The sequence below is a fragment of the Hyperolius riggenbachi genome, chromosome 5 (assembly GCF_040937935.1).
Source record: "Hyperolius riggenbachi isolate aHypRig1 chromosome 5, aHypRig1.pri, whole genome shotgun sequence".
Classification (NCBI taxonomy): domain Eukaryota; kingdom Metazoa; phylum Chordata; class Amphibia; order Anura; family Hyperoliidae; genus Hyperolius; species Hyperolius riggenbachi.
This window is the reverse complement of record NC_090650.1, coordinates 24,808,372-24,952,550: the sequence shown is the minus strand read 5'-3', so window position 1 is coordinate 24,952,550 and position 144,179 is coordinate 24,808,372. Positions and strand designations below refer to the sequence as shown.

The 144,179-nt window shown below is 46.2% G+C and overlaps 3 protein-coding genes across 4 annotated transcripts in view; 2 read left to right on the top strand and 1 right to left on the bottom strand.

Annotated features, from left to right (window-relative positions):
• The window catches only part of LOC137518023 (unconventional myosin-Ig-like), a 221,986-nt gene extending 211,592 nt beyond the window's left edge, over nt 1-10,394 (top strand). For both annotated transcript variants that reach the window (XM_068235194.1, XM_068235195.1), the window contains exon 22: nt 10,155-10,394. In XM_068235194.1, coding sequence (XP_068091295.1) covers nt 10,155-10,311 — 157 coding nt within the window. In that variant the 3' untranslated portion in view covers nt 10,312-10,394. The remainder of the gene's footprint in view (nt 1-10,154) is intronic.
• Nucleotides 10,395-33,061: 22,667 nt separating this feature from the next.
• On the bottom strand, nt 33,062-37,762 carry LOC137519563 (cyclin-dependent kinase 5 activator 1-like). The gene has a single exon (XM_068238536.1). It carries the CDS (start codon nt 36,709-36,711, stop codon nt 35,830-35,832), a length of 882 nt encoding a protein of 293 aa, XP_068094637.1. The 5' UTR covers nt 36,712-37,762; the 3' UTR covers nt 33,062-35,829.
• A 28,977-nt stretch (nt 37,763-66,739) lies between these two features.
• PTPN23 (protein tyrosine phosphatase non-receptor type 23) lies at nt 66,740-140,774 on the top strand. Its single transcript, XM_068235193.1, has 25 exons — nt 66,740-66,896; nt 71,744-71,818; nt 80,988-81,115; nt 81,882-81,958; nt 83,992-84,041; nt 85,439-85,570; nt 86,260-86,340; nt 89,930-90,061; nt 91,027-91,074; nt 91,807-91,863; nt 91,997-92,055; nt 94,930-95,009; nt 98,439-98,553; nt 100,194-100,259; nt 102,022-102,167; nt 103,587-103,901; nt 105,907-106,061; nt 107,133-107,284; nt 111,290-111,469; nt 113,977-116,566; nt 122,955-123,139; nt 124,484-124,588; nt 124,674-124,812; nt 135,812-135,925; nt 138,136-140,774. The coding sequence occupies exons 1-25, from the start codon at nt 66,813-66,815 to the stop codon at nt 138,715-138,717; spliced, it is 5,847 nt and encodes a 1,948-aa protein (XP_068091294.1). The 5' UTR covers nt 66,740-66,812; the 3' UTR covers nt 138,718-140,774.
• Nucleotides 140,775-144,179: the final 3,405 nt, after the last annotated feature.

Sequence of the window (144,179 nt, the reverse complement as noted above, 5' to 3'; positions counted from 1 at the left end):
ATAGTCACAGGGGAGCACACATACCTGCACACACACACCTGCACAGAGATATAGTCACAGGGGGAGCACACATACCTGCACAGAGATATAGTCACAGGGGGAGCACACATACCTGCACAGAGATATAGTCACAGGGGGGCACACATACCTGCACAGAGATATAGTCACAGGGGGAGCACACATACTTGCACGGAGATATAGTCACAGGGGGAGCACACATACCTGCACAGCGATATAGTCACAGGAGGAGCGCACATACCTGCACAGAGATATAGTCACAGGGGGAGCACACATACCTGCACAGAGATATAGTCACAGGAGGAGCGCACATAACTGCACAGAGATATAGTCACAGGGGGAGCGCACATACCTGCACAGAGATATAGTCACAGGAGGAGCGCACATAACTGCACAGAGATATAGTCACAGGAGGAGCGCACATAACTGCACAGAGATATAGTCACAGAGGGGTACACACACCTGCGCAGAGATATAGTCACAGGGGGAGCGCACACACCTGCACACCTCCATTCACTTGATATTCATCCTGGGAATCTGGCTAGTCATACGCTTTTGCGCATAACGCTTCCAGATATAGGAGCACGGCAGGGGCACGCATGCGGCCAGACATCGCATGCGCAGAAGCACGTGACTGGCCACACCTAGCCAGATTAGGAGGCGGGCGGGCAGCGGTTGCAGCGTTACAAGGCCAATTCTTGAGACATTTTATGCTGAAATCGAAAGAATTGGCTTGCGGTGTATGAGCAGCCAACAGACATCTCTCCGATCAGATTCAGTCTGTTAGTGGATCTGCCCATCGCTAAGGGTTTAGGCACCTTTATATTGTTTCTGAAGGTGATTCATGGGTTAGTTTTATACACAGTATGTTTTATCTAGGAAAACAAGCACAGCGCACAGCCTGTGTATCGGGTGGGAAAGAGTTCCAGAGATTCCACCTCCATTGTTACCATGGCAACTATCCAACACAGCACAGGCAACTGTCACACACCTAACTCCTCCCTGTACAAGTGAGTCTCCCCTCCAACACAGCACAGGCAACTGTCACACACCTAACCCACCCCTGTACGGACCCCTTATCAAAGATATCACATTTTATGAAAATATATCACACCGTATGAAAAGATGTCACACCTTATAAAAGATATCACACCGTATCAAAGTTAACACACCTTATCAGAGTAGCATAGCAAGCGCTACGAACTTATGCCTGCTAATTGGCAATGGCACTCGTCCTGCCCTGAGCCCAGGGTTGTAACTAGAAATCACTGGGCCCCCCTGCAAAACTTTGGATGGGGCCCCCTTCCACCAGGTTAGGGTCTGGGCGCTGTACAGAAGAGCCTGCTGCCCACTGAATAGGGAATGTCTACAAATCTTTGTCTGCAAAACTTTGTATGATTCCTTATCAGTGGCTGAGCAGATGCACTCATTAGAACAATTGTGCAGAGAGCAGAAAGTTTTTTTCTCTGTGCCCTTAGTTGTCTGTCCCAGGTGGCTTCTGGGCCCCCCTGCGGCTGCTTCCCTTGCAGGGTCTATTGTTACGCCCCTGCCTGAGCCCCTGCGGGTTCGTAGCGCTCGCTATGCTACTCTAATATGGCGTGTTAACTTTGATAAGGTGTGATATCTTTGATAAGGTGTGATATTTGAGTTATCACGGTTTAGTGAATTAGGACCTATGAGCGTTTGCGTATTTTTTAAAGCTTGGGATAGCGCTGGCGATTTATAATATAAACAAAGCCTTAGGCCCTGTTCAGACTATGTGCGTTCCTAGCCGTTTTTCCAGAACGCGTACAGGAAGACTTTCCGCATAGAAACGGCTACTAATGTTTTCTAATGGCCTCGTTCACATGTATGCGTATGAGACGCATATGTTTCTCATCCGCGTTGATGCACGCAGTTCTGTGCGTCACGCATAGAACCGGACGCAATGAAAGTCTATGGACGTGTATCAAAGACGCGTACTATTGCGTTTTTAGCGTACGTTTCCCTCTGCGGTTCCCATAATTCCTTTTTTTTCCCTGGGTCACGTGTGTGTGCAAAACGCAATAGAAAGTGCATTCAAACGCAAGAAAAACGCATGCGTTTTTCATCTTGCGTTTCTTTGAATTTATATGCGTTCTACAAACGTTAACAGTCTTAACAGGCCTTTAAAGTTTATTCACTTAGTTTATCCTTCTACTGCACAGATTTGATAGGATTGTACAAACAAGCAGTGCTGCTCGGATACCCCTTTTCAAAATCCGGATCCGGATTACCCAGATATCCGATCCGGGCTGGATATCCGAGTTTAACATTTTTGAATCCGAATCGGATATCCGACCCTAGTATCCGGGATATCCGGGCAAATTCGGATATCCGGATAGAAAAACGGAAGTGGCCTTTAAATTGCTTTAAACACTTTTTATTAGGGTATATGAGGCATGTAGCATCATTATTTTGTAAAGGGGAACACTAATTGATGATGTGGGGACTTAAAATCCCCCCCCCCCCCAAAAAAAAAACAAATGGCTGTCAATTAACATTAGTCCAGACAGCGGTCGTGCAGCCCACATTGTGTCCAAAGTCCAACCGCACAACTGGGACATGGCAGTTTTCAACCAAGACACCTCCAAAAAATTACGCAGCAATTGTGTTTTGGGTTAAATATAGGTGGTAATGGTATCAGTGGCCTGTGGCACCCTGGCCTGGCGGTGGGAGCTGCACAGGCAGCAGCAGCAGGGCAATGCAGCAGCAGCAGGTGTAATGTGGGCCAGGAGCATGTACTTGCCACGTGTCACGTGGCACTTTCCACGTGTCACTTGCCAAGTGACACGTGCCGAGTGACAGTCAGGCAGCAGAGGAGAAGACACTAGTGCACACTAACTGTCACACTGCCACTGCTCGCAGCACAGCAGTTCTTTAGAAAGCTAACACAGTAATACTACTACTCTAACAACTACTAGCACACTGACTGAAGTACTACAGTACTAACTACACAATAACCCCTAACCTAACCTATACCTAAGGCTAATAGTTGGCCAGCAGGCAGCAGCTGGCCTGGTCTGTGCACAGCACACACACAGACACATAGCAGCTGCCTGCAGCACACACTCTGACTGTCACACAAATCACATCAAGCTAATTAATGATTTAACAATAGTGTAGTGATAGTGAAGGTGTTAATCACTGAACAGCTTTCGGTTTATCACGGCTAGGCCAGCAGCACTGGAGCACACACTCTGACTGTCATACAATGGCATCAATCAAGCTAATTAACAATTTAACAATAGTGTAGTGATAGTTGTGAATGGGTTAATCACTGAACAGCTTATCACTGTGTACAGCCCTTGGCCCAGCAGCACTGGAGCACACACTCTGACTGTCACACTATGACATCAATCAAGCTGATTAACGATTTAACAATAGTGTAGTGATAGTAGTGAAGGGGTTAATCACTGAACAGCTTTAGGTTTATAACTGTGAACAGCCCCCTTGCTAGGCCAGCAGCACTGGAGCATGTCTTTCAGTGAGCATTCAGCAAGCTAAGACAATATGTCTCATCATGGCAGCCCTCCTTATTATACAGGGGGGCTGGCCAGTGTGCCTTTCTGTGATTGGGTGCCAGGGTTTAGGCTGGGAGCCCTCTGGCTCAATGAGGTCAGGTGGGGCTGGCCAGGGTTCCCCTCTCTGATTGGTTGCTAGGGCTTCTGCTGGGAGCCCTCTGATTGGCTCCAGGATGTCATCTCCTTAGTTACAGTATTTCGGATCTGGATATCCGCAATATTCGCGGATATCCGGGTTATGCGGCCAAATATCTGCAGATAGCTATCCGGATCCGGATAGCGTAAAAAAGTTCGGATATCCGGGTTATCCGGAATCCTGATGAGCAGCACTGTAAATAAGATTGTATCATTAGTGGGAACCTTTAACCACTTAGCGCTTTCCATGGAGGGGTTAAAGTGGGCGCACGGTGCGCTGGATTGGTTCTGCAGGTCGCAGTGTGGCAGAGAGGTGATGGTCGGCGGGTCCCAGGGGCAGCGGGCCCCGTCCTCTCTGCGCTGTGCACGCACCATCCGAGCGTGCCCTAATTTCCAGGCAGGGATAATATTAGCAGCGCGCTGGGCACTCCGCCCCAGATCTGTCTGAATGCTATAAATAGAGAAAGAGCCCGGGGGAATAATGGGCAGATGGAGACCTGTGCCCACCGCCATCTACCGCCCTAGTGCTATTATTGTACCTTCCCGCTTAACCCCGCTGGTGCCAGGCGCAGAACCATGAGCTAAGCTGAATGAACATGGACACACAATGACTATATATTGTAACTTATTCATTTGTAATGAAAGGAATATGGAAACAGCCATGTCATGATAGGATTGTTAAAATTGCCATTTGCCTGGTGGTTGCGTGATGCGCTATTTCCTTCAATCCTCGTCGCTGGAACAGGCGTGCAGCCATGTCACTGTAGAATCTAAATTCCTGAGTCTCCTGTCCAGTTAACATAGTTATTAGGCTCTTGTCATGTAAAGGACAAGGTGGCCGTACAACTCACAACTTGGCGGCCAATCGACCATCCAAATCAATCATTTTTAACAAATCGGATGAAAATCGGTGCTGCCAAGTGCATGCCTGATCACTGATTGGTCGCATTTATCGATTGGATCTCACAGGGTGAACTGGTGGAGGTGTAGCAAACGGTCATTTAACTGAGAGAGCGCTGATCTGATATTGAAGGTGTATCGATTGGACATGCTGCAAGATGTCAGGCTGTCGTGGGTTGATCGGGTGCGTGGTGGTAACTGCAGGTTGTAACGGGATGAGCGACCAATGTGACTAAACCTCCGTTGCTGCCCCCTAGTGTATAAATGTGCCCCCTGTGTGTGCAATTATACATTACCTGTCCTGTGTCACCCACCGTGCGGTGTCCACCCATTTCCTGTTCTTCCTCCTCATTTGTGCGCCTCCAGCATATAGCGCGTCGTCACACACGTGCCTTGCGCTAAACGCCAGCGGCGTGTGAGGTTTAAATGGAAGAGGAAGATGGATAGGCACTTTGCGGTGGACGACACAGGACAGGTAATGTATAAATGCACCCACAGGCTGCACATTTATACACTGGGGGGGGGGGGGAGCAGTAACGAGGCGTCAGACTCGACCGATTCCCGAGAGATTTCATGCTGAAATTGATTTGGGAATCGGCCTGCGGCGTACGGGCTGCCATTAGATCTCTCTCTAATCAGATTCGATCAGAAAGAGAACTCCTTAGCATACTGATGGGCTGGCAGGCTCATGCTTGCAGACAACAGGTGGCCACACACTACACAATAAAATGATCCGATTTTACAGCAATTCACTAAAAGTGATCATTTCTGCAGAAAAGTCGAAAGCTTTTTTTGTTCTTTTTATTCAAGTGAAAATTCCATTCGGATTTCCTGTTTTTCTTTTTCAATTCTCCTCCGGGAGTGGTGGAAATTTAATATTTTGCAAGATTGTATGGTGTGTGTGGCAGATTGACAATTTCATAATGTAGAGACACAAGCAATTTTTTCAGTTTCCAATCATTTTTTTTTTTATAATTGGGGAAACATTTTTAAAATGTAAAAATTTGACATGTGTGGTATCGCTGGAACCCGGAGGGTGAAGAGGACGGGGGAAGCCTCATTAGGGTTCCCCTTCTGAAGTAACCCCCCCCCATACAGATTTTCTTTAAGTGGGTATCCTGAATAATTGACTGCATTCTACTGTATGTCACCACAGGGCCTCTTTAATGCTAGCGGGAATCCAGAGATGTAAATCTTGCTTAGCATAGAGTATTTATTACCCATTCACAAAATAAACTTGTATCGGGTAATTGGAGTACATCGCAGAGGCCTGGGTTTCCTCCAAACCCCTCTGCGATTAGATTTGAGGCATAATCCGGACTTCCCCCGTCCAGAGCTGCAGCCGGTTATAAATAGACTTCTCTCTAATGCAATCAATTACCGGCCATCAGAATGTTCCTGCACACATTGCCTCTCACTGGCACTTTTGTTCCATTGTCCGACTTCCATCACGCTTCCAATTAACGACTGGACAGCCAGCAGCCACTATGCCTGGCCGGTGTCCCCTGATGAGCGGGGGAGGTCGTGCCCCCAGGATGTGATGTCATCAATCTCTGGGCTGAGGTGGGGGGGGGGGGGGAAGTGGTACGGTATGATCGTGTCCAGAGAGCTTTTCTGTGTATCTGTCATTACTTCTATATGCTGCATGCATCCCAGTGTGAGTCATCGGGTTCTTGGATAGCGCTGCTGGCGCGGCAGATTTTGAGGTGGGTGCTGTATTTCAAGAACTGGCACACCTAGAACAACATTTCGAGGAAGCGATTAGGTCAACATCAGAGGCGAAGCTACTAGAAATCACCTGGCACCCTAGGAATGCACACGTTTAAAAATAGCGCCGCAAAACGTGACGCAGGGTGATGCCAATAATGATATCTTGCTACTAAGGTTATTTAACCACTTCAGCCTTCAGTCGTTTTTCACCTTATGCATTCGAGCAATTTTCACCTCCCATTCATTCGCCAATAACTTTACCATTACTTATCACAATGAATTGATCTATAGCTTGTTTTTTCCGCCACCAATTAGGCTTTCTTTGGGGTGGTCAATTTTGCTAAGAATTATTTTTTTCTAAATGCATTTTAACAGGAATATTAAGAAAAAATTGAAAAATTTATTATTTCTCAGTTTTCGGCCATTATAGCTTTAAAATAATACATGCTAACGTAATTAAAACCTACGTATTTTATTTGCCCATTGTTATTATTACACCATTTAAATTACGTCCCTATCGCAATGTATGGTGCCAATATTTTATTTAGAAATAAAGGTGCATTTTTTAGTTTTGTGTCCATCACTATTTACAAGCTTATAGTTTAACCACTTGATGACCCAGCCTTTACCCCCCATTAAGGACCAGCGCTGTCTTTGCTGATCTGTGCTGGGTGGGCTCTACAGCCCCCAGCACAGATCAAACCCCAGGCAGAGCGACCAGATCGCCCCCCTTTTTTCCCCACTAGGGGGATGATGTGCTGGGGGGGTCTGATCGCTCCTGCATGGGTGTGGCTGGTGGCGGGGGGGGCACCTCAAAGCCCCCTCCACCGCAGGATTCTTCCTCTCCCTCTCCTCCCTCCCTGCCCCGGAGATCGGAGGCTGCAGAAGAACGGATCTGTCCTGTGCAGCCTCTAACAGGCTCCTGCTTGTCATGTGACAGCGATCACCGGCCGCTGATTGGCCGGGGAACGCTGATCTGGTACAACGCTGCTACTGTTAGCAGCGTTGTACAAATATAAACAAAGCGTATTATTTCCGCTTGTGTTTACATTTAGCCTGCGAGCCGTGATCGGCGGCCCGCAGGCTATTCGCGGAGCCCCCCGCCGTGAATTGACAGGAAGCAGCCACTCGCTCGAGCGGCTGCTTCCTCATTAATTAGCCTGCAGCCGGCGACGCAGATCTGCGTCGCTGGTCCTGCACCTGCCACTTTGCCGACGCGCGTTATGAGTGCGCGGTTGGCAAGTGGTTAAAAAATATTAGTAGTATACCCTCTTCACATGCATATTAAGAGTTTAGATTCATGTTTAAAATTCATGTGGGTATTTTTTGGGCGTGGAAAGTAAAAAGTTAATTGTAAATGTAAATTGTGTCTTTTTGTGATAAAAATGTATGTACATGTAGTTTTACTATTTGGCCACAAGATGGCCATCTTTTTTTTTTTCTATCCTGTGAGCGAGCACGCTCACTTATAGGGCCTATGAGGACGTGATTTTTTTTTCTCAGAAAGGCTGCATCCTCTGATGAGAAGCCGTCGGTTTTTTTCTACCGGGAACTTAGATCAACAAATGTGAACTATATTCCCATTCATTGATCTCCGGGCTAACGGGAGGAGGCATGGGGGCGCACGTGCGCGTACGAGAGCACGCAGCACCGCACAAGCAGCTTTTTGGACGTGACAGTCACGTCCCAAAGGCTAAATAACCTTAGCAACAAGATGTCATTACTGGCATCTATCGCAGTGTTTCTCAACATTTTATTGGTTGTACCCTTTTTAAAACCCTGTTCTCACAAAGTACCCCCTGGCATAGTAAACATTATCACAAGTATCCCTTGACAAATCTATATTTAATCGTTGTACATGATAATTGGTTCTAAACAATTACCAAGCTATTACTGTTACTTTTAATTAGCTAAAACACAAATTTGGTGTTGTTTAAATAAGATTTATCATTTTCTAAAACTGTAAATTTGTTATTCTTGGTTAAGTATATCAAGCCCGAGTGCCCCCTGGAACCATCAGACCCTGTAACTGAGTAACCCTGGGGTACGTGTACCACACTTCGAGAATCTAGGATCTATCATACATTACCTGGTCCCAGCGATCGCATCTTCTCCACTTCCTGGTTGGTTTGCAGGAGTCCGGCAGCCAGCTGATCACCATGTGGGGATTGAAGGCGCATGGTTATTGGTTGGCTGCAGAACAGCTGCAATCTAACCAGGAAGTGGAGGAGATGTGATCGCCCGGGCCCAGGTAATGTATCCAGGGGTGTAACAATTGCTATAGCCGCCATAGCAACTGCTATGGGGCTCTAGAACATAGGGGGCCCAGAAGATACCAAATGTTTCATCAATAACTTTCTTGTGTTCCTTCTCCCTCCATCAGTGCCCATGAATTATGCAGTGTTGATTGTATGAGAATGTAAATTACCCAATCAACTCATATCCATAACATAGGGGCAGGCGGCATCGCATAGAATTAACTACATCTGAGGGCCCCATGATCTCTAGTTATGCCTCTGAATGTATAGTTTCACTCCTGCCTACTCTCACACTAAACCCTCCCTCTACCTATGCCTAACCCTAAGACCCTCCCCCCCCCCCCCCAGGTGCCTAACCCTAACCACTCCACCACTACTGCCTAATAATAACCACTCCACCCCTGCTGCCTAGAACTAAACTCTCCACCCCCATGCAGTGCATCTACTCCCTGCCCCTATAGGTGGCAATAGTAAAAGCAGCTATTGGTGGTAAGGAGGTTAAAATATGGTGCCCATCTTAGTACTTTGTATTGAAATTGAAATGGTGGGTATGCTAAATATGCGACAATCACCAATAAACAAAGTACAACAATATCAGTTGCTGTAACTATGATGATAGCCCTTAATCAATTCACTTTCTCTCGAAGTTTTCTCCTAGGTTATATTTTATCGCCTTATCAATAAAATTCCTTTTCAGCCACCAGCAAGCAACAACATTTGGTACTCAAAATAATTTTGGCAGTACTTTTTCACCTACTTTTAGGTAATTTTTCAGTTGCAAAGTGCTGACTGCTGAAACGTTATTCTGAACAGAAGATGAAAAGTTATCTCCTAGGAGAAAACATTGGAGTAAACGTATTATATAACTGAATAAGGACCGACGTATCTTGGAGATTTACATCTTCAACTAAAAAAGAGCAATAATGTTTAATAGGTCCTGCAGATAGTTCCACGTTCAGATTTTCTCCTGTGACTTTGGGATGTGACACAAAATCAGTTTGTACAATTGTCCCTGGTTTTATTCCCCCTACAGATGGCTGCAGCAGTAACTGACTGCAGACCACCGCTCTGGTCTAAGCAGGGCAGATGGTCAGAGGAAAGACCTCTTTTATCCGGTGACCTCAGGGTGACAGAGTATGTCCTCTGGAACAGATGTGAAAGGGCAGAGGACATTGGGGACAAGATCTGAGCTAGCACAATGACTTCCTGCTACTGACTTGTGACACAAACAACTCACAATACATGTCTAATCCCTAAACCAGTACTGGTGTATGTGCTAATAGCACAAAGTCATGGACCAGGGAACATGCGCCTCTGTGTCCCACCTGTCTCTCTGCCTTGGGTACATTTTAATGCGAAACTGGCCTTATAACCCCCACTGCTGTAGACTGTTTTCTGCTTCGAGCTTGAAATAAAGGTGCTTTTTATGGGCGGTGTGTTCTTCAGCTCATTGAAGTGCAAGTGTTAGCAGGAAGGGGACCTGTATGTCTTCAGCAGATGTACAGATGCCTATCACCTGCAGCTGGTCTACATGAGTATGTTGGAGAGGTTACTTCCCGATGCTTACCCCTCGTGTCTCTTCTTATTGCAGGCAGCAGAGAGATCTGCCGGTTAAAGTGACAGACTGCATTCAGATGAGCATGCGTGGACGACGGAGGCTGGTGTCCGTGGAGACCAAGAGTGACATCACCAAGCCGGACTTCTGCAAGGGACGAAACGGACTGGTGCTACACTGGCCCTCCATGTGAAGCCTGGAAGAAGATCACATAAGCCAATGTTTACATTCTTCATTCAGAACAAATAATATTATTAAAATCCTTTATATGTACAATGGGGTCTTTTATTCCATTTTGTTACAGGTCACGGGCCTCCAACACCTTCCGTGAGTGTTTCTGAACCATGGCAGGGTGCTAGAATGGCTTTTGTATATTGTAAGGGATTGTCGATGGTGTCTGGCCGCACCGTGCTCAGAGCTGAACTTTTTCTGAGCCCGAGTGCCAGTTTTGTGCGCAGGTGCGAGCTCCCCTCCACCTGCTGGTTCTCATACGCAGAGCCCGATCATCCACAAGGCCATCCTAGGCAGTTGCCTTGGGCCTGGAGAGAATCTAGGGGCCTAGTTAATGCTAACCCCCACCAAGGACTTGATTCACTAGGTAGCCATACACTGGTCAATTTGCCATCAGATTCGACCAACAGATAGATCGAATCTGATCAGAGAGGGATCGTATGGCTGCCTTTACTGCAAACAGATTGTGAATCAATTTCAGCATGAAACCGATCACAATCTGTGGTGGTGCTGCCGCTCTACTGTTTAAACTTCCTGCCGGGACAGGAAGTGAAGCCAGCTGGACCGGAACGCGGAACCCAGCAGGGAAGAAGACATCGGTGACCGGGAGGACTCGTGCTGGCCGGAACAGGTAATGTATACCCGCTGTATTGCGTCGGTCGTCGGGCATTCGAACGCCGCTATCGACGCACTCCTGACCCGCCGGCGATTGAGAAAAATCTTCCGCGCGGACGGCTCGATGGGAATCGTCAGGAACGATTGATTTCGGATGGAAATCAATAGTTTGCGTTTGCACAACGATTTAACAGCAGATTCGATCACAGTGATCGAATCTGCTGTATAGCGGCAGGAAAATCGTTAGGTGTATGGGCCCCTTAAGACAAACAGCATGCCTTATCAAGGTTAACACATCTTATCAGAGTAGCATAGGAACCCGCAGGGGCTCAGGGCAGGACGAGTGGAGCTCTCGTCATTACCAATTAGCAGGCATAATTTCGTAGCCCTCGCTATGCTACTCTGATAAGGCGTGTTAACTTTGATAAGGTATGCTATTAGTCTTAGTGAATCAAGCCCCAAATCTTACTAAAAAAAAGCCAGGCAATCATCATTGCTGGGACTAAACTTAGGGGCGTAGCAATAGCCATAGCAGTAATAGCAGCTGCTATGGGGCCCTGGAGCATAGGGGGCCCAGATGGTACTTGATGTATTCACCATTAAATTTCTTGTGTTTCTCCACCCCCTGACTGTGTCTCAGTGCCCATGGACAATGTGCAGTGTTAATTTCATGAGAATGTAAATTGCCCGATTAACTCATATCCATAGGGTAGGGGCAGCTGGCATTGCTTAAAGCACAACTGAAGTAACCTAAAAAAAAAAAAGAGTTTCACTTACCTGGGGCCTCTGCCAGCCCCCTGCAGCCGACCTGTGCTCACGCCGTCCTGGATCTTCCCCTGTCGCAGCTCACTTTTCTTCACGTAGTGGAAGCCGACTTCTAAGTCGACCTCCGCTGCGCCATGGCCATAAGTATCCTCGTACGTGTTCCCGTGGCCAAAAGCGTCTTTGAACGAAAGATGATGAAGGAAGATGTGCGTGGCCAGCACTCCGACTTGGTGACGTGAAAGTGAGATGTGGTCGGGGCAACGGAGGATTGTATGTTAACTTTGTGGGCACAGGTTGGCTGCAGGGGGCTGGCAGAAGACCCAGGTAAGTGAAACTCTTATTTTTTTAGGCTGCTTCAGTTCCACTTTAAGATTGCTTACATCTGAGGGCCCCATGTAAGCTTTGCTATAGGGCCCCAGGATCTCTAGCTATGCCACTGCTTAAAGGATACATTGGAGCACATTAAAAATAAAAAATCCACTTACCTAGTGCTTCCTCCAGCTCCTGGCAGCCCTCCTTTGCCCTCGCCGCAGCTCCGCATACCACTGGTGGTGGCCCGGGGTCCTCTCTGGCGCACTGTGCCTGCTTGCGCGGCTCTCAGAGTCACATTAGTTCTGCACATGCGCTGTACAGTCCGGATGACGTCAGAGTGACCAGTGAGCCGCACGCCGGTGCGCAGGAGAAGCTGACCCGGAAGCCGACCTGGCTAGGTCGGCATCTCCACCAGTGGGGACCGGGTGCCACTGGAGCTGCAGCGAGGGCACAGGACAGATACAGTGGGCTGGGGGAAGCCCCAGGTAAGTGGATTTTTTATTTTTAAATTGCATGGACCTTCCCTTTAAACTGCTATCTTGCCTAGGGCCCCATTTCATCTTAACCCTTTTCTCCTCATATGAGAGCGTGTTCGTGATTTTTGGGCGTTCCAGCGCTGAATTGGAGGGGCGGAGTGGGGCAGAGGCTTTCCTTTCGCAAGGTAAGTACCATATCTTCATTTTTGACAAAAGGATCCCACAGGTTTGCTGTAAAGCTCTTCCCCGCGAATCTATAACATTATTATTATTAGTACTATTTATATAGCACCAACATCTTCCGCAGCATTGTACAGAGTATATTGTCTCGTCACTTAACTGTCCCTCAGAGGGGCTCACAATCTAATGTCTGAATGTACAGTGGGTTGCAAAAGTATTCGGCCCCCTTGAAGTTTTCTACATTTTGTCACATTACTGCCACAAACATGCATCAATTTTATTGGAATTCATACATCATTCCAAACATTTTTTACAAATAACTAACTGCAAAGTGGGGTGTGCGTAATTATTCGGCCCCCTGAGTCAATACTTTGTAGAACCACCTTTTGCTGCAATTACAGCTGCCAGTCTTTTAGGGTATGTCTCAACCAGCTTTGCACATTTGGAGACTGAAATCTTTGCCCATTCTTCTTTGCAAAACAGCTCCAGCTCAGTCAGATTAGATGGTTAGCGTTTGTGAACAGCAGTTTTCAGATCTTGTCACAGATTCTCGATTGGATTTAGATCTGGACTTTGACTGGGCCATTCTAACACATGGATATGTTTTGTTTTAAACCATTCCATTGTTGCCCTGGCTTTATGTTTAGGGTCATTATCCTGCTGGAAGGTGAACCTCCACCCCAGTCTCAAGTCTTTTGCAGACTCCAAAAGGTTTTCTTCCAAGATTGCCCTGTATTTGGCTCCATCCATCTTCCCATCAACTCTGACCAGCTTCCCTGTCCCTGTTGAAGAGAAGCACCCCCAGAGCAAGATGCTGCCACCACCATATTTGACAGTGGGGATGGTGTGTTCAGAGTGATGTGCAGTGTTACTTTTCTGCCACACATAGCGTTTTGCATTTTGGCCAAAAAGTTCCATTTTGGTCTCATCTGACCAGAGCACCTTCTTCCATATGGTTGCTGTGTCCCCCACATGGCTTGTGGCAAACTGCAAACGAGACTTCTTATGCTTTCTGTTAACAATGCCTTTCTTCTTGCCACTCTTCCATAAAGGCCAACTTTGTACAGTGCATGACTAATAGTTGTCCTATGGACAGAGTCTCCCACCTGAGCTGTAGATCTCTGCAGCTCGTCCAGAGTCACCATGGGCCTCTTGACTGCATTTCTGATCAGCGCTCTCCTTGTTCGGCCTGTTTAGGTGGATGGCCTTGTCTTGGTAGGTGTACAGTTGTGCCATACTCCTTCCATTTCTGAATGATCGCTTGAACAGTGTTCCGTGGGATGTTCAAGGCTTTGGAAATCTTTTTGTAGCCTAAGCCTGCTTTAAATGTCTCAATAACTTGATCCCTGACCTGTCTTGTGTGTTCTTTGGACTTCACGGTGTTGTTGCCACCCAATATTATCTTAGACAACCTCTGAGGCCCTCATTGAGCAGCTGTATTTGTACTGACATTAGATTACACACAGGTGCACTCGATTTAGTCATTAGCACTCATCAGGCAATGTCTATAGGCAACTGACTGCACTCAGATCAAAGGGGGCTGAATAATTATGCACACACCACTTTGCAGTTATTTATTTGTAAAAAAATGTTTGGAATCATGTATGATTTTCGTTCCACTTCTCACGTGTACACCACTTAGTGTTGGTCTTTCATGTGGAATTCCAATAAAACGGATTCATGTTTGTGGCAGTAATGTGACAAAATGTGGAAAACTTCAAGGGGGCCGAATACTTTTGCAACCCACTGTATGTATCATGTAGTGTATGTATCGTAGCCTAGGGCCAATTGAGGGGAAAGCCAATTAATTTAGGGGTATGTTTTTGGGATGTGGGAGAAAACCAGAGTGTCCAGAGGAAACCAATACAGACACAAGGAGAACATATAAACTCTGTTCAGATAGTGCCCTGGCTGGGATTCAAACCGGAGACCCAGCGCTGCAAGGCAAGATTGCTAACCACTACACCACCCACGTTTAAGCAGGGGTTCACAGATATCCAAAAAGGTCACTCCATAAAAAGATGAGCTTAAAGGCTGCTTTATATGCACACTAGCTGATGACCCGGCGTTGCCCGGATATGTATTTGGCTGGTGTTGGCTCCGCCCACTTTCTAACCTTAACACACAAACACTCAATGACCAAGTTTGTGAGCTTTGGGGTCCTTGGCATTAATATTTTGTATATTCCCATAGAAATCAAACAAATCAAATAGGCTGTTTGTGGCTCAGCCCCTCTCCAGCATTTTAACCCCAGTCAACCAAAGACCAACTGTATCAGGTTTGAGACATCTGCTATTAACAGTGTAAAAATGGCAGCAATTTAAATATTCCCCTTGAAAATCATCAACTGAATTTTAATTGGCTTTTATAGGCTCCTCCCACTTCCCTGAATATTAATCAGTCTCCTAGTGATCATCTGGGCAAAGTTTGAGAACCCTGCCAACAGTGTAAGAATGGCTGCAGTTTATGATTTCCCAGTAAAATTTGTTTTTGGCTCTGCCCACTTTTTTGTAACTTGGACACACAGTCACTCAATGACCAATTTTGGGGTCCTTGACATCAATAATTTGTATTTTCCCAATGAAATGAAACAAATCTGATTGGCTGTGGCTCCGCCCCCTTTTCTGAATTTGAACCCCAGTGACCCAATGACCAGCTGTACCAGGTTTATTGCTTGTGCCATTAACAGTGCAAGAATAGCAGCAATTTCAATATTCCCCTTGAAAAACAGGTGAATTTTGATTAGCTTTTTTTAGGCTCCACCCACTTTTCTGAATATTAATCCCAGTCACCCAGTAACCAACTGTGCAAAGTTAGAGAAGGCTGCTATTAACAGTGAAGAAGGGCTGCAGTTTACATTTTCCCAGGGAAATCTGTTTTTTGACTCCACCCACTTTTTGTAATCTTGACACACAATTGTAATCGATAGCGAAGATGCCGCCGCAGCGGTGAGCGGCATGGCGGCTGTCTCCGCGTCTCAGCCGGCGGCCTTCGCCGCGCAGTTACATGGTGGAGTTTTGCCTGGTCCGTCAGTTGCACATAGACTGAGGGCTGCGAGCGCTAGGCGACAGGACCTTTATGCAAATAGAAGGGGAGTCAGCGGATCGGCCGGTCAGCTGACTCCAGCAGTGCTCCTGATTGGTTAAGTGACTGGGGCGGCGCTGTGGGTCGCTCTCAGTATATATAGGACCTACCTGTCAGTAGCTCCTCGTCTGCTGTTGCAAATGCTACGTGTTAGCACTCAGACCTTAGTCAGATCCCAAAGTGTGCTAGAACCAGCAGGAGCTGGGGATCCACACTTCAGATCGTCAGATTCTGTTGATTGCTAAAGTACTAATTGAATTGTATTATTTGTTATGACCTTCTGCTAGCCTTGACTACTCTTCTGCTTACTGATTCTGTGCTTCTGCCTATCTGATCCTGTTTCCGACTCAGCCTGAACACTACTCTGATTTAAGCCTTCTGTCTTTGTACCGTATCTGTCCGTTTGTTGCCGAATTTGCTTGTCTGACTCTCCTGCCCTCACCAGTGAGCCTAGTCCCTGGTGAGGGATTCTCTGTACAGCTTAATCACCTGCTCCTCAGGTGACCAGTAGCTGCAGTACAGTCTTAATCACCTGCTCCTCAGGTGACCAGTAGCTGCAGTACAGTCTTAATCACCCGCTCCTCAGGTGACCAGTAGCTGCAGTACTGTCTTGATCTCCTGCCCCTCAGGTGATCACCTGCTGCAGTACAGTCTGAATCACCCGCTCCACGGGTGATCAGTATTTGTTGTCTTACTGTGCACCACCCGCTCCTTGGGTGAACTGATTACTGGTTCATCTGCATCTCCAGCTTGCTGGAGTGCTGATCCCTGTGTTCTATAGAGATATCTCCCTCTACCAGCTTCTCTGGGGGAGTTAGTATCTCTGTCTGTATTACTGTTGCACCAAACACCTATCTTTACATCTGGTTGTCCTGTGTCTCGCTATACTCGCATTATTGGTGATTCTGCAGATCACCACATAATCAGGTATAGTATCTGTATTATTGGTGATACTGCAGATCACCAATAATCAGAAAATCTGTTCTTGCTGACACCAATCGTTACAACAATGACCAAGTTTTGAGTTTTCAGGTTCCTGGCATCCAAATGGTGTGAATAGAAGCGTTTTACACAGCAAAGAAATATAATTGGCTGTTTGTGGCTCCGCCTCTTTAGTGAATTTGAACCCCAGTCACTTAATGACCGACTGTAGCAGGTTTGAGGCTTCTGCCATTAACAGTGTAAGAATGGCAGCAGTTTCAATATTCCCCTTGAAAATCAATAGGTGAATTTTGATTGGCTGTTGTAGGCTCCACCCACTTTTCTGAATATTAATCCCAGTCACCCAGTGACCAACTGTGTCAAGTTTGAGAACCCTGCCATTACCAGAGTAAGAATGGGTGCAGTTTATATTTTCCCAGGGCCGGGCTGAGGCATAGGCTGGAGAGGCTCCAACCTCAGGGCGCAGTGTAGGAGGGGGCGCAGAATTCATTCAGCTGTCATTCCTAATTGTGTTTGAAGCAGAAAGAAATAAGAAAAGGGGATACATGGCAGTGACTGCAAGCCAGATAACTAGATATTAAGGTGTTGGGGAGGTTGTGGGCCCTGTGGCGCCTCTTAGTCTAATAGCAATCAGTGTGTGATGGCTGGGGTGGGTGGGATGGAGGGGCGCACTTTGGTGTCTCAGCCTTGGGTGCTGGAGGACCTTGTCCCGGCTCTGTATTTTCCCATGTAAAAAGTTAGTTATTTTTGGCTCCACCCACTATTTCTAAACTTGACATACAGTCACTCAATGACCAAGTTTATGAGCTCTGGGGTCCTTGGCATCAATAAGCTGCAATTTCCCACTGAAATTAAACAAATCTGATTGGCTGTTTGTAGCTCGCCCCCTTTTCAGAATTTAAAGCCCAGTCTCCCAGTGACTGACTGTACCAGATTTGAGGTCTCTGCCATTAAGAGTGTATGAAGGGCAGCAATGTAAATATTCCCCTTGAAAATCAATCAATCCCAGTCATCCAGTAACCACCTGTGCCAAGTTTGAGAACACTGCCATTAACAGAGTAAGAATGCTTGCAGTTTATATTTTCCCATGTAAAAAATGTAGTTGTTGGCGCTGCCCACTTTTTCTAACCTTGACATACAATCACTCAATTATAGTTTATGAACGTTGGGGTCCTTGTTATCAATAATTTGTATATTCCCATTGAAATTAAACAAATCTGATTTGCTGTTTGTGGCTCCGCTCCCTTTCTGAATTTGAACTCCAGTTACCGAGTGACCAACTGTAGCAGGTTTGAGGCACCTGCTATTAACAGTGTTAGAATGGCAGCAATTTAAATATTCCCCTTGAAAATCAACAGGTGAATTTGATTGGCTGTTGTAGGCACCACCCATTTTCCTGAATTTTTATTCCAGTCACCCAGTGACCAACTGTGCAAAGTTTGACAACCCTGCCATTAACAGTGTAACAGTCACTAAATGACCAAGTTTGTGAGCTTTCAGGTTCCTGGCATAAAAAATGTGTGAATGGAAGCAGTTTATCCACCAAGGAAATCTGATTGGCTGTTTGTGGCCCCGCCCCTTTAGTGAATGTGGACCCCAGTCACCCAACGACCGACTGTAGCAGGTTTGAAGCCTCTGCCATTAACAGTGTAAGAATAGCAGCAGTTTTAATATTCCCCTTGAAAATCAATAGGTGAATTTTGATTAGCTGTTGTAGGCTCCACCCACTTTCCTGAATCCTAATGTCATTCACCCAGTGACCAAGTGTGGCAAGTTTGAGAACCCTGCGATCAACAATCTAGTGGTGGCCATACATGGTACAATAAAAACGTTCGATTATCCCGTTTATTCGATCTAAATGATCAAATCGAATGAAAGTTGAAAATATTTTTTTGAAAAAAATATTTTTTTTTCAAGAAATTTGAACGATTATCCTGTTTTTTCAAAAAAAATCTGATCGAACATGATGGAAAAATCTTTATATTCAATCTAACGGAATAATCAAACTAAATTATCTAATAGAAAAAAAATGAAAAATTGTATCATGTATGGCCACCTTAAGCATGGCTGCAGTTTACATTTTCCCAATTAAAAATGAATGGCTTAAATTTGATTGGCTGTTTTATGCTTCGCCCACTTTTCCTGGATTTGTAACCTCGGTCACCAAGTGAGCAACTGTGCAAAGTGTGGGGACTCTGGCTCGATTACTGTGAGAATGGCAGCCTTTTACATTTTTTTCATTGACATGAATGGGGGAGATGTGATTTGCTTTTTGTAGCTCCGCCCAGGTGTGCAGGGGGGCCGCGAGACCCCCAGAACATATCATCCCAGGTAGTAAGGGATCTGCATACCAAGTTTCGTACAAATCGGTCAAGCCGTTTTCTAGTGATCGACACACACACCACACAGACAGACAGACACACACACATACACATTATCTATCTATCTATCTATCTATCTATCTATCTATCTATATATATATATAGATTTTGCCTCTGTCTTCACCTTTGTCTCATACTACAGCTGTGTGTTATTCCCAGTCTACCATATTCAGCCTAATGCCCAATACACACGGTACGATTTTCAGTGCGATAGATGGATCTGATTCATAAAATCCGTCATGTCTGATATTGCTTCCGATTGTTTCTGCGCTCGATTTCTCATAGCAGTGAATGGAAAAAGATAAAAAAAAATGAATGAAGATAAGAAAATTGAGTGCAGAATCGTGCGGAAAAAAAACGATCGGGTTGGAAAACCGTACCGTGTGTACCCAGCATTACACAGAAACATGTCAAGGCACATGTAAATAATATAGCACTGAATAATATAATTTCTTATCAGCCACAAGGGCTTACTAAAGACAGGCCTCGTCTAACCAGCATGCTCAGCTTTTATGAAGTGGTGAAAAGATAATGGGAAAGCTATAGATGTATAATTGGATTTGTGCAAAACCTTTTGACATTGTTTCCCCCAACAGCCTGGTGCAGTAGCTGAGGATGCAGGGACTAAGGGGAAATGTGATTACAAGGACAAGGGACTAGCTCAGTGACAGAAGGCAAGAGAAGGAATAAATGAATCATGCTGAAAAAATAAATAAAATTGAGATAGGCGTGGGGTCCCACAAGGGTCAGTACTGGGACCAATTTTCTTCAATGTATTCATGATTGATCAATATATATGTGCCATCTTCACAAATGACACAAAATTGTGTAGCATTACCAACACTCTGGGGTATAGCAACATACTATAGAAGGATGTTGGCACCATGGCTATATGGGCAGGCATATGGCAGATTCAATTTAATGTCAAGAAATGTCATGCATCATAGCCGTTGGCAGCTGCATAATATTAACTGAATAGGATACAGCTGGGAACATAAGACTTGCAAACTAAGAAAAGCAGTTGGGAACATTGAGGAATACTGGTTGATATTAAGTTAAAGGCACGAGAAATTATGTAATTTTAAACAATACCAGTTTCCTGGCTGACCTGCTGACCATTCTGGCATCAGTAGCGTCTGAATCACATACCTGAAACAAGCATGGGGCTAATATTGTCAGACACATATGATCATCCTGCATATGCTTGTTCAGGGTCTACGGCTAAAAGTATTAGAGGCAGAAGATCAGCAGGGCTGCCAGGCAACTGGTATTGTTTAAAATTAAATAAATGTTAGCCTCCATATCCTCTTAGGAAAAAATGGGGAATTTAAATATGCTAGTACCACATCTGGGGGTTGCTTCACTATCACTATAGCTCCCCTTACTGCAAGCTTAGCGTGCCTTATCAGAGTTAGCGTGCCTTATCAGTGTAGCATAGAGAACGCTACGAACTTATGCCTGCTAATTGGCAATGACAGCTCCACTCGTCCTGCCCTGAGCCCCTGCGGGTCCAATCACTTTGAAGGACATTATCCCCGCACTTTGATTAGCCCAATAGGCTGACTATCAAGTTTCCTGTACAGTGATCTCACCATTGAGGGAGGGGAGGAGACACAAACCACTGCAGGGAGATCTCACCATTGAGGGAGAGGAGGAGACACAAACCACTGCAGGGAGATCTCACCATTGAGGGAGGGGAGGAGACACAAACCACTACAGGGAGATCTCACCATTGAGGGAGGGGAGGAGACACAAACCACTGCAGGGAGATCTCACCATTGAGGGAGGGGAGGAGACCATAACCACTGCAGGGAGATCTCAGCATTGAGGGAGGGGAGGAGACACAAACCACTGCAGGGAGATCTCAGCATTGAGGGAGGGGAGGAGACACAAACCACTGCAGGGAGATCTCACCATTGAGGGAGGGGAGGAGACACAAACCACTGCAGGGAGATCTCACCATTGAGGGAGGGGAGGAGACACAAACCACTGCAGGGAGATCTCACCATTGAGGGAGGGGAGGAGACACAAACCACTGCAGGGAGATCTCACCATTGAGGGAGGGGAGGAGACACAAACCACTGCAGGGAGATCTCAGCATTGAGGGAGGGGAGGAGACACAAACCACTGCAGGGAGATCTCACCATTAAGGGAGGGGAGGAGACACAAACCACTGCAGGGAGATCTCACCATTGAGGGAGGGGAAGAGGTCCAAACCACTGCAGGGTAATTTCACCGTTGTAGGAGGGGCAGACACAAACTACTGCAAGGACATATATGTCTGTTGTAGGAGGGGCAGAGACACAAACTACTGCAAGGAAATATCACCATTGTGGAAGAGGAGGAGACAAAAACTATTGCAAGGAGATCTCACCATTTGGGGTGTCACAATCTACTGCAGGAAGTTCTCACCATGGTGCAAAGGAGAGAAGAAACAGGGAAAGATCACCACCACGTTACCAAGAACAAAAACCAAACAACAATTACTAAAGATTATTGTGACAGTAAAGCAGAACACACACACACAGACAAAAGTCTATTTTTATTAAAGTTTTATTTTCATGAAAAGTGCCACTGTTGATGTCCCATTATTAAGAGGACAAACATTTTCCACCTGTGTTGGGGCAACCGACATCCACCCAGAAGCCACACATCCCACACAAACCAGACAATATGACAATCCTACAAACAGCTTATTACCCACAAATATTCCAGTATCCTCTCTCTACTCCACCCTATCCGCTTCCCCCCCGAAGTCATCCCAACAACACATCATACACCGGTGACCCAGGCGGCCATATTGTCTGCTCAGCTCCACTTCCTGAGGTGACTCGTAAGCAGCCATTTTACAAAGCCAAGATGCTTGTCGCATTTTCGCAGTATTGCCCAGGAAACCACAGCGACAGAACAAGGCAAGACCAAATGTGTTTTGTGGTTGTTGTTTTTTTGTAAGTTTTTTTTTTTATTTTTTTTTTAAATAATTAGTGGCAAAAAAAATGTAATCACTCTTTTCCTAGATCCGGGCCAGAAAAATGCGAATCGACTTTGATTTTCCCCTGGAGAGCACGAGGGCCGCGGCGAGGCCTCAGTTTCCAGTCCGGAAGAAAATAAATAAATAAAAAAAATAAAATGAATCCAGTGTCAGCACATAAAAAAAGTTCTGTACAAACAAAATAATAATAATAATAAACTTGTCCATACAAACACGTTCTGCGATTTGCACAGAGGAAATCTTTTTTTTTCACATTTTTTTAACTGTTTTTGTTCCCTTATATAAATTAAATAATTTACAGAGTGAGCGAAAAATAGAACACCGAAGTCTTGCATGCGCCACACACACTGAAACAATAATAATAAGTGTAATCCTCGATAGTATGTACAGTACAGCATTTCTGGCCCGCCCTTGCTGGCAGGCCTCTGGGTTGAGGTGGGAAAAAATTCAAGGACAGAAAGTTTTGCTGTAACAAAATCAAAACTTTCCCAAAAAGTTTTATTTTACCGGGAGTGACAGAATTCACAGATTAGACTGCTGCAATCCACTTTTTAGCAGAGCTCCCTATATCTATGTAACAGAGGTAATCGTCCCAGAATGCAAAATGTTCCTTTCATGATCGCTGTAGTCCAGAATCGCTTGAAAGAAGAGGTGCAAAAAGTTTGAAGCGGAAACTCGGTTAGTAGTTTGCACAGAGAGGAGGGAGGAGTTATATCTGCCAGGTTTTTATCAAGGTCTTCGTTCCTGATTTTTGTCCACTTCCTGCTGTAGATGCATGGTATGAGTATTGTATATGTCAGAGACAAAACTAAACCCTTATTTTATCCTAATTTTTTTTTTATAATTGCAGGTCCCCACTGCAATGTCTGCCTTTCCGCCCTTAAAGGGGGTTGTAACATTCAAAAATAAAAAATTGCCTAAAAATAGTTAGCTCCCCAAATATATACGTAACCCCCTTTTTTTTCGTCTCTAAAATAGGTGCCATTTTTTTTTCACTCCGTGTGCCTGTGTCAAACCGTGCCAACGGGATTGTGGGAAGTCTTTTTTTATAATTTATTTTTAGCTACAGTAACAAGCTTATTTCAAAAGCAAATAACCTCATCCATCCTGTCCTATCGATTCTGACTAGAAAATTGATTGAAAGCATCGATCGATCTGACATTTCGTGGAATTGATTCCGAGCAGATGAATCGAATCTGCAAGGAATCAAATGAGAAAATTAATGAGTGTATGGCCTCGATTGACAGACAATGCAAGTATTAAAAACTAATTCGATTTTTTTTTTAATCAGGCATGATAAAATGAATTATATACAGCAGAGGGTGAAGGAAAAACGTACAGATGGAGACACAGACAGTGATAAGAACCTGGCACAGGATCCAATGCCTGGTACACACCTGCAATTTCCTGTCAGACAGACGGGTGGAATACATCATTTCCGATCGTTTTTTTTTTATCGATTTTCTACAGAAGTGATAAGAAAATTGATCAGAAAAACGATTGAAAATCAGATCCGACCTGTCGGAAATTATCTATTCGACCAATCTATCTGAAGGGAAATTGCATGGTGTGTACCGGACATAACACTTGCCCTTACTAAAAGAAAATGACAGAACACAATCTGCATAAAAATAAAAACCCTTTCATATACACTGATCTGACAAAATATAGCCCCCCTTCCCCACCCATCCTACCCTTTGGACTTTTCTTTTCACCCGGTAGTAGAACAATAACAAATCTAAAAATACTTAGACACAAAAATGAGCAAGATAAATTCTATCTGCAATCAGGCTGGTAAGTGAATATAAATACAGGAACAAAGTGGTGGACAGAGCAATATGCTTCCCACTGTAGCACAGCTTGTTTACTCTCCTCTCTGGGTTCAGCTGATGGGCGGGTCAAGCTGAAAAGACCATGTGACACCCAGAATAAAGGTGGCCATACACTCGTTAGATTAGCATCAATAGATCATCAGATAGATTTCTGATCTATCTGATGTGTTTAGGAACATTTTTTACTAGGATCAGATTTCCAATAGATTTCCGTATGAAATCTATTGAAATTGATCTGATGGCATTTTTTTGCCATCAGATTTTCATTAGGTCCAATGCAAAATGATAAGCAATCTCAACAGATCGACCTAGATTTTCCAGCATGTCAGATCGATTGAAATCGATCGAAATCGGCCGCAAATCGATCGGACGCTAATTGGCTCAGTGTATGGGACCCTTAAGAAGGACAATAGAACTCAGTGTATATTTCCCATCATTCCTTCATGACAGCAGAAAACATGTATAGGAGAAGGTGAGACTTTGCCGGTTCACAGGAAGTAGGTGTGCCCAGTTTTAAGACCTCATCTCTGCTAACAGGAAATAAAGAGCAAGAGAGGTCTTAATTCACGCCAGTCAACATAACCGCTTTCAGAACTTGCCTTGCTCAATCTTGGGTTTAGCTTGACTTTAAGTGACAGTTCTGAACGGAGAATCTCATAAAGGAGAATCTCATAAAGGAGGGCACCATGTTTTCCCAAGTTCATTTCTATAATCCTGAGGGTTACTTTTGATTGTGGGGAGCAGAGCCATTTTCAGGCATAGACAAACCAGGCAGATGCCTGGGGTGACAGCTGCTTGAGAGGGAACCAAAGACTACACTGCGTACCAATACTGGGCAATGCCAGACTCACTCTGTACCCAATTATACCAGGTGATGCCGGAAAAGATATTTACTGCAGTGTTCAAACTACAAATGTGTCCATTCAGAAACAATTTAATCACATCTGGACCTGTTTTTCATTTTGACAAGGAACTGCTTTACACAAAAGTCTACCAGTCTGTCAAAAAACAAAAGTTTTCAATAATCTGCATTTAAAAACAAAACAAATAAAAGCACCAATAGTGGACTGGAGCTAGGTTGATTGCATTAAAATGTTACTCCGTTGTTGTTAAATAAACTGTAGGGTGTGTCTATGTTTTTGGAAAAATACCTTTTTTTATTTTATATTGCAGCCAGCTATTTTTTATTTTTAAAAAGTGCCATAATGCTCAAATTTAAATTCTGTGCAACCGTGACAACGCAATATTATTTGGTACACAGAACATCCCTACACTTCCATCTGCCAGCATTTGTAACTAGCTGGACAGAGCAGAACATAGGGGTTTTCCATCCCCAGGTAGAACCCTCTACTAAGCGGTTGTGGATACTCTCTAGATGCTGCTGGAGCGTGACATAAATAGTGTGACTGTATGTGACAATGTGACGCTCCCATGTTGGCATATGTTTAGAACCCCCTTCCCCTGCGAGATTTTACTTTAAAGAGGAACTCCAGTGAAAATAATGTAATAAAAAAGTGCTTCATTTTTACAATAATTATGTATAAATGATTTAGTCAGTGTTTGCCAATTTATAAAATCTTTTAAATCCCTGATTTACATTCTGACATTTATCACATGGTGACATTTTTACTGCTGACAGGTGATGTGGCTGCTGCATGCTTTTTTGGCAGTTGGAAACAGCTGTAAACAGCTATTTCCCATAATGCAACAAGGTTCACAGACAGGAAACTGCCAAGAGTACCACGGTCCTCAGAGTTTCTTGTGGGAGGGGTTTCACCACAATAGCATCCATACAGAGCCCCCTGATGATCCGTTTGTGAAAAGGAAAAGATTTCTCATGTAAAACGGGGTATCAGCTTCTGATTAAGATGAAGTTCAATTCTTGGTCATGGTTTCTCTTTAAAGTGTTGGTGAGCTTATAATTAAGTGTACTTAAAGTGTCTTCAAATGGGGGCTAGCTCTATATTTCCAGTGGCAAGTTACTCAAACTGTTTACATTAAGACATGACTCATCAATAATTCATAGTCCCCCAATTTTAGTGTGTGCAGACAATTTCCAAACAGAGTAGGAAAGGACCAGTGTGAAAGGTGTGGCAATATTTAGGAGGCGTGGTTTTCAAACAAGAATTAATCTAAAATCAGGCTGAAATCAATCATGCAGATATATTGCACTATTGGTCAAAACCCAAATTCTTAGACAGTTCAAGCACACGTGTGTACACTGGGGAGCTGCTGCTTTCAATTGGTCCATTTTCAAGCTACATACATTTGCATAAGGTTCGCATCATATTACTTGCAAATTTAGCTCGAAATTACTGATCTCACTGACCACCCTAATGCACACTAACACTTTAAAGGCTTAATCTGAGTTACAATAAAAATGTATATAACTTCTGTCAATGCCATATGATTCATTCCTTTATGGAAACCTGCTGTAAACCATGGCAACATTATGCAGCTTGGTGTTAGAGATACCCAGAATCCTCCTTTTTCTGTCTTACCTCTTTATAACTCTGCACAAAGCAGGAAGTAAAATCTATTGCTCCATTCACACCTCTGCAGCTCCACTGGGTTTGCTGCAACGATATGCAGCAGGAATCCAACACCTCCTAGGGGATACTTGCGTGTATAGACAGCAATCTATCACTCCCTTCTCGATAACAGCTGAAAGTACCGCAAAGCAGCTTTCCCAATTAAGCCTCTCACACTTAGAAGTGCAAAACACTGGCGATTTTTGCCGGCGCTTTGCGGGAGTGATGTAACACGGGAAAAAAATCACAGGACAGTGCAGCGATTTCTCCGCAATCGCGTTTAGTCCTGCTATAGCACTGAAACGTGAACACCTGGAAATCGCCTGAAAATACTGCAGGCGATGCGTTTGCGTTTCGAAATTTTGTGCGATTTGCGCCCATTAGCGCAAATCGCTTAAGTAAGAACGGGCCCATAGGGTTTTATTACACTAGCGCTTTCAAAAGCGCTAGCGTTTGAGCGTTTTGCCGAAATCGCCGGCAAAATGCTCAAGTGTGAATGGGGCCTTATAGAGGCTTAGAGCAAGTAATCACAGTGATGTAAAATTCATTTATGCACGTGATTTTATATATTTTTATTTTTTTTTTAAATAGGGAAAGTGGAGATACATTTTAAGTACTTTTCTTCAATGTAATATTGGCAAGAATTGCGCTAGTACGATTTCTACAAATCTTTGGCAGAAGGAGGTAGTGTGTCTTTTCAATATATCTCTCCCTGCGACTTGCAGTCTGACATATATATATATATATATATCAGTGTTCTCCCTGGAATTTTTTCCAGCCGGGTGGCATGAAATAGTAGCCGGGTGGCATGAAATAGTAGCCGGGTGGCATGAAATAGTAGCCGGGTGGGGCAAGATGAGAGAATGCAGGGCCAGTGCTTCTGTGTGCAACTCTGGTTACAGCAGAGGAGGAGGTGAGCTGATGACAGCCGGGTGGTCACCAAAACTAGACGGGTGGAGCACCCAGCTATAAGAGCCTGGGGAGAACACTGTGTGTATATGTATATATATATATATATATATATATATATATATATATATATATATATATATATACACACATATATATATATATATATATATATATATATATATATATATATACCGTATATATATATTTTTTTCCTTCTGAGTCATATTCACCTTTGCAGAAATGGCGTGATTAGTGCGGACCGCTGTATCTACCTTCCTTGTGTTGTCACTGTGGGGTTACGGCATCAACACCCACACAAGTGACTCACACATTCACTCACATTCTGAATGCAGGCTAGAAAAAATATAAAACAAAAAGGGATCGTTCACCCCTAGAGCATTTCTGCCCTTTTTTCAAGCGCCGGCGATTTTGAAAATCACCCTAAAAAGCTTGTGCAATGACTCCCTATGAGAGAGTTCTCATTTGAGCGGTTCGTTTCCGATCCGCTCAGCAAAGCACTGCCTGTACCATTTTCTGAGCGCTTTGGCTCAAAGGAAGATATAGGGAAATCGCAAAGTGCTTGAAAAAGCGCTTTATATAGCGATTTCTCCAGCGCTTTTTAGAATAAATACATTGTATTTATTATTTTCCGGGTCAAAGAGTTCACTTCCTGACTGACATTAGGAAGTGAAAAAAACAAATTCGCTCTGGATTTTGAAAAGTGCTATTTCGATTTTACATGTGAACGAAGCCAAACAGTTTCTTGTCAAATGGGAAACATGATCTCCGGAGAGGGTCCAGATGTGATTTGGAGAAACAGCTGATGATTTTTTCTACTGGTTCCTTTGTCGGGATAGTCAATGAGATTCTAATAGTTCTGTGTTGGTGAAAATGTTACACTAATTTTATTCAAATGTATGCAGTCCGGAAAGTAACCAATGAAATGCAGCTGCTGCATTTTATCTTTTCATTTCCAAAGATGAGTACGTTTGTACAAAAAAGCGCATTACCTTTACACCAACTCGGTATTATTAGCAACTCATTGACCCCACCAGTGCCTTAGAATGAGCTTTACATTTTGATATTTACAGAAATCTGACTTTGACAGATATATGCCTTAAGAGGCCCATGTCATTAAAAATAAATGAATTAAATAAAACCTAGGAAAGCCACCATGTTGCACTGAGTAACCAATCAGATGTCAGCGATCAGACCTCACCGCACACTGCTATATTCTATTTATCAGGCTCTGTAGCGACTCTGGTCCCCAGAGACTATCTTCACTAACATAGGTGCCCCCCACCAGTGCACTGCTGCATGTCACAGCACACACACCAGCAAAATCAACATGTATGTAATCACGTATACAGTACTGAGATGGGACCATAGGCAAGGTACCAGCTGTGCTTGCCACCTGATAGAGGAGGAGTCAGAGTAGATGATCAGTGGAGGCCCCAGGCTAGCTTTAGACGCCCACTAGGCCCTAGGTAGCTGCCCCTTTGCCTTATGAATGGTTCGGTGCAGGTGCAATATGTCATGTAACACACAAGGGCAATTCATATTACACCCCATGCCTGCACAGCATCCATGTCTAACCCCAGAAAGTGAAGGAGAGCTATATTGGGGGGGAAGGGATAGGGGAGCTGAGATCAGGATGAAGATTGGCATGGCCACCTCTAGATTCTGCAAGGCGGGGGGTTAGGGATGGCAGGGCCGGGCCGAGGCATAGGCTGGAGAGGCTCCAGCCTCAGGGCGCAGTGTAGGAGGGGGCGCACAATTCATTCAGTTGTTATTCCTAATTGTGTATGAAGCAGAAAGAAATAAGAAAAGGGGATACATAGCAGTGACTGCAAGCCAGATAACTAGATATTAAGGTGTTGGGGAGGTTGTGGGCCCTGTGGCCCTCTTAGTCTAATAGCAATCAGTGTGTGACGGCTGGGGTGGGAGGGATGGAGGGGCGCTCTTTGGTGTCTCAGCCTTGGGTGCTGGAGGACCTTGTCCCTGCTCTGAGGGATGGTCAATGAGACTGCAATCATTCTATTCTGCGTTGATGCATATTTTATGAGGCAGCTGTTCCATTTGATTGGTCCATTTCTAAGCTGCTTAACCTCTTGACGACCAGCTAACGCCGATTGGCGTAAACTGGTCGTCTGTGGGTTTCCATGGAAAGCGGCCTTTCCATGTCCGTTCACGGAGGGTGTCTCCGTGAACGGCCGGAGAAAGAAATCCCCGCTGTTTACATCATATGGCGCTGCTGCGCAGTAGCGCCGTAAGGCAGATCGCCGATCCCCAGCCTCTGATTAGCCGGGGATCGCCGGCCTATGATAGGCTGAAGCCTATCCTACAATGCGCAGGATGGATATCCGTCCCGTCACAGGGGGAGGGAGAGGGACGGAGCGCAGAGAACGCTGCGGAGGGGGGCTTTGAAGAGCCCCCACTGCAAAGCGCAGCAAGCCGGCGGCGATCAGACCCCCCCAGCAGGACATCCCCCTAGTGGGGAAAAAAGGCGGTAAGTCTGATCGCCCTGGCTCTATCCCGATCTGTGCTGCGGGCTGGAGAGCCCACACAGCACAGATCAGCCATAAATCCCCTGGTCGTCAAGTGGTTAACTGTACATACTGTACATAAAATAAGCATGAAATGTGCATCAACCCAGAATGATTAGCAGCTCACTGACCCCGCCCTTCTGGCAGATGCTGAGCTCATCCTGGTCTGGATTATCCTCATCCGGGTCATACTGGGCTATAGTGAGGAACGCTGACTGGTTAGTGATATTGTTGCTGTGCTGTGGCAAACATCAGCAAAAACCACAGCCAAGACCCTGTATGTTTGTTTTATCCACTATTCAGCATACTAATTGCTTGCAAGCTAACTAACATTTTGATCGGTTTGTGTGGCCGGCTGTATACATGTGCTGTGTGAGTTGGTTGTATGTGTGGTGGGATGGCCATTTCCTCATGTTTTTAATGTTTTATATATTGTTATTGTGATACTTTATTCTACAATTAAAGATTTATATAGATTTTTCTACTCAAATTAGCTTTGGACTTGAATACTTTGGGATCACCTGTAGTTTATATACCTCTCCTGACACGTGTGATTGTTTTTAAAGTGAACCTGAGGTGAGAGTTTTATAGAGGCTGCCATATTTATTTCCTTATAAGTAATACCAGTTGCCTGGCTGTCTTGCTGATGCTCTGCCTCTAATACTTTTAAGCCCAATCTACACAATACAATTCTTTGTGCGATTCCATTACGATTCTATTTACGATCCGATTAAATCCGACATGTCCGATAAGGATTCGATTCAATGCAATGGCAAATCGAATTGAATCGAATCAAATACTGATCGGACATGTCGGATTTAATCGGATCGTAAATTGAATCGTAATCGAATCATACAAAGAATCGTATCGTGTAGATTGGGCTTTAGACATAGACCCTGAATGCTTGTTTCTTGTCTGATTCAGACACTGCTGCAGCCAAATAGATCAGCAGTGCTGCCAGGCAACTGGTATTGTTTAAGAGGAAATAAATATGGCAGCCTTCATATCACTCTCACATCAGGTTCCCTTTAAGGGTGCGTTTCCACTATCGCGAATTCGCATGCGTTTGCCGCATGCGAATTCGCATAGACAATACAAGTGGATGGGACTGTTTCCACTTGTCAGGATTCCTTTGCGTTTTTCTGTGCAGAAAAAATCTGCCGGCAGAGCCATCAGAATTCGCATACCGCATACCGCTATGTGAATCGCATACAATGTATTTAATAGGGAATTTGCATGCGGTATTGGTATGCGAATTTTCATGCGAATTCGCATACGATTTCGCATGGAATCAATGGAAAATCACACAGGCATTGCCATGGTTAAATTCGCATACATCGTCATCCATGCGAAATCGTATGCGAATTCGCATGAAAGTTCGCATATAACCGCATGCGAAATTCGCATCTGCATGCAAGTTTTTACCGCGGCTATTCTCACCGCACAAGTGGAACCGGGCCCTAAGAGATGAGTAAATCCAAACCAAGTTTGCAGGATCTCTCCCGTCCTCCAAAAATATCCACCCTGACAGAATCTTAGCAAAGCCAGCCATACACTTATCGATTCTTGTGTCGACCTTTAGATTTGAATCTTAAAAGAAATCAAGGTTGAATCGAATACACTTTGGGCTCTTTGATCGATGAAAAGAAATCGTTATCGGGCTGAAAATCAATTTTCTGTTAACTAAAGGTGGCCACTAACAGTCTAATTTCTAGCAAAAAAAAACCATTAGAGCGATCAGATAATTCTGATCAGAAGAAAAATCGTTCACTACACCATCAACGAACCAATCTTTGCTTCTTATCTATCACAACCAACAAGAAAATCCATTTTTTGATTGACGAAAATCCAATCGGACGACTATTTTTATAATCGTTCGTAATTGATTGTGCCCATCAACTGAGATTATTCACAACCAATCTGATCGCTTGAACGATTTTTGCTAGAAATTGGACCGTTAGTGGCCACCTTAAGCGTGATGGAACATTTTAATTGGTCGCACAGGAATCGTTTTTCATTGTGACCGCTTCTGATTTGACCGAAGATCAAATTTACTGTTCCTGACCATAATCAGGTTGCAGGAAAGTCCGGTAATTTTGCCATCGCAGGCAGTCTGCGCCAATTTCACCGGTCCTAACGCTAGGAGAGCACTGCCTGCTACTGGGGAAGGCGTGCGTTGTTTTCATAACACACGATACGCCACATATTACCATGGCAACATGCACATTATCCCGGTAACGTGTGCGGCACTAATAACTGGCGCTAGGACCGGTAAAATGACCAGCTTTTCATGCATCAGGCACCATATCGCTTTTACATCGAGCTCACTGCCACTTTGAGCAATCGAAACACATATTCGATCGATAACTCAGATGAAATCTGCCCAATATTGCTACCAGGGTGTGGGGCTTTGATTGAGATCAATGGTTCTATCGATCAATCAGAATTCAATGAATGTATGGCTGGCTAAAGCATCACCAAGCATTTAGAGTGCTACAGCATGACAACAGCACCATCAATGCAAGCAGCCCCCCCCCCCCAGACAGGGGAGAGGCGTGGCGGGGGCGGGTGGCAGCACACACGCATGTAACGGCGTGTAATCCATGTAATACAGAGCTGTAGCAGTGACATGTGACCGCTCAGTCACACGCTGCCTGTACAGCAATCTATTTCTCATTAACGTAATGCAGGATCAGCGTGTTAACACCAACCACTCCCCCCTTCCCCCCAGCAGGAGATAATCTCCAGGAATTGGTTATTAGACCACAGCGTCTGGGTCTGAGGAAAAGCTATAACATCCACAGTCTACCGCAGGTCAGAGCAATCCTTTAACGTCAGCTCAAAGGGGCCTATTCATACAGATCTGCACAGCGATACTGAGAAATGAGACAGATATGATCATGATTTTTCCCTTTCACTGCTAAATTCCCTCCAGAGCAGGATCATCAACCAGGCAACTTAGGCAGGTGCCTGGGGCCTAGTGGGTGTCAAGGGGCGCAACTGCCACCTACTCTGACCTCTCTCCACTTCAGCTTACCAAAAGGATCACAAGGGGGGGGGGGGGGGGGGTAACTCTACTACCTTGCCTAGGGTCCCATTACATCTTAATCCATTCCTCCCCCCCCCCTCCTCTCCTCACTTTTAAAAATTTAGGGATGTTTAAAAGGACACCCGAAGCGAAAAAAAAAAAACTAATTAAATAAACGATTTTATCTATCTGCCTTCTCCTAAAAATGACTTTTTAAGATATTCCACAGTTTTATTTTATGTTTAAATCTACTTTTTTAAGTTTTAACTGTTTTATCTCAATGACACATTCATTGAAGTATGCCAGAGCTAAAATCTATGAACAATTGACCCTTTTTATCTCCTTCCTGCTCTCAGAAGCCATTTTCTGCTAGGAAAGTGTTATAGTTGTAATTTCATATCAGTGAGGGTCACACTGTGGTCATTTCCTGTCTGAGTCAGGACTGAGTCAGCCAGTTACATACCTGATATTTAACTCTTTCAGGCAGAGAAAGAAAAAAAGGAACACAACATAGTTATTTGTGTGCTAGGCACTGTACATACACATGTCTATCTCATCGTGTCACATGTCACTTCGGGTATCCTTTAATGGCTGCCGTGCCCTAGGCTGGTACACACCATACAAATTTCAAACCAGATCCTTTTTCCGATCACGAAAGAGATTGAATCGGGCAGAACAAAAAAAATAAAAATTGCCTGCAACCAATCCCAACCTTAAAACCTATGTATTTCATGATCGGAAGCAGATTGGACATGCTGGAAAATATTGATCCAAATACTGACTACTGTTCCAAGTGTGTGTCCTTTTGAACAATACCCAATCGAAAAAACATTTGGAAATCTTAAATCTGAAAAAAAAAAAAACCTGTTTGTGAGCTAGCTTTCTTCTATATTCGATTGATGTCAGATCTAACTATCGATCTCAAGACTAGCTCAGATAGGATCTGAAATTGAATGATGTGTGTGGGTTCCAGGCTTAAAGCTGGTCATACACCATACAACAATCTACATTGTCCAATCATACCACATCTATGTAGTATAAGCGACTGACTTATGTATCCGGCCAAAGTGTATTTAGTCGGTTAAGCTAGCCAGACACTATACAATACTAATTGTGCAACCTTGCCCAGTATTGCCAAATTTAAGTAGTACAAGTAAAAGGACTGAATATACAAATATTTTAGGAGTTTGTTGTTACTACATAGAAAAGATAAGATTGCACAAAGTTATACAATCCAGATTGTATGGTGTACCATCGGCTTAATGTTGGGTACACACGATAAGTTCTTCCGCTCGATTTTCCACCCAATCGTTTTTTTCCGCTCAATTCTGCACTCGATTCTGCGTGCAATTCTCTTATCTTCCTCTCGTTTTTCTTATCTTTTTCCATTCACGTCTAAGAGAAATCGAGCGCAGAATTGATCGGAAGGAATATCGTACATGTTGGAAATGATCTATCGGATCCATCTATCGAGCGGAAAACCTTATTGTGTGTACCCAGCATTAGATTTGGAAAGACTGGATAAGGGTGTACAATTGAGATTGTACAGTGTATAGGCAGCTTAAGCGATGGAAAAATCAAACTCAATCATTTTGGCTGAATTTGCATTGAAGCCATTGGAGATTCAAAAAACTACAAATAATGCCTAAATCCTGCTACACATTCAATTATAACTGGCCAATCACGGACCAATTTTGCCACCTCCATAGTGGTAAACAAATGCGTCAGCTTTATATAAGCAGGCAATACTACTACTGAGCTCCTCCCCCAAACAACAAAATATAGATGTCATCCTTCTATAAACATCCCTTATAATCTGGAAAGTGACACAGAACCCCCACCCACCCCCCGGCGGATATTCCCCTGTGACAGCTTCAGTGGAATTTAGGGCAAATTTGACACGGTCTGCAGCGATCCCTCTGTATTCAGAATTACAGCAGATTAAACGCAAGTCATTGCCAGAAATAACCCCGGACAAGATTCCCCATCATAAATAAATCACTAAACTGGGGGATTTTTCCGACTGCCAAAACATGACGAGGAATGAAAAAAAAAAAAACCCAGACTCGACGAGGAGCAATGTGCAAATTCTGGGCTGAGGTCCTCATGAGATGACAGTCTGTACCCCGATAATAACTTGTCCATTTTCAGAGGAAAAAATACTGTCGGTTGTCAATGAGAGTAAGAACCGGCCTCTGTGTTACATACAAACAGGAAAAAAAAATATTAGCAATAAAAAGCAGAGGTATTGTTACCAATCAAGTGAAGACAGTAAAACTAGAGTCTGGCCCCTCTATTGTCACATTCATGAACCGAAGGGGGCCGAAGACAAAATCCAACAAGGCCCGTATTTTTTTAAACACATCCTCCTGGCTTTGAGGCCTTCGATAAGGAGCGTGCCAAACGCACCCATAGTGGGCGGGACGTAGTGGGTGGCAATACTGGGTCTTGACTTTCAGGTGGTACCCAGGCGGATTCAGCTTCCTAACTGCACAGTTACACAGACGAGAGGAGAAATGTCTTTGTGATTGCTTTGGAATGAGTGTGAGCAGCCGCTACAAAGGTGTAGTGAGGAAAAACAAAAATGTCAAGTGCAGCTCCTCAAAGGATCCTAGTGGGAGAAGAGGTGGTGCAAGCGCCAGGCACTTTTTGGCCTTAAAAAAACAAAAACAAAACAAAAAATGCACGTTGGGATGGTGGCCAAGATGCCTCAAATTTCCACCACTGCTCAACGTAGGCAATGCACAAAAGGTTGAATGTGGTCCCATTTGTTTTTTTTGTTTTTTTTTTTGGCTACTGGATCAACGCTGGCCAGCAATGGTGGGTTTAGGATCTGGCCTTCAAGTGCTGTGAAAGAGCTGGACTCTGGTCACCTCTCGGACAGTCACCGGTCTAGTACTCGAGAGAACTCATCTCGGTTGCCTTCGTTTTTGAGGTCAGCAAACACCTGGGTGAAGTAATGCGGGTCGGCATTTATTCTCAACATCTTGGCACTCATGGCATCGATGATGCAAAGACACCGGTCCCAGAAGGCATCTTTGCCGGCTTCCACCAGGAAAGGCTTGAGAGGGTAGGAGATTTCGTTGCCCATGTAAGAGTAGGACAGATACAGGCAGGTCAGAAGAGTGGCTTGCAAATCGTGTTCAGTGGCCACTGAGTCCCCATCAATGACATCCCTGCAGAGCAAGTAGACGAAAACCACATTTGCTGGAGTGACAAAGGCCTGGTCTTGCCAGCCTTGGAGGAGTAAGGAGCGGTCTACGCTACGTAGCCATAGAATGGGATCTGTTGGCGACAAATGTTTGAGCCGGTAACATCTCCTGCAGAGGAATTCCCCAAGGCATTTCAGGAGTTCACCGGTGGAGGCTTGGACTATGACCCTCTTTGGAGAGCCACCACCAGTTGTGCCAGAGACCTTCTTAATAGAAGAGATTTGCTTTGAAGAGAGTGGGGCAAGAGGCTGACTGTCATAGCTGGAAAGATTGGCACAGGACAAAGATTTTTTCACATTCTCATGGTTCAAATGGGCAACGTCCTTCTGATAATTGTTGTTGGCAGTTCCTTTCCTAGAAGTCTTCTTTTTGGTGGAAGCCACAAGTCTTTTCCAGGTCAGGGCAGGAATAAACATAGAGTGTCGCTTCAGTGCCTTCTCAGGCTTCTGTCCACTGCCCTTGCTGACACTGTTGTAATGGGCCAAGGACCCTGAGCCATCGTCGTAGAGGCTGGCCTTCCGGGAACCCGGAGACAGGGAGAGGACGGTGCCCATGTTAACTGAGATCTTTCCAAGAAATCTGAGGAATGGGAGGAGACCAGGGATAAACCTCTGAGAAAAACAATTAGTCCAATAAAGATCCAATCTGCTCGAGGCGGATTAATTTCCAGTGGAGCAATGAGAGTGACAGCTCTTTGTTGACTGCATTGCAGGACACATGCAGCTTTCCGCCCCAACCCTGCGCGGCGACAGGGGGGGCAACCCAGGCTCGTAAACAAGAGCAGACGGATTCTATTCTGCAGTCAGTGGTCTGCCTGCCCCTCAATGGTCCGGTGAAAGTCCATTCAGTCAATTAATCAGCTGATTTTATAGTAGGAGGTTCTGAAGGTGGGTGATGGTTCTTGTATGGTGGTCTTGCTGCAATCTGTAATGTGGACTGCAGATTGCCTGTGTGTGTGAAGATGGGAAGGGGGGAGGAATGGGGGTTGTTATAGCAGGAATAAAACGGAATGAAGAGCTGGAGATTGGCTTGCACCCACCTTCGACAACAAATCCTTTATTGATCTGTCCTTGTTTTTCTCGTCCCTAGAAACAGAAACAGAGATTGCTGGAGGAGATAGGCAACCGCAGCTGCCGGCTGGAGCAGCGATCTTCAATGAGGCAGTGTTGATGCAAAATGGACCATCAGTCTTCGCATAAACGGAGACCCACCTACACAAAGGGGGGCCAGGAACGCCAATCCGTATGGAGATTCCGGGGTTCTCAAAGATCCAGCCTTTGTCATGCAGTCCAGTTTTTTTGTCAGTTGAGGATCTTGGTACCACGAAGATGCTGCAGTCGTTGGGGAGGAGGGAGGGTGGGTTTCTTCCTGCAAGATGAAGGGAGATGGAGATGGGATGGTCTACTGGAGGTGGTCCAGGGCGTCCATCACCTCTTCCTCTCCTGCAGCCGCCCTCCAGAGCCCTGAGCTGTCAGTGGTTGCTGGAGGTGCAGGGCAGCGCAGATCTGCCGCATTGGTGAGGGGGGAGGCAGCTGTTAGCATCTGAGACATGAGACACTGAAAGGAGAGGGCTGATCCAGCTTCCCAGCTCACAGACATCTCTGTGTGGCTGATCCAACCAGCTCTGGTCTTCCAGGGAGGGGGAGAACACACAGGCATTGTGATTTGCTGTCAGGCTACAGCCTGAGGCCCCCCTCCTCACTGGGGCTGTGTGTGTGCTGTAGCAGGAGTCATGGCGCCACCTGCAGGGCACTGTTCAGCATGACGCCTTTGTTCCAAGATGCAATCTGTGCAGGTCTCATTGTCAGGGATGATCTGTTTGGCGAACAAACAAATAAACGCACATCAGGGCAGGCAGCAACATTACACCAGCGAGTGGCGCTAATTAGAGTGGTCCTCTTAGGAGAAAACATATTGTAATTGATCTTTGAATGTTGTTCGTCCCTCGATTATAAAGATGTTTTAAAAGATTGTTTAAAAAACAAACATACAAACAAAAAAAAAAACAGCATTTCTGGTATGTAATGTACTATGAATCATGGAATAAGTATAAATAGACTTACATGGGTTTTTTTTTTACACCCCCTGGACCTGAACTCAGCACTTCCACTCTGCTGTAAAAGATAAGCAACAGCATAATAACCTTTAAAGAAAAAAGCATTTCTGTGTGACAGCTGATACAAATCCTGCAATAAATCCGCAGTCTGTCTACTTCCTGCTTTCATAGAAGCAGACATATTTGTTAACATCCTGAGCTGACACATCTGGGAGATCAAATTACAGTGGCAATTCGGCACCGATGAGGGGGAATTAGACAGGCTAATCTCTCTAAATACATACAGGGTGCATTTCTCTATATTTTCCTTCTGTCCTGTGCAAGAGTTCAGGTCCACTTTAATAACAGTAAAGTGAAATATCATTCTAGCTAAATAGGCTGTTATCAATGTACCGTTATTAAAAATTAGCAGTCATTTCGGTTTTGCAGCCAATTATTGATTTTCAAAATTGTCTGCAAGCAGAAAGTGCCCTTCATTTTTATAGCCTGCATTTCAAAACTAAAAGCCCAACCGTTTCCTCTTCCTTCGTCAGTAATCGGCAGCACAAAGCAGAAGGTCTTATTAGTGATTTTTTTTCCCCACCTGCACTAATTGAGCAATTCATAAAAGCATGGACAACCCCAGCAGCCAAGCCAAAAGCATGGACAGCCCAACTCCCCACAACAGATTGCATGTGGGTTATTATGATTGAGGAGAACGGATGGGCTAAGTGACGGTGTGCAGAGAAACGGGCTACGGTAGAATCTCGGTTATCTGAAATTCAAACAATCGGCTAAAATCCCCAGCAGGGGGCGACTTGTGGTGCAGTTATGGCTTCCACGGCTCTCATGAACTGCCATCTCTTCACTGCTCAGGAAAGTGCTGAGGAGAGCATCATTTTTCCATAATGGGCTCAACAGACTGGCACCGCTCCAATCTGTACTGAACTCGGCTGCTCCTCTCTTTCCTCATGCTCCTCCTCTGCTGCTCGTCTCAGTCATCTTTCTTCATGCTCCTCCTCTGCTGCTCGTCTCAGTCATCTTTCTTCATGCTCCTCCTCGGCTGCTCGTCTCAGTCATCTTTCTTCATGCTCCTCCTCTGCTGCCCCTCTCTGTCATCTTTCTTCATGCTCCTCCTCTGCTGCTCGTCTCAGTCATCTTTCCTCATGCTCCTCCTCGGCTGCTCGTCTCAGTCATCTTTCCTCATGCTCCTCCTCTGCTGCTCGTCTCAGTCATCTTTCTTCATGCTCCTCCTCTGCTGCCCCTCTGTGTCATCTTTCTTCATGCTCCTCCTCTGCTGCTCATCTCAGTCATCTTTCTTCATGCTCCTCCTCTGCTGCCCCTCTCTGTCATCTTTCTTCATGCTCCTCCTCTGCTGCCCCTCTCTGTCATCTTTCTTCATGCTCCTCCTCTGCTGCTCGTCTCAGTCATCTTTCTTCATGCTCCTCCTCTGCTGCCCCTCTCTGTCATATTTCTTCATGCTCCTCCTCTGCTGCTCGTCTCAGTCATCTTTCTTCATGCTCCTCCTCTGCTGCCCCTCTCTGTCATCTTTCCTCATGCTCCTCCTCTGCTGCTCGTCTTAGTCATCTTTCTTCATGCTCCTCCTCTGCTGCCCCTCTCTGTCATCTTTCTTCATGCTCCTCCTCTGCTGCCCCTCTCTGTCATCTTTCTTCATGCTCCTCCTCTGCTGCCCCTTTCAGTCATCTTTCTTCATGCTCCTCCTCTGCTGCCCCTCTCTGTCATCTTTCTTCATGCTCCTCCTCTGCTGCTCGTCTCAGTCATCTTTCTTCATGCTCCTCCTCTGCTGCCCCTCTCTGTCATCTTTCTTCATGCTCCTCCTCTGCTGCCCCTCTCTGTCATCTTTCTTCATGCTCCTCCTCTGCTGCCCCTCTCAGTCATCTTTCCTCATGCTCCTCCTCTGCTGCTCGTCTCAGTCATGTTTCTTCATGCTCCTCCTCGGCTGCTCGTCTCAGTCATCTTTCTTCATGCTCCTCCTCTGCTGCCCCTCTCTGTCATCTTTCTTCATGCTCCTCCTCTGCTGCTCGTCTCAGTCATCTTTCCTCATGCTCCTCCTCGGCTGCTCGTCTCAGTCATCTTTCCTCATGCTCCTCCTCTGCTGCTCGTCTCAGTCATCTTTCTTCATGCTCCTCCTCTGCTGCCCCTCTCTGTCATCTTTCTTCATGCTCCTCCTCTGCTGCTCGTCTCAGTCATCTTTCCTCATGCTCCTCCTCTGCTGCTCGTCTCAGTCATCTTTCTTCATGCTCCTCCTCTGCTGCCCCTCTCCTTCATCTTTCTTCATGCTCCTTATCTGCTGCTCGTCTCAGTCATCTTTCCTCATGCTCCTCCTCGGCTGCTCGTCTCAGTCATCTTTCTTCATGCTCCTCCTCTGCTGCCCCTCTCTGTCTTCTTTCTTCATGCTCCTCCTCTGCTGCTCATCTCAGTCATCTTTCTTCATGCTCCTCCTCTGCTGCCACTCTCTGTCATCTTTCTTCATGCTCCTCCTCTGCTGCCCCTCTCTGTCATCTTTCTTCATGCTCCTCCTCTGCTGCTCGTCTCAGTCATCTTTCTTCATGCTCCTCCTCTGCTGCCCCTCTCTGTCATCTTTCTTCATGCTCCTCCTCTGCTGCCCCTCTCAGTCATCTTTCTTCATGCTCCTCCTCTGCTGCCCCTCTCTGTCATCTTTCTTCATGCTCCTCCTCTGCTGCCCCTCTCTGTCATCTTTCTTCATGCTCCTCCTCTGCTGCCCCTCTCAGTCATCTTTCTTCATGCTCCTCTTCTGCTGCCCCTCTCTGTCAAGCTCTTCAGGATCCAGTTCAAACTGAGGCCTTGCTCACATTGCGTTCGGCTCGCGTGTCCGTCCGCGTTGGGCTGTTTTTGAGGCGTCCTTTTTTCCGATTGGGTGGGCACTTCGTTTTTGTGCTTAGCGGTTTTCGAAGCGTTTTTCCCGAGTGGTTTTGTAATTCACTCAAGTGAACTCTTTGACCCGGGAAAATAATAAATACAATGGCCTCGATTCATAAAGCATTACCGCATGCATTATCGCCCAAGCGGTAAATTACCGCATGGTATGTTGTTGATAGTGGATTCATAAAATGTAATGCATGTTTTACTGCATGCGGTAATAGTGCGGTAATGAAAACGTTGCCTGCAGTGTGAACAAGCCCTTAAAGGGGAACTGAAGAGAGAGGTATATGGAGGCTGCCATGTTTATTTCCTTTTAAGCAATACCATTTGCCCGGAATAAATAATTTTTGCATTATTTACGGCTGGATTTAGCCTGGTCATTTCTATTGGGGGAAGTGGATCCACCCTTTCCCCCCCTTTTTTAGACGGTTTTTAACCAATTGTATTCTGTTTTGGCGCCTCTATTCATCTTGTTTGGTTACACCAGTAAAAGGCATCCCTAGCATCCCTTTAGTTCTACATGCATGCCACTAGAGGGCCCTCTCTGTGTATCAGTCTTTCCCTGTGCACACCTATAGGGAAGTATACAAGGAAACCTCTATGAATGTATCCTACTCCAGCATCTTGCGATTTTTTTTTACTTTCTGATGTCCCGCCCAGCAGTACATCGGTACCAATGGAGTGAGGAGTAGGATAGAGTTGCTGCTCTTATTGGCTGGCTCCTTTGCCTGTCCATTTTACAAAATGGCTTATTGTTACTTACCAATAGCTCCAGCCTGGAGGTAACATAATGAACTTCTTACTTTTTTACCGCATGCTCTAATCTCTGTAAATGTACATTTATTGAGGTATTTACCACTCAGTTAGTAATATTACTTTTCCTTGCGGTAACAGAATTAATGAATTGGCATTTGACAAGATGTTCAGATGATCAGCTGTTTTCTGTTTTACCGAATGGGGTAATGCTTAGAGAACTGTGTACCATGGAATGCCCTCTATGCAGGCCTTCCAAATAAAGACCTACACCACCTGCAGCTAGTACAGAATGCTGCCGCAAGGCTGTTAAAGGGGAACTCCAGCCTAAACAAACATACTGTCATCAAGTTACATTAGTTATGTTAATTAGAACAGATAGGTAATATCATCTCTTACCCACCCTGTTTTAAAAGAACAGGCAAATGTTTGTGATTCATGGGGGCTGCCATCTTTGTCATGGAGGCAGCCATCTTTTTGGTTGAAAGGAAGTGACAGGGAACATGAGACACAGTTCCAACTGTCCTGTGTCCTGATTACCCCTCCCAGCTGCACACGCTAGGCTTCAAATGTCAAATTCAAAATGTAAAAAAAAAAAAAATTGCACCAAAACAGCAGAACGAGAGCAACAACATCAGAAATCCCATCATGCTTTGCACAGCATCAGGGGAAAAAAGCCCGGGCAGTTTTCTTCTGTGCAACTAAAAATGAGGCTTGTATAAGAGAAACAAAGTTCTGATGCTGTGAAACTGTTAAAGAAACACAAAGCCGTTTCAGTGCTGCCGAGTCGATTTTTAGTCCGGAGGTTCACTATAACAAGCCAACCCCGCCATTGTGGCATAACACCAACCCTTTATTCACTTTACTGGCTACCCATAAAATGCATAAAATGGAGAATCCTTTTCAAAATTGACATGCTAATCAAATCCCTACTCGACTTAGGCCCCGGATAAGGATTTCTTGTAACTTTGTCACACCTCCCACAACCTCAGATCCAAAGGATACAATACATTGACCACCTCCAGAATTCAACTAAAAACCTTTGGAGCTAGAGCATTCTGTCATGCTGTCCCTACCCTGTGGAATGCCTTGCCAAACTTAATCAAGATAGGTCCAACCCATTTATATCAAAACGGAAAAGCCAACGGTGTAGTCTGGCATTTATGATCACATAACTTGTTCTGCCGGTCTAATGCGCCGAGTGCACCATCCTCGCTGCCCACTGCTACTTGAGGCCTATTTTTAAAAAATCTCGAGCGACCAGAAACTGCATCAGCCAATCACTGTCTGTGCCAGATCACTGAGAATCTATTGTATCAAGGTTGTCATAACTTAGCATGAAAGGACACCCGAATCAAAAATAAACTAATGAAATAAACAATTGTATCTATCTTACTTCTCCTAAAAAGGACTTTTTAAGATATTCCACAGTTTTATTTTATGTTTAAATCTACATTTTAAGTTCTAACTGTTTTATTGTTTTTGCTCACTGACACATTCAATGCTAGAACTAAAATCTATGAACTATTGACCCTTTTTATCTCTTTCCTGCTCTCAGAAGCCATTTTCTGCTAGGAAAGTGTTTTATAGTTGGAATTTCTTATCAGTGAGGGTCACACTGTAGTCACTTCCTGTCTGAGTCAGGACTGAGTCAGCCACTTACACACCTGATATTTAACTCTTTCAGGCAGAGAAAGAAAAAAAAGGAACACAGCCTAGTTATTAGTGTACTTGGCACTGTACATACACATGTCTATCTCATCATGTCGCATGTCACTTCGGGTATCCTTTAATTCTAGTGTAATCCTAGGAAATAGGCAGAGCTGAAGCGAAAGGATCGCCAGAATGAACGCCCAAAGCGTTTCTGCCCCCAGAGGTATGTTTTGGTGTACCGGCCACTTTGTAATGTAGCTTACCGCACTGCAATGCACCACCTATGATTCGTTCACAGTGTGGCGGTACAGCTGCGGTATAACGGGTTGCGGTATGGCAACGCACAGCATGCAGTGTGTTACCTCTAAAAACATGCGTTAACAATGACAGCGAAGCATTGACTGCATGCGACACAACGCTGCCATAATGTGCAGTATGACTTCTTCTTCTTCCGTTGCATTCCTGTTATACAGAGAATAAAACGCAACATCCCACCCTTATAATTCCATCAAACTCCAACTGTGATTCCTCAGACTGACTCCAGGTACCCAAAAATTGCTCCGACTCCACAGCCCTGCTGATGGGAATGATTACCTCTATGGGCTCAATTCACTAAGCATTACTGCATTCCCATTCAGTGATCTCCGGGCTAAAGAGGGGCAGCGAGAACGTGTGCGGGAGCGCACGCGATCGGCCTTAGCAGCGGTTTTTGTTAATAGAAGTAGCTGCTACATCCAAGATACATTGGTAGACGTAGGAGCTATGGCCTAAAGGCTAAAGTAGGTAAACTATTCAGGAAAATAAGAAAGCCAATAATAAACACATATTTCCCCAATACCACTGAGCACCCACATGACACCCAGTACCCAGGGCCGGGCCGAGGCAGAGGCTGGAGAGGCTCCAGCCTCAGGGAGCAGTGTAGGAGGGGGCGCACAATTCATTCAGTTGTCATTCCCAATTGTTTGAAACAGAAAGAAATAGGAAAAGGGGATACAGGGCAGTGACTGCAAGTCAGATAACTAGAGATTAAGGTATTGGGGAGGTTGGGGGCCCTGGGGCACCTCTTAGTCTAATAGCAATCAGTGTGTGATGGCTGGGGTGGCAGGGATGGAGGGGCACACTTTGGTGTCTCAGCCTTGGGTGCTGAAGGACCTTGTCCCAGCTCTGCCAGTACCCAAATTACTTTTCTCCTATGTTGCTGTAAGTAGTAGAAATCTGACATTACCGACAGATTTTGGACTAGCCCATCTTCTCATAGGAGGGTTCTCAGGGTTTTCTTTATTTTTAAAAGCACTTAGTAAATGGCAGTTGCTCCGTCCAATTGCCAAATTAGTGTACAGGGAGGCTGGCCAGCATCTTTGTATTAATCACTTTCAGGGAATGTCTCTATAAAGAATAAAGGCCATGCTGAGAATCCCCCATGAAGAGATGGACTAGCCCAAAATCTGTCAGTAATGTCAGATTTCTACTACTCACTGTAAGTGACAGCAACATAGGAGAAAAGTAATTAGTAGCTCATTTTACTCTGGGAGAAATGTACTTCTTATTTGTATGTTTTAAATGTTAAGATTTTCACGATAGTTCCTCTTTAGTACCCCCCATACCTAGTAACCAGCTCCCTTATGGCACCCAGTAACCCACCTATGCCAGAACCCACATTGCACAATATACCATGGCACACAGTACACGACCATGGCCTATACCTGCATGGCACCCGTAACTAGCCATTAGAGGCACCTAGTACACCCTTTCATGGCCTGCAACTGTACATATTCTGCACCCCGTCTATGTAATTCCCACCATTTAGATTTTCCTTCTGTGAACATTTAGTTTAGAGAATGCTTGAATGTTCCCACATTTTGAACGCCTTTCTTGCAACAACTCCTGTAAAGTGCTGTAATAGAAGTCAGTGCTATATAAATCTATATATATAAAATCGTATTTATACAATGGCTTGCAAAAGTATTCAGCCCCCTTGAAGTTTTCCACCATTTGTCACATTACTGCCACAAACATGCATCAATTGTATTGGAATTCCACGTGAAAGACCAATACAAAGTGGTGTACATGTGAGAAGTGGAACGAAAATCATACATCATTCCAAACATTTTTTACAAATAAATAACTGCAAAGTGGGATGTGCGTAATTATTCAGCCCCCTGAGTCAATACTTTGTAGAACCACCTTTTGCTGCAATTACAGCTGCCAGTCTTTTAGGCTGCTTACACACAGGGACGTTACAGGCGCACGTTAGTGCGCCTGTAACTCTCCCCCAACGCACAGCAATGTAACACAAGTGGGCTGTTCACACATGTAACGCTGCACGTTCTCCCGAAAGTGCAGCATGCTACGGCGTTAGAGCGGCTTAAGCCGCGTTAGACTGTTTGCACATGCGCAGTCATGTTGGGGAGGAGCGGAAAGCGGCCAGGCACATGGCTAATTAATATTCACTGCACGTTGTGACGTGCAGTGTTTACTTCCTGGAGCGGCTGCTCTGTGCGGTGATTGGCCGGCGGGACCACGTGATGCCGCATGCGCACAAGAGTACGCATCACGGCATCACGGACGCCAGAGTGAGCTGCACAACGCGGCTCACTCTGACGTCCACATAGAAGAGCACCAGGCGTCGCGTTAGGTGCACGTTATGCGACCTTAACGTGGCACCTAACGCAACGTCTTAGTGTGCAAGTAGCCTTAGGGTATGTCTCTACCAGCTTTGCACATCTAGAGACTGAAATCCTTGCCCATCCTTTTTGCAAAACAGCTCCAGCTCAGTCAGATTAGATGGACAGCGTTTGTGAACAGCAGTTTTCAGATCTTGCCGCAGATTCTCGATTGGATTCACCATGGACCTCTTGACTGCATTTCTGATCAGCGCTCTCCTTGTTCAGCCTGTGAGTTTAGGTGGACGGCCTTGTCTTGGTAGGTTTACAGTTGTGCCATACTCCATACATTTCTGAATGATCACTTGAACAGTGCTCCGTGGGATGTTCAAGGCTTTGGAAATCTTTTTGTAGCCTAAGCCTGCTTTAAATTTCTCAATAACTTGATCCCTGACCTGTCTTGTGTGTTCTTTGGACTTCACGGTGTTGTTGCTCCCAATATTCTCTTAGACAACCTCTGAGGCCCTCACAGAGCAGCTGTATTTGTACTGACATTAGATTACACACAGGTGCACTCTATTTAGTCATTAGCACTCATCAGGCAATGTCTATAGGCAGCTGACTGCACTCAGATCAAAGGGGGCCGAATAATTATGCACACACCACTTTGCAGTTATTTATTTGTAAAAAAATGTTTGGAATCATGTATGATTTTCGTTCCACTTCTCATGTGTACACCACTTTGTGTTGGTCTTTCATGTGGAATTCCAATAAAATTGATTCATGTTTGTGGCAGTAATATGACAAAATGTGGAAAATACTTTTGCAACCCACTGTATATGTATGTGTGTATGTATGTGTGTATGTGCCGCGATAACTCGAAAACGCCTTGACCGATTTGAACGAAACTTGGTATACAGATCCCTTACTACCTGGGATGATATATTCTGGGGGACTTGGGTCCCCCCCTGCACACCTGGGCGGAGCTGCAAACAGCCAATCAGATTTCACCCATTCATGTCAATGGAAAAAATGTAAAAGGCTGCCATTCTCACAGTAATCTAGCCAGAGTCCCCACACTTGGCACAGTTGGTCACTTGGTGACTGAGGTTACAAATCCAGGAAAAGTGGGTGGAGCATAAAACAGCCAATTAAATTTCAGCCATTCATTTTTAATGGGAAAATGTAAACTGCAGCCATTCTTAGACTGTTAATCGCAGGGTTCTCAAACTTGCTACAGTTGGTCACTGGGTGAATGAGATTAAGATTCAAGAAAGTGGGGGCGGAGCCAGCAATGGAGGAGTGAAGACGTGTGCCTGCCGAGCTCCCGGGCCCCGCATGTTACTAAAGCAAATATATGCCACTTACCAGCCACTAACTTCGCTCCAAGTGGTATGGATAGAAAGAAAAAAGGTAAAGGCAAACACGGACAGCCTCGAACCCCTTCCCAGCGGCCTGTGACACGCTACTTTCAGACGGCCACCCCGCGCCCTGCGGCCTCCAACATGGCGGACCTTGAGTCCTCGTCTCCGCAGCGGGACACCCCTCCTAGACCAGCAGCCATGAGCAACCTGGAGGATATTTGGAAGTATCTCCGAACTCTCCCCACCAAGCATGATCTCGATGAACAAACTGAGCGCATTGTCTCCTCCACGAGAACGGAGATTGCGACCATCCGTACAGACATCTCAGGCCTCACAGATCGGGTAACCACAGCAGAAGCTGATATCACACAACTACGTGCTGAAGTGGCTCGTTTAAGGGAGACGAGTGAGAAGCAACAGGCTTCCTCCCAGCTCATGAGATCGCAGATGGAGGATCTCCAGAATAGAGGCCGCCGCAACAACATCAGGGTGCGCGGGGTCCCTGAAACGATTTTGGCGGAAGACATCTTGCCTACTCTGAGGTCCCTCTTCAATGGCCTTTTGAACCGTCCGGAGACCCAGAAGCTCAAATTTGATAGAGCACACAGAGCCTTACGGGCTATGCCTGCAGAACAAGAGCAGCCACGAGACATCATATGCCGCCTGCATAACTTTAGAGATAAAGAAGACATCATGACTGCTGCACGTGATAAGGGACCGTTGGACTGTGATGGAGCCCAAGTTACGCTATACCAAGATTTGGCGCCCTTTACTCTCGCCCAGCGCAGGGCACTGAACCCCCTTATACAAGCCCTGAAGAAAGAGGGGATCTCCTACCGCTGGGGCTTTCCATTCCAGCTGAGAGCCACGAAGGGCTCCAAGTCTTGCACGCTACGCCATCCTCGAGACCTCCCTTCATTTATGGACACAATGTCGCTGCCAGCAGTCGACCTCACAGAGTGGGACCCGGACTCGCCTGATTTTGGCCGTCCACAGAAACCCAAGAAAAGACGTTAGAGTCTTCCTGGCTGTAAGTACTCTTACCCCCCCTCTTCACCTCCCGAACTCCCCGAATAGAAACACGGAGGAATGGACTCTCCTTCCCCTACCAACGCCCATGCCCTTAACTACTTGCTTTCTGGATGAAGTCCCCTCACCCGAGGACTCCTGCTTGGGGCCCAATCCAACGGGTGGTGTGTGCCGCCTGACTTCCATGCCCCCCCCCTTGTTCGAGGATGAGCCACCGCCCCCCCTCCCAGATACTTGGGCCCTAACATGTCTCATCTACCGTAACCTGCTTGGACGGCCAGACTTAACACATGTCTGTTTCTACTATAAGGTCTATCGTATATCCCTCTGTAAATGCACTGCTATGGTATTGTAGCGGCCGAGGTGAATGGCTTGGGGGTGGTGGGTATTGGCTCTAGACCGGGGGGGACGTGGAAGGTGGGTGGGTATGCTCCACTGGGAACACGCGATGTACCGGGGAGGGGGCCCTGACTATGGAGATGGACGAGTGGAAGGAACTGAAGGCCCACAGACGTGGACCTTGTAATGCACGAAAGTTCATAAGCTAGCTTTGGGGAGAGGGGGGAGGGGGGAAGCGGATCTGCCCGAGGGGTAAAGTTCACCACTGATCTTTGATATACTATAGGATATACCTCAGTTATATAGTTTTATAGATTGCCTTATGCCTTGTTAATTATTTAACATATTGTTTTACACCATACATACCACTGACAGGATGTTATACCCTTTGTTGACTGGTTATAGTTATACATGCGGTAACCCGGGGGTTGGGGGCTCACCCACTGGTTTGTTGCGGGCCTTCTTACCCCAGGGCGTATCGCCAAAGATAACTGGGAATCCTCTAAGATCCCAGATAACTGAGCGAAAGCTCACTCTAGATCTGGTTAAATCCAGACCAGGTAATATGATTTCAGCTTGCATATTACACATTTGTACTGCGTGGTTTCTTACACGTTTCTTTATTTTCTGTTCTACTTGCTATACATTACTTCTTATACTGTCCCTATCTCTAGTCTTACCTTTTGAGATGAGCTCTGTTTCGTGCCGATGCTGCTTCTTGACTGCGGACATTCCAGCAGTCACTTAAATTGCTATCCCTAAATGCCAGAGGGCTGAATGTGCCTGAAAAGAGGTCGTCTGTGCTCCATTTATGTCATAAGGAACGAGCCAATGTAGTCTGTATCCAAGAAACACACTTTAAGGGCCCAACAGTTCCCAAATTTCTAAATAGATATTACAAAACAGCTTTCTTTAGCTCTCCTCAAATGTCAAAAATCAAAGGAACTGCCATATTGATCTCACGGGATACACCCTTTACCCTGATTGATCAGTATCAAGATCCACAAGGCAGGTTCAACTTGATCAAGGGTACAGTATACACCCAAAAGATCACCATTGGCTCCTTCTATGCACCTTAGGGCTGGTTCACACGGGCGTCTGCTGAGCTTTTGCTTGGCATTGCGTTCAAACGCCAGCGTTTAAAAGCTAGCTTTTGAAAGCTTTTAAAAAGCGTTTAAGGCTAGCAGTTCTGGTCTCTGCTATTGTTTCCTCGCGTTTACTGCCTCTGAAAGCAGCATGTTGCTTTTGAGACTAGACACAACGCTGGGATCTACTGCCAGGCTTTCATGAAAGCCTGCAAAAGCCAGCTCTAAACGCTCCCATTCACTTGCATGGGATGGCAGTAGATCCCAAAAAACGCTGCGTCTGAAACGCTGCGTTAAACGCCACAAAAACGCCCGTCTGAACCAGCCCTAACTCTCAGCAGGCGACCTTTCTCCAGACATTCTTATCTAAGTTACATTCATTTGCTGAGGGCAGTGTATTACTGGGGGGAGACCTGAATGTCACTCTAGATCCAGAATTAGACTCTTCCTCGAGGAAGTCCTCTGTCTCCCATGCAGTCTTACGAAAATGCAGATCGCTCTTACGCTCCATGCAGCTAGTACGACGTACTAGTAGACGTGTGGAGGTTACATAATCCTTCGTCGATAGATTTTACATACTACTCTTTCCCCCATAACACGTACACTAGAATCGACTATGTCTTCATTTCCCATAATCTTCTCTCGGTTTCAGCAGCCCCATCCATTGGCAACATCTCTCTGTCCGACCATGCACCAGTTACTGTGGAACTCGCTATTGGGGAACATAGATGAGGCCCTGCTTGCTGGCGGCTGAATAATTCACTTCTAGAGGATAAACAGGTTCTCTCCAGGGTTAAACGGGAAATAGAGGAGTTCTTTGAACTAAATGTAAAAGAAGACTCCTCCCCCTTTATGGGAAACGCATAAATGTTTCACAAGAGGCCTCCTGATTAGAGAAGGTGCCAGGAAAAAAAGAGAGAGAGACAAAGCAATTAATGATACCTTAATATCAATTGGTGAGTTAGAGCAAAAACACAAACGAGACAGATCCCCTACAACACTTTCCTCACTCACGAAATTGAGGGAGACACTTAAATCACTCTTATTCTTTAAGGTTAAATATGCAGCCCTACGCTGTCACCGAACCTTTTACGAGTTCGGTAATAAATGTAGCTCTATCCTAGCTAGGGCGCTAAAAGCTTAACAATCCTCCAACTATATTCCTTGTATCAAGGATAGGAGATCAGTGATGCACCATAAATATGAGGACATTGCGAAAATCTTTAAAGATTTCTACTCTAACCTGTACAACCTACCACGCCATCCCTCTGCCACCTCTAAAGAAGCTAAGCAAAGAAAGATAGTGGAATACCTCAAACAATCGCAGATGCCCAAATTGTACCCAGACGACATTAAAGCACTAGAAGAGCCGTTCTCAGAGGACGAGCTACGCGTAGCACTATCCCAAACTCCCTCTGGCAAAGCACCAGGACCAGATGGATATACCCCCGAAAAATTGAAACCAAAAAAGGAAGAAAGCAGCTCTTCAAGCACCACACTAGACCAAAATATAGAAATATATCAAAGAGTCATCTTTATTGAACATCATCAGAATCATAAAAACATTTAAAAACAAGACCATAATTCTGGGGTCCCCAAGATATATGATGAGTAGTCCACTAGTACTGATAATGATAGGCAATTAGTAGCGCCACAGTACTAAGTGTGATAGCTCTCCTAAGTGCCAAAAATAAAACACAGAATAATATAAATACAATAACAAAATCCTCTATGTTCCAAACTAGAAATAAATATGGACGTTATACTGAACAACGAGGTGTACACATCATGATACCAAATGGTATAGTGCAAAGTGACAAGATACAATATTGGACAAAATCGCAGTTTAAATAGCAAAGTGTGCAAAAGGAGAGGAACAATGATGAAGGAGGAACAGAGTACTCACATGAAAGTGACACTTAGGAGAGATGGGGAACCCCAGGCGTATGGAACGCCTTAGTGCACCTCACGGGAAAACCGCCCGCTTCTGAGGAGGCTGGTGCTGGACATGTGAAGGCTGCCCTTTAACCTGAAGGAGGAGGATGTGACGTAGGCGCAATGCCCAGACGTGACGCGGCCGCGTCATTACGCCAGCTGCGCTGGGTCGCCATGGCAACCCAGACGCAGCGGCGCCGTCAAGAGGAGCCGATTGAAAGGGGATATTGGGGCATGCGCAAAATGAATTGTGAAAGGACAATAATGATGGTGAAAACAATAAGATGAAAGGATAAAACAGAACAATAATATATGAAGAGTACATACAAAGGTTAATAATAAATATAAAGAAGCAATAATATACAATTAATCTATTTATATGCAACTTATTACACCGTTCTGCCTAGAAGCTACGACACTGACATCTAGTGGAGGGTCTATGAAACAACTGAAATTGTGCACAAGCACATATATGTATAGATGAGCTCCTGATCTTGAGGTTCATTAGACTTCTCTTGTATTCATGAGTTGTATACATCAGAAATTCTACATAGAAAAGATAAAAAAGGAGAAAGAAAAAACGGAGATTAGTAATTATAAAACCATTTCAAATTATGAAAATGACCCAAGTTATAAATCCAGCATGTAGAAGAAAGGACCAATTGAAGGAACCACAGAGAAAACGAAAGAAGTTGGAAGGACACCATAGAAAAGGATCTGCCGAAATAAGCCCAATAGAACCTATGAGCCATAAATACATATGGAATCCCTCAAAGTAGGGGGAAAGGAAGTATAAAGTAAACAATTGCATCCAGGCAGGTCCTGGCCAAGAAAGGATAAAAGGAAGAAGGGAACAAGAAAAAAGTAAGACCAGATCAAAAAGAAAGAAAAGTAACCATGGAAACGCCCAAATGAAACAGAATTATTATAGAACCTAAAAGAAAATGGAGGGCAAAAACGTATATACACATATGTGTGTATAGAACAGTAACATAGGTAAAGGAATATGTATTCAACGTATGTGATGCCTGAAAATATATGCATATATATATATATATGTCTGGGTGTAAAATACCTACGCATTCACAAAACGCAGAACACACTACCAAAAAGAGAATGGGCAAAGAAATTTTTGTACAAAAGAATAGCATTAGGAACAAGTGATGAATCCAAAAAAGATGTACATGATGGATTAATAGAGAAAACTACTGAACGAAAAATCTTCGTTTAAGCCTCCAGGTGCCTGTGTGCCCATTTCAAAAATCCACCTAGTCTCTGCTCTAAGTAGAGATTGGGTTATATCACCTCCTCGTGTAGGGGCGTAAATCCTTTGCAGGCCCGTCACTTTCCAACCAACTGTGCTACTATTGTGATACAGGAGGGCATGTAAAGCTACAGGGGTAATCTGTTTGCCCTCTAGATGATCTTTGGCTGAAAGTCTAATGGTAGAAAAATGCTTTTGTATACGTAATTTAAGCATGTTTTTAGTTTGGCCGATGTATTTGAGGCCACAAGGGCATTCCAGAAGATAGATGACACCAGGAGTAAGACAGTTAACAAAATGCTTTAAATTAAAATATCTCGTGTGTGAAGCATTCCATACCTGTTTAGTAGGTGTCATTGTTGGACAAATATTGCAACTATTGCAGGGATAGCTGCCCTTCACTTTGATTTTACTCTTTGGTTGTTTACTATAATGACTCCTACAAATCATGTTTCTTAAGGTAGGTGCTCTTCTTGCTGTAATTGAAGCATGTTGTGTAATATACCCACTCATTATAGGATCACTATTGATTATTGGCCAATGTTTTTTCAAAATGTTCCGTATCTGAGTCCATCGATTATTGTACATCGTACAAAATCTGACCAATTCTTCCTTCTTCCTTACCTTGGGCTGCAAAAGATCAACTCTGCTGCTGGATCTTGCCCTAGATACTGCCTTCCTGATGGAACTCCTAGGATAACCTCTATCCAGGAAACGCTGTGACAGCTGGTCTGCTTCCCTCTCAAAGTCGGATATGTTAGTGCAATTTCGTCTCAGACGAAGGAATTGGCCAACTGGAATATTTCGTTTCAAAGTGTCTGTATGAAAAGAGTCAAAATGTAAGAGGCTGTTCACAGCAGTTTCTTTACGATATAATGAGGTATGGATAGCTCCTTGCTCATTCACTTTTATTTTTAGATCCAAAAAGCTAACCTCTGTCTGGGAGTAGTTGGCAGTAAGGAAGATATTGTGATCATTAATGTTTAACTCTGAAACAAATGTTTGCGCTTTTTCCATATTCCCATTCCACAGTATTAGTATGTCATCCACATACCTAAAATAGCCCAAGATGTTATCATGATAATCTGTCATTTTTGAAGACCACACAATTTCCCTTTCCCACCAACCTAGGAATAAATTAGCGATTGAGGGGGCACACTTGGCCCCCATAGAAACGCCATGTGTTTGTAAATAATATTTACCGTTGAACGTGAAGAAGTTATGTTTCAGCACGTAATCTAATAGTTGGAGGAGAAAGGTATTGAAGTCGTCTCTCACAGTTGAAGTGGTCCTAAGAAAATATCTGACAGACGATAGGGCATCTCTGTGGTCGATGTTCGTGTAGAGGGATTCGACGTCGCAAGTAATCAACAATGAACCTGATGGTAAGACAACATCATCCAATTTAGTGATAAGATCTGATGAGTCCCTTACATATGAATCTAAACTAGTCACGTGGTCTTGCAGAAAAAAATCGATAAATGAACAACAACGCTCCAACAGACTGCCAATGCCCGCCACTATGGGTCTACCAGGTGGTGCCTCCCTATTTTTGTGCACTTTGGGTAGCAAGTACAAGGTGGGCGTGACCGGATTTTTTACCGTCAAAAATTGCCACTCTCTAAGTGATATGAGCCCCATTTGTTTGGCGTCCTTTAGGATAGAATCTAATCTATCCTTAAACAGGGTAGTTGGATTGCCACGAAGTTTACGATAGAATCTATTGTTGTTAAGTTGTTTATTGGCCTCTTTTTCATAGAGAGCGGTTGGCCAAATCACTATGTTGCCCCCCTTATCTGCCTCCTTTATGACTATATCAGTCCGTGTGTTTAATACCTGTAGCACTTCTTTTTCTTTCTTTGATAGGTTATTCTGTGTGTTCGGAGTTCTTTTAATCTTCTTAAAGTCCTGGAGCATCATGTCGAAAAAGACTTTAACCTGCGGACACAGTGCAAGAGAAGGCATAAAAAATGAAGGAGACCTAAAGCTCGTCTTTGCCCATTCTCTTTTTGGTAGTGTGTTCTGCGTTTTGTGAATGCGTAGGTATTTTACACCCAGACATATATATATATATATATGCATATATTTTCAGGCATCACATACGTTGAATACATATTCCTTTACCTATGTTACTGTTCTATACACACATATGTGTATATACGTTTTTGCCCTCCATTTTCTTTTAGGTTCTATAATAATTCTGTTTCATTTGGGCGTTTCCATGGTTACTTTTCTTTCTTTTTGATCTGGTCTTACTTTTTTCTTGTTCCCTTCTTCCTTTTATCCTTTCTTGGCCAGGACCTGCCTGGATGCAATTGTTTACTTTATACTTCCTTTCCCCCTACTTTGAGGGATTCCATATGTATTTATGGCTCATAGGTTCTATTGGGCTTATTTCGGCAGATCCTTTTCTATGGTGTCCTTCCAACTTCTTTCGTTTTCTCTGTGGTTCCTTCAATTGGTCCTTTCTTCTACATGCTGGATTTATAACTTGGGTCATTTTCATAATTTGAAATGGTTTTATAATTACTAATCTCCGTTTTTTCTTTCTCCCTTTTTTATCTTTTCTATGTAGAATTTCTGATGTATACAACTCATGAATACAAGAGAAGTCTAATGAACCTCAAGAACAGGAGCTCATCTATACATATATGTGCTTGTGCACAATTTCAGTTGTTTCATAGACCTTCCACTAGATGTCAGTGTAGTAGCTTCTAGGCAGAACGGTGTAATAAGTTGCATATAAATAGATTAATTGTATATTATTGCTTCTTTATATTTATTATTAACCTTTGTATGTACTCTTCATATATTATTGTTCTGTTTTATCCTTTCATCTTATTGTTTTCACCATCATTATTGTCCTTTCACAATTCATTTTGCGCATGCCCCAATATCCCCTTTCAATCGGCTCCTCTTGACGGCGCCGCTGCGTCTGGGTTGCCATGGCGACCCAGCGCAGCTGGCGTAATGACGCGGCCGCGTCACGTCTGGGCATTGCGCCTACGTCACATCCTCCTCCTTCAGGTTAAAGGGCAGCCTTCACATGTCCAGCACCAGCCTCCTCAGAAGCGGGCGGTTTTCCCGCGAGGTGCACTAAGGCGTTCCATACGCCTGGGGTTCCCCATCTCTCCTAAGTGTCACTTTCATGTGAGTACTCTGTTCCTCCTTCATCATTGTTCCTCTCCTTTTGCACACTTTGCTATTTAAACTGCGATTTTGTCCAATATTGTATCTCTTGTCTATTCATTGCTGTGTTTATATTGAGTTTTTTACTCCGTATATCATTAATTGCACGTTGTCACTTTGCACTATACCATTTGGTATCATGATGTGTACACCTCGTTGTTCAGTATAACGTCCATATTTATTTCTAGTTTGGAACATAGAGGATTTTGTTATTGTATTTATATTATTCTGTGTTTTATTTTTGGCACTTAGGAGAGCTATCACACTTAGTACTGTGGCGCTACTAATTGCCTATCATTATCAGTACTAGTGGACTACTCATGTATATCTTGGGGACCCCAGAATTATGGTCTTGTTTTTAAATGTTTTTATGATTCTGATGATGTTCAATAAAGATGACTCTTTGATATATTTCTATATTTTGGTCTAGTGTGGTGCTTGAAGAGCTGCTTTCTTCCTTTTTTGGTTTCAATGTGTATATTGAGCTCATAGCACGCTTAGACCTTATTATTACTATCACTTTATTAGTGGTGCTTGTTCCGCTTTTTTTGCAACAATGGATATACCCCCGAATTCTATAAGCAATTTAAGCAGATACTATTCCCTCATATGCTTAAGGCATTCAATATCATAGCTGACCCGTCCTCAGAGAGAAACTCCTTTTCATCTCAGATGCTTGGATCCCACATTTCGGTGATCTTAAAGGAGGGGAAAGATCCAACTCAATGCCAGAGCTTTAGACCCATATCTCTACTTAATGTGGACCTGAAGCTCTTTGCAAAAATGCTGGCAAACAGACTGGCTCCGCTCCTCCCTTCTCTGGTTCACTACGATCAGGTGGGCTTTATCATGGGCCGAGAAGCTAGGGACAACACCATTAGAACCCTAAACATCTTGCACTGGGTGAGATCCCGGTCCAAACCCACTCTCTTGCTATCAACTGACGCAGAGAAAGCATTCGATAGGGTGGACTGGGATCTCATCGAAGGCACCCTACGCTATATCGGTCTCACTGAAAATATGATCGGGCAGGTCCTAGCCCTCTATTCCTGTCCAAACGCTAGGGTAAAAGTGAATGGCGCATTGTCTGACACGTTCCCCATCCTCAACGGAACCCGACAGGGATGCCCCCTCTCACCCCTGATCTTCGCACTGTCCCTGGAACCCTTCCTCTGTACGATACGCAACAACCCAGATATACAGGGTGTTGACTTTCCTAAGTCATCCCACAAAGTAGCTGCTTATGCGGACGATCTTATGTTCTTTCTCACTAACCCACATGTGTCACTGCCCAATCTTCTAGCCGAATTTAAGGTCTATGGAGAGGTCTCAAACATGTCCATTAATTACGACAAGAGCGAGGCATTGGGTGTGTTACTCCCTGGTGACCTTAAGCAACTTCTGCAAAGTAATTTCCCCTTTAAATGGCCTAACCGCTCCCTGAAATACCTGGGTATACAAATCACCCCTAACCCTAGAGATCTCATCTCCTCTAACTTCACACCTGCCCTAGAACGTATTAAACAAGACCTGGAGAGATGGGACAAACCCCAGTTCTCTTGGTTCGGTAGGAACTGTATCATTAAAATGACGATAATGCCCCGTCTCCTCTATCTGTTTCAGACAATGCCTATTTTTATACCCTCAGCCTATTTTCAACAACTAGTGAGAGTGTTCTCCAAGTTTATTTGGAATGGGCGAAAACCTAGACTGAAATACACTATACAGACCGCCCCTAAAGAGCTAGGTGGTATGACAGTCCCAAATCCACGCCTCTACCATGCAGCAGCCACTCTAATTAGAGTGATTGACTGGCATAGACACGGGTCCCTCAAACGATGGGTGAGTATGGAGGAAGAGGTAGTAGAAAGCACATTGCAAGATATGCCCTGGGCCACTCGCCCCTTACCCAAAGCCTCTACGGCGGCATCGGTCCCTTACCAGACTCTCCGCACGCTGGCCAGGTATAGAGAATCCACGCTCATTTCCCCATGGCCCTCACCATTGATGCCCATACTGGGCAACATAAGCTTTCCCTTAGGCCTAAATACCAAGAGCTACCCGCTCTGGCGTTTGGGACCTCCTCTGCGGGCACATCACTTGATATCAGGGGGAAACTGGAAGACAATTGAGGACCTCCAACTCTCACTAAACTCCCCGTCCCTAGACACTTGGAGCCTTCTCCAGTTCAGGCACTTTCTGCGCTCCCAAGGTACTAAAATAGGATTCGATAGAGCCCTTACAACGTTTGAACAGACATGTAGAGGAGAGGGCCACATTCGGGGTACCCTCTCTATGGTCTACTCTCTTCTCAATACCACTGATGAACCCTGCAAACAGTACAGGACCAAATGGGAAAGGGATCTGAGTAAGTCCTTCACGGATAAACAATAGCAAAAAATCCTAATCTTTGCACACAAATCCTCCCTATCCTCCCGAAGTCAGGAAGCAGGATACAAAATTTTCACCAGGTGGTACCTGACTCCGTCTAGACTCCATAAGATGTACCCCTCCACCTCTCCCCTGGGCTGGAGATGTGGAATGGAAGAAGGCACGTTGATTCATATTTTCTGGTCCTGCTGTAAACTTACACAATTTTGGGTGGATGTGAGAGAGCTCATGCACTCCCTGACAGACTACCTCCCACCTGACTCTCCCGAATTTTTCCTACTACATCATAACCACTGGTCAACTAGGCGCTACAAGAAGACCCTCACTAGATATTTAGTAAATGCAGCCAAGACCTTAATTGCACGTCGCTGGAAATCTACGGAGCCCCCTACGATTAAAGACTGGCTTAAGGAAATTGACTGGATACAAAAGATGGAAGATCTCACTTCCACTATGCAGGAGAGGCGGGACCAGTTCATGAAGACATGGTACGCCTGGTTTGAGTTTATTGAAACACCACGGTATGCATCTCTCACGTCCACCCAAGCCACTTGACTCCCCAATTCGATAAAAGATTGCACACCTCGTGTATAATACACCCTCATGGCATTTCGACTGAATCTTGAAGTGGCGTCAGGCATTGACATAGATCCCTCTCTGTCCCCTACTTTTCATATCTTCCTTCCCTCTTGCTCTCACTTCTCCTCTCTTCTTTCCCTCTCTCTCTGTATATCATACTTTACCCCTACATATAGCTCAGACAATTATTGATTATATATATACAGTGTGTGACGAATACATGAGATACGCCAGAACATATCCCGTCAGTTCAAATAGGCTCCAACACTGCTCAGAGGACATTGAGTATCCAGGTGTATGATCCCTTATGGGCCCTGGTTGCTCGCTGTAATCTGACTGTTTGAACTTGGAGTCCCCCTTCCTATACCTAGACTCTAAGTCTGACTGGAATCATTTTTTGGCCTGCTAATGTTTGAGATAGTCATATATAAGCTAGACCGATTATTGTGCACCACCTAGCATTACGGGCTGATTATCAGACATCTTAACAATGATTGTATGACTCTTATACTGCCTATACCTTGTATAGTAATATATACCTCTTGTCCTTATGTATTTTTCACCTGTTACAAAATTTTGTTCTGAAAATAAAAGAATCTTTAAAAAAAAAAAAAGATTCAAGAAAGTGGGTGGAGCCTTCAACAGCCAATCAAAATTCACCTATTGGTTTTCAAGAGGAATATTTAAACTGCTGCCATTCTTACACTGTTAAAGGACTTACGAGGCCAAAATATAAAAAAAAGGTCAGGCTCTCCTGCCTCTGCCAATATGGCCGCCGGAGCTGGCCGCGGCAGTGCGGCTCTAGGGCCAACCCCCCGATCCACGCTACTGTAGCGTGGATCGGGCTGTTGGCCCTAGAGCTGCGCAGCCGCACTCGCGACTGTGCGGACTGCGCAGCTGCAGCCAGCTCCGGCGGCCATATTGGCAGAGGCAGGATAGCCCGACCCGGGCCGTGCGGTCGTGACTGGCCAGGGGGGCTATTGAGCGGCGGGGACCCGGCGGAACGACACGGAGGGCGTGGATGGCGTCCTCCGTGTCTTTTAAAGAGATGCAGGTACTTAACATTTTTTACTTTTTTTTTTTTTATATTTTGGCCTCGTAAGTCCTTTAAAGAGAACCCAAGGTGGGGTTCTGACAATGCTATCTACACACAGAGGCTGGGTCTGCCTATACAGCCCAACCTCTGTTGCTATCCAGATCCCCCCTAAGTTCCCCCTGCGCTCTGCGATCCCCCATAAATCAAAGCCGCGCTGTGCGGGCTGTGTTTACATCTGTACTGTCAGTCTGCTGCTCCCTTCGCCTCCTGCTTAGCTCCGGTCTCCGCCCCCGCACTCTTCCCTCCAATCAGCGGGGAGGGAAGGGATGCGGACGGGGACCGGAGCTATGCAGGAGGCGGGGGGAGCAGCAGACTGACACTATAGAGGTAAAGACATCCCGAACAGCTTGGCTGTGATTTATGGAGGATAGGAGAGCGCAGGGGGCGCTTAGGGGGGATTGGGATAGCAATAGAGGCTGGGCTGTATAGGCAGACCCAGCCTCTGTGTGCAGCTAGCATTGTCAGAACCCCACCTCGGGTTCTCTTTAATGGCAGAGGCTTCAAACTTGCTACAGTTGGTCATTGGCCTCAATTCACTAAGATCATGCTGGAGATAATAAGGCAAGAGATAACTTGCCACCACACAGTGAGAGAGCTATCTTATCTCTCCATTCCTTAAGTTACCTCCTCTGTAGTTAAGTTACCTCCTCTGTAGTTATTTTCACACGCAGTTAATTAACAGCCTGTCTTTAACTTTAGAATTCTGGAGTTATTTTAAAGATTGAAGAGTTTGCCTGAGGTAATATGTTTCCTGAATACTACATGCCTCGTCACCATGACGATAACTCTAGAAACGTTATTAAAGTGAACATTAAGCCGACAAAAAAAAAAAAAGTTTTACTCACCTGAGGCTTCTTTCAGCGCCCCTGCAGCTGATCGGTGCCCTCGTCGTGTCCCTCCGAACCTATTGTCTCTGCTGGCAGCCACTTCCGGTTTCGCCATCACCGGCAGTCAGGCTGGGAACGCAAGTGATTCTTCGCGTTCCCAGCCACAATATCTCCCCCTATGCTGCTATTGCGGCCTGCCTTGCCGCAATAGCAGTATAGGGGGCGATATTGTGGCTGGGAACGCAAAGAATCACTCGCGTTCCCAGCCTGACGGCCAGTGACGGCGAAACAGGAAATGGTCGCCGGCGGGAACAATAGGATCGGAGGGACACGGCGAGGGCACCGATCAGCTGCAGGGGGCTGAGGGAACCCCCAGGTGAGTAAAACTCATTTTTTTTTGTCGGCTTAAGGTTCACTTTAAAGACAGGAGATAAGCTTAGTGAATTGAGGCCATTGAGTGACTGGGGTTCAAATTCACTAAAGGGGCGGAGCCACAAGCAGCCAGTCAGATTTCTTTGCTGGATAAACTGCTTCTATTCACACACTTTTTGATGCCAGGAACCTAAAAGCTCACAAACTTGGTCATGGAGTGACTGTGTGTCAAGGTTACAAAAAGTGGGTGGAGCCAAAACCAAATTTCACTGGGAAAATATAAACTGCAGCCATTCTTACACTGTTAATGGCAGGGTTATCAAACTTTGCACAGTTGGTCACTGGGTGACTGGGATTAATATTCAGGAAAATGGGTGGAGCCTAAAACAGCCAATCAAATTCACCTGTTGATTTTTAAGGGGAATATTTAAATCGCTGCCATTCTTACACTGTTAATAGCAGATGCCTCAAACCTGGTACAGTTGGTCCCTGGGTGGCTGAGATTCAAATTCAGAAAGGGGGCGGAGCCACAAACAGCCAATCAGATTTGATTCATTTCAATGGGAATAATCAAATGATTAATACCAAGGACCCCAAAGCTCATAAACTTGGTAATTGAGTGACTATATGTCAAAGTTAGAAAAGTGGGTGGCGCCAACAACTTTTTCATGGGAAAATAAAAACTGCAACCATTACATCACGTAAAAGCAACTATTGCGCCTGTGCATAAAAATGAAAGTTCCATGGAGAAATAGTAAAATGCGCATGTCAAGCCTAGTATGAACGACCGTTTCCAACGATGTACTACTTTTGCAAACGATCGTCGTTGGAAAAATCCGCCAAGCTAGATCGTTCGTTTTTAACGATCTAGCTCATCCGTCGTTAGACTTAATGATCGTTGGCTGCTTTTTTTTAAACGATCGTCGTTTGAAACGATCGGGGAACGATCGTTTCAAACGACTATAGTCGCATGTGTGTACGCATCTTTACACTGTTAATGGCAGGGTTCCCAAACTTGACACAGGTGGCCACTGGGTGACTGGGATTAATATTTAGAAAGTGGGTGGAGCCTACAACAGCCAATCAAAATTCACCTATTGATTTTTCAAGGGGAATATTTACATTTCTGCCATTCTTACACTCTTAATTGCAGATGTCTCAAATTTGGTACAGTCAGTCACTGTGAGACTGGGTTTAAATTCTGAAAAGGGAGGGGGGGGGGAGCTACAAACAGCCAATCATATATGTTTAATTCCAATAGAGAAATTCAACTTATTGATGCCAAGGACCCCAAAGCTCATAAACTTGGTAATTGAGTGACTGTATGTCAAGGTTTGAAACAGCCAAAGACAACTAACTTTTTACATGGGAAAATATAAACTGCATCCATTCTTACACTGTTAATGGCAGGGTTCTCAAACTTGACCCAGTTGGTCACTGGGTGACTGGGATTAATATTCAGAAAAGTAGGTGGAGCCTACAATAGCCAATCAAAATTCACCTATTGATTTTCAAAGGTAATATTGAAACTGCAGTCATTCTTACACTGTTAATGGCAGAAGCCTCAAACCTGCTACAGTCAGTCATTAAAGGGGTTCTGTGGGGGGTTGTGGAAGAGAAAAGCGGACACTTACCTTGGGCTTCTATCAGCCCGGTGCAGCGGTAATGTCCCACGCCGTCCTCCTCCCATCTGCTGTGCTCCGCCGCCGGCCCCGGTCTAAGCGGCATGGGATCCAACTGCGGCTGCGCTAGAGTGGCCTCGCACCCGCTCGCTTCCGCCTGCGTCATCGGAAGCTTACTGCGCAAGCGCAGTACAAGGCTCCGTTGTACTGCGCCTGCGCAGTAAGCCTCAGATGACGCGAGCGGAGGCACGGCAACGCGCATTATTCGTCTGTATGTCAGACAAATAATAGCCCAGTGCCGGCTGCGGGGAACGGCGGATGGGAGCAGGACGGCGTGGGACATTACCACTGCAGGGGGCTGATAGAAGCCCAAGGTAAGTGGCAGTTTTTCTCTTTAGAAACCCCCACAGAACCCCTTTAAGTGACTGGGGCTCAAATTCACTAAAGGGGCAGAGCCAAAAACAGCAAATCAGATTTCTTTGCTGGATAAACTGCTTCCATTCACACAATTTTGATGACAGGAACCCGAAAGCTCACAAACTTGGTAATTGAGTGACTCTGTGTCAAGGTTACAAAAACTGGGTGGAATCAAAAACAGTTTTACCTGAGAAAATATAAACTACAGCCCTTCTTCACTGTTAATGGCAGCATTCTCTAACTTTGCACAGTTGGTTACTGGGTGACTGGGGTTAATATTCAGAAAAGTAGATGGAGCCTAAAAAAGCAAATCAATATTCACCAATTGATTTTCAAGAGGAATATTAAAATTGCTGCCATTTTTGCATAATTAATGGCACAAGCCTCAAACCTGGTACAGTTGATCACTGGGGTTCAAATTCAGAAAAGGGGGCTGAGCCACAAACAGCCAATCAGATCTGTTTTTATTGATGCCAAGGACCCGAAAGCTCACAAACTTGGTCATTGAGTGACTGTGTGTCCAGGTTATGAAAAGTGGGGAGAGCCAAAAACAAATTTCACTGGGAAAATATAAACTGCAGGCCGTCTTACACTCTTAATGTCTCAAACTTTGCCCAGATGGTCACTGGGTGACTAAGATTAATATTCAAGGAAGTGGGTGGAGCCTATTATAGCCAATCAAAATTCACCTGTTGATTTTCATGGGGAATATTAAAATTGCTGCCATTTTTACACTGTTAATAGCAGATGCCTCAAACCTGCTATAGTTGGTCAATGGGTGACTGGGTTCCAAATGCTGGAGAGGGGCGGAGTCACAAACAGTTTATCTGATTGATTTATTTATTGCTATGGGAATATACTAATTATTGATGCCAAAGCTCACAAACTTGGTCATTGAGTGTTTGTATGTTAGGATTAGAAAAAGTGGGTGGAGCCAACACCAGCCAAATACATACCCGGGCAACGCCGGGGCATCAGCTAGTACTAAATAATAATGTGAGCTCCTCTGAGCACAGTCAGTGACATGACTATGCACTCTGTAAAGTTCTGCAGAAGATATCAGTGCTATATGGTGTGTACAGAGTAGGGTGGCTAGCAGTTGTAGTGCTGAGTTAGGATGCTGCAGGTATATACAGAGGGGTGGCTGGGAGTTGTAGTGCCACTGGGAGTTAGGATGCTGCAGGTGTGTACAGAGGGGTGGCTGGGAGTTGTAGTGCTGCTGGGAGTCAGGATGCTGCAGGTGTGTACAGAGGGGGTGGCTGGGAGTTGTAGTGCTGCTGGGAGTTAGGATGCTGCAAGTGTGTACAGAGGGGTGGCTGGGAGTTGTAGTGCCGCTGGGAATTAGGATGCTGCAGCTGTGCACAGAGGGGGTGGCTGGGAGTTGTAGTGCAGCTGGGAGTTAGGATGCTGCAGGTGTGTACAGAGGGGTGGCTGGGAGTTGTAGTGCTGCTGGGAGTTAGGATGCTGCAGGTGTGTACAGAGGGGTGGCTGGGAGTTGTAGTGCCGCGGGGAGTTAGGATGCTGCAGGTGTGTACAGAGAGGTGGCTGGGAGTTGTAGTGCCGTTGGGAGTCAGGATGCTGCAGGTGTGTACAGAGGGGTGGCTGGGAGTTGTAGTGCCTCTGGGAGTCAGGATGCTGCAGGTGTGTACAGAGGGGTGGCTGGGAGTTGTAGTGTCGCTAGGAGTTAGGATGCTGCAGGTGTGTACAGAGGGGTGGCTGGGAGTTGTAGTGCCGCTGGGAGTCAGGATGCTGCAGGTGTGTACAGAGGGGTGGCTGGGAGTTGTAGTGTCGCTAGGAGTTAGGATGCTGCAGGTGTGTACAGAGGGGTGGCTGGGAGTTGTAGTGCCGCTGGGAGTCAGGATGCTGCAGGTGTGTACAGAGGGGTGGCTGGGAGTTGTAGTGCCGCTGGGAGTTAGGATGCTGCAGGTGTGTACAGAGGGGTGGCTGGGAGTTGTAGTGCCTGGGAGTTAGGATGCTGCAGGTGTGTACAGAGGGGTGCCTGGGAGTTGTAGTGCCGCTGGGAGTTAGGATGCTGCAGGTGTGTACAGAGGGGTGCCTGGGAGTTGTAGTGCCGCTGGGAGAGAGGATGCTGCAGGTGTGTACAGAGGGGTGGCTGGGAGTTGTAGTGCTGCTGGGAGTTAGGATGCTGCAGGTGTGTACAGAGGGGTGGCTGGGAGTTCTAGTGCGGCTGGGAGTTAGAATGCTGCAGGTGTGTACAGAGGGGTGGCTGGGAGTTGTAGTGCCGCTAGGAGTTAGGATGCTGCAGGTGTGTACAGAGGGGTGGCTGGGAGTTGTAGTGCTGCTGGGAGTTAGGATGCTGCAGGTGTGTACAGAGGGGTGGCTGGGAGTTGTAGTGCAGCTGGGAGTTAGGATGCTGCAGCTGTGTACAGTGGGGTGGCTGGGAGTTGTAGTGCCGCTGGGAGTTAGGATGCTGCAGCAGGTGTGTACAGAGGGGTGGCTGGGAGTTGTAGTGCAGCTGGGAGTTAGGATTCTGCAGGTGTGTACAGTGGGGTGGCTGGGTGTTGTAGTGCACCATGTCTGTGATGAGTGGGTGTGGCTGGGACACAGCGCTCCACATGTCAGGTGAATGCAAGGAGTACAGATACCTGTAGAGGCGGGGCGTGGCTGAGAATTGACAGCTCCCAGGGCGGGGATTGAAAGGCAGCATAAACTAGAGAAAAGGGCGGGGTCGGGCTTGAAGAGACGGAGCTGGATTGAAGGGCGTGGTCACATAATAGTAGTCGAGTAATAGGGGGCGGGTCCAGGGAGGAAGGCGTATGTGGTCGGACTGAAAGATGGGGCAGGGCGGGGTCAGGCTGTTATGAATGATCTGCCGCTGGCTAGCAGTGGGCGGGGAATGATAGGCTCGTCATATGAGGGGCGGTATTATGCGATTAGGGAGTCTGGAAAATGATGCATTTTTCTGCGGGGTTGAGATGCGAGGGGCGTGGCTTTATCCTGGAGGGAGGGGACCTCTAGTCTCAGTCTGTGATTCTCGTTCTCGGCGATATGTGGGTGGAACCGGAGAGGGGCGGGATTTGTTAGAGGGGCGAGGTTATGTGTTAGTGGGAGGAGAGATGGGCGTACTGTTCGTAGATTGGAACGCCTAGTCTCGGCGATATGTGGGCGGAGCCGGGCAGGGGCGGGGCTCCCAGCATGCCAGGCGGTTTCCGGATGGTCAGGTGACGTGCAGTCAGGATGGAGGCCGTTCCGCGGATGCCGATGATCTGGCTGGACTTGAAGGAGGCCGGAGACTTCCCGTTCCAGAGCGCCGTGCGGCAGGTCAGTGTGTGGCTGTATGATGTATATATAGTGTGACGTCATATGGGTGTTTCCTCCCTCCAGTGCTGCCTCATTATGTGTTCTGGGGGCCGCCTCGTCACTGGGGGGTCCTGACAGTCTCGCCCCTCCTGACTCTCCATAGTATCCTGGCACTGCTTCTCCAGCAAACACAACACAGCCATATCACCCTTGTCAAAGTGACCAAAGAGCTATTCTTGTTAATGTTTCCACTTCAGCTTATGACTTGCTGGTCCCCCTAGCTGCTTCTTTGTATCCCCTTCTCTCTGTCTTCTGTCTCTCCTATACTTATACGACTGTCAGTGGTGCACACCCATATCTGCTCCTGCTCCCTGCAGCCCTCTTTGTAGGGAACGTTCCACAAGGCTCAGATCTCATTGTAGGGGGTGTACCACAAGGCTCAGATCTCATTGTAGGGGGTGTACCACAAGGCTCAGATCTCATTGTAGGGGGTGTACCACAAGGCTCAGATCTCATTGTAGGGGGTGTACCACAAGGCTCAGATCTCAGGCCACTTCTCTTTCTGTACTTCTAGTCCTGCTCAGTTTATCAGCTTGTATGCCCAAATCTCTCTTGACACACAATGTGGTAACATTAATAACTCCTGTCCCTGAATGTCTTGGGTGCTGTTTTTCACAGCCAGTGATTTTGGTGCATGTCTAGTATAGGGAGGTGGCACAGTGGGTAGGACTTTTGCCTTGCAGCGTTGGGCTCCTGGCTAGAATCCCAGCCAGGGCACTTGCTGCGCTGAGTTTGTATGTTGTCCTTGTGTCTGCATGGATTTTTTTGTGGCTCTCTGGTTTCCTCCCACATCCCAAAAAATGTACAGATAGGTTACTTGGCTTCCTCATACAATTGGCCATAGTCTACGATACGTACACTACACATTACTTGCATAGACTATGACTGTCATTAGATTGTGAGCTGTGAGGGACAGTCAGTGACATGATTAAGTACTCTGTACAGCACTGCAGAAGATGCCAGAGCTATACACATTTGAAATAATAATTTATGGGACTCAACGGGAAGCCTCATAGGGAACAGTTCTCCAACCACAGCATCCTCTCTAGCACAAAGTATTGTGATTGGCTGAATAGCTTGAGTGTAGTTTACTACAACCTATTGGAAACCTAGCAATTTGGGTGGACGGCACCCTCTCATTCACATTAGCAGAATTTCCATATGAGGTTTCATTACGGTCGTGTCTTGCCTTAAAGCGGACCTGAACTCAGAACTTTCTCTCTGTTCTAAAAGATAAGCAACGGCATAATAACCTTTAAAGATAAACATTTCTTTGTTACAGGTGATACAAATCCTGCAATAAATCTGCAGTGTCTACTTCCTGCTTTCATGAAAGCAGACATAGTGTTAAAATCCTGTGCTTTCAAATGATCTGCCGTGGCAGTCAGCTGACACAGTGGAGAGATAAAATTACAACTTGTGATTGGACACAGATTTTTTTTCTCTTTGTAAACTCTGTTGAATTGAAGACCTATGTTAGCGCAGCAAGGGTAATAGGCTTCATCAGCTAGCTCTTAGAGCTGGGCCTTAACCACTTCACCACTGAGGGGTTTTACCCCTGGAGCACCAGAGCAATTTTCACTTTTCAGCGCTCTTTCCATTCATTCGTCTATAACTTTATCATTACTTATCACAATGAAATGAACTATATCTTGTTTTTTCCGCCACCAATTAGGCTTTCTTTAGGTGGGACGTTATGCCAAGAATTATTTTATTCTAAATGTGTTTTAATGGGAAAATAGGAAAAATGTGGGTAAAAAATTTAATTATTTTTCAGTTTTCGGCCATTATATTTTGGTTATAAAACCGTTTTAATTATGTCCCTATCACAATGTTTGGCGCCAATATTTTATTTGGAAATAAAGGAGCATTTTTTTCAGTTTTGCGTCCATCCCTAATTACAAGCCCAAAGTTTATAAAGTAACACTGATATACCCTCTTGACATAAATATTTAAAAATTTCAGTCCGTAAGGTAACTATTTATGTATTTTTTTTTAATTTGTAAATTTTTGATTTTTTTTTAATTACAAAAAAAAAGGGGGAGTGTGGGAGGTAATGAGTTAATTTTTTGTGTAACACTAATTTATTGCTATGTAAAAAATGCTTAGGGTGTAGTTTTACTATTTGGCCACAAGATGGCAACAGTAACTTTTTGTGTATTGCGACCTGCAGTAGGAGGCTGTGAGTGTTTGTTTTTTTTTCACAATGATCGCGCTGCCCATCGGAGAGCAGCGGATCATTGTGGAGCTTAGATCAACGAACGGGAATGGATTTTCCCGTTCGTTGACCTCCGAGCTGGCGGTGGCGTGTTTACGAGCGGGAGCGCGGGCAGCGGTGGGAGCGCGGAAAGTACGGATTTCTCCGTCGCTGGGTGTTAAAGGATGGAAAAAGGGACGGAGAAATTCGTACGGGCGGGGGTAAAGTGGTTAAATTCACATCATGGTTTGCTTTATAACAAAGATTAGGTGGAGCGAAAGAGCAATGCCGGGAATATACGGTTCGTTTTTGAGCCAGATAGATGGCTTGATAATTTCCGACATGTCCGATCTCCCGCCCGATCGTTTCTGCGCTAGATTTGTGATAGAAGTGAATGGAATAAGATAAGAAAAACGAGCGGAAGATAATCGACTGCAGAATCGAGCGCCAGAAACAAACCGTGCATGCCCAGCATAAGGCATAAGTAAGAATCAGTTGGGCAATGAAAATAGTGAGAGAAGAAAAGATAGAGAAGATGAAGACAAGGGAAGAAGAGTAAAAGACAAATAGCTTGCTTACAACTCCCCTCAGAAAGAGAGGTAAAAAGAAAAATCTGAATATGTTTATGGGCAATTTTTGTTTCAGTTGCTTATTGTATTTCAAATATTTGTTTTCCTTTGTGGCAGTAGCAGGACCAGTATAGCTAGTTTCTATATCTAAAGCCCCCTCTACACCATTCAATTCCAGGCGCGATCGATCGAATTCGATTAGAACGATTAAATCCGACATGTCTGATCGGGATACGATCGATCGTGTGATCAATTTTGGCTAGTTTTCAATGCAATTCAATCACACGATCCGATCGGTCGAGTCCCGATCGGACATGTTGGATTTAATCGATCTAATCTAATTCGATTGATCGCGCCTGGAATTGAATGGTGTAGAGGGGGCTTAAGAGACAGATTATTATTCACAGATGAGGGGGGATTAGACAGGCTAAACTCTCTAAATACATACAAGGTGGATTTCTCTCTGGTTTCCTTCTATCCTGTGCAAGAGTTCAGCTCCACATTAAGGCTGCTTTCACAGTAAGACGTTACAGGCGCACGTTAGTGCAGCCAGTAACGCAGCCCACCGCACAGCAATGAAAAATCAATGGGCTGTTCACAGTGCCCACGTTGCGTTACATTGTAATGCAGCAAGTTAAAAGAAGGTGCTGCATGCTGTGCGTTATACGTGGCTAAGCCGCGTTAGACTGTTTGCACATGCACAGTGATGTTGGAGGAGGAGGTCTCCCCTCCTCCTCTGCCAGCCACATGGCTAATTAATATTCACTGCACTCAGTGACGTGCAGTGTTTACTTCCTGGAGCGGCTGCTCTGTGCGGCGATTGGCTGGCGGGGCCACGTGATGCGGATCACGTGGTCTCCGCATCGCACAGCACAAAAAAGGCGGACCAAGAGCTGCATAACGCAGCTCTTGGTAGCGTCCTCCTCCAGCACCACCAGGCATTGCGTTAGGGGCACGTTATGCGACCCATAACGTCCCCTAAAACGCAACTTCCTGGTGGGAAAGCAGCCTAATAGCATACTCGCTAAAGTCACAACTTCCAACACAGGAAATCATTGGCTGGAGCCAATACCTGTTCAGTAAGGAGTACCCAATGCTCTGGGGTAGCCCACTCAGTGTCCCCTAATGGCTGCAACTCTCAAGCACTTTGAGTCTGACAGGAGAAAAGTAGTAAATGTTAACATTGATTTTATTACAATTTATATGTATGCGTACACCTGTATTTTAAATCTTACAATATTTTACCTTGTACATTGTAAGCACAAATGGCAAGGCTCTCTCCTAGAGGTTCCCAGTGCCTGCAATGTGTAAGCTCCTCTTCCTCACTGTACATTGTTACTAGCTGTTTATTATCTGTATCCTGTCATTCATTCAGTGGGATGTCAGTTGCCACAAAGTAAATAATCTGAACGGGGATCTAGACAGAAAAAAATCATCAGGTGGCCTATCCTTCCCTGTAATGTCCAAAGCTAAAGAAGGAAATTGGTTCCTGTCATGAAAGCAAAATATGTTTTGACCCTCTTTGGATTTTACTGTTGTCTGTGTTCTGTTGACGAAAACATCTCTATCACTTCCTATCTATGGGACCTTTATGGTGTTAACATGAACTATGTGGGTCCCTGGCCAGTAATAAAGACTTGTCAGAGGGTCCCAGTCTTTGCCAGAAAATAAGATTTACTTTTTCCCCACTCTGTCTTTATGGAGAGAATTAGGAGTGTTTTGTCAAAATAGGAATTGGTGGAGATTCTCGAAGATCGGATTCACAGACAGCAGTAAAACCCCAGAACTGTCCCCTTTCCCCACTATCAAAAACTTAGTAAACATTTTTCCTGGACGTCATATGTATGGAGCCTGTCGCACTACAAAGTCCAGCATTCCACTGTCAGAGTTCTGCAGCTATACTCACCCGTGATGTCACATTTCTCTCTTGGCAGTGCATGCTGGGATTTGTAGGCCATAATGGAAGGCAGATCTCATGGTGGTCTTATTTTGGTGTTAGCAACACTACGCCCTTTACTCATCTGCTTTCTCTTTTTTTTCAGTTTGTCCTGAAGAACTACGGAGAGAATCCTGACAATTACGGAGAGGAGTTGAAGAAGTTGGAGCAGCTCAGACAAGTAGGAGTGATTTTATCCGGATATTATCTGTGGGGGAAGGGACTGTATAAACGGTGCGCACAGGAGAATGCGTACAAGTCCACCACTGGGGATGCTCAGAAATAGGCTTATATATCCGAGTTGATGCAAATTTTGCGCAGCTTAAAAAATGGACTAATTTAATGTAGCAATTGCTGCAAAGAATCCAGTGCTGAAAGGACTATTGCCGAGATATCACAGCTAAGTGTGTAATACCAGCATTGGCCACTGGGCGGAGTGTATTCGTTGATCTCGTCTTTTCAGCATTGAGTTGGAAAAAATGAATTGTAATCCATTGCTGTCATGAATGGTATAAATGCTGGAATGCCAGGATTGGTGGGTGGTAGGATTACTAACTCCGGCTCACCTGCAAATCACTATGGCCTCAATTCACTATAGACAGTTCGGTAAAATAATTTGGGTCGGTAAAATCCAGCATTCGATGTTTTACACGTATCTCCAAATTCACTAAGATTTCCCGCATGCGGTAGACGTTTTGCTAATATACCCGTAAAAACATGTCTCATTTCACTGAGCCCTGCTCAGTAGTCTCACCAGCCGTGGAGCAAGTCAGACAGGAAGCTGCCAGTCTTCTCTTACACGTCTGTGCACGAGCCGTTCTATTTATTGTCCAGCGCATCCCCAACATCCCTTTAGATGTGCATCTATGCAAACTAGATAGAGCTCTTCTGTGTAGCAGTATACAGATGCGCACATCTAAAGGTATACAGGAAAGCCTTTTTAAATGTTTCCTTCTGCTCTTGCTGTTCTGTAGTCCCACCTGCCAGCGTATCGGATCAAATGGGGTGAGAAGCTGGGCTGTGTACTTCTTCTTATTGGCTGCCTGGCTCTCTCTATTAGCTGCCTGCTACATCTGTCAATGTTACCGCATGGAGAATGTGAGTTATCGGCTGGTCAGAGCTGGAGATAAATACCGAACACTTTTACTTTATTTACGGAATGCTTTAAAGTGTACCTGAGACGAGAAGAGTCTCTGGTTCCGTATTTACCTGGGGGTTTCTGACGCTCCTTTGAGGCCGCTCGTACCTCGCTGTCTCCCTGGGTGGCTCCTGTCACCTGCAATAGTGCATGCGTGACTTGGCCAGGCTTTCGGGTACTATTGGTGGTGACAGGAGCCACCCGGGGAGATGGCGAGGGACAAGCGGCTTCAAGGGGGCTTAAAGTGAACAAGAGATGAAGCACCCTCGTATTTTACCATATATATCAGTGGGAACATTAGAGAAAACACCTACCTTGCTTTCTGTTTCATTCTGCACTGCTCAGCTTGCTTTTAATCAGCCCTGGTAAAATCCCAGAGCATTCAGTCTGGCTTTGCTGAGGAATATTTATAGCTCAGTCTGTGTTCTCTGGTGTCCAAGTCCAAGCCTGCCCCCTGCTGGCTCTGCTCAGGAATCATTATAGCTGAGTCATTATAGCAAAGCCAGACTGAATACTCAGTCCGGGATTTTATCAGGTCTGTTAAGAAACAAGCTGTGCAGTGCAGAATGAAACAGAAAGCATGGTAGGTGTTTTCTCTAATGTTCCCACTGATCTATATGGTAAAATACATGAGGGTGCTTCGTCTCTGGTTCACTTTAAGAAAGCCCCAGGTAAGTACGAAACCTGAGACGCTTCTCATCTCAGGTTCTCTTTGAAGTATTTACTGTGCAAGTCGGTAATTTACTTCACTAGTCTGTAATTTTACTTTCCAGCGTGGTAATAGGTTTACTGAATTGGCATTTGGTAAGGTGATCTGTAAAATCTGCTTTTTTTCTGCATTACCGAATGCAGTAATGCTTTGTGACTTGAGGCCTAGATGTCAGAAACAAGCCCTCTCCCCTCCTGGCTCGCCAAAGTGTTCCAAAGCTCTGTAGCCATCCCGGTATGTGTTGCCACAGCCCGCCACCAATTAGGTTCAGAAAAAGATGGCTATGGCAGTTTTGCCGAGGGGTGGGGGGGTGAAGCTCCACAAACTCCTGATTTTCAGGCGAGTGGAAGAGTTATTAACCCTACCACCCGTGGATACTGGCAGCACAGCACAAAGCTGTAGAGTGACTGTTGGTCAATGGGTATTATGACTATAGCAGCCCTTAGGCAGTAATTTGGGTGCTGTCGAGAGACTGAGCCCAAATTACGGTAAAAGCAGCGTAATTCAGCCGCCAGTGGTAGCTGGCAGCCACATGTCGTCTTACCCCAGGGTCTATGATTGCTTGGAGGAGGAATAGTAATTAAAGTGGACCTGAACTCTTGCACAGGACAGAAGGAAAACGGAGAGAAATGCACGCTGTATGTATTTAGAGAGTTTAGCCTGTCTAATTCCCCCTCATCTGTGATTGTAATTGGATCGCTCAGTTGTGTCAGCTCAGGAATCTCGGCAGCCTCAGCTTATTTGTAAGCACAGGATGTTAACCGTTTGTCTGCTTACATGAAAGCAGGAAGTAGACACACTGCAGATTTGTTTCAGGATTTGTATCATCTGTAGCAAAGAAATGTTTTTTTTTCTTCAGAGGTTATGCTGTTGCTTAGCTTTTAGAGCAGAGATTAGGTTCTGAGTTCAGTGTTGCTTTAAAGAAGTACTTATTATTCACGGCAGTCTGTGTGACATGTATGTAGTGGATCCATGCATGTGAATCCAATGTGCCTTGGAACACATGCCATTTCAAAAAAAATCCCCCCCGTCATATCTGCTCATATGAGAACCCTGCTGTTCAGATTGACTATTGGAGTAGTCAGTCACACCTGAACTTGCTGCCTCCCATGTGATCACGCCTCCTTTTTGATGACTCATGCTGTCTAGGTGGAGAGTAGACAGCATGAATCCTTAGAAGGGAAGGGGTGCATAGTGATCTCCAGGGCTGTGGAGTTGGAGTCGGTGGTTTTATAAACTGAGTCGGATGATTTTTGTACCGACTCCACAGCCTTGGTGATCTCAGGGTAGTCGTTTGAACGAGCATTTTTTTCATTCTCTTAGATAAGACGTAAGAAAATATGTTTGTTAATGACCTTTGTGCTTTTATTAAAATTTCAAAATAAAATCATAAACTAATTTGCACAGATCCGTCCCGTAGTCCATACTAACCACCCTGGCGTTCTATTGAGATCGCCAGGGCGGCTGCGGGAGGGTTTTTTTTAAATTTAAAAAAAACTATTTATTTCATGCAGCCAACTGAAAGTTGGCTGCATGAAAGCCCACTAGAGGGCGCTCCTGAAGCATAATTCCGATCGCCTCCGGCGATCAGAATTAACAAGGAAGGCTGCAATGAGCAGCCTTCCTTGTTTGGCTTTCCTCGTCGCCATGGCGACGAGCGGAGTGACGTCATGGACGTCAGCAGCCTCCGATCCAGCCCTTAGCGCTGGCCGGAACTATTTGTTCCGGCTGCGCAGGGCTCGGGCGGCTGGGGGGACCCTCTTTCGCCGCTGCAGAAAGCGGCGGCGGATCGCCCGCAAAGCGGCGGCGATCAGGCAGCACATGCGGCTGGCAAAGTGCCGGCTGCGTGTGCTGCTTTTTATTTGATCAAAATCGGCCCAGCAGGGCCTGAGCGGCACCCTCTGGCGGTAATGGACGAGCTGAGCTCGTCCATACCGCTAAGGTGGTTAAAGAAAACCTGAACTGAAAATTAAAAGTCAAAATAAACATACACAAGTCATACTTACATCCTGTGTAATCTACTCCTCAATGCTTTCTCCTCTCCTGCGTCCTGTTTGTCCACTGTGATCAAGGGAATTCTCCGTCCTCCATTTTGAAAATGGCCAACCGGCCACTACCCCATAACCGTTTTCTGGTCAGCACACTGTGGCACATCAGTTGTCCTCTCAGCTATAACTGACAGCAACTGATATATTTTAGTTCTGACAAAATGTTGTCCGAACTGGAAGGGATTATTGTCAGAAGAAAATGGTGAGTTTCTGAGAGAAACTGATGGCGAGGTTACTATGTAATGTTCATTTGAAGTTACCTTATGTGTTTATTTTAAATAATTTTACTCAGTTCAGGTTCTCTTTAATAATTTCCCTTGGTTGGGACATGAATCTGAAATTCCGCTTTAAGGAATGAAATCTAAAGTTATCGGAAACATGCTTGCAGTGTGACGCCTTTGTCATCAGATACCAGCAATTCACTGAGCGTTCGGACTAATAATTAACTCTAACTGTGCTGTAATGATGACATCTGATACCAATGCTGTGACTCACAGTGCAAAGATATACAGCAGGTTTTTTTTTTCTTCTTTTTTACAGTACTCCAACTTTGTTAAAGAGTAACTGTTAGCCCCCAAAGTGAAATTTAAATCTCTACAGCAATGTTTTATTTAGTATTAAAGTGATCCAAAAAGCCAATGCAGAACTTAAAAATCAATATAATTTTGTTACTATGTAGCCTTTTGCCCAAGCTAATGACGCAAAGCCGCATATCTGATACTGATGAGCATGCAGAGCATGCCTATGTCTGCCCGACCCCCCTCTCCCCCCCAGGACCAGGTGCCGATCTATTTGCACCACAAACAGCTGACCGCTCTGACAGGGAGAGAGAGCGGCAGCACTTCCAGCGCAGCCACGGCAGAGCAGCCGCCGCCGTGCATCTCTCTCACATGTCTCACATGTGACTCGGCGGCGGCTGCTCTGCCGTGGCTGCGCTGGAAGTGCTGCCGCTCTCTCTCCCTGTCAGAGCGGTCAGCTGTTTGTGGTGCAAATAGATCGGCACCTGGTCCTGGGGGGGAGAGGGGGGTCGGGCAAACATAGGCATGCTCTGCATGCTCGTCATCAGTATCTGATATGCGGCTTTGCGTCATTAGCTTGGGCAAAAGGCTACATAGTAACAAAATTATATTGATTTTTAAGTTCTGCATTGGCTTTTTGGATCACTTTAATACTAAATAAAACATTGCTGTAGAGATTTAAATTTCACTTTGGGGGCTAACAGTTACTCTTTAAACTACATTGTGTTACAACTGACAATAATAAAAACATATGCATTTTAAAATAAAATTAAGTTTCCTGTAGGGTAGTGCTGATTTTGTACATGGATGGTTATCAGGATTTAAAGGACTACTGTAATAAGAGGGATACGGAGGCTGCCGTATTTATTTCCTTTTAAAGAGAATCTGTAATACAAAAAATCCCTCTGGGGAATATTAACCTCGGGAGGGGGGGAAGCGTCTCAATCAAAACGAGGCTTTCACTCCCCTGCCTCCCGTTCACCGACAATTTCTGTTACTTCTGGAGCAAGAGCACGCCACCCTGCTCCATGGCCACATGTGATGGGCGGTGGTAGTGTTGTGAAGGGGGCGGAGATGGACGTTTGTGAGGCAGAGCTACAGAGATCAGCTCTGCCTCTTCCTGCTGCAGCAGTACTCAACCAAGCTGGTTGAGGACCTTTCAAGGGATTTTTGTAGACCGGGGGGCTTATATAGCTGCGGAATCACCGGGGAACGCTATGTGTCTAAACATGGAACACGTACTTGTAAATTAAAAAAATAAAATCAGATTGGCTTTAAGTTTGACAGGATTTGCCACATGCTTGTTTCAGGTGTGTGATTTACACATTACTGATGCATAAAACATCAGCAAGACAGCCAGGCAACTAGTATTGTTTAAAAGGAAATAAGTAGTGTTACAGCTGATACAAATCCTGCAATAAATCTGCAGTGTATCTACTTCCTGGTTTTATGAGAGCAGCCTTAAGGCTCATACACACATCAGACTATAGTCTTTGGAAAATGAAAGATCACAGACCAATTTTACCCCCTTCCATGTAGTATGAGAGCCATACCTACACAGTCTATTCTATGGAGCTGAACTCCCCATCAGACAGAAATCTGTGCAAGATGCTGCACACAAAGATGCTGTACACATGCAACAGATCAGTATCTGCAAAAGATCCGTTCCTGCAAAATGCATTCATAGTCTATATCTGCAGATCATCATACACACCTTGTTTAACAGACATTCATCTGCAGATCAGATCCACCAGGATGGATTTTCAGATCTGCAGATGATTGCTTGATCTGCAGATGAATGTCAGTTAAATCATCTGTGTATGATGATCTGCAGATGAATGTCTGTTAAACAAGGTGTGTATGATGATCTGCAGATCTCATAGACTATGAATGCATTTTGCAGGAATGGATTTTTGGCAGGAACAGATCTTTTGCAGATACTGATCTTTTGTGTCTGTACAGCATCTGTGTGTGCAGCATCTTGCAAAGATTTCTGTCTGATGGGGAGTTCAGCTCCATAGAATAGACTGTGTAGGTATGGCTCTCATACTACATGGAAGGGGGTAAGATTGGTCTGTGATCTTTCATTTTCCAAAGACTATGATCTGATGTGTGTATGTGGCCTGATTTTAACATGTTGTGCTTATTAGTGTGCTTATCTGCCATGGCAGTCAGGTGACACAGAGAGAGCTCTAATTACATCTTGTGCTTAGTCACAGATGATGGGGATTTAGACAGGATAAACTCTCTAAATACATACAGGGTGCATTTCTCTTGATTTTCCTTCTATCCTGTGCAAGAGTTCAGGTCCACTTTTTTTTTAAGATGTTGCTGACATCACACGTCATGTGATGCCATTGTTTACAACGGACTCTCTATCCTGTGTGAAACTTCTTTATTATGCCTGATACCATCCAGATAAAACAATAGGTCGTCTAGTCATGATGTGGCGTCCTGCTCACAGGGATTGCAAAGCCTCGTGATCTCATCCATATTTAGAGATAATTTAGTTTTGCGTCATCACTCTATTATGTGTACATCTATCTGATTGCTCCATTTCCAGCAAGCTGCATAGATTAGCATAACATTTACATCAATTAAAAATGGTTAGTAATTCCTATAGACCCACCCTTTTCCTTTTGCCTTTTGAAAAGCCTACTCAGTTTGTATGTTCTTCTTGTGTCTGAATGGGTTTCCTCTGAGCACGCAGGTTTCCTCCCATATCTCAAAAACATACAGAAAAGTTATTTGGCTCCCCTTTAAAAAAATTAATATTATTATTATTATTATTATTTATTTATATAGCGCCAGCATCTTCCGTAGCGCTGTACATAATACAAACAAATAATGGGGAACAAATATACATAAGAAATACAAGTCACTGTACAGTCATGACATTGAATAGAAAAAATATAGATACATACTGTACATAGCCTTCAGTGCTGCCTATAGCAAATTATAGGCTTGTCTGAACAGGTGTGTTTTCAGAGTACGTTTGAAGGTTTTCAGACTCGTGGCATGACGAACCGGCTGAGGGAGGGAGTTCCAAAGGAGAGGGACAGCCCGTGAGAAGTCTTGGATGCGAGAGTGTGAGGCGGTGACCAGGCTGGAGGACAAAAGGGTCTCCTGTGAGGAACGGAGGGTCCAGGCGGGGAGGTATCTGGAGATTAAAGAGGAAATGTATGGAGGCGATAGCTTGTGTAGAGCTTTGTATGCAAGCGTGAGAAGTTTAAACTGGATCCTTTGGGCAACTGGTAGCCAATGGAGGAATTAGCAGAGAGGGGCTGCCTCAGAGGATCTAGAAGAGAGGTGGATGAGACAGGCAGCGGAATTTAGTAGGGATTGGAGAGGTACCAATCTGCTTTTTGGTAGACCACAGAGTAGGGTGTTGCAGTAGTCAAGACGGGAGATGATTAGGGCATGCACAAGCATTTTAGTTGCTTCTTGTGAAAGGAAGGGACGGATTCTGGAAATGTTTTTGAGATGGAAGTAGCAGGAGGTAGTTAAAGTGTTAATATGTGGTTTAAAGAGAATCTGTATTGTTAAAATCGCACAAAAGTAAACATACCAGTGCGTTAGGGGACATCTCCGATTACCCTCTGACACAATTTCGCCGCTCCTCGACGCATTAAAAGTGGTTAAAAACAGTTTTAAAAAGTTTGTTTATAAACAAACAAAATGGCCACCAAAACAGGAAGTAGGTTGATGTACAGTATGTCCACACATAGAAAATACATCCATACACAAGCAGGCTGTATACAGCCTTCCTTTTGAATCTCAAGAGATCATTTGTGTGTTTCTTTCCCCCTGTTCTCATGCACTGAAGTTTCAGGCTGCTTGTTTCTTCCTGCAAACAGCTTTGCCCTTGTCTGTAATTCTTCAGTATGTGAAAGCACAGCCAGCTCAGAGGACGATTTATCCAGCTTGTAAAAGATAAGAGAGAAGAGAGAAGCTGCTCTAATCTAAATAACACACGGGCAGTGTGCATAGAGGGGCCTGGAAGGGGGAGTTCATAGCAGAACCACAACACTGAAGAACTTGGCAGCCTTCCAGACACAGGCCGACAAGTCTAAAAGGGGAAAGATACATTGATTTATTACAGAGACAGTGATAGTATAAAGTGCTGCAGTAAGCCAGAGCACATTAGAATAGCTTTTTGAACTTGTAGGATGATAAAAAACAGGATACAATTTTTGTTACGGAGTCTCTTTAAAGGAGAGCTCAGAGTCCAGAGTTACCCCTAGGCAACAAGCTTTGGGGGTTGAAGCTATTGGGGTGTTATCTACATTGATTGTGACAATGGGAGGTGGAACAGAGAGCGATTAAATAAAAAAAAATGTCCCTATATTATTTATATAACGCCGACATCTTCCGCAGCGATGTACAGAGTATATTGTCCCTCAGAGAGGCTCAGAATCTAATCCCTACCATAGTCACATGTCTATGTATGTATGGTGTAGTGTATATATTGTAGTCTAGGGCCAATTTAGAGGGAAGCCAATTATCTGTATGTTGGGATGAGGGAGAAAACCAGAGTGCCCGGAGGACACCCACGCAGACACAGAGAACATATAAACTCCCTGCAGATAGTACCCTGCCTGGGATTCGAACTGGGGACCAGCGCTGCAAGACAATAGTGCTAGCCACTACACCACTGTGACTGTGGTAGGGATAAGATTTTGAGCCCCTTTGAGGGGCAGGTAAGGGTAAGACTATATATTCTGTGCAGCGCTGCAGTAAATGGCCCTATATAAATAATAATAAAAATGTTTAATTGATTTAAAGTAATATTGTACTCAAATGCCTACAGAAAATGTGGCTAAACTGAGTTGTGCTGTATGGAGGGAGTGTGACTGACTGCTCACTATTCAGTTACTAAATTACTTTACTTTGTGCTGGGTGGAGTTCCTCCTTAACCTGCTTTCTTCTCTCCCCAGAATGCTGTTAACGTTGCCAGAGACTTTGAAGGCTGCAGCGTCCTGCGGAAGTACTTTGGTCAGCTCTATTACCTGCAGAGCCGCATCCCTATGGAACTGGAGCAGGAGGCGGCAGTCCCAATTACCTGGTGAGATGTCACCGCAGTGCTAGCCGGAGGGTCTGGGGAGAAAATCAATGATGGTGCTCCAAAGGCAATTTTCAAGCTTAGCTCTGTAGTGGATAAGTCAAATACAACTTGTTTCGGGATCTCCCACTTATTTAGGTGTGCAGGACAAGCAGACATTTATATCCCATAACTCCTCCTATCTCACGGTGGGGCCACGCCCAAGGTCAGGTCATGTGGTCCACCCCCAGAAGAGAGAATTCCTTGAAGGACAGCTGAAGTGAGAGGGATATGGGGGCTGCCATATTTAATTCCTTTTTAAGCAATACCAGTTACCTGGCTGTCCTGAGGATCCTCTGCCTCTAACACTTTTAGCCATAGACCGTCTCCCCCCCCCCCCCCCCCCCCCCCCCAGGGTGTGGCCCTGGCTTTCCCCTCATGCTGCGACCGCTCCGGCCCCGCAAAACGGCCCTGATGTTGGCCCTACATCTTGCAATATGTCATATCAATACATGCAACCAGTTTCGTCACAAATTGGTCGCGTAGCCGATTGGGCGTGCTCTTGGTGGCCCCAATTTTCATTTGAATATAATAATCGAATTGGATGATCAGCCGGCCGCCAAGTCGCCTGATGTATGCTCACCGTGTACGTTTGAAGTGAACAGGCTGAATAGGACTGTTTGTCTATTCACTTCTGTAGTAAATGGACCCCATAGTGACTATGACTCAGCCTCTGGCACCCCCGTGTGGTCATTGAATGTGTAACGTAACAGTTTGTTTCTTCCCCCAGGACAGAAATCTTCTCTGGCAAGTCCGTGACTCACTCTGACATCAAGTATGAGCAGGCCTGTGTCCTCTATAACCTGGGTAAGTGTCATCTGATGCATGAAGATACCCTGTCATGCTCTGGGGTACAGTCTGTGAGGTGATTGCTGCCAGCTGGACAGCAGTCCTCTGATGCATGAAGATACCCTGTCATGCTCTGGGGTACAGTCTGTGAGGTGATTGCTGCCAGCTGGACAGCAGTCCTCTGATGCATGAAGATACCCTGTCATGCTCTGGGGTACAGTCTGTGAGGTGATTGCTGCCAGCTGGACAGCAGTCCTCTGATGCATGAAGATACCCTGTCATGCTCTGAGGTACAGTCTGTGAGGTGATTGCTGCCAGCTGGACAGCAGTCCTCTGATGCATGAAGATACCCTGTCATGCTCTGGGGTACAGTCTGTGAGGTGATTGCTGCCAGCTGGACAGCAGTCAGTTTATCTATGAGATTGATGGGACTTCTTTGCCATCTCCCACTGGCCGGATGAGCCCTGCGGAAGAAACACTTGCGCTCATCACTACTACATTAAAGAGAACCTTAACTGAAAATTAAAAGTCAAAATAACCATACACGGGTCATACTTACCTCCTGTGTATTCTACTCATCAATTTCTTTCTCCTCTCCTGCGTCCTGTTTGTCCACTGTGATCAATGGAATTCTCTGTCCTCCTTTTTGAAAATGGCTATTACCCCATAACAGCTTCCTGGTCAGCACACTGTTACACTGTAATATTGTCCTCTTGAGCCATAGGGAAGTATGGAGATTACCTTGCACATTCATTTGTAACTGACAGCAGCTGATATATAACTGACAGCAACGGGTCTATTTCAGTTCTGACAAAATCTTGTCAGAACTGGAAGGGATCACTGTAAGAAGAAAATGGTGAGCTTCTGAGAGGAACTGACGGTGAGGTTAGTATGTTATATTTATTTGCAGTTACATCATGTGTTTATTTTAAATACTTTTACTCAGTTCAGACATTGCAGAGTTCTTCTAACACTTATCACAAAGTCCCTCTTAGTAATCACTTTTGTTGCACAGTATAAAGGGAACCTGAAGCGAAAAGTACATGGAGGCTGCCATATTTATTTCCTTTTAAATACCAGTTGCCTGGCAGCTCTGCTGATCTATGTGGCTGCAGCGGTGTCTGAATAACACCAGAAACAAGCATGTGACTGATCTTGTCAGATCTGACAATGTCAAAAACACCTGATGTGCTGCATGCTTGTTCAGGGGCTGTGGTTTAGGATCAGCAGGACGGCCAGGCAACTGGTATTGCTTAAAAGGAAATAAATATGGCAGCCTCCATATAGCTCTCACTACAGGCCCGCTTTAATATCCTGACAGGGGAGAAGTAGTGAGTGCAGCACAGCTTCTTGTAGGGAGTGCTCAGTAGATTACATACATTTTATAAAGCAATTCAAATACTAAATGATTCTTTTCTTAGTAGCTATAATATGAATGGTGCAGATGGGGTGAGTTTTGACTAACATTCCGTCTTAAAGAGAACCCGAGGTGGATTTGAAGAATGTTATCTGCATACAGAGGCTGGATCTGCCTATACAGCCCAGCCTCTGTTGCTATCCCAAACCCCCCTAAGGTCCCCCTGCACTCTGCAATCCCTCATAAATCACAGCCACGCTGCTGACAAACAGCTTGTCAGAGCTGGCTGTGTTTATCTCTATAGTGTCAGTCTGCTGCTCTCCCCGCCTCCTGCAGAACTCCAGTCCCCGCCTGCCTCCCTTCCCTCCCTGCTGATTGGAGGGAAGGGACGGGGGCAGGGACCGGAGCTATGCAGGAGGCGGGGGAGCAGCTGAGACTGACACTACAGATGTAAACACAGCCTCACAGCACGGATGTGATTTATGAGGGATTGCAGATTGCAGGGGGACCTTAGGGGGGTTTGGGATAGCAACAGAGGCTGGGCTGTATAGGCAGATCCAGCCTCTGTATGCAGATAACATTCTTTAAACACACCTCAGGTTCTCTTTAACATATGCCTTGTTGCCCATATTTGGGTGTGTTAATGAATGCATAATATGTTATGGAATGCTGTAATGTGGTGTTCTTCCTGCAGGGGCGCTGCACTCCATGCTGGGTGCCATGGACAAGCGAGTCTCAGAGGAGGTAAGTGTCCTCTCCTGCTTTGTACAAGCGTCACAAAAATTATGTTTCGGGGAGGAAAGGCAAGTCTTGCTTTCCCAGGGAGTCTCCATGCTATTCCTGATCGTTTTCACCCTCAGCCCACTATTAATAACTAAATTATAAATTACAGCTTGCTTTAAACCTAATAAGTTGCCAAGATGTATAAAATCGCACATGATAAAGTGTGATTTTCTCACCCCCAGGCTCCGTATTCCACGTATGGTATTGAAATCCCCGCCCTCAATGTGAAATTGGGCCCTGGGCCTTTTTTTTTTTTTTTTTTTTTTTTCTTTTCTTTACTATTCAAACCATAGGTGCAATGGATGCTGGGGGATTGATGTCATAACTCCACCCCTCATGTCCATGTGATCTAATCTAGGAAGACAGACGTCTGAAATAAGAATTATAGCAGACAGATATAAGACAGGCTGCAGCAGTTTTCCCGTCTCTTCTCTCTCCTACACACTGTGAAAAGAGAAGTAATTTGATCCAGGCAGGCAGAGAGTTGGGGAGGGAACCAGGCTGAAGAGGTGGGCACAATGCTTTCAGCTTCAGGAGGAATAAGGAAGTACTACATACAGGTATAAATGTGAGTCTGTTCTATCCAATATGATGTACCAGATGTAAACTTTATATGTTCATCTAACTCTACACAGTGCCTAGACTGCATATATGTATTGCCATTCAGACCTTTTTTTGGCTGGAGGGGGTCTTTAATCTTTGACCCATCTTTGGCCCATCTACCCTGCAGCAGCTTCTGGGAATATCACTAGAATGTGGGTAGGTAGTTGTGCCATAAATCGCTGTGGCTCCCATTACCATGTAGTAGTGCTAATCCCTGTAGGGGGTGAAACGCATCAGCTACCGTGGGGGAGGCAGGTGGAGGATTTTCATCTTCAAAACAGTGGCGTTGAGGGCAAAGGGGGTGATGGCCACATGTAAACAAACATTCAGGACTGTAGACCTAATTGTACCGTCTTAGTAGGGATGGTCCATGAGATGCGTTGAGAGAGTAATTTCAAGTTGATTTCGAGTTACTATTCAGTTCTGCAGGAAGCTGCATCTTATTGACCATCACTTATCATGACGGCCCATTTTGTCCGTGTTTGGGTAAAGGTTTTTTAATGTTTGTATGTTGGAATTGCTAATTGCTGTGCATCTTACAGGACTTGGATCTCTCATATCTTCTTCAGTGTTTATCCTCCCCCTGATACTCTGAGGCCCATAGGCTGCTGCCTGTGCTCCTCTTATCCACCCCCATATACTCGGAGGCCTATAGGCCTCTGCCTGTGCTCCTATGTCGGGATTTTCTTTGTGATGTGGTTGCTTCATGGGTGGGTTGGTGTCTCCAGCCAATGGTCATGTCTCCTCTCTTCCAGGGAATGAAGATCTCGTGCACCCACTTCCAGTGCGCGGCCGGGGCCTTCGCCTACCTGAGGGATCATTTCTCTCATTCCTACAGCGTAGACATGAGCCACCAGATCCTGAACCTCAACATTAACCTCATGCTGGTAAGGGAAGGCTGCCTGCAATGTGATCGTCTTCTGAAATCTGCCAGAGATTGAATGGTGCCAGGATGTAAAATGTGAGCGCTGTTAAAACAGCGCAGGACATTTGGGCGCAGCCGGCGCCACCATAGGCCGGAATAGGAATTACAACTATAGCGGCCCTCAGTGAGTAATTTCGGCGCCATCGGAAGACGGAGCACAAATTACTACAGAAACACTGTCATTCGGCCACCAACAATAGCTGTAAGCCGAATTACATCATTCCCCCACTATCCATGCCGGCCTGGAGGGGCAATAGTAATTAACGCCACCAGGACTTGTGCAGGACCAGGGTGAGCTTTATATTGGCTGTATCCTGTGCCCAAATCTCCTGGCGGCGATTTTGATAGGTATGCTGTAAAATGGCCATTCCCTGATTGACTAGCTGCAAAAGTTGCCATGTGCAGGTTATACTGGAGGAGAGATAACTCGTATACCACCTATGACTGATTGGGGGCTGCATTGTGACAACCGGGTGGTCAGGAAAATGCGCTGAATGGACTACCTGGCAAAATGGACGAACAAGGCAGCTGGAGCCTTCTGGTGTCGGCTGTATCACCCAGCAACGTGTGTGTGTGTGTGTGTGTGTGTGTGTCACACACACTTTTGTTCAGTGCAGAAGTTAACTTTGTGCTGCTGTTGTCTCCCCCTAGGGGCAGGCTCAGGAGTGTCTGCTGGAGAAGTCTATGCTGGATAACAGGAAGAGTTACCTGGTGGCTCGGATCAGTGCTCAGGTGAGTCACCTTTTGTGATCTATTTTTTTTTCCCGGTTTATGGTTCCACCGGAACGGTTATTTCTTCTGCTCTGGAGCTGATAATCTTCAACTTGTGTTTTCTTACATGTCTCCTCCATCAGTGCTGCGCCCTCCTTCTTACATGTCTCCGCCATCAGTGCTGCTCCCTCTTTCTTACATGTCTCCTCCATCAGTGCTGCCCCCTCCTTCTTACATGTCTCCAATATTGGTGCTGCCCTCTTTCTTACATGTCTCCACCATCAGTGCTGCCCCCTCTTTCTTACATGTTGCTGCCATCAGTGCTGCACCTTCTATTTCATGTCTCCTCAATCAGTGCTGCCCCCTCCTTCTTACATTTCTTCACCATCAGTGCTGCTCCCTCTTTCTTACATGTCTCTGCCATCAGTGCTGCCCCCTCTTTCTTACATGTCTCCACCATCAGTGCTGCCCCCTCCTTCTTACATGTCTCCAATATTGGTGCTGTCCTCTTTCTTACATGTCTCCGCCATCAGTGCTGCCCCCTCTTTTTTACATGTCTCTGCTATCAGTGCTGCCCCCTCTTTCTTACATGTCTCTGCTATCAGTGTTGCCCCCTCTTTCTTACATGTCTCCGCCATCAGTGCTGCCCCCTCTTTCTTACATGTCTCCGCCATCAGTGCTGCCCCCTCTTTCTTACATGTCTCTGCTATCAGTGCTGCCCCCTCTTTCTTACATGTCTCCGCCATCAGTGCTGCCCCCTCTTTCTTACATGTCTCCGCCATCAGTGCTGCCCCCTCTTTCTTACATGTCTCTGCTATCAGTGCTGCTCCCTCTTTCTTACATGTCTCTGTCATCAGTGCTGCCCCCTCTTTCTTACATGTCTCTGCTATCAGTGCTGCCCCCTCTTTCTTACATGTCACTGCTATCAGTGCTGCTCCCTCTTTCTTACATGTCTCCGCCATCAGTGCTGCCCCTCTTCCTTACATGTCTCTGCTATCAGTGCTGCTCCCTCTTTCTTACATGTCTCCGTCATCAGTGCTGCCCCCTCTTTCTTACATGTCTCCACCATCAGTGCTGCCCCCTCTTTCTTACATGTCTCCACCATCAGTGCTTCCCCCTCTTCCTTACATGTCTTCTCCATCAGTGCTGCCCCCTCTTTCTTACATGTCTCTGCTATCAGTGCTGCCCCCTCTTTCTTACATGTCTCTGCTATCAGTGCTGCCCCCTCTTTCTTACATGTCTCTGCTATCAGTGCTGCCCCCTCTTTCTTACATGTCTCTGCTATTAGTGCTGCCCCCTCTTTCTTACATGTCTCCGCCATCAGTGCTGCCCCCTCCTTCTTACATGTCTCCACCATGAGTGCTGCCCCCTCTTTCTTACATGTCTCTGCTATCAGTGCTGCCCCCTCTTTCTTACATGTCTCCGCCATCAGTGCTGCCCCCTCTTTCTTACATGTCTCTATCAGTGCTGCCCCCTCTTTCTTACATGTCTCCGCCATCAGTGCTGCCCCCTCTTTCTTACATGTCTCTGCTATCAGTGCTGCCCCCTCTTTCTTACATGTCTCCGCCATCAGTGCTGCCCCCTCTTTCTTACATGTCTCCGCCATCAGTGCTGCCCCCTCTTTCTTGCATGTCTCTGCTATCAGTGCTGCCCCCTCTTTCTTGCATGTCTCCGCCATCAGTGCTGCCCCCTCTTTCTTACATGTCTCCGCCATCAGTGCTGTCCCCTCCTTCTTACATGTCTCCACCATGAGTGCTGCCCCCTCTTTCTTACATGTCTCTGCTATCAGTGCTGCCCCCTCTTTCTTACATGTCTCCGCCATCAGTGCTGCCCCCTCTTTCTTACATGTCTCTGCTATCAGTGCTGCCCCCTCTTTCTTACATGTCTCCGCCATCAGTGCTGCCCCCTCTTTCTTACATGTCTCTGCTATCAGTGCTGCCCCCTCTTTCTTACATGTCTCTGCTATCAGTGCTGCCCCCTCTTTCTTACATGTCTCCGCCATCAGTGCTGCCCCCTCTTTCTTACATGTCTCTGCTATCAGTGCTGCCCCCTCTTTCTTACATGTCTCCGCCATCAGTGCTGCCCCCTCTTTCTTACATGTCTCCGCCATCAGTGCTGCCCCCTCTTTCTTACATGTCTCCGCCATCAGTGCTGCCCCCTCTTTCTTGCATGTCTCTGCTATCAGTGCTTCCCCCTCTTCCTTGCATGTCTCTGCTGTCAGTGCTGCCCCCTCTTTCTTGCATGTCTCTGCTATCAGTGCTGCCCCCTCTTTCTTACATGTCTCCGCCATCAGTGCTGCCCCCTCTTTCTTACATGTCTCTGCTATTAGTGCTGCCCCCTCTTCCTTACATGTCTCTGCTATCAGTGCTGCTCCCTCTTTCTTACATGTCTCTGCTATCAGTGCTGCTCCCTCTTTCTTACATGTCTCTGCCATCAGTGCTGCCCCCTCTTTCTTACATGTCTCCGCCATCAGTGCTGCCCCCTCTTCCTTACATGTCTCTATCAGTGCTGCTCCCTCTTCCTTACATGTCTCTGCTATCAGTGCTGCCCCCTCTTTCTTACATGTCTCCGCCATCAGTGCTGCCCCCTCCTTCTTACATGTCTCCACCATGAGTGCTGCCCCCTCTTTCTTACATGTCTCTGCTATCAGTGCTGCCCCCTCTTTCTTACATGTCTCCGCCATCAGTGCTGCCCCCTCTTTCTTACATGTCTCTGCTATCAGTGCTGCCCCCTCTTTCTTGCATGTCTCCGCCATCAGTGCTGCCCCCTCTTTCTTACATGTCTCCGCCATCAGTGCTGCCCCCTCTTTCTTGCATGTCTCTGCTATCAGTGCTGCCCCCTCTTTCTTGCATGTCTCTGCTATCAGTGCTGCCCCCTCTTTCTTGCATGTCTCCGCCATCAGTGCTGCCCCCTCTTTCTTACATGTCTCTATCAGTGCTGCCCCCTCTTTCTTACATGTCTCTATTAGTGCTGCCCCCTCTTTCTTACATGTCTCTGCTATCAGTGCTGCTCCCTCTTTCTTACATGTCTCTGCCATCAGTGCTGCCCCCTCTTTCTTACATGTCTCCGCCATCAGTGCTGCCCCCTCTTCCTTACATGTCTCTGCTATCAGTGCTGCTCCCTCTTTCTTACATGTCTCCGTCATCAGTGCTGCCCCCTCTTCCTTACATGTCTTCTCCATCAGTGCTTCCCCCTCTTTCTTACATGTCTCCACCATCAGTGCTGCCCCCTCTTTCTTACATGTTTCCACCATCAGTGCTGCCCCCTCTTTCTTACATGTCTCCACCATCAGTGCTATGTCCTCTTTCTTACATGTCTCCTCCATCAGTGCTGCCCCTTCTATTTCATGTCTCCACCATCAGTGCTTCCCCCTCTTTCTTACATGTTTCCACCATCAGTGCTGCCCCCTCTTTCTTACATGTCTCTGCTATCAGTGCTGCCCCCTCTTTCTTACATGTAGCCACCGTCGGTTCTGCCCCCCCCCCCCCCCCCTCCTAATTCTTTGATGCACTGTTTGCTAGTATCCCTCCTGAGTCACCGAAGAAGCTCTTGCCCCATGTGATAAGTGCGCTGTTACTCGCCTGGTTTCAGCCTGTTTGTCTGTCGGCAGGTCGTAGATTATTACAAGGAGGCCTGCCGGGCCCTGGAGAACTCTGAGACCGCCTCTCTGCTGGGGAAGATCCAGAAGGATTGGAAGAAGCTGGTGCAGATGAAGATTTACTACTTCGCTTCTATCGCTCATGTGAGTGGCTACGGGCGAACCAATCAGAAATCAGTTTTCTGGGGTCAGATCAGTTAAAGGAACCCTGAAGCAATGTGGAGGCTGCTATTGCTGACTTCCTTTATTAAAATAACTGCTTCTTACTTGAAACTTGTCATTGGGTACATCAGACTTCAGTCACACCTCTGCTATAAGGGTCGTCTGGAAAGTAGCTGCTATTTTCAATGAAAGAGAACCAAGGTTGTAAATGAGGGCGCAAGGAGGGGCGGAGTTTCAGACATCTAATCATTTATGGGTGAGCGGAGGAGGTTTGCATTAGAGGACCTGAACTCTTGCACAGGACAGATGGAAAACAGAGAAATGCACCCTGTGTGTATTTAGAGAGTAGGCACAGGATATTAACCATCTGCTTCTATGAAAGCAGGAAGTAGATGCACTGCAGATTTATTTTCGGATTTATATCAACTGTAGCAAAAAAAAGTTTTTATTTTTGAAGACCTCCAGTGAAAATAATGTACTAAAGCTTCATTTTTTACAATAATTATGTATAAATGATTGAGTCAGTGTTTGCCCATTGTAAAATCTTTCCTCTCCCTGATTTACATTCTGATATTTATCACATGGTGGCATTTTTACTGCTGGCAGGTGATGCCAGTGGAAGTAGATGCTGCTTGCTTTTTTGGCAGTTGGACACAGCTGTAAATGGCTGTTATTTCCCACAATGCAACGAGGTTGATCGCAATGATTCGTTTGTGAAAAGCAAAAGATTTCTCATGGGAAAGGGGGTATCAGCTACTGATTGGATGAAGTTATATTCTTGGTTACAGTTTCTCTTTTTAAAGGTTATTCTGCTGTTGCTTATATTTTAAAGCAAAAATAAAGTTCGCAGTTCAGGTGCACTTTAAAGTTCCACTTTAAATACATCGAGGATCTCCATCTTGTAATGTTTGAATAATGACTGTTGTTGGGTTGCCATCTTTTCGCAGTTCCACATGGGGAAGCAGGCAGAGGAGCAGCAGAAGTACGGAGAGCAGGTGAGTCTGTGTGCCCTTTACGCCATGGATTAGGGCTAATGTACAGCCACCTTTGTGTTCAGTTTCTTTAGTTCATCTCCCAGCTGTATTAGTGAACGGCAAACTGAGAATAACCTAAGGTCAACACCAGCTTGAACGGAAGACAAAGGCCCATGTACACTAGCCTGAACTGGTCAAGTATAGCTAAGACCTTATACTAGAAATAAAGGCCATACGACAGCTATTTGGATAGGTTTTAGACTGTCGAAGACAAAACTTTGTTCAAAGTTTGGTCTTAAAGGATCACTATCCGTGGGGGGTAGGGGACAGGCCCTTAGCTATACATGCTGCTTTGCCTCTGGCAAGAGGTGGGGGTGGGCAGGAAGGAGGAGCATGTACATCACTCACCTGACCGCAAACGGCAGATGGTTGGTGCAAGTTGTTACATCCTGTGTTTGTTTATTTTTAACGATTGAAACTCACCAGTAGCTGCTGCATATCCTACTCCCGGCTTATACTCGAGTCTATTATTTTTCTATATTTTGGGGGGGGTGGATAAAAGTTGGGGGTCTGTTTATACTTGGTCAGCTTATACTGGTGTGTATATGTTTACAAATTTGCACAGAAGGTGTCCTTTAATGCTTAAATGGCTTCCTAGGCTTGAGATGTGCGTCACCTCTCGGCTGTGTTGTAAGTACTGCAGCCTCTTGTGTTTGAAGTGCTTTCCTTGACACGGTTTTGCTCTAATTTCAGGTTGCCTACTTACAGAGCGCTTTAGATAAACTCAGTGAAGCAATAAAACAGTCCAAGGTAAGGTTGTTTCACCTACATGGCTCATTTGATCTCACATTCCAGCATTGAGTACCTGTCACCTTTCTGTGTGATGCTTTGTGTGTTATGGCTGGTGTCTCTGCCTACTTACCAGCATCCTCCTCTCTTGCAGGGTCAGCCGTCCACCGTCCAGGAAGCCCTTCGCTTCACCATGGATGTGATTGGGGGAAAGTAAGTTTATCATGTAAAAGCTGTAACTTCATTTTAATGTTAACTCTGATAGAGGTTTCAGTTTTCCATGCTTGTTTTCCTGCAGAACTATTGAGGTAAAATACAGGTCAGTTTTAGGCTATCACCTCCTCAGCACAATGGAGCTGTGCGACTTCCTGAGGTGTTCCCTTAAAGGATACCCAAAGTGACATGATGAGATAGACATGGGTATGTACAGTGCCTAGCACACTCATAACTATCCTGTGTTCCTTTTTTTCTTTCTCTGTCTGAAAGCGTTAAATATCAGGTATGTAAGTGGCTGACTCAGTTCTGACTCAGACAGGAAGTGACTACAGTGTGACTCTCACTGATAAGAAATTCCCCTTTTTACCTCTTTCTTGCTCTCAGAAGCCATTTTCTGCTAGGAAAGCATTTTATAGTTGGAATTTCTTATCAGTGAGGGTCACACTGTAGTCACTTCCAGTCTGAGTCAGGACTGAGTCAGCCACTTACATACCTGATATTTAACTCTTTCAGACAGAGAAAGGAAAAAAAGGAACACAGGATAGTTATGTGTGTGCTTGGCACTGTACATACACATGTCTATCTCATCATGTCACATGTCACTTCGGGTATCCTTTAAAGTGAACCTAAAGTCACTTAAAAAAAACGAGATTAACTCACCTGGGGCTTCCCTCAGCCCCCTGCAGACGATCGGTGCCCTCGCAGCTCCGCTCCGATGTCCCAGGACCCGCCGGCGAGCACTTCCGGTTTGGCCGTCACCGGCCGACAGGGATGGGAACGCGAGTGATTGTTCGCGTTCCCAGCCTGTATATCGCCCCCTATCACTCGCGTTCCCATCCCTGTCGGCCGGTGACGGCCAAACCGGAAGTGCTCGCCGGCGGGTCCTGGGACATCGGAGCGGAGCTGCGAGGGCACCGATCGTCTGCAGGGGGCTGAGGGAAGCCCCAGGTGAGTTAATCTCGTTTTTTTTAAGTGACTTTAGGTTCACTTTAAGTGTTATTAAAATGAGCGTTTCTTCTTTGTTTTGAAAGAATACAGCATCAAATCTACTACTAAACTAAACATTTTGTAGCAGAACAGCATTCAGTTAAACACAGCACTTTGTTCTTCAGTGGAAAGCGCCTTGCTTCAGTGGGCAGCTTATGGTCACATCAGGTGATGACATTATCTTTTGTTTACGTTCCTTTGTCTGCTACAATCCTAGCTATGCTGAAAATTAGCTCCCTCTGCTGGAGAAGCAGAGAGCTGAGAAGTGATCACTAGATACATTTTAATATACTGTATAAATACAGCAGCTATGCAATAAAATGCAACGGCAGCTATCAGAGCAGACAACCTGTACTTTGGGAATTTGTATTTTGTAAACAGACAATATTACTTGTGCACAAAAGCAAATATGGAAACTGTATGGGTAATAAAAAGGTAGGAAAACGCATTTATGTTGAATATTATGTCAGTTTTATCCCACTTTAACCTGCCTGGCGTTCTATTAAGATCGCCAGGGAGGCTGCGGGAGGGTTTTTTTTTAATTAAAAAAAAAACTATTTCATGCAGCCAACTGAAAGTTGGCTGCATGAAAGCCCACTAGAGGGCGCTCCGGAGGCGTTCTTCCGATCGCCTCCGGCGCCCAGAATAAACAAGGAAGGCCGCAATGAGCAGCCTTCCTTGTTTTGCTTACATCGTCGCCATAGCGACGAGCGGAGTGACGTCATCGACGTCAGCCGATCTCCTGACGTCAGCCGCCTCCGATCCAGCCCTTAGCGCTGGCCGGAACTTTTTGTTCCGGCTACGCTGGGCTCAGGCGGCTGGGGGGACCCTCTTTCGCCGCTGCTCGCGGCGGATCGCCGCAGAGCGGCGGCGATCAGGCAGCACACGCAGCTGGCAAAGTGCCGGCTGCGTGTGCTGCTTTTTATTTGAGCCAAATCGGCCCAGCAGGGCCTGAGCGGCAGGCTCCGGCGGTACTGGACGAGCTGAGCTCGTCCAGACCGCCCAGCAGGTTAAAGTAAACCTAGTAAATGTAGTTAAAATAAAGACATGATGTACCTACAATTGAATTTTACATACTTGCCTTACTGTCCGTTCCTCTGAGGTCTGTATTGAATAATGCATCAGTTGAGGGGTGGGAGGACATAAAGGGGGATGTCGGCTTTAGAGGGAGGGCTCTGTTGAGCGCACACACAGGGTTACCATTACTGGACAGGAAGAACATTGCATGCTGGAGGAATTGGCATGTGTTCAGGGAAAAGATGGGCCGTTCCTGGCACATCTGAGTCTATTCAATATGGCCATTGTGCTGTCCCAGCTCCTGTTTACAGTGTATGGACTGGCTTTAGGCTTGGATCACACATAACTTGTGCGATAACGCGCATGCGCGGTCACCGTCCACAGAGCAGGACACCCGATCACGCATGTCCGCTGCATCAGACATGTCATAATAACAATGCTTATAGAACATATGTCTTCTGTCCGGTGTCAAAATCAAGACTTTTCAACTTGGTTTTTTTTTGCAGTGTGTGCGCCTAGCCGTACTCCATATCTGCTCCTTCACCTCCTGTGCAAGTTCAATTAGAATAGGGGCTCATCTCCATACGCACGCTTTTAGCCGCGCTTATGGAAACTAGATCAGAGACATCAGAGAGAGCAAAGACTGCGCTGTCTGCTGTTTCCATACATGTGCTGCAATTCACCACTGAATCACTGCGCATGGTTGCACGCATTTTGGGGCGAGTGTACATGGGACCGCAAGCGCTGTCTCCAGTGCAATTGCACAACGCAAAACCACGCTGACGCACAGCTCTTGCGCTGCATAATGGAAACGAGCCCTAAATCTACGTCTACAGGGATGATTGATTGTGGTGTCTCCCTTAACAGGTTTAATTCTGCCAAGAAGGACAACGATTTTGTCTACCACGAATCTGTGCCGGCACTGGATACGCTGCAGGCTGTAAAAGGTGCGATGAATATCTTTTTATATACACCTCATTATGAGGAGAGTTTTTAGTTTGTTGTGTTGGTTATTCCGAGTCCTGACCTGCAGAGTTACCCCTCCTATAGGAAGACCGCAGAGTCCTGACCTGCAGAGTTACCCCTCCTATAGGAATACCACAGAGCCCTGACCTGCAGAGTTACTCCTCCTATAGGAAGACTGCAGAGTCCTGACCTGCAGAGTTACTCCTCCTATAGGAAGACAGCAGAGTCCTGACCTGCAGAGTTACCCCTCCTATAGGAAGACTGCAGAATTACCCCTCCTATAGGAATACCACAGAGCCCTAACCTGCAGAGTTACCCCTCCTATAGGAAGACCGCAGAGCCCTGACCTGCAGAGTTACCCCTCCTATAGGAATACCACAGAGCCCTGACCTGCAGAGTTACTCCTCCTATAGGAAGACAGCAGAGTCCTGACCTGCAGAGTTACTCCTCCTCCTATAGGAAGACTGCAAAGTCCTGACCTGCAGAATTACCCCTCCTATAGGAAGACCGCAGAGGCCTGACCTGCAGAATTACCCCTCCTATAGGAATACCACAGAGCCCTGACCTGCAGAGTTACACCTCCTATAGGAAGACAGCAGAGTCCTGACCTGCAGAGTTACCCCTCCTATAGGAAGACAGCAGAGTCCTGACCTGCAGAATTACCCCTCCTATAGGAATACCACAGAGCCCTAACCTGCAGAGTTACCCCTCCTATAGGAAGACTGTAGAGTCCTGACCTGCAGAGTTACCCCTCCTATAGGAATACCACAGAGCCCTGACCTGCAGAGTTACTCCTCCTATAGGAAGACAGCAGAGTCCTGACCTGCAGAGTTACCCCTCCTATAGGAAGACTGCAGAGTCCTGACCTGCAGAGTTACCCCTCCTATAGGAATACCACAGAGCCCTGACCTGCAGAGTTACTCCTCCTATAGGAAGACTGCAGAGTCCTGACCTGCAGAGTTACTCCTCCTATAGGAAGACTGCAGAGTCCTGACCTGCAGAGTTACTCCTCCTCCTATAGGAAGACTGCAAAGTCCTGACCTGCAGAGTTACTCCTCCTCCTATAGGAAGACTGCAAAGTCCTGACCTGCAGAGTTACCCCTCCTATAGGAAGACCGCAGAGGCCTGACCTGCAGAATTTCCCCTCCTATAGGAATACCACAGAGCCCTAACCTGCAGAGTTACACCTCCTATAGGAAGACAGCAGAGTCCTGACCTGCAGAGTGACCCTCCCTATAGAAAGACCGCAGAGTCCTGACCTGCAGAGTTACTCCTCCTCCTATAGGAAGACTGCAAAGTCCTGACCTGCAGAATTACCCCTCCTATAGGAAGACCGCAGAGGCCTGACCTGCAGAATTACCCCTCCTATAGGAATACCACAGAGCCCTGACCTGCAGAGTTACACCTCCTATAGGAAGACAGCAGAGTCCTGACCTGCAGAGTTACCCCTCCTATAGGAAGACCGCAGAGTCCTGACCTGCAGAGTTACTCCTCCTCCTATAGGAATACCACAGAGCCCTGACCTGCAGAGTTACTCCTCCTATAGGAAGACAGCAGAGTCCTGACCTGCAGAGTGACCCCTCCTATAGAAAGACCGCAGTGTCCTGACCTGCAGAGTGACCCCTCCTATAGAAAGACCGCAGAGTCCTGACCTGCAGAGTTACTACTCCTCCTATAGGAAGACTGCAGAGTCCTGACCTGCAGAGTTACCCCTCCTATAGGAAGACCGCAGAGTCCTGACCTGCAGAGTTACCCCTCCTATAGGAATACCACAGAGCCCTGACCTGCATAGTTACCCCTCCTATAGGAAGACCGCAGAGTCCTGACCTGCAGAGTTACCCCTCCTATAGGAAGGGTGCTGCATTTGATCTGCAATATCACTTCTCTTAGAAGATGAGGGCAAAGTCCTGACTGATCAGAAGACATTCTTGAGTGCAGCTAGCCAGCTGAGAAGTTATCTAAGCAGAGATGGCTTCAAAGCATTTTCTAGCAAAGATCATTGCCAGACTGTAAACACACCAGCTTTGAATTCAGATCATGTTTGCCAACAGTTGTAAACCTGGAGCAAGTGAGCACTAGTCCTAGTGAGCTAAAAATGACATAGAAGAAAGTTTATGATCTTTAATTAACTTCATTATATTGAAATCTGTATAAATCCTGTATTCATCCAGCTGCAATCTTGGCTTCAGTGGAGGAAGAGCAGAGCGCAGTACTCTCGTCCTGCAGGGTCCCTATTAATGTGGTGTTTGAACTCTGGTCATTGAAATTCGGAAACACTAATTGACCTGCTACTACACCTGAGCACCCAAACAAGCGGGCGGGGTCAGGGAGGGTTCACGTGACTCATGAGAAGCGCAGATAAGTGAACTCTGTGTTCCTATCCACTTGTTGGGAGGGGGGAGGAAAAACCATAGTTTATTGATCCTCAGCATTAAAGAATCCAGCTTGCGAGCGCATCTACGGAGAAGTCCACCATTATCTCGTTTGGGTTAAGTGCTCTGCTTTTGACCTTAGTCGGCAGAACTCGTGCTGTAAATTCTTGGAATGCTTTGATGTCTCTCTGCTAGCAGAGGATATAGAGACTGAAAGCAGAAGTCCTCTGTTATTGTCTCACACTGCCCTCTAGTGACAATTGGCCAGAAAGACACATTACAACAGTACTAAATAGAAGCAAGGAAATTATTTTGCTGCTAAAGGTTAAAGGGAACCAGAGAGGTTAAAAAAAAGCTATTATACATACCTGTGGCTTCCTCCAGCCCCATACGCCTGGATCGCTCCCACGCCGCCGTCCTCTGCTGCCTGAATCCGCCGGTACCGAGTCCCGTCATCGCCCCGAGTCGGTCGGCGGACGCGGCCGATTCTCCGCATCACACGGAGCTCCCTCTATACAAGTACGCATGAGGCTGCCTGCTGTGCAGCCGCATGCGTAACGGGTATGGAGGGAGCCCCTGTGATGTGGACAATTGGCCGCGTCCGCCGGAAGTGACGGGACCTGGTACCGGCGGTTCCAGGAAACGGAGGATGGCAGCGTGGGAGCGATCCAGGCTTATGGGGCTGGAAGAAGCCCCAGGTATGTATAAAAGCTCTTACTATTTCCAGGCTCCATTCCTCTCTGGTTCCCTTTAAGGGAATGACAGATTATGTGATAATTATGGATCAATTTGTCCCCCCAGCTTCTTTCATTTCATGCATTTCAAATATGAAAATGCAATTGTTCACTAACAATTGTACAGTTCTGGGCACCTTTGCAAAAATACATTTTGTTTTTTGCTTCTGCATCACGTTGAGTGTCTGAACTGGGATGAGGGACCCTTTCATTTCTCTGCACTTGTTTTTCACATATTTTCCTCTTGTTTTTTTATTTTTTTTTTATTTTTTTTTATGATTGTACTTTGTCCCCCCCCCCTCAGGTGCGCCGCTCGTGAAGGCTCTTCCTGTGAACCCCACTGACCCCGAAGTGACTGGACCGGACATCTTCTCTAAGCTTGTACCAATGGCGGCCCACGAAGCGTCATCGCTGTACAGGTGGGTGGAGTCCTGGAAAACATCACCGCGCTCAGTCTTCTGCACTACCGATTACTCTCGCAGTGTGCTTAGTTTTATTCTATTCCTAGTACTCCGCCCCCTGCAGGCGGGGTTTGTTCTGTGGCGCTTTCTCTAAAGTTCTTGTTCCATTTCTGCAAAGTTCTGCTTCCTGTGTGACTTGAATTTGAATAACCTATTAATGTACCCTGTAAAAAAAAAAAAAAAAATCCCTTAAAAGAGGGAAGTCTCTGATTTGCAGTGCACTGACCCAGAAATGGATTAAGATGATAAGACCCCCTTGTGGTACTTTTGGTAAGCTGAGGTGGAGAGGGGTCAAAGAAGGTGGCAGGTGCGCCCCTTGACACTCACTAGGCCCCAAGCGCCTGCCTAGGTTGCCTGGTGGATGATCCTGCTCTGCACGGACCCCCGTAGCCTATCAGCCAAGAGCATGCTGCGTATATTATCGTAGCCACATCCCTTTTCATGCAGAAGCGCGGCCGTAGTGCAAAAATACGGTCATGCTTGATAAGCCGAAGCCGCTCGTACAGGTCGATCTCTTGGGTGGCTGTTTGGGACTGTGTTCTGCACAAACGTGTCGCTAGCCTCTAAGCTAGCCTCATTTTCTGCTGCTATGGTGGGGGGTGCATTGGCATGTCACATGACTGTGTGAGTGGGATGAGTAGGAGAACAATACCCTTGGCGTATGCTTGGGCTAAGAGGATCTGCCAGTCGATCTCTCGCCAAAGCACTGAGGGGGATCAGGGGCCGCTGTAGAAACAGTAGATTCTCGCCATGTGGAGATGGACTAGTCCAAAACCTATCAGTTCTGTCAGATTTTAGCTTCTGGCTTTTTTTCACTGGAGTGGTTCTTTTGAAGTGAAACTCCAGTGAAAATAATGTAATAAAGTGCTTCATTTTTACAATAATTATGTATAAATGATTTAGTCAGTGTTTGCCCGTTGTAAAATATTTTAAATCCCTGATTTACATTCTGACATTTATCACATGGTGACATTTTTACTGCTGGCAAGTGATGTAGCTGCTGCATGCTTTTTTGGCAGTTGGAAACAGCAGTAAACAGCTATTTCCCACAATGCAACACGGTTCACAGACGGGAAACTGCCAAGAGTACGTACTCAGAATTCCTTTGTGGGAGGGGTTTCACCACCATATCAGTCATACAGCGGCCCCTGATGGTCTATTTGTGAAAAGGAATAATTTCTCATGTAAAAGGGGGTATCGGCTACTGATTGGGATAAAGTTCAATTCTTGGTCTGAGTTTCTCTTTAAGAGATTAAAAACTTGTAAATCTACAACCTAGAAATAAAACACAAACACACACGAAGGACAAGCAAGCCTTTATCCCCCATGCATTCAGCCTTAACATCCTTTGCGGGGTCAGTGAAACCTGTTTATTGTCCATCACATCCAGCCGTCCGGATACTTGCTTTAATTTTGAAATAAACACTAGTAACTTGAGGGCAGTGCTGGTTGGATGGGTGGCTTTCTTCCTGTGCTCAGGTGTTTGCAGTGACACGAGGTTTGTAGTATTGGATTGTTCCTTTTACAGTGTCCTTCAATGCTATGCTAAAACTTGCTGTTGTGTTTTGTTGTTGTTTTTTTTTCTATTTAATCTCCAGTGAGGAGAAGGCCAAGCTGCTGCGTGACATCATGTGCAAGATCGATGCCAGGAATGAAGTGTTGGAGTAAGTGATCCTCGTTACTCCCATTGCCCAATCTGGCGGGGGGGGGGGGGGGTGGCTTGTGGGTGGACCTCAGAAACAATACTGCCATTGTGGAAAGGGGGGGGGGGCAGCTTCCAGTGCTCATTCACTCTGCTCTCTGTACAGTATCACTTGGGCTGGGCTAGGAAAGGGTCCGGTTCTGTGGTGGGGGGCGGGAAGCCTTTTGGAGTTGCACTCCTGATTGTGGGTGACGAGTCTTATTTTTTGTATACATAGCTTTATGCCAGGTTGGTGTTTATATGAGTTGCATACAGGGCCAGATTTACCATGAGGCACTGTAGGCACGTGCCTTCAGGCGCCAGATAGTGGAAAGGTGGCTTACTCTCCTCCCTGAGTGCCTCCCTCCCTCCTTCCCTATGCAGAGCCCTGATGAGAGTGTAAATGAGGCTACTCACCCAGCTCTCAGCATTCCACTGACTCCTTTCAGTCGGGGGCAACTTTCAATAAAACAATAACATTTGTAAAACGCTTTTCCTCCATAGGACTCACAGTGCAGCTTAAAGGGAACCAGAGACTAATCACCCTTGTGCATTTTACCATGTATATCAGTAAGAACATTAGAGAAAACACTTACCATGCTCTCTGTTTCATCCTCACTGCTAAAAGTGTCTGTTATCAGCTGTGATAAGAATCCCGGACTGAGCATTCCGTCTAGCTTTGCAGGGAATAATTATAGTACATAGCAAGGAAATGAGCAGCGCTACTTAAAAAAACAGACTAGTGCCTACCTGCAAAAGAGTGCAAGCCCCACTTGTGGGATAAAATACACACCGAGCATACACATGACCTGTCTACTACTGGAGGATGTTGGTTTCCTGTAACAGCTTGCATGCAACCTATTAAGTACTCGTCCCTCCCACTGCGAAGAAGTCAATCCTCCATGGGAGGGGCCTAACACTAACTAAATCATAACCTATGTATATGCATAGCCTGGGTGCGCTACCAAGTAAAATTGAAAAATCGAAAATTGCGCAAAAGGTGGATCAGCGCAACACCAGGCCGCCTCCGAATGGCCTCCAAGGCCATTCGGAGGCGGCCTGGTGTTGCGCTGATCCACCTTTTGCGCAAGGGAATAATTATAGCTGAGTCACTATAGCAGAGCCACAAGGGGGCAGGCTTGGGCTTGAAAAGACACCAGAGAAGACAGACTCAGCTATAATCTTTCTGTAGCAAAGCCAGACTGAGTGCTCAGTCAGGGATTCTTATCAGAGGTGATAACAGTCAGATTAAACAGAGAGCAATGAAACAATGAAAGAGCAGATTAGGTGTTTACTGTCATGTTCCCACTGATTTATAAGGTAAAATACAAGAGGGTGCTTCGTCTCTGGTTCTCTTTAAAACTGAGGGTACCTCTGACTACCTAATGCCTAAGGGACACCTATGATGGGCAAGGAAAGTAGGGGAGAAGTGACAGCTGGGCCAACCAGCACACTTGGGGTATGGTTTTGCTGGGGTTTGTAGGTTCATGGGGGAGGTCTAGGTTGCAGGACATATGTACCTTTAGGCTCCTGTGATGTAAATCCGGGCCTTGTTGCATAACTCTCTGTGATGCAGGCTATACTCTCTGGCATGGCTGGGGTGGGGTGGAAAGGACAAGGTGTGGTCCACCCCACTGTAGCTGGGTACAGTAGCGGTAGATGGAGTGGCATCTAACTTCACAAATTGTTAAAAGGTTGGAAACTCAACAGTTTTGTTGGAGTGTCACATTTTCCTGTTTCTGCAGCCAGTTCATGGACTCTCTTCAGCTGGATCCGGACACTGTGGACAACCTAGACCTTTACAGCCACATCCCTCCGGCCCTCATGGAGAAGTGTGCGGCGCTCAGTGTGCGGCCAGACACCGTGAAGAGCCTGGTGCAGTCTATGCAGGGTGAGCGCTGCTTGCGCCATCAGTGTCTGCTTAACTGCTTCTCTGTACATCACGTAGAACATTACTTCATGACAAAGGCAGATAGGATAACTATGTAGAAGTAGTGAGTATAAAGTAGTATATAGAATAGTTAGTAGTAGTGAAACATCGAGAGCATGAGTTTTTTTTTTGGTATTAATCTCCAGTTGCTGGTTAGTTTAAAGCGGATCCGAGATTAAAAACGAACTATAACGAGTAACTTGTCTATATACCTTATCTAAAGTTTAGATAGTTTACACAGCAAATCTAGCTGCAAACAGCTTCAATAGAATATGATTATTTCTTCCTGTGATACAATGACAGTAGCCATGTTGTTTGTAAACATTACACAGAGGCAGGCTTATCTGCATCTTGAGCACTCAGCCTGTGAAAAAAACCTAATCCCCCCTCCTCCTCCCTCCCTCCCTCCCCTCTCAAATCAATGGCTAGTAACACCACCACCTCCTGCCCAGACTGAGCTCCCATGAGCCCTTGCTACTGCCAAGGCTCTCTGAAAACCTGTGGGCGTGGTTTATTTCGTTTATAGGGAATTAGAGTATTAAAACAAACATGTATTTGGCTTGAGGAATGCCCTGTAAACAATAGGAAAGGAACACAATTGTGCAATGGGTAAAAGTTCACCTCGGATCCACTTTAACCAGTTTTCCAGCTAATTGGCAGGTGTGGGATTTCGAAACTAGAAAATAGGGTGCAGGAGCCCTTACGGAAAAACACCTCCATAGGCGCCTGTTATAAAAGCCACGTTTTGTGGCAAAGGATGGAAATTTGGGAGCATGGTGGCACCTCCCGCCGCCGAAATTTGCCTTCCTTGTTGCAAATCGTGGCTTTTATAATGGCTGCAATATACGGCAAGGAAGGTAAATTGAGGCACCTGATTAGCGGCAGTAAAAGTAAATTGTTTTCAGATGCCAGGGGCTTGCGGAACTTAATTGCGGAGCACCCGCTATGCAATGCCGCAATTAGCTAATTGGGCATCTCTGGGTGCCGAAATTTACCTTCCGTGAGGGGGGGGTTAAAGTTCAGGAGGTGGTGCTTAGGCACCACTGGGAGGGGGGGGGGGTCTTAGGGTTAGGCACCACCAGGGGGAGCTGTTAGGCATCGGTAGTGGGAGGGTTCTGTGTGAGAGTAGGGTTAGGGTTACCCATTGTAAAATATAGGTAAAATTTACCGGAATCCAGCAGTAGAATATTGTTAATTGTAGCGACTATTTTATTAGTGGCAATCTCCTGCGCCCTTTTTTCCGGGAGCCTTTTTTCATGTATACAGGGTTTGTTTGTTTTTTGGCTCAGTAGGCGAGCATTTTAGGAGAATTCTTAGACCTTGTCTTATAGAAATGTTGTCTGTAGCTGGAATGGCATAACTGGTGCTTCATGTTTTTAGTGCTCTCCGGAGTGTACACAGATGTGGAGGCCTCCCTGAAGGACATCAAGGAGCTGCTGGATGAGGATGAGAAGCAGGAGAAGAAGCTGCAGGAGGAGGTTGGGAAGCAGGCGGCGGCCACGTCGGCTCCGCCCTCTCCCTCCACGACGGAGGTGAACAAGGAATGGACTAAATACATGGAGGTGCACGAGAAGGCCAGCTTCACCAACACCGAGCTGCACAAAGCCATGCACCTGCACATCAGTAACCTGAGGCTGCTCAGCGGCCCGCTGGATCAGTTACAGCAAGCGCTTCCTGTCCCCAACCTGACCGAGGGTGAGCAGGACCGCCGCCATCTTGTCTGTAGGGCTGATCATACCGAGTAGCTATGAGTACATTGATGCTTTGAATCTGAATGTAAATGAGATCAGGCTGCCCGCAGCTGAAAAGGGTTAACTCCGGGAGAGGAAAGATTTTACATTGGGCAAACACTGACTAAATCTCATTAATATTATAAATGGGAAAGTTCAGATGTTTGTTACTCGATCATGCAACAATGGCTGAACGGATTTGAATACAATTTGGCACACACATAGCACAATACCTAGAATAACATATAGAATACTTTTTATCCCCATAACCAAAAGGTGGGTGGAGACCAATACAAATTTCACTGGGAAAATGTAAACTGCAGCCATTCTTACACTCATTCTTACAGTCATTCAAACTTTGCACAGTTGGCCACTGGGTGACTGGGATTAATATTCATAAAAGTGGGTGGAGCCTACAAAAGCCAATCAAAATTCACCTATTAATTTTCAAGGGGAATATTTAAATTGCTGCCATTCTTGCACTGTTAATGGCACAAGCCTCAAACCTGGTACGGTTGGTCATTGGGGTTCAAATTCAGAAAAGGGGGTGGAGCCAAAAACAGCCAATCAGATTTGTTTCATTTCAATGCAAATTAATGATGCCAAAGACCGCAAAGCTCACAAACTTGGTCATTGAGTGTTTGTGTGTTAGGGTTATAAAAAGCGTGCGGAGCCAACACCAGCGAAATACATACCCGGGCAACACTGGGGCATCAGCTAGTAATGTAGGAATGAATATTGTAAAAAAATAAGCCATTTTATTCATTGTTGTTTTCACTACAGTTCCTCTTTAGCCAGTTCGCGTTCCATGGTTTTTCCCCTTAAATTGAATCTGAGGTGGGGATTACAGCTTTAAAAAAAAAGCTGCCAGATAGCTGCAATTCTCGCGTCTCCTGTGGTCTGCAATTCCTTGGTTTCATTTTCTGTGATCCCCCGGGGTCAAGGCACTGGAAGCTCCACTCTGTCTCACACAAGGAGCAGCGTGCAGGGAGGAGGCGGGGAGCAGCCGTGGAGAGGCAGAGCTGCCCAATGACAGCTGGGGAAGGGCTTCAGGAACGCCCCAAGTGGGCGTTCAGCAAGGCCTACCTCTCCTCCCTTCCCCTCGAGATTGTGGACATGCTGCATGTCGGCGATTTCAAGGGGTTAAGGTGCAGAGAGCAGCGCGGAGGGGATACAGAGGCATGTCATGCAGCAGGGAACATGCCTCTCTATCGCATCTGCACTGCCTCGGGTACACTTTAAGGTTCCTGACATTTTTGACACTTTAGCTGGGTCTTATTGATACAGCAGTAACTTTTTAATTACTTATACCATCTTAGTGGTATACAGTAAATATATTTTTTTCAGTACAATCTAGGCTTTCTTTGGGTAAAAAAATGTTTCCCCTATTTTATTTTATTGTCCTTTTTTATGGGAAAAAAATTGGGCAAAAATGCAGTAAATACTTTCCCCATTTTTCACCCTTACTAATTTTCCCATGACACGTCCCACAGTTATAAAACACATAAAAATCTTTAGCCCTTCCCAGTGAAACTGATACCCCATATGCCATATTTTATTACTAGCTGAGCTTGTGGCGGACCATTATCCCCAGTCTTTGTGTCTGTAGTGATTGGATGCGATTGCTAGGCTGACAGTTTGGGGGCCATACTGCTGTACAGATACATTGCTAGGCACATCTTTTGCCCTAGGGATCGCATCCGATCGCTACAGGTCAGCAGTCTTTAAAAGTTTATAAACAGGTTTACCGTAGGTATTGCAGGGGTTAACAATGGCTTGCTAGGCTAGGGTTAAAACGTAACGAGGGATAGGAAAAAAAAACCCCACTGTTATTGGGACCATGTCCCCCCCCCCCCCCCACACACACACACACACACTTTATGAACGATTGTTGCTTTCAGCAATTATTCACTTTTAACACAGGACCGTGAAAGGGATATTGAGTAACAACGCGGCTGTTTTCTTTGCAGATGACAAGTCGGTGCTGCAGAACCTGAAGAGGATCCTGAAGAAGGTGCAGGAGATGAAGGAGCAGCGAATGTCCCTGGAGCAGCAGCTGCGCGACACCATACAGAAGGATGACATCACCACCTCACTGGTCACCACTGACCGCTCAGAAATGAAGGTCAGACTGAAAAATATTATTGCTGCGTGAGAAGTCCTGTATGTGCATTTTTCTCCCTTTTCCTTCTGTCCTGTGCAAGAATTCAGGGCCCTTTTAGGAGGGGGAGGATGATAGTAAAGTTGCTGAAATGTACCTCATATAGTCATGTATATGCCTAATTTTTCAGACCCAAAAAAATGTGCTGAAAAGTTACCCCCTCAGCTTATATGCGAGTCAGTGGAGCGGAACAGATGATGGAGCAAGTTTTGTTACTGGCAAAGGAGCGTAAGGATCGTGCACTAGTGATCCTGCTCTTGCCAGCAGAGTGCGCTGCTCAAGACTACCCATGTTCCCGGCTTGTGCAGCAGAGCGTGCAAGCAACGTGTCAGCGGTGCAAAGATCAGGGATTCTTCCTGTGTGGAAATCACTGTCTCGTATCTATGATGCCATCTAGTGGTGTCTTCAGACACAGCTGTAACTTGGGGCACATCTGGCTACTGGGGATGGGGCTTATACACGAGTCAATCACTATTTCCTGATTTCTGAGGGAAAAGTGGGTACCTGGCTTATACATGGGTCAGCTTATATGCGAGTATATTCAGTAATTTCTTTTCCTGACGGCAATATACAGTAGCTTAAAGTGGACTTGAACTTTTGCGTAGGACAGAAAGAAAACCGAGAAATCCACCCTGTATGTATTTAGAGAGTTAAGCCTGTCTAATTCCCCCTCATCTGTGACTAATCGCTAAGTGTAATTTTATCTCTCAGCTGTGTCAGCTGGCTGCCTCGGCAGAGCTGCTAGTTTGTAAACACAGGATGTTAACCTTATGTCTGCTTCCATGAAAGCAGGAAGTAGACACACTGCAGATTTGTTGCAGTATTTATATCGGCTATAACAAAGAGATGTTTTTCTATAAAGGTTATTATGCTGTTTGTTATCTTTCAGAACTGAGAGGCCCCTTTTAACTTTAATGAGTGTTCATGCATTTGCTGGATTTATTAAGTATTATTCCCAGAGCTGACGAAACATTGGTGCTCTTATATTGCGATAATTTATCACTTATGCCGAGTATCTGAATCTGCCTCTTGCAGAAACTCTTTGCTGAACAGCTAAAGAAATACGACCAGTTGAAGGTTTACATCGACCAGAACCTCTCGGCCCAAGAAAACATCCTGAAGGCTCTGACGGAGGCCAACGTGAAGTACGCTCCCATCCGGAAGGTCCTCACCGATTCCGAGCAGAAGTGAGTCCGCTGTGAGGAGCCGCTAAAATGAAACCCCAGCCAGATCGGTTAGCCTTGGGTGGAGGGGAAGGAACCTGATTTAAAGAGTCTGAAGTGAATAAAATTACCTCCTTTATTATCTAGTCCTCTTCAGCAGTATGAGCAACGATGTATCGCCGCATCTGCGCGACAGAGCAATGTATTTAAATCCAGTCAATCTCCACGGATCTCCGCCTTTCTGTCTTCTTTAACTGAGAGGGGTGGGGAAAGGCGGAGATTGACTGCACTGAAGGCAGAGCTACAGCACAAAGCACCGCCTCCCCTGGCAGCAAAATCCACAACCTGGAAAGTTGTGGAATTTTGCCCTGGGAGTTTGGGGGATTAAATACATTGTTCTGCCGCGCGGATGTGGTGATTCATTTTTGCTCATACTATTCGCTTCAGACTCTCTTTAAAGTACCCCTGAACTGAGGGGGTTTAATTGATATAGGTGCTGTGTTGTGACTGGTGCTGTGACATATGTAACCGCACCACCCTTTCAGTCCAGTGCCCCTGTGTCCCTTGAATATGGGTGGGGAGGAAGTGGCAGTTTTTCTCCCTAGGTATGCCCCTGACCACGCCCCCAAAACCATAGCACAACTCGCCTACTCTGGGTTCCTTCATCCTTTGTGCTGTCAGCTCTCCCGTTCTGCCGCTGTGTTTACTTGTATCTGTCGGCATTTTCTCTGCTATGGCGATGACCCCAGAAGTAACCCAGAAGTATTTCCGGGTCAGTGCCCTTGCGGTGCAGATGCCGGCAGATACGAAAGGACACAGCAGCGGGCTGAGGGAGCTGACAGGGCGGAAAAGACAGTGGCGGGAACGCGGAGCAGGTGAGTTGTGCTGTGGTTTGTGTTTTTTTGTTTTTGTTTTTTTTCTTTTTTTTTTCAGTACCCAGAGTATTTGATTTTGTCTTGGTCAAATTGCAAAGCTGCCTACAATTTGCATTACATTTACATGCAAGCAAGAATTATGAGCATCTTGCTGATCATCTCTCTTGTGCCGATCCTCTGGCTTCCACACCTCCTAAAATCACTGACCCCGGAACCAGTATGACCCGGACCCACTGGCTGCATGCTTGTTCCGTGTGTCACCAAGACACCGCTGAAGCCATAACATTAGCCTGACAGACAGGCACCCAACATTCATTAATGAGAACCTGCGGCGAGAGGAATATGGAGGCTGCCATATTTATTGCCTTATAGACAATACCAGTTGTCTGGCAGTCCTCCTGACCCAGTGTCTTTATTTTTTTTCTTGCCATAGACCCTGAACAAGCATGCAGCAGATCAGGTACCCTGACTCTGGTTTTACTGGATCAGCCACATGCTTGTTCCAGGATTTTGACTCACTCTACTTATGCCAGAAGATCAACGTGGCTGCCAGGCAAATGGCATTGTTTACAAGGAAATATGGCAGCCTCAATATCCCTCTCATCTCGGGATCCCTTTAAAGAGAACTAGAGATGAAGCACCCTCTTGTATTTTACCTTATAAATCAGTGGGAACATGACAGTAAACACCTAATCTGCTCTTTGTTTCATTGTTCTCTGTTTAATCTGACTGTTATCACCTCTGACAAGAATCCCCGCCTGAGCATTCAGTCTAGCTTTGCTACGGAAAGATTATAGCTGAGTCTGTCTTCTCTGGTGTCTTTTCAAGCCCAAACCTGCCCCCTTGTGGCTCTGCTATAATGACTCAGCTATAATTTTTCCCTGCAAAGCCAGACTGAATGCTTAGTCCGGGATTCTTATCACAGCTGATAACAGACACTTTTAGCAGTGAGGATGAAACAGAGAGCATGGTAAGTGTTTTCTCTAATGTTCCTACTGATATATATATATATGGTAAAATACACAAGGGTGCTTCCTCTCTGGTTCCCTTTAACCACCCTGGCGTTCTGATAAGATCGCCAGGGAGGCTGCGGGAGGGTTTTTTTTAATAAAAAAAAAAACTATTTCATGCAGCCAACTGAAAGTTGGCTGCATGAAAGCCCACTAGAGGGCGCTCCGGAGGCGTTCTTCCGATCGCCTCCGGCGCCCAGAATAAACAAGGAAGGCCGCAATGAGCGGCCTTCCTTGTTTTGCTTAGATCGTCGCCATAGCGACGAGCGGAGTGACGTCATCGACGTCAGCCGACGTCCTGACGTCTGCCGCCTCCGATCCAGCCCTTAGCGCTGGCCGGAACTATTTGTTCCGGCTGCGCAGGGCTCGGGCGGCTGGGGGGACCCTCTTTCGCCGCTGCTCGCGGCGGATCGCCGCAGAGCGGCGGCGATCAGGCAGCACACGCGGCCGGCAAAGTGCCGGCTGCGTGTGCTGCACTTTATTTCATGCAAATCGGCCCAGCAGGGCCTGAGCGGCAGCCTCCGGCGGTGATGGACGAGCTGAGCTCGTCCATACCGCCAGGCTGGTTAAGAAGGAAATCCAAGATGGCCGCTTATTAGGAATTGGACAAACCGGTCCCTACGCTGGTCACAACTGATGCAAAAGGTCTGAACACTAACCATTAAACTCAATGTTCCCCAACACTTAAAAAAAAAAAAGTTTGGCTTACATGGGGGTCTCTTGCAGTCATCCTGGTCCCGCGCCATCCTTCCACAAGCCTCCAGTTAGCAGCAGTGACCTCCCTCGAAGCTTGCCAGTTGTGGCCAGTCGCAGGCTACTGCGCATATGTGTCAGATATATAACCTTGTATTCTTAAATTCATGATATACCGTATTTTTCGGACTATGACGCACCGGACCATAAGACCCACCTAGGTTTAGAGAAAAAAAGTATGTATACTAAACCTGCTGCATCCATGGTGAAGGGGTATCTTGTAGATTATGCCCCCTTTGTACCTCATGCCCCATCTTGTACCTCTTGTGTCCTGTGTCCTCCCCCCATATGTCCACCTCTGTCTTCCTTGTGTCCTCCTCTATGCCCCTTTGTGTCCCCCTGTGTCCTCTGCATGGGCACAGTACTGGGAGTACTTAATATTGCGGCAGGTTGGAGGTTTGTATTGGCAGACGTTCACAAGTCAGGAACTCTCTGCATTTAGACTATAAGATGCAGCAACACACACACGCATTTAGACTATAAGATGCAGCAACACACACACACACACTCACACTCACACACACACACTCTCACACTCTCACACTCTCACACTCTCACACTCTCACACTCTCACACTCTCACACTCTCACACTCTCACACTCACACACACTCACACACTCACACACTCACACACTCACACACTCTCTCACACACACACACACACACACTCTCACACTCTCACACTCTCACACACTCACACTCTCACACACTCACACACTCACACACTCACACACACTCACACACTCACACACTCACACACTCACACACACACACACTCACACACTCACACACACATGCACAGTAGCTAGCTTCCTGCACTGCACATGCATTCTGCGCATGCACAGTAGCTAGCTTCCTGTACTGCACAAGCATTCTGCGCATGCACAGTAGCTAGCTTCCTGCACTGCACATGCGCAGAACCCTGCCGTGCTTGGGGGAGCGCTGAGGCACTAAGTACGGCCAGCTTTGAGGGGGTCACCGCTGCTGACCTGAGGCCTGCAGAAGGACGGCGGGCGCAGGCACAGGATGACGATGGAGGGCTGCAAGAAGCCCCAGATAAGTTCAAGGGACCCTGAACAGTCGTTGAAAATGAAATTGGTACTTACCTGGGGCTTCCTCCAGTCCCCCTAGGCCGCAAGGTCCCCCGGCATCCTCCGGTTCCTCTCAAGGGGACAACAGACCGGGAAGGCTCTGGGATTTAGGGCCTTTCCTCTCCATAGGTTCATCAGTTTTACTTTTACTCACCTTTTCAATAGAACATTGGAGAACATTGTTGTGATGAATTCTGTACCACGTTTCAAGAACATGAACCATATTGTACACTGGAATAACTGCATTGTTCTTGGTGTTACAATGTATATTGTTCAGTCATTGCTGTTCCGCTCCTCTAGGTGGAATCACACTGTGCAGACTCTCATCTCTTCCTATGAGGCCTACGAGGATCTGATGAAGAAGTCTCAGGAGGGGAAGGACTTCTATGCCGACCTGGAGAGCAAAGTGGCCAAACTGCTGGAGAAAGCCAGAGCAGCTTCAGAGGCTTCGCGGGCCAGCCGGCAGCTGATCCTGGAACGGTACCTATCCCTTCTCATGCTCTGTCTGAACGGGAACAGTACCTATACCTTCTCCTGTCCTCTGTCTGAACGGGAACAGTACCTATACCTTCTCATGCTCTGTCTGAACGGGAACGGTACCTATCCCTTCTCATGCTCTGTCTGAACAGGAACGGTACCTATCCCTTCTCATGCTCTCTGTCTGAACAGGAACGGTACCTATCCCTTCTCATGCTCTCTGTCTGAACGGGAACAGTACCTATCCCTTCTCATGCTCTCTGTCTGAACGGGAACAGTACCTATCCCTTCTCATGCTCTGTCTGAACGGGAACGGTACCTATCCCTTCTCATGCTCTCTGTCTGAACAGGAACGGTACCTATCCCTTCTCATGCTCTCTGTCTGAACAGGAACGGTACCTATCCCTTCTCATGTTCTCCTTCTGAACAGGAACGGTACCTATCCCTTCTCATATCCTCTGTCTGAACGGGAACAGTACCTATCCCTTCTCATGCTCTGTCTGAACAGGAACGGTACCTATCCCTTCTCATGTCCTCTGAACAGGAACGGTACCTATCCCTTCTCATGCTCTCTGTCTGAACAGGAACGGTACCTATCCCTTCTCATGTCCTCTGAACAGGAACGGTACCTATCCCTTCTCATGCTCTGTCTGAACGAGAACAGTACCTATCCCTTCTCATGCTCTGTCTGAACAGTAACGGTACCTATCCCTTCTCATGCTCTCTGTCTGAACAGGAACGGTATCTATCCCTTCTCATGTTCTCTGTCTGAACAGTAACGGTACCTATCCCTTCTCATGCTCTCTGTCTGAACAGGAACGGTACCTATCCCTTCTCATGTCTTCTGTCTGAACAGGAACGGTACCTATCCCTTCTCATGCTCTCTGCCTGAACAGTAACGGTACCTATCCCTTCTCATGTCCTCTGTCTGAACAGGAACGGTACCTATCCCTTCTCATGTCCTCTGTTTGAACAGGAACGGTACCTATCCCTTCTCATGTCCTCTGTCTGAACAGGAACGGTACCTATCCCTTCTCATGTCCTCTGTCTGAACAGGAACGGTACCTATCCCTTCTCATGTCCTCTGTCTGAACAGGAACGGTACCTATCCCTTCTCATATTCTCTTTCTGAACAGAGGTGTAAAGAGAACCTGTTATGTCAGACCATTTTCTGATGGTGGAAAGAAACCACATCACTGTTTGAGAGCTAGTAGCAGCCTTCAACTTCCATTCTCTTCTCTGTAGGACAGTATAGCAGCCTGCTGCCACTCCTCCATAGTACAGTACATGCAGCCTCCTGCCTCCATCCTCCCCTCTACATAGGACAGTACATGCAGCCTCCCTCCTCCCCTCTCCATAGGACAGTACATGCAGCCTCCCTCCTCCCCTCTCCATAGGACAGTACATGCAGCCTCTTGCCTCTCCTCCCCTCTACATAGGACAGTACATGCAGCCTCCATCCTCCCCTCTACATAGGACAGTACATGCAGCCTCCCTCCTCTCCTCTCCATAGGACAGTACATGCAGCCTCCCTCCTCCCCTCTCCATAGTACAGTACATTCAGCCTCTTGCCTCTCCTCCCCTCTCCATAGGACAGTACATGCAGCCTCCATCCTCCCCTCTCCATAGGACAGTACATGCAGCCTCCATCCTCCCCTCTCCATAGGACAGTACATGCAGTCTCCTGTCACCCCCTCCCCTCTCCATAGGACAGTACATGCAGCCTCCTGTCGCCCCCTCCCCTCTCCATAGGACAGTACATGCAGCCTCCTGTCGCCCCCTCCCCTCTCCATAGGACAGTACATGCAGCCCTCTTGCCACATCATAGGACATTTTGTGCAGCCCCTTCTCCCTTCCTCTACATAGGACAGTAAGGGCAGCCCCTTTTCTTCTTCTCTCTCTGTATATAGCAGTGCATGCAGTCACCTTTGTCTCCACCCACTCCCCTCTTTATATCCCAGTACATTTAGCCCTTAGCCTCCCTTCTCCATAGGGCAATGCATGCAACCTACTGCCCCCTCCCCCCCCTCCCTTCATTTATTTTCCTTAGTGTAGTAATATGTATCATTTGTCTTATGTTATTGGTATCAACAGTATTTTTTTTAACTTGGATTCACTTTAAAGGGGAACTGAAGTAAGAGGTATACAGAGGGTGCCATATTTATTTCCTTTTAATCAATACCAGTTCCCTGGCAGCCCTGTTGGTCTATTTCTCTGCAGTAGTATCTGAATAACACCAGAAACAAGCATGCAGCTAGTCTTGTCAGATCTGAGTCTGACTTTAAAGTCTGAAATACATGATCTGCTGCATGCTTGTTCAGGGGCTGTGGCTAATAGCATTAGAGGCAGAGGATCACAGGGCTGCCAGGCAACTGGTATTGATTAAAAGGAAATAAATATGGCAGCCTCCGTATACCTCTCTCTTCAGGTCCCGTTTAAATGTTATTTCTGGTATGACAGCTCCTCTGTGCTGCGCTCTGTTGTGTAATAATTTGTGTTTTCCTTGTTAGGGAGATGAAGAAGAGGCCTCCACCTCGTCCCACAGCCCCAAAACCAGCGCTAGAGAAGAAGGCTTCTGATCTGGACACTGAGAACCTTCCAGCAGCCGACCTCTCTGACCTGCAGCAGTTCACTTCCCTCTTCCTGTCCGACCTTCCGGAGGAGCTAAAGAGTTTACCACCTGATGCCCTTATCGCCCATTTGGACCGGATGACAGCGGATACCCTTAGCGCGTTCCCTGGTGGGCCGGCAGCTGCCTTCGGTGGGATGAGGCCACCGGCTGCAGACCACTACCAGGGTATCAGAACAGCTACTGCCCCCATGCCAGACCCACTCACAGTGCCTTTCAGCCGAGCTCCCTTTAATGCCCACCCTGGTGCATATCCTCAAGGGACTGTGCCTGGCCACCACTTCCCACCAACGTCTTATGGCAATGTTCCTCCAGTGAGCTCTGGTACTGGGGTGCCGTCACAGTTCATGCATTCCGCACCAGCTCAGCCCAGACCCGGCATACCAGCTTCTACTAGTTCACAAATTCCCAATATGTATCCAGGAGGTAGACCTGTTCAGCTGAACGCAGCGCCTCCTACAGGAGCACCTGGGTACCTTCCTGCTGGTATGCCGCCACACAGGACGTCCCCACAACACATGCCAACTCCAGCATCCACAATGGCTGCTCAGTTTAAACCAAACGCCGGAGCTGCTTTCGGCATGGGCCAAGTTCCACCGGCTTTCCACCAGCCCCATGATCCCAGCCTTCAGTTCCCAAATCAGACACTTCAGAATAACATGCAGCCTCCACAAGGCATCCGGCCTGCGACGACCACAGTGGACAGCATACAGGGGCCTATCTCGAGCTATGCAACAGCTAGGCTACCAGGACCAGTCCCAACACCGAGAACTCAAAGCACTCAACCTTTGCCACCTAACCATATTCCGAGTGGTTATATGGGAGCCCCAACTCCTGCTTTTATGGGACAGAACACCTCCTTCCCTTACTCACAACAGCCTGGTATCCAGAATTATGCTCCGCAGCCCCCTCCACATTTATCCCAGACTCCTCCAGTGTTTCACATGCCTGGTCAGCCACAACAGTTACCAGGACAACCACAATACGGAGTTCCCCCGCAGCCTCAGTTTCCCACGGCCATGAGACATCCCATCCCCCCACAGCAACCCACCGTTTATCATCCACAGGGTCAACCTCCTGCGGTGCAGTTTGGTGCTCCGATACCTACTCAACAACCCTATCCACAGTTTCCCATGCAGACGCCCCAGGGCTCTGTGCAAACGCCAGGCTCTGTGGCGCAAACTCCTCGTTCTGCAGTACTGCCACCCGGTTCTGTAGTACAGCCTCCGAGCTCTATAGCCCCAGGTCCTATGGTGCAACCTCCTCACTCTGTTTTGCCACATCCTGGTCATTCTGCAATGCAGCCTATGCACCCGAACATGCAAGTTCCCTCACACTTTGCAGGCCAGCGCTTTCCTGTTGCACAGCCAGATAAGCCTCCACAGCCTCCTCTCCACACGCCCTTCTCTGGGGCACTACCTAGAGGCTCTCCCCAGCCAGGACTTCCTCCCGTGAGCCAATCCTCGCCTCATATTCTTCCCCATGCCATCCCACCAGCTCAGCCGCTACCTCCTGGATCAGCCACCCAGATTACCCCATCTATGCCCTATGTTGCACCTGCAAGGCACACTGTTCCCTCTACAAGCGGAATTGTAAACTCAGTACTACCTGGACCTCCGATGCCAATTGTGGCACCTCAGGGCACAACTCTTCCTCACCATGTACAGCCTGCCAGCAGCCCAGCCCTCAGCCAGATACCTGGCACTGCCATCGTGTCCGGTGCTCCAGCCATGCCTTCTCCATCACCCTCTCCGCAGCCGTCCCTCGTCCAACCTCCAGCAGTTCATCCTTCCGCGGTACCTACCTCTACGGCTATGCCTCAGAGACCTCCCCCTACTTTGACTCCTGGAACTACGCCTTTAAGCCAGGGATCTACAGAACCAGTCTTTCAGAGGCAGAACTCCACCACCGATGACCTGCTGTCCTCCAGTCCAGAGAGCCAGCACGGAGGTTCAAAGACCTCAGTAGGGCAGCCTTTATTACAGCCCACCAAGGCCAACGCTAAAGACGGACACAAACCCAAAGGCATTCAGCTGATCGAGAATGACCCCTATGAGAAACCAGAGCACGTCATGAGACTGTTGTCCGAGCTTGAACGTTTCCGGGTCGTGGTTGACTCTCTCGATAGACCTGTGCCAGGAGCTGCTACCCAGCTGGACGCCATGTGGAAGGAGTTCCAAGATGCTCAAGAGAAGGAGGCCAGGAACCTCTCCATTGCCATTGCCCGCTGCTACGCTATGAAGAACCGGCACCAGGACATCATGCCCTATGACAAGAACCGGATAGTCTTACAGTCGGGGAAAGATGATTACATCAACGCCAGCAAGACGGAAGATCTGTCTTCGTACTGCCCGACCATCATCGCCACCCAGGCCCCGCTGGTGGGCACCGCCTCCGACTTCTGGCTGATGATATATGAGCAGAAGGTGGCTCTCATAGTCATGCTGGTGTCAGACCTGGAGATAGAGAAGGTGAGTGGGCACAGCCAAGTGGAGGATTAGGAATAGAGGTGGCCAGTGAGAAGCTAAGATTTCCAACTTTCACGTAGTCTCAAATAAGGTATTCAACAAAAACTTCCAAAGTGATCTGAGCGCTGATTTAATAAACTATATTAGACAAACCTCCCCCTAAGGCATTACTTATCTTCAGGGGGCTGCTTACCCCCATCTTTTTTATTATTTAGTATTATAGCGCTGACAGCTTCTGCAGCGCTGTACACTATGGTAGTCTAAAGCCAATTTAGGAGAAGACAATTAACTTCTCTGTTTTTGGGATGTGGGGGGAAGCCAGAGTCCCCGGAGGAAACCCACACAGACACGGAGAGATCATACAAACTCCATGCAGATAGTGCCCTGGCTGGAATACCAACCGGGGACCCAACTCTGTAAGGCAAGAGTGCTAACCACTACGCCACCATCTACCCCAGAAAGACCTGCAGGAGCCAGGCAGAAAATGTACTCGCATTGAAAAACGACATCTCCCAACAGGATGGGAATCTGTAACACTCTAGCTGGAGCTTGAAAGTGCTGGGGAAAGTTAGGGGGGGGGGGGGGGGGGTTAGGGAGCAGCCCCTGAAGGTAATCATTGTTTGTCACCACCCACTCTCTCGGTAGTCCACACTATTCACAAACCTCCCTTATAGGTTCATTTTATGTATTGAACCAGTGCTGACTTGCCTTTAAAGTGAACCAGAGACGAAGCACCCTCATGTATTTTACCATATATATCAGTGGGAACATTAGAGAAAACACCTGCCCTGCTCTCTGTTTCATCCTGCCCTGCTCAGCCTGCTTGTTATCAGCCCTGATAAAATTCCCGACTGGCCATTCAATCTGGCTTTGCTCAGGAATCATTATAGCTGAGTCTGTCTTCTCTGATGTCTTTTCAAGCCCAAGCCTGCCCCCTCCTGGCTCTGCTATAATGGCTCAGCTATAATGATTCCTGAGCAAAGCCAGACTGAATGCTCAATCAGGGTTTTTATTAGGACTGATTACAAGCAGGCTGATAAGAAGCAGGCTGAGCAGTGAAGAATGAAACAGAGAGCAGGGTAGGTGTTTTCTCTAATGTACCCACTGATCTATATGGTAAAATACATGAGGGTGCTTCGTCTCTGGTTCACTTTAAGGTTGGTTTTACACCTGGCCAATGCGTTTGCAGTGTTATGCTCTGCCCCCATGACACCGCAGTGCACAAAAATGCAGCGTGCGCTGACAGGGTCATATGCGTAGCGCCGCATGGCCTTCGCCGCCCTCTGCTCAAGTTTAGTCACTTGAGCCTGTGGGGCATTAGTTATGCCATTGTGTGTTTCTTTCTTTCTTCTCTCCACTCCTCTCTATAACTCTCTCTTCCCCCTCTCACCCCCCCCCCCCCCCCTATTATCTATCTCATGAAATTGATGTGTCTGTCCGACTCCTTGGCTGGTGTGGGTTGTTGGTTACTTCCATATTTCTTTATTGAAGTGGTGGGTATAGATTGGGGAAGTGCTGCTGTTATTTCTGCAGAGTTGTGGTTGTCTGCAGAAAGTGTGTGACCTCCTCTCTGACCTCCTGCAGCTCGCTTTGTAGTGAAAGCTGTTTTCTACTTTGAAGTTTTTGCCAGTTTATGATTTCCATGTTTTCTTTAAAGTGGGATTGTCATTATAAAAATCAAATTTTAACAGCAACTGGTCCGAGTGTATTAAAGTGATAAAGATGCTAATCCTGCATTCAAAACTTTCAAAACTTTTTCTGCTGTTATGGTTTGGCGTTATCACATACTTAAAGAGGAACTCCAGCCTAAACAAACATACTGTCATTAAGTTACATTAGTTATGTGTTTGATTTTATGATGGCAGCCATCTTTTTGGTTGAAAGGAGGTGACAGGGAGCATGAGACACAGTTCCAACTGTCCTGTGTCCTGAGCACCTCTCCCAGTTGCTAGGCAATGTGTATAACAACATAGGAAATCCCATCATGCTCTGCACAGCATCAGGGAAAAAAAAGACTGGGCTTTTTTTCTTTGTTTGGTGGAGCTTAGCTAAAACTGCAGCTAAAAATAATGCTTTGGTAAGAAAAACAAAGTTCTGATGCTGTGAAACTGTTAAACACCAAGCCTTTTCAGTTCTGCGGAGTAGATTTTTAGTCCGGAGGTTCACTTTAAAGAGGAACTGTAACGACAAAACGGCCCCTGGGGGGTACTCACCTCGGGTGGGGGAAGCCTCAGGATCCTAATGAGGCTTCCCATGCCGTCCTGCGTCTCTCGGGGGTCTCGCTGTAGCCCTCCGTACAGCCGTGACGCAATATTTACCTTCCTGGCTCCTGCGCAGGCGCTCTGATGCCTCTCGGCGCCGAAGTAGGCGGAAATACCCGATCACCGTCGGGTCTGCTCTACTGCGCAGGCGCAAGTTTCCGGCGCCTACGCAGTAGAGCGGACCCGACGGAGATCGGGTATTTCCGTCTATTTCCGTGCAGAAAGTCGCCACAGCGCCCCCGCTGGAGCCAGCAAAGGTAAATATTGAACTGACAGTCGGCACAGTCGCCGGCTGTTCGGAGGGCTGCAGCGAGACCCCCGTGGGACGCAGGACGGCGTGGGAAGCCTCATTAGGATCCGGAGGCTTCCCCCACCCGAGGTGAGTACCCCCCAGGGGATCTTTTTAATGTTACAGAGTCTCTTTAAGGCACTGGCCCTTCAGTAGTCAGTGCCAAACAGTTGCATGCTGGGAGTTCTTTTTATCTATAATATATTCCTCCTCTTCCATTTATTTCCCTGCCTAGCTGCTTATCTGCAACATGAACCCCTGCTCACTTGTGTTTACAAGCAAGGCTGAGGTGACTCAGCGATTGGAGGAGAAAAGAAAAAAAAAAGTAAAGGGAAGAAATGACATCAGAATTTAGCCTAAACTGTGGGCAAAAGACACGGTTCCCACCAGGAACAGAATTCTCTTCATTTACTATATAACATTCACTGAAATCAAAATGTGGACAGTACAATACATGTGTTATGTAAGTAGATCAAGTATTTATCTACTTATATATGTGTTTTTTTCCCCTGGAATAGTATGGCTGATCCTACTGCTTTAACAACTAGCCATTGGGGAGTCTTTGGGAAACTCCTAATCTAGGTTCAGCTGCTGATTACATTGGTGCAACACTATCACTGTAATCAGTTTCTTAATCAGTTTGCCATCACTGTATGCTACTTTGTATATGCGTTTGTTGGTGGGGCTCTCAGGTGTTGGGGTCACCTAGAGCAGAGATGGATTCATGTGAAATGAGGGCCTAGGCAAGGTAGTAGTTTTGGCTCCTCTTAAGGTGCCGATTAACTGTGCAATTTGACAGCCAATTAATCGTTTCACCGCGGTAATAGTTCGGAAACGATTGATCATGCCCATTAATAGCCATATTCCTGCTAGTCAATACAATCAGATTGAGTCGATACAAAACTATCAGCCGTCGATATGTACCATTAATGGGCACCTTTTATTGTCCTTTCGGTCATCTAATATGGGCGAAGGCTCAGACAACATAGCAGTTGCCCCCCCCCTGACAGCACCTGGGCCCCAGGCACCTGCCTAGGTTGCCTTGTGGATGATCTAGGGGACAGGGCAGCGGGGCTGCAGAAATTTGAAGCGGGTAACCGAATAGGTTCCCCAGCCATTAGTTATGAAGCTTGTGTTGGTCTGGTATTGACATGTATTGATGAGCTGGGTTGTTGACTATTGCTTTTATGTCATGCATGGCCCAGGGTTCCTCCAGCACTCAAGAATTTACGTCATGGGTTGCAGAAATGTAAGGACGTTTTGACACAAGCTTAGGACGGCAGCTGGGAACCAGCACAGCTTCCTTTGCAGTCTTGTCTGACCCCCAGACTTCGGGCTCTGGCCTTAACCATTTCACAACTGAGGGGTTTTACCCCTGAAACACCAGCGCGATTTTTACCTTTCAGCGCTGCTTCCATTCTAGTTTTGATGTACTATGATTGGTTATTGGGGACTGGAGAGTCCCCATAACCAATCATATGTACTGCAGAGCCGGGGTGCGTGCGCGGGTCGCGGGGGCGCGTGATCGCACGCTGCACGTTTGTTTACCTACATTGTTTTGAATGAAGACGGCTTTTGTTTGAAGCCGTCTTCATTCTACTCGCAATCGGCGAGGCTAATTGGATTTAGGAACGCTTGTTCCTAACATCCAATTAGTCACCTGCTGTGCGGGCTGGCTGGAGTGTGAGCGAGAGTTCCCCGCCCACTCCCAGCCAGTAAACTAACAAGTGCGCCTTCCTCCGTCTGGGGGTGAAGCGGTGCGCAGAGGGACGGAGAAATTTTAGCACAGGGGGGGTGAAGTGGTTAATACGTACACAGTAAACTCCAAGGGACTGGGAAACATACTGTAGTTTACTACATCAGAAGTTTACTAGATCAGCGCCACGGAATATGTGGGTGCTTTATAAATCAATAGTAATATATCAGAAATGGTCATACGTGAGCACATAAAGTATACTATAGTTCTGTTTATTAATTCAGCCAATAATTGCGAGTCATTTATTCATGTCAATGCTTCAGCAAGCGAGCACAGAGTGTCTAAGCTAGATCACTATGCACAGTGCTCAATATGCAGGGATTTGCAACAATCATGCAACAGCTTGCACAGGAAGCATAGGTCTCGCCAGATAATGCAGGTACAGTACTGATAGTTTCTGCCTCTGTCCACGTGTCTGTGCAGCCTGGATGATACTGTGCCGTTGCAGCCATGCACAAGTGAGTCACAGATGACAGGCAATTCCCCTCAGTAATCAGGCAGCAGCTTACACAGGAAGCATAGGTCTCACCAGATAATGCAGGCACAGTACTGATAGTGTGCTCCTCTGTCCATGTGTCTGTGCAGCCTGGATGATGCTGTAGTGTTGCAGCCATGCACAAGCAAGTCACTGATGACAGGCAGTTCCCTCAGTAATCAGGCAGCAGCTTGCACAGGAAGCATAGGTCTCACCAGATAATGCAGGTAGAGTACTGATAGTGTGCTCCTCTGTCCATGTGTCTGTGCAGCCTGGATGATGCTGTAGTGTTGCAGCCATGCACAAGCAAGTCACTGATGACAGGCAGTTCCCTCAGTAATCAGGCAGCAGCTTGCACAGGAAGCATAGGTCTCACCAGTTAATGCAGGTACAGTACTGATAGTGTGCTCCTCTGTCCACATGTCTGTGCAGCCTGAATGATGCTGTAGTGTTGCAGCCATGCACAAGCATGTCACAGATGACAGGCAGTTCCCTCAGTAATCAGGCAGCAGCTTGCACAGGAAGCACAGGTCTCACCAGTTAATGCAGGTACAGTACTGATAGTGCGCTCCTCTATCCACATGTGTGTGCATCCTGGATGATACTGTAGTGTTGCAGCCATGCACAAGCAAGTCAGAGATGACGGGCAATTCCCTCAGTGATCACGCAACAGCTTACACAGGAAGTTTATGGTGGCCATACATGGTTCAATAAAAACGTTTGATTATCCCATTTATTCACTCTAAATGATCCTAATCAAATGAAAGTTGAAAATATTTTTTTTTAAATCAAGAAATTTGGACGATTATCCAGTTTTTTTCGAGAAAAATCAGATCGGACATGCTGAAAAAAATCTTTATATTCGATCTAACGGAATAATCGAACTAAATTATCTCATGGAAAAAAAAAGAAAAAATCTATCTTGTATGGCCACCTTTAGGCCTCACCAGTTAATTCAGATACAGTACTGACAGTGTACTTCTCTGTCCACATTTCTGTGCAGCCTGGATGATGCTGTAGCATTGCAGCCATGCACAAGCAAGTCACAGATGACAGGTAATTCCCTCAGTAATCAGGCAGCAGCTTACACAGGAAGCATAGGTCTCACCAGTTAATGCAGGTACAGCACTGATGGTGTGCTCCTCTGTCCACATGTCTGTGCATCCTGGATGATGCTGTAGCGTTGCAGCCATGCACAAGCAAGTCACAGATGACAGGTAATTCCCTCAGTAATCAGGCAGCATCTCACACAGGAAGCATAGGTCTCATTGGCTGGTGCTTGTGAGGTAGTCCATGCAGGCCCAGAGTAGTGTGCAGGTAGCGAGCAGGCTCCATGAGGCTGCCAGCCCCGCCCACCAACCATGGCTCATGGGTCTCTGACTATGATGCCTGTGCCCGCCCACTTTCTACTATAGCCAGATACAGGCTACAGCAGGGGTCTTAAAATAGGTTTACCATAACAGAAGTCCTATTATATCCGGGTTTACTATACCATGTGCTACTCCCATTTACTTATAATGTAGATTGGCCGGGAACTGGACATTTAGTTTACTGTACCCGAATGTTTACTATAGTGAGGTTCTACTGTACACATTATCTTCTCTTTGCAGCAAAAAGTGGTGCGCTACTTCCCCACAGAGCGCGGCCAGCCATTGCTTCACGGACACATCACACTTACCTTGACCAGCCACAAGGTGGCAGACACCCACGTGGAGAGAGTCATCTCGCTGCAGTACAAGGACCAGAGTCTGAAACGCTCTATAATCCACCTGCAGTACACCTCCTGGCCGGAGCTGTGAGTAGTACCGCTCTTAGTAGAAAGGGGGCGATAGAGGGACATGCACTAGAGATTTTCTGCCCATTAGGGCATGGCCTATGGGAGCAGGAATTCAGAAAATAGACACTTGAGTTTCTGTGCTCATTATATTGCAGCATTATATTCCCACCAGTGAAATGATGCAGCCTAGCATCCCTAAGGGTCAGGCCTTACTCTTGCATTGGCTAGCATCTCAGGTGGTCACACAGAATTGCACGTGACCCGCAGTGCTGATGGAACGCACTGCTGTGCATGAGTGGAGACGTCAGACACTGGCACCGCTGCCAGATCTAGCCTCCCCTCCCCCCAGCACAATGCAGCACTGCTTAATAATAAAGTGATGCTGGCATGCTTGTAAGAGGGTGAGGCCACAACACACAAGCTGACACTGGCCCCGCCCCCACCACTGATGCTGGGTCACCTCGTCCTAGTACAGGGTTGTCGAACTCAAATACAAAGTGGGAGATAATTAAACAATGGGACCTAGTCGCAGGCTGACCTCAATGTCTACTCGCCACCTTCCTCCCTTATAAGTTTCCCTGATGTCTAATGCCCCCCCCCCTCCAACCCCTATATAGTTCCCTAGTGTCTAATGGCCTCCCTCCAACCCCTATATAGTTCCTTAGTGTCTAATGGCCTCCCTCCAACCCCTGTATAGTTCCCTGGTGTTGAATGGCCTCCCTACAACCCCTATATAGTTCCCTGGTGTCTAATGGCCTCCCTCCAACCCCTATATAGTTCCCTGGTGTCTAATGGCCTCCCTCCCAACCCCTGTATAGTTCCCTAGTGTCTAATGGCCTCACTCCAACCCCTGTATAGTTCCCTGGTGTTGAATGGCCTCCCTACAACCCCTATATAGTTCCCTGGTGTCTAATGGCCTCCCTCCCAACCACGATATAGTTCCCTGGTGTCTACTGGCCACCTTCCTCCCTTATAAATTTCCCTGGTGTCTAATGGCCTCCCTCCAACCCCCATATAGTTCCCTAGTGTTAAATGCTTTCCCCCTACCTCCCCCATATGGTTTCCCTGGTGATCAAGAGCTTCACCTCCAATATAGCTTCCGTGGTGGTCTAGAGTGAGCCAGACATAATGCAAAGTGGGGAGACCGCCAAATTTAATGTCTCTGAGGGCCAGATTTGGCCCATGGGCCGGAGTTCGACATGCATGTTCTAGTACAAGGAGGTATAGACTGCTGGGGTTGGGGGAGGTGGATGCTGCCTGTTGCACACAGAACTACACTTCCCATGATCTCTAGCGATGACTGTTAGCTGCTAATATCTTCATTCTGTATTGCTGGATAAGCTTTATTTTTTTTCTCCTCAGTGGTCTTCCTGACAGTAAAGGGAACCTGTTGCGCTTCATCCAGGATGTCCATAAACACTACTTGCACCAGCGGCCTCTACACATGCCCATCGTAGTACACTGCAGGTGAGTATGCCTGTGTCAGTGCGGGGGGTAATAGGTCTGGGCTGGTGATCTGGCCTCACACGCCCCTCTGCACCTTGTCTTCCAGCTCGGGGGTGGGCAGGACGGGAGCCTTCTGCCTGTTGTATGCCGCCATGCAGGAGGTGGAGGCTGGGAACGGGATTCCTGATCTGGCTCAGCTGGTGAAGAAGATGCGGCAGCAGAGGAAGCACATGCTGCAGGAGAAGGTGAGCCAACGGTCCTCCCTGTAACCTCTGTCTACAGACCACCACTAGGGCGGCGTCATCTCTCTCCACAGGTCTAACTTCTCAGCAGCAGTGGGGGCGGGGCCTGGCATCAGGGGTGGGGCCAGCACCAGCTTGCATGATATAGCTTCGCTTCCCTGCACGAGCACCAAGGTAATTTTTTTTTTTATTATTATTATGCTGCTACAGAGGATCGAAGTGATGGTCAGTGAGAGTAGGGAGGATCAATGAGATGCAAATATTTCCACGAGTTGATGTAAATTTTTGAACATTTTTATGCAATTATGCAGTTTGAAAATGGATCAATCAATTAACATCCAGGTTTAAATTGATTGGCTGATTTTGAAGCTGCATATATTTGCATACAAATTTGCTTCAACTCTGAACTATTTGAATCTCATTGACGGGGCCGGATTTAAGCCAAGGCCTTATAGGCCAGCGCCTAGGACACCACAGGATCAAGGGGTGGGTGGGCAGCAGGCTATACTAGGGAAGGGGGAGGGGTAATCAGGCTATCTAGCTGGGGGGGAGGGTCATCTGGCTGTCTATAATAGCGGGAAGGGTCAACGGGCTACTTATACTGGAGGGATGGGAAAGGGTCAACTGGATACCTAAATTGGAGGAGGGGGCATCTGGTTACCTATACTGAAGGGGGGTGGCTGCTGACAGTGGCCTTGGGCGGTACAGAGTGCAAATCCGGCCCTGCTCATTGATCATCCCTATTAAGCTGGCCATACACTGGCCCGATTCGCCGCCGTTTCGACAGCAGATTCGATCACTGGGATCGAATCTGCTGCCAATCGTTCGCGCTACACGCCGAATTTCGATCCTTTTCGTCCGATCCCGTCGATCGCTCCGTGCGGAAAATTAGCGTCGATCGCCCGCGGGTAGGGAGCGCGTCGCTAGCGGCGTTCGAGTACCCAACGACCGACGCAATAGAGCCGCATACATTACCTGCTCCGCCGGCACGACTACACCCGGTCACCGCTGCTCCGTGTCCGCGCTGGTCTCCGGCATGCTTCAGTTCCTCCTGCCCGGCAGGAAGTTTAAACAGTCGAGGGCGCTCTACTGTTTAAACTTCCTGCCGGGCAGGAAGAAGTAAAGCATGCCGGGGCCGGAGACCAGAGCGGAGACGGAGCAGCGGTGACCTGGGGACTGGAGTCGCGCCGGCGGAGCAGGTAATGTATGCGGGCGGGGGGAGCGGCGGCAGCACCACCACCACCACCACAACAGATTGTGAATGGTTTCAGGCTGAAATCGGTTCACAATCTGTTTGCAGTAAGGGTAGCCATACGATCCCTCTCTGATCAGATTCGATCAGAGAGGGATCTGTCAGTTGGTCGAATCTGATGGCAAATCGACCAGTGTATGGCTACCTTAAGAGTTGTTTGCAGATGTTGTGCTAATTGTATGCAAGTGTATGCAGGATGATAATGGATTAATCCAATATTGTTGCATTTACAAGCTGCATAAATTTGCAGCCACTTGGCGTTATCTCATTGACCTTCCCTATTCGACGGGAGCACTAAATGTTCCTGCTGAGTTTCTGACCACTTCCGGAGAGATAGGGCCACAGTCGCCTCTTTCAGCAAATTTTCTGTGTTCCCATTGCAATTGCACACAGAAAAAAGCTGTCCTCCTAAGTTTAAAACGCAGAAAAATCTCAAATGCAAATTCGCAAAATGAATGTGCTGCCATTGAACTACATTTCATGTGCGGCCATTGAGTTTTGGGAAAATCTCAAATCGCACTTGATCTTTATCAAGTGTGAACCCTGCCTTATTGTATTCAGAAACCTGTATGAGGGCTGGAACCCACTAGAGCGAATTTCTAAACGTTTAGGGAGCGATTAAAACCGTTCATGTCGGGGCGTGGCCAGCCATGAAGCTGTGAGGACGTGCAGATCCCCAGCTCTCCCTTACCCGTGATCTTTCCGGCGGTATCCTGCTGTCAAAATTAGCCCAGCCGTCCTCAGTCTGGTCCCGGAGGCTGAGGGGTTCACAGAGGAGCGAAGGGATGTCTTCCAAATCAGCCCAGAAAGTGGTTGGACCGGCAGAAAAGCTCGCGCGGTTCGCCCGCGGGACGACACAAGATGGCGCCGGCGCTCCTGCAGTGGATACAGGCAAGGCGGCGGAGACGGAGAACTCGATCCCCTGCAGGGAATCTTCCCGCCAGACAGATGGTTCACCTCCACACTCCTCGGGTAAGACCCAGCCATCTCCCACTCACCTACCCAAGAGAGACAAGCTGAAAAAAGCTGCGCAAAACGGGGACAGTCAGTGTGAGGAAGCCATAGTGGGTGTGTCGCAGGCCACGGCAACATCTCCCAAATCCACTTCCACTTCACCCAAAGCTCCTGATAAACCTGGCGGCAGAGCACATATTGGGTCCCTGACCCCACAATCGGGGTCACCTTCATGCGGGTCCAGTAAAAGGAGCGTGTCTGCTGGGGAGGGAGAAGAGGGAATAATGGAGGAGGTAGGGGAAAAAGACAGCCAAAACACAGAGGAGCCATCTAGAACTGACATTATGGAAGCTATTAAAAGCTTACACACATCTCTTACCACAAGGCTGGACTCTATTCAGGCTGACTTATCCTTTGTCAAACATGATTTATCCAAAGTAAAGGATCGCACAACTGCAATAGAACGTAGAGTCAGCGAGTTGGAGGATACAGTCGCTCCAATGCAGCAAAATCTCCAGAGAGTGACAAACTCCTCATCTGCCCACTCCACTAAATTAGATGATCTTGAAAACAGGGCGCGCAGGGACAATCTGAGGCTGGTAGGGGTTCCTGAAAAGGCAGAGGGTTTACAGCCTGAAATCTTTTTTGAGAACTGGTTTAAAGATGCCCTGCCTGGTCTTATTGTTTCTCATGCCTATGCAATTGAAAGGGCACACAGAGTTCCTGGGGGTCCGCCAAAACCGGGGGCTACCCCTCGACCCATTGTGATGAAATTCCTCAACTACAGAGACAAAGTGGCCATCTTACGGGAAGCCAGAAATCAACCTGATCTTTTCATTGAAGGAGCTAAAGTTTCAATATATCAGGACTTTTCGTTAGAAATCCAGAAGAAAAGAGCCACTTTTATCCAGGTTAAGAAACGTTTGCGTGATAACCAACTGCAATACAGCATGTTGTTCCCAGTAAAGCTGAAAGTAATGAAGGACAACAAAGCGCACTTCTTTTTTTCCCCAGAGGAAGTATCTCAGTGGTTGGATGCCCAAGGTCTTCCCATATGATAACAGAAGATCACTTCGCTCATCAAACAATATCTCTGACTATTAAGCCACTACCTACAAGCGCCACATCCTATATAATATCACTGAATTTAATACAAGGGTGACATTACGGGTCTTCACCAGAAAACTGAGGCTTGTATGATATGTTTATGTGTTTTCTTATATGCTTTTTTCCCCCCTGCTTTTTCCTCTTCGCAGATATACAAGCCTTAGTAGAGGACTAACACTGTTTCATACAAGTATTGAATGTATCCAACTGGTCACGTACGTTTATTACTACATGGATAACTGGCGCAACTTATTAGTATGCTATGTGCAGGACTCTCACAGTTCTAGTGGCCTGATTTATATCAGTCACACTTATAGTCTACACCATTGATATATATGGCTATAATAATAAGTAAATAAGTCTGGGTTAATGCTTATCCTACTTAAACACGGGTGGGGAGGGCTGGCCACCTTGGTTACCCAGGTTTAAGTAAGTTCGGGGAATGAAACTTCCTGGAGTTGGGAGCAGGGAGTGGGGTGGGTTAGGGGTTGTTGGAATGTTTAGGTTAGTTAAGAGGACCCTACACTCATTTACGGCTGGGATGAATATACCATCAGCTTCCGCTAATGATCCAAAAGCTCATACTAAAGACATATATTATGATTATGGCTAATTTACGCATAGTATCGTGGAACACTAGGGGTTTGAACGATGTGATAAAACGCAGATTGGTATTTGATTATTTAAAAAAGCTAGCGCCACATATAATCTGTCTACAAGAGACACATTTAACTGGTGGTAGAGTGCTTTCCCTAAAAAAGCCCTGGATAGCTGGTTATCATGTGTCTCACTTCTCCTCTTTTTCAAGGGGTACAGCAATCTTACTTAGCAAACAATTTACAGGCTCAGTCCATAGTGTCCAGGTCGATACAGAGGGCAGGTTTACAATTGTCACGATTATTGTCGAGGGGAAAAAATTCACGATAGTATCTTTATATGTACCTCCCCCTTTCTCGGCCTCGGTCCTAGATGCCTTGGCTAATAAAATACGAGACAAATTGGATAACCCCATTCTGATAGCTGGTGATTTTAACGCAGTCATCGATCCACAAAAAGATAAACTCTGTAAGAGTTCCCGGTCATTTCCTGCCCTCAATGAGTGGATTTCAAATTTAAATCTTACTGATATTTGGAGATGGCGTTTCCCAGACAATTCAGAATTTTCATGCTACTCGGATCAATTTAAATCCATGTCTCGTGTTGATATGTGTCTGGGCACCAGGGATATTTTACCATTGGTTGAGGAAATAAGATATCTGTCTCACGGCATCTCGGACCATTCTCCAATGGTCTGTGTTATTCGCTGCCCAGCTCCTTTCCAGACGGGTCATTGGAGGATGGGTCCCTGGTGGCTTGAAGATCAGACAATTTTAAACCCTTGTAAAGAAGCAATGGTACACTTCTGGGATGAAAATACAGGATCAGCTGACTTTAACATATGTTGGGATGCAGGTAAAGCAGTCTTAAGGGGGGCATTTAGAGCCTCATTGTCAATAATCAGACAAAATGACCAAGCTTCACATGATTTTAATGAAAGAAAAGTAAAGGAGGCTAAAACGCAACTAATCCTGGCTCCTGGACCAATTACATATGAGGCTTGGGCTGTGGCAAGGAGATCATACGAGCTGAAGCTGATGTCACGGGCAAAACGCAGGGAAATTATATCTAGACAACAAACCTTTGAGTTTGGTAACAAATGTAGTAAAATGCTGGCGTATATGCTAAGATCGAATGATTCAACGACTGCTATACCTAGAATCCTGGACAGTTCGGGTACACTCTGCACTTCCTCAACAGATATTGCTAAAGAATTTTTTCAATTTTACTCAGAGCTTTATACTAGCAAAAGTAGTAAAGATTTGAACTCCATCTCTAAATTTCTGAGCGAAATAGATCTTCCACGTATTGACGAGGCGACTAGGCTGGCGTTGGATTTGCCCATATCGGAGTCCGAAATTTCCCTAGCCATAGAATCCTTTAAGAAAGGCAAAACTCCGGGCCCGGACGGTGTTCCGGTGGAGTGGTACCTTAAGAGTAAATCAATCTCTATCCCACAGTTGGCTAAGTTGTTTACTCACTCTCTTCATGTCGGTCAGTTTCCTGACTCTATGTATGAGGCTTTAATTATTTTATTACCCAAACCCAACAAAAACCCTGATCTTTGCGAGTCATATAGGCCTATTTCGCTGATAAACACTGATGCCAAAATTTTAGCCAAGGTCCTGGCCCAGAGGCTTAATCAATATATTCCCCATCTGATTCATGAGGATCAGACGGGTTTTATCCCTGGTAGATCCACTAAAGGTAACATCAGGCGGCTTTTCTCCAACATTCAATTCCCTCACAGCAATAAAGGATCCAGAGTCATCTTGTCCCTTGACACTCACAAGGCCTTCGACTCAGTCGAATGGCCTTATATGAGGGCAGTGTTGGATAAAATGGGCTTTGGCGAAACATTCCGGAGATGGTTTGACATTCTGTATGCCAAACCACGCGCAAGAATCAGGGTCAACTCCTATATATCAGAACCCTTTAAGATCCACAGGGGAACCAGACAGGGCTGTCCCTTATCCCCTCTACTATTCGCATTAGCAATGGAACCTCTGGCTGAACACATTAGGTCATCCTCATCTATTTGTGGGCTTAAGATCCATAAACTAGAAGAACGTATTTCATTGTACGCTGATGACGTCCTTTTGTATTTGGCAGATCCCGGTCCATCGCTGGTCGAAGTCTTCACAATATACAAATCTTTTGAGAAGATATCAGGCCTAAAAGTGAACTGGTCTAAATCGGTTCTCTTTCCAATCGATCCTGCGGCAACGGAGGTAATAGACCCCTCCTCTCAATTAATGGTAGTTGAGTCCTTTAGGTACCTTGGGGTAAATATAACACGGAGGATAGAAGACTATATACAATTTAACCTTATCCCTCTTTTAGCTGCGCAGGAGAGCAAATTTAAAAACTGGAATAAGCTTCCACTTAATCTTGTGGGTAAAGTCACAATAATTAAAATGGTCTATGCCCCTAAATTACTGTATGTTTTACAGGCGTCACCAATCTACATCCCTAAGAGGCTCTTTAATAAAATAGACTCTATGGTAGTTAGTTTTCTTTGGGGCAGTTCCACTCCACGACTAGCACTATCCACTCTACGTCTTCCAACAGCTCTTGGGGGTCTGGCACTTCCAAATTTTCGCCTATATTACCTTGCGGCCCAATTAGGAGTCATTCAAAAATGGATGAGCGCTGATAGACTAGATGCATCCATGAACCTGGAAGCTGATATCGCTACCTCCTATGAGGCGTTAGCCAATATTATATATAGAGGTGTAACGCCAGGTAAAGTGGGAACATCTCTTCTCAATTCCTCATTAAAAGTATACACCTCAACAGAGAAACTGTTTCCCAGCACAGAGCGTGCAATTTCCCCCAGTTCCCCGTTGTGGGCAAATCCTCGCCTGCCTGAACTTATTAAAATGGAAGATAGTCAATTCTGGATCGAACGTGGGATTAAATACACTAATCATATCTTTGCGGATGGTGAGTTTAAATCTTTTGCTAGATTCAGATCTGAGTTTGGTCTTCCTCGGCATTCGTTGTTTCGCTATTTCCAGCTTCGTGATGCTATTAGGTCCCAGATGGGTACCTCAGGGGTATATTTTGAGCCTTCTGAGCTGGAACTGTTGGTTCTAAATAAAGACACTTCTAAACAAATTTCTAGATTTTACATGGCTTTGTCACTTAAGCTAGGTTTTCAAAAATTTGAAATAATTAAATCCAAATGGCAGTCTGAACACTGCAAATTAAGTGCAGCAGATTGGACAGAATTAGAAACTTTTTATATGCCTAGTGTGATAAGTGCTAACGATAAACTAATCCAAATCAAGTGGCTCCATCAAATATATTATACTCCGCTCCAGTTATCTAAAATGGGCCGTGGTATCAGCTCGGAATGCAATAAATGTGGCCAGTCCAATGCAGGGTTCATTCACTGTGTATGGGAGTGTATACCGGTCCAGGGTTTTTGGGGGCAGGTTACCCAGCTTCTTACCCAGATACTACATAGACCAGTAGACTTGTCCTTTAAAGCCTCGATGCTAAGCATCATAGACAACACTTCCTGTGGTAAGCATAAACAGTTATTCCTCAGGTTAGCTTTTTTCTACGCAAGGAAATGTCTATTATTCAAGTGGAAGTCTTCTTCTGTACCAACTTTGAATGAATATAAAAAGTTAATTAATCAGAATCTGCCCTTGTATTGCCTTACCTATCAAACTCGGGGGCATCCCACTAAATTTGATAAAGTATGGGGGCCCTGGGTTGATAATGCTAATTCTGTAATTCCTAATTTGGATATCACAGTACATATTTCAGATCTGCACTTGTAAATGTTTTTGTTCCCTACAATCTTAATGATTTCAATGCTCTTTTGGTGTATTTAGCTCATATGCTGGTATTGTTTTGGTCTGTATGAAACAATTGGAAGAAATTGTAGATGGTTTTTTTTTCATTACCTAATTATTGATGGGGTCCTCTTGGGTTTGGGGATTGTGGGTCAGGGGGTGGGGGGGGGGGGGGGGTCTTGTTGGGATTGTTGGGATTGTATGTTTTTCTTGTACAAAATTCAATAAAAATTCTCTTTTAAAAAAAAAACCGTTCATGTCAGGAATCGGCCCGCGGCACGCCTGCGTATACGGTTCCCGACTGCGGATTTGACCAGATTAAGCGGGGAACAGCCTTATTTAAGCTAAAAACAAGGCTGGGACCCCTCAAACACTTCCCACTGCCACCACTAGCCGTTGCTAGACACGTTTACTCAGCTGTCGAGTGCTCAACGCACTCCGCGTTTTCGTATTTGGGTCAGCTTTGCGCTTAGGCCGAATACGAGAACGCCACGCACACACGCACAGTTGCAATCTTACGCTGTAATGAAGCAAAACCACTAACAGTCGTTCCGAACGATACTGTTAGACGTCCCACTCGGCTGTCGAGCGCAGAAGTGCCTCATACACACAATGCAATTACAATTTCATACGGTAGTGTTGCTCAAGCGTACAATTAGGCATGAACTTATACACGGTTACACTTCAGTCTCTTCTAGGCTATGAGTGTTAGTTTAGCACAGCAGAAGTCAAGCTTATTAAATAATGATTTAATATTCCATAAAAACATAGAACAATGCAGAACTTAATATATACAAAAGATGTACAAAAACAAAGTAAAAAAGTTACAAAGATAAAAGTTACAAAAATAAGAGGTTACAAGGATCAAAGTTACAAAAATGCACACACGGATATTTGCGTAAAAATAAACGGGGGAAAAAAGAACGTTACCAGCTTAGAACGTTGGTTGACGGGAGGACGCCGTTTCGACCAGGAGTCGCGATCATCTCTAGCTAAAGCGCTACCTCCAAGAGAAGATTCTTATTAGGTATCTGCCTCTGCTTTTTATACTCTGAGCTACGCCTGGAGGCTGCAACTTCCTTGGGGAGGGGAGGAACTAGGTTTTAATTAAATCTCAGACATTTCCATTTCCAGGTAAAAAAGTCGTATTATACATCAAAGATTGTGAAGTGAGGCTTTCAACTCCAGGTGAAAACTTGATTAAGGCTTTTTCCTGTCTCCGTTTTTTAAAGTCTGCAGAGATTCCAACCCCCTTCCAATAGATGTAATTTACAGGGTATCGTTTGCACCTCCACTAATAATTCAATTTCCACAGGTAGAAAATGGTATCAAAAGGACTTCACCCCTTCAATAATTTCCAGTAGGCTGTCAAATACATTTCAAACATTCAGGTGTCAGCTTCCCCCTGTCCCCAAGACTCTAGCAGGCTTGCCTTGTATAAGGGGACAATGGCTGACACCAGACTCAAAAGCCATGCTGACCAGCCTATTCTTCCTCAATTGGCAGCTAATTAGCAGTCGACACAGTTTCCCCTGCTGGACAATGGGGCAGAGGTAGTGGACATCTACATACAGAATTACATTAGACTTCAGTTTACTCTGGCCAGGTGACCAATTACTCCCAAGCCCAATACACATCTGAGGTTTTACCCAGTAGACAGAAACAGGACAGAAATATGTTCTGTTATTATCATTAACAGCATCAGCACCCCAATATATCACCACAGTTCACATTACAAACGCGGACGGCCATGCGTGCGGAACGCAACGCATGCGAACGCACGCCATCCGCATTTGTATGCGTTGCGTGGCTGATCCCATCACTGAAAAGTGAATGGGACAGCCGCACATTTTTGTACTAAATGCGTGCAGCATGCTTTCCCGGACCGCACAGGTCCGGAACTCATGCAGTGTGAACATCAGACAGTGCACTGTCTGATGTCGTGCGTGTCGGCCTCCCGCACGCGTTTCCAAAACGCGGCTGGAAACGCGTGCAGCTCATGTTAATGGATGGGCTAAATTCCACTGGAGCTATTGCGATAGCGTTTCTGCAATGTAAAGTATAAAAACGCTGGACTAATCGCTCATCAAAACCTACACGTTTTGAAGTTACTGCACACTGTAAAAAAAAAAAATTAAAATTAGTTGAAAAGACCAATCAGAATTAAAACCGCTAATCGCTACACAATTGCTGGCAAAAAGCTGACAGTTTTTTTTAAAAGCGCTACTGCAATCACTCATGAAATCGCTTACAAACAGCTCATACAAAACGCTAGCAATTAGCGATATCGTTTTTGTAGTGTGTTCCAGGCCTAAACTGGGTTCAGATCTGAAAGGCAATACTTCATTAGCCTGGGGCACACTAGAGCTGTGTTTTGAGCGATTTTGGAGTTTTGAGAATCGCTGGTGCTTTTAAAAACGCTAAGCTAATGAAAGTGCATGGTGTTGAGCTCACTAGAGCGATTACGATTTTGAAAATCGCAGGATATGCGCTATTACCCAGAAGCACAGTGCAATTAGTATTTCTTAATTTGATTGGTGGATTCAAATGCAAACACTGAAATTGTGGACAAATCGCTGACACTCTTTACAAATCGCTACCTTAAAGTGAACCAGAGACAAAGCACCCTCATGTATTTTACCATATATACCAGTGGGAACATTAGAGAAAACACCTATCCTGCTCTCTGTTTCATTATTCACTGCTCAGCCTGGTTGTAATCAGCCCTGATAAAATCCTGACTGAGCAGTCAGTCTTGCTTTGTTTAGGAATCATTATAGCTGAGTCTGTCTTCTCTGATGTCTTTTCAAGCTAAAGCCTGCCCCCTTGTGGCTCTGCTATAATGACCCAGCTATAATGATTCCTGAGCAAAGCCAGACTGAATGTTCAGTGGGGGATTTTATCAGGGCTGATAACAAGCAGGCTGAGCAGTGAAGGATGAAGCAGAGAGCAGGGTAGGTGTTTTCTCTGTTCATATATATATATATATATATATATATATATATATATATATATATATATATATATATATATATATATATATATATATATATATATATATATATATATATATATATATATATATATATATATATATATATAATGGTAAATACATGAGGGTGCTTCGTCTCTGGTTTACTTTAATCGCCAGAAATCACAGTTGCAATCACCTGCAAAGCGCTTACACCAAACACTAGCAATTGGGATATTGTTTAGCGATTTCTAGTGTGTCCCAGCCCTTTACAGATTTTCTCTTTGGTGATTGTCTTCTGTATTTCTCCAGATTCATTTGAAGTTCTGCTACGAGGCGGTTCTGAAACACGCCGAGCAAGTTCTGCAGAGACACGGTGTCTACACCCCCTCTTCTAGTAAGCCCCAGCACACTGCTTCACCGAAGGTAGGTGGGGGTGGGCTTGTTATGTACAGTGTGGATGGTGGGTGTCTGATGGGGGAGCTAGTTAAAGCGGTATCGTCACCATAAAAATAAAATTTCAACAACAACTGGTCTGAGTGTATTAAGTGATAAAGATGCTAATCCTGCATTCAAAACTTTCAAAACGTTTTCTGCTGTTATGATTTGGAGTTATCATATATCTTAGCTTACTTGGCTCTTTAGTAGTCGGTGCCAAAGAATTGCATGCTGGGGGTTCTTTTTATCTATAATATATTCCTCCTCTTCCCTTTATTTCCCTGACTGCTGCTTATCAGAAACCTAATCCCCTAATCACTTGTGTTTACAAGCAAAGCTGGGGTGACTCAGCGATTGGAGGAGACAAGAAAAAAAAAGTAAAGGGCAGAAATGACATCACGAGTTAGCCTTTACTGTGGGCAAAAGACATGGCCCCCACCAGGAACAGAATTCTCGTCATTTACTATATAACATTCACTGAAATCAAAACGTAGACAGTACAATACATGTGTTATGTAAGTAGATCAAGTATTCATCTACTTATATATGGTTTTTTTTTCCCTGGAATAGTATGGCTGATCCTACTGCTTTAACATATAGCGTGGATAGAGCTAGTAAAAATGGGAACTTTGAGGGCTTGTTTCCATATAGTGCGCTTTCATGCGCGATTATGGAAATGCGATCGCAGGGACAGCAGACAGTGCATAGACTGCCCTGTCTGCTGTTTCCTATCGTGCGTTGCGATTCACCGCTGAATCACCGTGCATGGTTTGCTGCATTTCGGGGCGCTTCAGCCCGCGATCCCATTCACTAATGAATGGGATTGCAAGCCCCGTCCCCCACCGGGAGTGACGCGCACAGCAGTGGGGGGTAGCTAAGGAGCTAAGCACTCTATACATAACAGTTGATACAGCGCACCAAAGCCTGCCAAGGACAACCACAGTGTTAGAGGTGCAAAAAGGGGATGGGGAAGAGTCTACTACTATTTAAAGCATCTATAGAAGTGATTATTACCAGAACAGGACCAATAAAGAGCTAATATTGCGGTTGAGGAAGGTCCCCTTGGGGCCCCTGTAACTCAAGGCCCCCGGTGCATGTGCAACCTCTGTACCCCCTATTGCTACGCCACTGGCGCAAAAAAAGAAACAAGCCCTAAGTCCCCTTTTACTCTTAGACACTTTGCGTTGCGTTACCTTTTCTGCATGCAAAGTAGAGCAACAGAAAAGAAAGTGTATGGAGCTCAGTACACTAATTGTCGCGGTGGGCTGGGAACTTCTAATTCGCCACCAACCCACTATAAAGTCAACAGGGTGTTACCGTGCGACTACCACAACGCAGCGGATTTTACATGTGTTGGAGGAACGCACGTGTGGAACGATGCAAATATGACGGGGAAGTCGGGAACTCCATTGATGTGCTTCCTGTGCAGCACGGAGTATGTCACTGAGCAGGAGCAGTGTGGGGGGACGCAGAGCTATGCATATGACCTTTTCAGCACACTCTGCCGCAGGGTCATATGAATCAACATGCCTCAAGGGCTCATATGCAATTCACTTTCACCTGAATTTTCTCCTAGGAGATCATTTTTCATTTCCAATTTAAATTAACTTTTTAGCATTTTGCAATAGAAAAAGTACCAAAAAGTAAGTGGAAAAGTACTGTCAAAATTATTTTGAGTATTTGTTTGCTTGTTGGTGGTTTAAAGGGCATTTTATTTAGAAGTTGTGAAAATGTCACCTAGGAGAAAACTCAGGAGAAAAAGTGAATTGCATATGGCCCAAAGTGTCTTATTATATACTTATCTCAATGATATACATAAGCTCCGCAGACGCATCTAGGTGTAATATTGTGTCCGGTCTCCCCTCTGTTCTGCTGCTGTAGTCCCCGTTTGTAGCTTTCCACTCCGCACAGCCTTGTACATCGCATGGCTGTGCACAGCAGCCATGGCACGTAGAGAGGGTGCGTGGATGGACTGTGGTAATGCCTTGGAGATCCTAATGGGCTACAGTGGCAAAACAGAGGGGAACCCAGACGTGGTAAGGAGTCGGGAGGCGTTTGGAGACTTTATATATAAAGTTGAGGTAAGTGGTTTTTAACCTTTTCTTTACCCTCAGGATTAATTAACTCATAACACTGGGGCAGAATACTTTTATTTAGCTCATGGTGGTGCTCTCCTTTAACCCTGTGATCTCTTCCAGGTCTACACACTGCTGGACCCACAGGATATCGTGCTGGGAGGCGACATGCCCATCAGCTCCATCCAAGCTACTATTGCAAAGCTTAGTATTAAACCGTCCTCTGGCAGCCCCGAGGCCACCAACCATTCCCAGAGTTTCCCAAGTGCCATCGTAAGTGACCAAGCATCATTGGAGTTGTCACAGGCGTTTCCTTCCCCGATATCCTCCCAGCCAGATATCGCCGCACAGACGCATGTAGAGCCCGCTCCATCTCCCATTCAGCCTGCTACTAATGGTCCTGCCCCCAACATCCCAGCAGAAGTCATTAACCATCATGCACCAGTGTCTGGAGAGGGGATGCTCATGCCTGAGGTTCCAACTGGTCCCACTGCACCACCATCATCATCTTCATCCCTTAACCTGCTGGCCTCACTCACCCCTGAGGCCTTCAACTTGGACAGCTCCCAGAGAGGGAAGCAAAAAATGAACAAGCAGAGCTTCCTGCAGCCACAGAATGATGGGGGCCTGGCACGAGGCAGCAAAGCCACCGGCGACGACCCTCTCAGCATGCTCGACCCTCTCTGGACTCTAAATAAAACCTAGGCGGACTGCAGACCACTGGTGACTTGCTTTTACAGTAGGACCTGAACGCAGATCTCCTTACTCTGTCGCTGGGGTTCCTCCTAAACTGGAACATTGGATTTTATAATCTAACCCTAAGTTCGGGGTCCAGCGTGTATTCTTTCTGGTGGTCGGGTACAAAGGTGATTGCTACACTCCCTGACAAAGCTCTCACTTGGCGATATTCCTTACGCAATGTGATCGTCTGGCAGATGGACCTGGTTCTGGCACCTTAGGCAGGTGGACCAGAACCAAGCGGCCAGTCTGGTCAGAAAACTCACAGCTTTGCTGAACCCGCAACCTCCTCTACAGGATGAATAAACTGATTCACTCCATAGTCCGCGTACTCAGCCCGAACCTATCGGGCCTAATGTAGCACTTTGATTGTCACTTGCAGTATATTTAAGAATATCAGGCTTATGATGGGCATGGTTATTCTGGGGGGTGGGGGAAGGGGAGGGTAAGATACTTAGGTGGCCTTAACAAGATGGGTGCAGTCCATATTCCAAAGACGTGGCAGGAGGTAAGCTTGGCACAGAGTCTGTAGAACGATTCTAATGGGCTTCACTGCGGGGGTGGGCGAACCTCGAGTATGTGCATTACTTTACAAAACGTTTTTTTAGCAGGTAAAATAGTTTCTGTATCTCCTGCAGCTGTGTATTTAGCGGGCTAGCTGCAGTTACTCTTACTACTGGAAGTATTTATATTTTAGAGAGACAACAAAAAGGGAATTATTCCACATATCACACGTTTCCACGTTTGGGGCCGACATCTGGTGGGCTGTACCAAAAGTGAAAAGTTTTCCTTCTTAACCTGACACATCCTTAATGAACTGATCGTTGGTTCCGTCTCCGTTTTGTAATGACAGGCCCTCTTGAAGAGGAGAGTAATGGAGGGGTTAAACATGTGCAGCTGTAGACTTGGAATAAATCTGTGAAATAGTTGACTTATAGTGCAGTTTAACGTCGCTGGTTTCCTCTCAGTAAAGGGTTTCGTTGCACAGCAAGTATCGCAATTATTTCTTTTCGATGTTGAAATCCTCATCAGGCAAATGGTCCCTTTGGAGGGAATCTGTAGCGCAATAGCTGTGTGAGAAGCCTCTAATGGAACCTTTTTCTTTTTGTCCTCCTACGTTGTAACGTTTCTCGCATCAATGAGGAATAATTTAAAGATCCAAAACTAGTACGTGATAGCCTTTTATTAAGCAACAACTAACCACATGAGTGGAAAGGTGAGAAGCGGTTTCCAGAGACAGCCATACTGTAAAATAGACACTAGGTTTCCAGAGGTCGACTCGCTGTGGAACAGACGCTGGTGAACCTTTTTAGACTGAAATTGTACATTTCCTTGTGTTGGTCAACACTAGGACCTGGGGGCGGCTGTCTGAAGGTGAATGATGATCTGATCCCCTTTTAAGCCTAGATATTGGTCCACCACTGTGAACCATGGGCCAATAATGAAGCTAGTAGGGTTGAGACTGTTTGGCTGGGTAGTTGGGTGTAGCCAGAAGGTATTATACAGAAAATTCATATCCTATCACTCGGGCCAAAAGTTTTTTTTGTTTTGTTATGAATAGTGTTGAGTAGAGGGAACCATTGTTAGGTTTTAGCTGCCCTCCCTGCCTGTCACGCAGGACCATCAGGGCCTATATTAAATCCATGGAGGTCCCAGAATACAGACCGTAAGCCCAACCTCCCTACTGGGGAGACACACAACAGAAACAGTCTGGAAGAACACTATATCTGCACGGTTCTGTCCAAAAAGAAAACAGTTTGGCAGGAATTTGACTGAAAGTGGAGGCCTTGTCTACAGATATGAAGCATTCCTCCACACCAATTTTTTGCAAATGTCACAGCTGTAAATGGAGATTATAATTAGTTTGCTGCAATACTGTATCCCCGTTTTTATGTTGTTCACAACAGCTTTGTGAATACCGCGATGTCATCCTGGATGTGCATCTCCCTCAGTCTCAGCTCTTCACCCCACATGTACAGCAACAAGCCGATTTTAAATTATGAAAATAAAAGTTAAAAATATAACGTGATGGTGTGTCTTTACTCTGACGTAGTTCCTGGTCTTCCTGTCACCTTGCCAGCAGAAGGGCTACTGAAGTCATCCCATCCTACTGGAATGCTTCCTATAGTCCCCAGTTCTCTCATCAAACAGGTCCCCAGGATGGTTCCTAATGCTTCTTGATCCTCTTATCCAGGGCTGTGGAGTCGGGGCAATTTTGGGTACCTGGAGTCGGTGGTTTCATAAACTGAGGAGTCGGATGATTTTTGTACCTACTCCACAGCCCTGCTCCCATCATAAAGACTGTATAGGGTTTCTCTGGAGGTGCCCTTTGAGTGTAGTAATGGTAGTATACGTGTATAACCAAATGAGGTGGTTATACACGTATACTATAACAAGTTTACAGGCGCCCATGCTGACTACTACTACATAAAATGTGTTTTACTGACCTGAGGAAGTGGGCTGAGACCTGTGAAATGCGTTGTCTACACGTATACCTGTATTTAAATAAAGAATCTTTTTACTTAATAGGAGTCCAGAACAGAGGTAAGCCACCTCATTTGGTTATACACGTATACTATTAATACACTCAAAGGGCGCCTTCAGAGAAACCCTATCCAGTCTAGTAGCACACCCTTAAGTGAGGTGACTATTCCCTCAAATTTGCAATTCAAGCAGATAAAGAGGAACAATGAAGGAGAGCAACCGCCCAGCTCCAGGAGGATCCGGGATACCGAACGGAGACGGTTTTTCCCCACATACGCATAGGTGGTTGCAAGATAGCAACCCCACATTGAGTATTACATCTCAATACAAGCACTCAACCATATTAACGACACTTCACTATCATGCTCCTGTCCTCCCTCAAACCCACAGGTCCTGAGACGCCCGATCGCAGAGAGGGACTATCAGATTAACCCAACTGACCATCTGCTCCCATCATGCCTCCCCAGTAAGGACTCTGGTCCTACTATTCTATCTTGGGTCCTTCCATCATCTTTCCATAGAGGAGGCACCTGGTAATCCCAGATGATCCCCAGTCTTTCATCTGCCCAAGTAAGCAGCTTCCCCTCCAGAAAAGGTCTCAATAATCCCTGCTCCACCCATCATACCTCCCCAGGAAGGCTACTGGTGGTTCCCAGCCTGCCATCACGCTCTCCAGCTAAGGAAAACTCCCAACAATCCATGGTCTTCCCATCATACTTGCCTCCACAAGAAGGCTTCTGGTGGTCCACCAGTCCTCCTATCATAGCTCCCCAGGAAGGCTCTCATACTGTCCTTGGACGATTCTGAATGGTACCCAGTATTTCTAGTATACTCTTCCCGAGGAAGGCTTCTGAAGGACCTTAGTCCTCCAGTGAGACAGCAGTTTAAGAGGAAGTTGCTCCTCCTGGTCTCTTCATCAATGGTCCCCAGTTCTCCAATCATACTTGCATCCCCAGGAAAGGGTCCCTGGTCCTTCCATCTTACATCCCTAAGAAAGCTCTTGATGTTCCCCCTACCCCACCTCCCCCATAACGATCCGAAACAGAAGTCTATGCATTTGATTTGTCTATATTCAATGTACATACAAATTGCAACAAAATCTGTATCAAGTTGGGGAAAATGTGGCATCACCTCTATGGTCTCAATGGTCTCCAGTTCTCAGATTATTCTGATCTACCCTGCAAGTACTTGCAGTGAAAGGCACCTTATGGTACCCCGCACTCCCTTCAAAATTCCTGCATACTTCCCAAGGAAAGCTTCCTATAGCCCCAGGTTTTCCCATTATACCCCTCTCCCTGTGAAGGTTCCCAATGGTTTTCAATCTCACCTTTTCTGGAAGGCTTGCACTGGTCTACAGTCCTTCCACTATGCTAATCTGCTCATGAAAGTTAGCACTGATCCCCAATCCTCTTCATACCTCACCAAGAGGGCTTTTTAATGGTCTCTGATTCTCCAATCATACCCACCTACCCATTATATCTCTCAAGGAAGGTTCTCACTGATCGCTGATGGTGGTTTTTTTTTTTTTTTTTTTTTGGTCTAGGAGGGTTTAAGTTGGTCCTGATCCTTCCATCATACCTCTCAAGGAAGGTTCTCGCTGGTCTCTGATGCCTTCTTTCTAGGAAGGTTTAAGGTGGCCTCTGATCCTTCCATCATATCTCCTTAGGAAAGCTGCCATTGGTCCTCAGTTCACCCACTGCACAGCCTCAAGTAGTTCCCTATCCTCTTATGATCACACTTGTACAGGCACTGGTATACACCAATATACAAATTGGTATACCCATAATACAGAATATGTACAAAATTATTATAGGTAAAACGTATAACAAACTCCAAGACACAAAAGGGGGAGAGAGCCCTGCCCTTGCCAGCTTACAATCTAAAGGAATGGGGGGGGGGGGGGGGGGGGGGGTTGGGTGTCTAGGTGCTGGTGAGGGTCAGGGCTGGCTGGTTAGTGTCAGGATTGGGGCAGGTCAGAGTCGGGGCTGGTTAGTGTCAGGATCAGCGCAGGTCAGGGCTGGTTAGTGTCGGGATTGGGGCAGGTCAGAGTCAGGGCTGGTTAGTGTCTGTATCGGAGCAGGTCAGAGTCAGGGCTGGTTAGTGTCTGGATTGGGGTAGGTCAGAGGCAGGGCTGGTTAGTGTCTGGATCGGGGCAAGTCAGCGGCAGGGCTGGTTAGTGTCTGGATCGGGGCAGGTCAGAGGCAGGGCTGGTTAGTGTCTGGATCGGGGCTGGTTAGTGTCAGGGTCACAGCTGGTGAGTGTCAGGACTGGTTAATGTCAGGGACGGGGCTGGTGAGTGTCAGGGTTGGTTAGTGTCAGGGTTGGGGGAAGGTCAGGGTCAGTTGGTTAGTGTCGGTCAGAGCTGGTTAGTGTCAGGGTTGGTGAGTGTAGGGGTGTGTCAGGGTCGGTTAGTGTCAGGGTTGGGGGAAAGTCAGGTTTGGGAGAAGGTCAGGGTTGGTTAGTGTCCGAATCAGAGCTGGTTAGTGTCAGGGACGGGGCTGGTGAGTGTCAGGGCTGGTTAGTGTCAGTGCCGTGGCTGGTGAGCGTCAGGGCTGGTTAATGTCACGGTTGGGGGAAGGTCAGGGTTGGTTAGGGTCAGGGTTGGTAAGTGTCGGGGCTGGGGGAAGGTCAGCGTTGGTCAGAGGCGTATCTAGAGGGGTGCAGGCATGGCTTCTGCCATGGGCGCCACAGCACCATGGGGCGCCATGCCTCAGAATCAGACCTTGGATCAGATTATTTGTTATCTGAGGAACATGGCTACTTAATTTATGTATGTAGGGATCACTTGGCTTAGTGATAGAAAAGAGGACAGAGAGGAAATAAGACAAGATATTTTCCAAAAAGTAACTTTAGCAATATCTGGACCCAAAGAAAACAATGTACATGAGAAAGGAAGCAGTTTTTAGAGGGGAAGGGGGCTCTGACTGGGGGGGCAGGGCGCAATT

What these genes read in the sequence shown, in the direction of transcription:
- LOC137519563 (XM_068238536.1), bottom strand. Translation starts at nt 36,711, where the DNA reads ATGGGCACCGTCCTCTCCCTGTCTCCGGGTTCCCGGAAGGCCAGCCTC.
- PTPN23 (XM_068235193.1), top strand. Translation starts at nt 66,813, where the DNA reads ATGGAGGCCGTTCCGCGGATGCCGATGATCTGGCTGGACTTGAAGGAG. An exon ending in TCAACATTAACCTCATGCTG is followed by an intron (nt 85,571 to 86,259) that starts GTAAGGGAAGGC and finishes GTCTCCCCCTAG; the next exon opens with GGGCAGGCTCAGGAGTGTCT. An exon ending in AGCACACTGCTTCACCGAAG is followed by an intron (nt 135,926 to 138,135) that starts GTAGGTGGGGGT and finishes GATCTCTTCCAG; the next exon opens with GTCTACACACTGCTGGACCC.